This window comes from Triticum urartu, chromosome 2, assembly GCF_003073215.2.
Source record: "Triticum urartu cultivar G1812 chromosome 2, Tu2.1, whole genome shotgun sequence".
Lineage (NCBI taxonomy): Eukaryota > Viridiplantae > Streptophyta > Magnoliopsida > Poales > Poaceae > Triticum > Triticum urartu.
Window position 1 is genome coordinate 659,766,395 of NC_053023.1, and position 144,179 is coordinate 659,910,573.

Below are 144,179 nucleotides of genomic sequence, written 5' to 3' on the forward strand. Positions count from 1 at the left end.
GTAACAATCTAGTCTACCAAACTTTCATAGAAAATACTAATGCTCAGAAGAATACATCTCAATCGTCTAGTGGTAATGATGGTGTAGCTGCTAGTGTGCAAAACCCTAATCTGGCTTTACCTATTGCATCGGCGCCTCCTGTGCTGATGGCTTATTATCCTACCCAAACAAATCAGATTGTGACTGCACCCATCAATCCTATTATGAGCATGCCAGGTTCGGTGGCAACGTCGAACCAAACCCTACCTACAGCTACAACCACTCGGCCATTACCGAACTATAGTTCGGCATGCGTGCCACAGTTCATACCTACTGCTAGTAGTCCTACCAATGGCGTAGCCAGGATTTTATGTCAGGGTGGTCCAATTGGCACAAAATAAAATTTATACCACAAATTTAACAAACCAACATATGCACGCATAATATATCCAAAGCACATATCAATAAGGTCTTTCAAAGCATATTAAAATTCATGTTCAAGTCTTACATTTGCGTAAAATATAACACACCTTATTTGTCGGTATACCGCCTTCTCAAGACCATGAAAGTCTCGATTATATTATCTTCATTCACTTTGGAGAAAGCATCTCGTTTGATGTATGTGACTAGGCAATCATCCAAAAGACTATCACCCATCTTGTTTCTTAACTTGTTTTTGACCACACTCATTGCAGAAAATGCTCTTTCAACACTTGTTGTTGCCACCGGTAGAAGCAATACCAATTTTAGAAGCAAGTAAACCAAATTATGAACTATATGCCTCCTTGTTTGAACAAACTTAACTGAGAGATCAGCAAGGTTTTCTAGGCCTTTGAAGTTGTCATCTTTTCTCATGTCATCAATATAGTTATCAAGTTGCATTTCAAGGTGCATCAAGTCAGAGCTCGAAAAATCATTGGGGTAGAACTCAGCAAGTCTACGTACCTTTTGTGCATCAAAAGCAGCAAATGAATTGGCAGGATTCAAGGCCGACATACAAGAAACCAACTCCATATTGACCTCATCAAACCGATTGTCAAGCTCTTGACTGATTTTATCAATAATCCCAATATAAATTTCCCTTCCAAAGTGATCTGCATTTGTTTGAGGTTGCACAAACCGTGTTGATCTTCCATAAGGGACATAATTATTCTCCATTACAGGAACTTCAATGACATGTTTGTTGCAAAAAGAAGTGACCTTTTCAAGGAATGCATCCCACCCATTAGACCTCAGTTCTTGCATCCTACTTTTTGCCAATCTCACAAGTGACATTGCGGTAAGAATATCTTGGTCTCTTCTTTGCAAACACTCGGACAAATCATTTGTATATCCAAGAATGAGAAACATCAAGTGTGCATTGAAAACAAAATCAAATGACTCAAACACTCCAACAATACTATGTATTTTTGGCCATTCAGCCCTTTGTGAAGTATCTTTACCAAGAGAGATGAGCACATCATGGATTTCAGCATACATATCAATAATGTTGCGAATAGTTCTATAGTGAGAGCCCCACCGAGTTTCACCCAGCCTAGGCAAGCCCATCTCTTGATTTAATCCAGTCCCAGTTTCCAGTTCACCACATTCAATTGCTTTCATGATATTATGAAGTCTAGCATTTCGAAGCATGTCATGATGCTTACAAGAAACTCTAACAATATTCAGCAATAGAGATACTCGATCAAAAAACCACACACAATCATCATTTCCCTTGGCGACAGCAACAAGAACTAGTTGGAGTTGATGAGCAAAGCAATGGACATAATAAGCAGAAGGTGACTCTCTCATGATCAATGTTTTTAGACCTTTAATATCCCCTTTCATATTGCTAGCCCCATCATAACCTTGCCCACGAATTTGAGTCATGGTTAAATGGTTATCCACAAGTAAATCTTCAATTGCTTCCTTAAGTGAAAGTGAAGTAGTATCACCGACATGAACAACTCCAAGAAAGTGCTCACATGGCCTGCCTAGTTTATCAACAAAACGCAAGCATAGAGCCAATTGTTCTTTATGTGATACATCGCTAGATTCATCCGCTAAAATAGCATAGTGATCATCACCAAGTTCTTCAATAATTTTCTTTCTAGTTTCTATTGCACAACATTGGATAATTTGTTGTTGTATACCAGAGGAAGTCAATTTGCAATTACGTGGAGCATTCGTCAAAACATACTTATTCACCTCTTCACTATTTGTTGCATGCCATTTCAAAAGCTCAATGAAGTTACCTCTGTTGCTAGACTCTTCATTTTCTCTATGTCCACGGAAGGCCAATCCTTGATGCAAAAGAAACTTCAAACACCTAAGTGAATAAGTCAACCGGATCTTGTAAAGACATAGATCCTCATTGTTCCCCTTCACCATAATATTATCAATTTGAGAAGCACGGGGGCTAACAAATAAGTTGTATCTCTCTTGAGCTGCCTGGTGCACACTTGCTACACCACCTTCATGCTTTACAAGAGCATCCTCTCTATTCCAAGTTCTCCAACCATCTTCAGTAAATGCATTGGTTCTATTGCCACTAGCTTTTCTATCTTTGAACAGGTAGCATACAAAGCAGAATCCAGCTTTCTTGCTAATACTATATTCAAGCCAATGATGTTTATGAAACCATAGAGGACTGAATTGCCGATCTCTGCCTCCAATATTTCTGCTTTCAAATTGATGTGCATATGGTTGAAACGGTCGCTTGAGGATATATGCTCGTCGAATTGCATCTTGATCATTGACAGGATAAGATGCAATGGGCAGTCTATCCCCCGGATCATGTGGAAGGCGACTAATATCATAAACAGGCAGTGGTGGCGGTGGTGGTGGCAGCGGCGGCGACAGCGATGGTGGTGGTGAATCCACAATTTCTTCATTTACTCTCTCTTGCACTAACTCAAAGGTTTGTTGTTCCCCTGCGGGCGCTGCCGATGCCGGAGAAGGAGGTGAAAAAGGAGCCGCCACCTTCTTCTTGGATCCATATCTCAAAAAAAAAGCGATGCAATGTCTCCTGTCCTCTTCATTTTTGCAAGAGTTCTACAAAAAATTAATACAATTAACTCAGTTGGAACAAAGCCCTAATGATTCAATCGGTTCAATTGACAAATTATCAATTGCAAGAAACTTTAAAGCTTGCACTCTCAACAAATCGTTCAAATCTTTAGAGGAAAAGGAAATTGTGCTTTGAATTAGAGAAGAACAAACATCTTACTCTAATACTCTGGATTGAAATAGAAAAGAAATCAACTAGCGCATTGCACGGGGCTGTACCTATGCGTGTGTGCGCGGTTCAGTAATGGCGCGGTTCCTTCGTTGACCGCTGGGACGCGCGTCCTTCGCCGGCCGCCTGGCCGTCGTCCGGTCGTCGCCTGCGGATGCCCTGCCGGAGTGCCGGCCTTGCGCAATTGCGCTGGGCAATGGCACTAGCCGCTAGGGTTTCAGACTTCTGAAGACTAGAGGAAGAGGAGACGACGGGGAGTCAGGAATTAGGAACGATCAGCGTACATACAGATAACAGGCGTACCTGAGATGAAAGAAACGAGCCATGTATATGGGCTGAGACCTGAGTTGGGCCTGGATATGTTTTATTTTTTCCAGAGAAGTACTAAAATAATCGGCCAAATTCCAGGGTGGTCCATGGACCACCCTGGCCACCCTACAGCTACGCCACTGAGTCCTACTCCTCCTATGCCGCTGCCACAAGTTGCATCGTCCACTGTGGATGATGGTCTAGCTAATCTTAGAGAGGAGATGGCTAAGATGCTTCGAGAGAATTTTGGAGTTGAGTTACCTCGGAATCGGATTTACCAAAAGCCGTACCCCGAGTACTTTGATGCCATCTAGTGCCCTCCGGGATATAAGATCCAGATTTTGTTAAGTTCAATGGAGAGGGCACAAAAACCACATGGGAGCATGTTAGTCAATACTTGGCACAATTAGGTGAAGCAGGCTCACTAAATGAGTTGAAAGTGCGGTTATTTCCTCTATCATTAACTGGTACCGCATTTTCATGGTTTTCTTCTTTACCACATGGTTCCGTTCGGGTTTGGTCGCAGCTAGAGCAAAAGTTTCATGATCACTTTTATAGCGGCGACAATGAACTCAAGTTGTCACATCTAACATCGGTTAAACAGAAGCATGATGAATCAGTCTCCGATTACATCAAGAGATTCAGAGAAACAAAAAACCGGTGTTTTAGTTTGGTGATAACCGAGAGGGACTTGGCAGACCTAGTGCTGAGTGGTTTGAGAACTCCCATTAGAGAAAATCTAGAAGGCTATGAGTTCTTAAATATCAACCAAGTCTTACAAAGGGCTTTGGCTCAGGAAAGTCGAAGCAATGACCTCAGAGAAGTGCATAGATACAAAGCCAATCGTCCAAAGATGAATATGGTGCAATATGATAGTGATCACTCGGATGATGAGGGTGATGTTTTTTCTACTGAATTTGTTTGGCCATCTAAGGCCAAACCCTTTACTTGCAATGATCTGAAACCGATTCATAAGAATCATGATGAAGAGATGAAGTTTACTTTTAACATTGCTAAGTGTGATAAAATATTTGATGCTTTGCTATAGGCTAAGATTATTAGAATATCTCATACTTTACCGCCGTTTGAAGAGCTAAAACGGAGCGCTTATTGCAAATATCATAATTCTTTTTCTCATGCTACTAACGATTGTAATGTTTTTCGACGGTAGATACAATCGGCCATTAATGACGGACGATTGAACTTTTCTGAGATGCAAGTTGATAAACAACCTTTTCCAATGAATATCATGGATTTGGTGGGGAAGAAGCTACTCATTCGGCCGGACGTATCCGAATCTACTAATAAAACTAATGTCATTATTGGTGAGCCTAGGAAAGACAAGGAGGGCGACAAGGTCTTGGGGAGACAGGTTGTGCTTGACAAGCAACCCTGTGGCAAGGAGACAATCAAAATCACCATCAAGAATCCTACACTCGGGGGGCAACCGCAAGTGCAAGAAAATACTCGTGTTAAATTTGTCAAGCCCAAAGGTCCAGAAGTTGGCAAGTCGAAGAGGAATGAGGCAAAAGTGCAGCGCAAGAAAATCAAGCCAACTTTTGATATGTTGTTGTCCAAGTATGCCAATCATGCGGCCGGTTCTAGCTCTAACCGGTCATCGAATTGGAAGCGCTCAAGGCACCTCCTCGGGAAGAATTTCAGCATCATGCAAGGCCATATGGGTCGTGGGCGCCGGGACCATGGGTACCGCCTCTCCCTTATGTACCATATTACATGGGAGACTTTAATGGAGGATGGTGGCAGTCCCCAATGGCCCCTTATGCTTTTCATCCGGGTTGGGAAGAACAAAGGAGGCCCGTTCATGAGAGACTTTCTTATCCCACACGAGGCCGTTTGAACAATAGTGTCAATCGGCCAGTACAAGATAATCAAAAAAGGGTCGGCAAGCAAGAATGGCGTGTTAAGTCGCCAAGTGCTGTAATGATCGAGTCAAGCAAAGGCAATGAAAAAACCAACGCCGACCCACTCATCTTGGGCACCGAAACATTCATCATACAACAGCCGATTATGCATAGTAATCCAACTGAGCTGATACTTGCTATCGTGCCAAAGCACTCGGCTAATGACCTTGAAGGAAACACCAGCCAAGTAAAGATGAGAGATCCTAAATACACTCAGCCAAAGTGGTGTCCTCCGGGGCTAACAAAAACACAAAAGAGGAAATTACAAAGGTTAAGGAGTCAAGAGATGACAGAACAAGAAGCCGAGAAGCAAAGGGATAAGTTGTTCAATGACACTCAGCCCATGGTGCCTACAAAACAAGTGTGGAGGCCTAAGCAAATACAAGATGCAGTTGCTTCTACACCTATCACAGCAACACCTGCGCCACCAAAGGAGGACGATGCCATAGCTATTACATCGTCTGCGCCACTTCTTACTTCTCCTTCACTTGGACAAATTTCAGAATCGGTGGATGCACTTGAAGAAGAGGATGATATGTTGGACTATGAGTCTACGCCGGTTCATGAAGGTATGGATATCAATATGGTATATTACTTACCTGCTGAGTTTCATGCTGTCAATGAGGAAGGGGAGGTGGCTCAGCTGGATTTTGGCCCTAAAAATGCAATATTCGAGAAGCCAAAAGACCCAGTAACGCATCTGAAACCGTTGTATCTCAGAGGTCATATCAATGGATCACCGCTCACTCGGATGCTTGTTGATGGTGGTGCTGTGGTGAATCTTATGCCGTGTTCGGTCTTCAAAAAATTGGGGCTGCATGATGAAGAGTTGATAAAGACCAACATGGTGCTCAATGGATTTGAAGGCAAAGAGAAAACTGAAGCCAAAGGTGTGATGTATGTGGAGCTCACGGTGGGAAGTAAAACTTTGGCTACCGCATTCTTTGTCACTGAGGTGCAAGGTAACTACAATGTCATACTAGGCCGTGATTGGGTTCATGCAAACCAGTGCATGCCATCCACTATGCACCAGTTTTTGATCCAGTGGGTTGATGATGAAGTGGAAGTCATTCATGCGGATAACTCAGCCTGTGTTGCTTTGGCCGAGGCATCGGTGGATTGGCAACACCCAAATGCTACTTGCTTGACGGGACGTGACTTGTCAGAATTCGATTTTCTCAGCGCAACCAAGAATGGTTTCGTGTCCGTCTCTTTAAAGCCGACTGAATGCAATCGGCTCCAAGGTATGATATGTTTAAATGGATCCTAACTCAGAGTGGTTACAAAAGCGACTTGTAGAATATCGATCCAATGAGAACGATATATATGAGTCCATAGAAGAGTTAGATGATATGGATAAATTATGACAAGGTTTTACATTGGCGGATCCATTAGAAGAGATAGATATAGGAGATGGTTTGAGTCCTAGGCCGACATTTGTAAATGCAAATTTAAGAGCCGATCATAAAGCTAAGTTGATCGAGCTGTTGAAAGAATATGTCTGTTGCTTTGCGTGGGAATATCATGAGATGCCAGGTTTAAGCCAAGAGCTAGCGGAGCATCGGTTACCTATAAAGGCTGGTTTTAGACCATATAAACAATCGGCCAGAAAGTTTAATCCGAAAACATATGACCGGATCAAGGAAGAGATCGGTCGTTTGCTTAAAGCTAATTTTATTAGACCTTGCAGGTATGCCGAGTGGATTTCTAACATTGTCCCAGTGGAAAAGAAAGGATCTGGCAAGTTGAGGGTGTGCATTGACTTCAGAGATCTGAATAGGGCTACACCCAAAGATGAGTATCCCATGCCAATAGCCGATATGCTTATTAATGATGCTTCTGGACATAAAGTTATTAGCTTTCTAGATGGTAATGCCGGATACAATCAAATTTTTATGGCCGAAGAGGACATGTCCAAGACAGCTTTTCGTTGCCCTGGTTTTCTTGGCTTATTCGAGTGGACAGTGATGACATTCAGATTAAAAAATGCTGGCGCCACATATCAAAGGGCTATGAATTTGATTTTTCATGATTTACTCGGTGTCATACTTGAAGTCTATATTGATGATGTTGTTGTCAAATCGGACGCTTTTGAATCTCACTTGGCCGATTTGCGTTTAGCTTTTGAAAGAATGAAAAACTATGGACTGAAGATGAATCCTTTGAAGCATGCATTCGGTGTGTCAGCTGGTAAGTTTTTGGGCTTCATTATCCATGAAGATGGCATAGAGATTGATCCCAAAAAGATAGAGGCCATACAAAAAGTGGAAGCTCCAACATGCAAGAGAGATATGCAGAAGTTCCTTGGCAAGGTCAATTACTTGAGGAGGTTCATAGCTAATTTGTCAGGGAAGGTTGATGCGTTTACTCCTATCCTTCGGTTAAAGAATGATGCTGATTTCACTTGGGGGGCAAAACAGCAAGAAGCATTTGATATGATCAAGAATTATTTGTGCACTCCTCCGGTGATGAAAGCACCCAAGCATAGGGAACCCTTCAGGCTTTACATTGCAGCAGAAGAAGGAGTTATTGGTGTTGTTTTGACTCAAGAAACCGAGGGAAAAGAGCATGCTATTACATATTTGAGCAAACGCTTGTTGGACGCCGAGGCAAGGTATACATTTATTGAGAAACTATGTCTATGCTTATATTATGCTTGCACAAAATTGAGACATTATTTAGTGCCGAGTGCTTGTATAGTAGCTTGTCAAACCAATGTCATTAAATACATGTTGCATAGGCCAATTCTTAGTGGTAGAATTGGCAAGTGGGCTTATGCTTTGATTGAATATGATTTGGCTTATGAATCTCTAAAATCCATGAAAGGCCAAATCGTTGCTAAATTTATTGTTGAACATCGGATTGATGACAAGTATGACATTGATATAAACCTTGTCTCATTAGTACCGTGGAGATTATATTTTGATGGTTCAGTTTGTAGCAATGGCCAAGGTGTTGGTATTGTTTACATATCTCCTCATGGTGCTGTTTTTGAAGCCTCATGCCGCTTAGAATATTTTTGCACAAATAATCAAGCCGAATATGAAGCATTGTTATTTGGTTTAGAGATGTTGCTTGCTATAGGTGTTACACATATTGAGGCTTATGGTGATTCGTTACTAGTGGTGCAGCAAATATCCAAAGTCTTTCAGTGTTTGGACGAATCACTTAATGTTTATCTTAATAAACGTCTAGATATAATTTCTACTTTGGACTGTTTTAGCATTGCTTATATATCTAGACATGACAATTGGAAAGCAAATGAGTTGGCACAACAGGCATCCGGCTACCATGTTGATCATGGCGTGTTTCATATTTCTGAAAAGCCGATGTCTAGTCTTGCCGACATAGGGGAGGCCGAACCGGAGCCCACCATTTCGGCCATTAATGAAATATTCAATGCAGGAGAAAGTCAAGACTGGAGGAAACCCATTGTTGATTATTTGTGTGATCCTAGTAGAAGGGTGGACAGGGCTGTTCGGTGGATGGCTTTCAAGTATACAATGAGAGATGATGATCTCTATCGCCGAACGGTTGATGATGTTCTTCTAAAGTGCTTGGACGAGGACCAAGCGAGAGTTGCTATGGGGGAGGTCCATGAAGGTATTTGTGGCACTCATCAATCGGCTCCCAAGATGAAATGGTTGCTACGACGTGCTGGATTTTATTGGCCGACTATGATTAATGATTGCTTCAGATATTACAAAGGGTGTGAAGCTTGTCAAAAATTTGGTGATATTCAGTTGGCTCCTGCTGCTATGTTACATCCCATTATCAAGCCGTGGCCTTTCAGAGGATGGGGTTTAGACTTTATTGGACAAATTCATCCGTCTTCCTCAAAGGGGCATCGGTTCGTATTGGTGGCAACCGATTATTTCACTAAATGGTCTGAAGCAGTACCTCTCAAGAACATGACACATACGGAGGTGATTAAATTCATAACCGAGCACATTATTCATAGATTCGGCATTCCTCAAACATTGACTACAAATCAAGGCTCCTCTTTCATGTCACCCCAAGTTAGAGAATTTGCCAAATCTTATAACATAAAATTGCTCAATTCCTCTCCATATTATGCCCAAGCCAATGGACAAGCTGAGTCTAGCAATAAAATTTTAATCAAGCTCATCAAGAGGAAGATTGAGGATAATCCAAGGAGATGGCATGAGTTGTTGTCTGAAGCTTTGTGGGCACATAGGATCTCAAGACATGGTGCTACAAAGGTGACTCCATATGAGCTAGTATACGGTCAAGAGGTTGTTTTACCGGTGGAAGTGAATTTGAATGCTTTGAGAGTAGCCAAACAAAATGATTTATCGGCAGTAGACTTTTATAACTTGATGATGGACAATATTGATGAGATTGCCGATAAACGTTTGGCTGCTTTGAACGCCATAGAGAGGGACAAGTTGAGGGTAGAAAGGGCTTACAGTAAGAAGGTTAATTTGAAGAATTTTCAAGTTGGCGATCTCGTCTGGAAAGTAATTCTCCCGATTGGTTCAAGGGACAGAAAATTCGGGAAGTGGTCTCCAAGTTGGAAAGGTCCTTTTAGAATTGCAAGAATAGTTCTCGGAAACTCTTATTTGGTGGAATCCGTACAAGGGGCACGGTTACCTCGAGCTCTCAATGGCAAGTACTTGAAGAAATACCACCCAAGTGTGTGGCAAGAAGCCTAAGTGGGCAATGGCCGATATATGACTATCGCCCTTAGCACAGACATGGCCGATACCTGATTATCGTCCTGAGGAAAATAAATGGCCGATGGAGTGTTGACATCGTCCTTAGAACAAACACAATACAAGTTATTTTTTGGCACACAAGCTTTGCCGAAAAACAGGGGGGCATGTGTTGACACCAGATTTTGGCATGGTCACGAATCCGGGTTCGTATGCAAAAGTTAGAGGCAACACTTCGCGGGCAGGCCCTGAGTGAGAAAGTATTCGGCCTTTGCCGGCTGAATGAAACCTTGCCAGGGTAAAACCTTGCCGATGTGAGGGCTTGCCGGCGTGGAAAGCTTGCCAACGGAGAAGCTTGCTGGCGTGGAAAGCTTGCCGGCAGAGAAGCTTGCCGGTGTGAAACCTTGCCGGGGAGGAAAGCTTGCCGGGGGAAAAGCTTGCCGGGCGAAGACCTTGCCGGGGCTGAAAAGCTTGCCGGGAAAGAGCTTGCTGGGTGGAAACTGTCAAGGCCAATCCAAATAGAAGCGGAAGATGGGCTCAAATGATTATATAGATGGACTCGGATGAAGAAGTGTTCAACATGAAAGTTATTCATAATGTCGAAACGGTCAATTTTTCTTTTGGAGTCATCATCATCCGACATAGTATACGACCTGCAGAGACGCTACAAGAGTCGGATGGTCCAGTCAGCTACATGACCGAGTCCGAGTCGAAATTAAAGATGACCCTGTGGAGTATTCAAGATGGCCTTATTTGGAAAAGTGATCAACATACGGATTGTTGGCCTCATCGAAGCGTACAAAATTGATATTTGAACCGTCTCCATCGGAAGTCATATGCAGATTCCATGGCCCGCGCAAGGAGCAAGACAGAAGATTGGATCAGATTCGGGCTGAATCCAAGTGGGACCAGAACTAGGACTCTAGGTCATGAATTGATGTAATTTTCTTGTAGGGAAAGCCTAGATTAATCCTTTGCTTGTACAGGAAGTCCAGCCGCCTCTTATATATGTTGGGGATGACGGCCGATTGAACAACACACAATCGAACAAATCAATATACTACTTTTTCATCTACGTTTTATCTCTCCACCGTTTTTCTCTCTTGTTCTTCGCTGTTCTTCGTGTTTGAGAGCTGCGAATTCCGAGGCTCTAGGGGCGAGCGAATCGACCTAGGGCAGCCCATAGCCGCCGCAATCCCTAACGGGGTCCCTCCCGGGTGCGCGGGGTTTCGGGTCTGCAAAAGCGCCCGCCGACTGTCTTGCGTATCACGCTGTCGGTCGGGTCTCCTTCGACGTGAGCTGTGGTGCATCACCCCCAGCGTCGAGGGTACACGTGACGTGTTCGTGTGTCAACAGGGGAGTGATGTGCTTTGTGCACCTCACAATCCTATAAATGTGTGTACATGAGTAATACCATCTAGTATTGATATTTCAAGATTATCTATTCGCTATGTGGTATGTCTTCTCATGAGAAATTCAAATTCTAAATAGTCCATTAATTATCTCTTGTTGGATCCTTTTTATTTGTCTCTTGTTTATCCTTAATCAGTATCACATTATGGGGGAGTAATATACTATGAGTAATATACTATGTGTATATTACTAGCCTAGAAAATGTGTACATTTGAGATATTGTCACCTAGAGTTGATATTGTAAATTATCTTGTTCCTAGGTGGCATGTTAGCTCTACAAGTTGCAATTTGCTTTTTGTTTGGTGTGAAGATGATGTCGGATATCCTTACTATCTACCACCGGGAATTATTTCCATTTACTTCTTATCTTTTGACAATTGGTACTCACTTGTGTGGTAGAATTTATTGATCATCTTTACATTGGCTTTTGCTTTTATTTGCCTTTTCTCTTGCCAAGGAATGTATCAACTCCCTTTGTCTTCCATACCACTTGTGGATCTTGTTTATTTCTTGATCTTGTGTAGTGTTTTCTAGACATAGTGAAAGTGGTGATCCCACCTTATGCATTTTGTATTCAAATGCAAATTCTCTATAATGCACTAGTCTTGGGGGAGCTATCCTATTTTCTATAAAACACTCTTGCGATCCTTATCAAGTGTGTGTTGGTGGAAGGCAAGCCGTTTTCGTTTTGGTACTTTGTGCCATCATGAAACTTTGTAGAGAGCCTGGTTTGTTTGGAACCATCCTCTCTTTTGGGGGTTTGATATCTTTTTTAGTGGGTATCAACGGATATCTCATTCCTTGATGTACCTTTTAATTGATATCCTCCAAGTGATGATTTATTCATTTGGTATCTTTTCTTCTCTTGGTATTTCTTTGTCATTTGGTATCGGTTCTTGAAAGTCTTAAGCAGGCATATTAACTTCGTGTAGTATCTTTGGCATGCTTTCTTTCTTTGACCAATATATAAGGGAAACTCCACCAAGTCTCAAATTGGATGAGATGTGCATGAAATTCATTTTCGTATCTATATGCACATTTTTATGTTGAGTTTGTCCTATGTATTGTTGGTTCTCTAACTCTTTGGTCCCAATGAGTTTGGGTACCATTTTGTTTGTGTTGTTGTTCTAGGAACAGTTGGAGATACATTGGAAGCTCGGCTCACTCACAAGGAAGGTGTTGTCAACATGTGCTTATTGGAGTCGAGCTAGGATGATCAATGAACTACTATCTACCTTCAATTGGTATCTACTACATCATTCCAATGTTAACTCGGTAACAAGTATCTTCATATTATTCATGCACACATTTCTTGCATCAACCTTGTGTAGGTTGTATCATGGCATGTTATTCATTCATTCTTGTGATACTTGTTTCCTTTCTCAAAGCATCCCAACAATGATCTCTTGTTGCTAGTTGTGATGTATTTGTTGTTCGTGTGTGGACTTCATTTATATACAATAAGACCATATCTAGCCATGAGCTATGCTTCCAAGCAAATATATTATTGGTATATGTATGACCTCCCTCTGGATATCTTGTTCCTCGTGTTGTAACTATTTCGGGTGTACATCCTTCTTTGTAGATATATATCATCATGATTTCGTCTACCTATAATTTTATACACTTGAGATAAGTTGCATATCTAGTTGATATCCTTTCTTTCACGTCCACCTTGTATTTCTTATGTTATTTCTTTGGTGGCTCCGTGAAAGCTTTTGCCTTGAGTGCGTGTCTTCTATCATTGCATCTTGATGCACTCTTGTGTGGTGAAGATTATTTTTCCTCATGCTTATCTTTACGAGGCTTTTTCCATCTTAATTGGTATCCCTCGTCTTGATGAGGCTTTCATCTTCTATCTTCACCACGGGTTGTCACAAGCATAGGTTCTTTATATGCTTATTAGTAAGCTTGTGAACCCATTTGCTAGTTGTGTGTGGGAATGATAGGTCATGCACATTCTTTCAAGACTTTATTGATTCTTAATGCTCATCCATACATTAGTCTTCTCAAGTGCATTGCCTTTACTCACTCACATCATTTTGGTTGAGCCCATTCTTAAGTTGCCTCTTTTACTTGTTGCTCAACCATGTGTTTGTTACAAGTACTAGGCTTTGTTTCCTATGCTCACTTGCACTTGTTGTAAGTTTCTATTGATTTTGGGGGATCTATGATCCTATTTTGTGCACTTTGTATCCAAATACAAAAATTCTTATGTGTGCACAAATCATGGGGAGCTTCTCTAGTTTCTTTAGAACACTCCTTTGCTCATATCATAATATCCTTTATTCATGTAGCTCGTAGGATTTTTGGTCTAGTTGGTTCAATTGATATCCGTTGATTGCTTGCTTCAATTGGTACCTTTTGATTGCTTGATTTCTTGTGTCTCTCTTTGTTATGTCCTTGTGGCATATCATTCCTTTAGCAATCTTGGTGCCTCAATATAGTTGGTCTTCCTCCAAGTATTACCGTTGGATATGTGTATTGCATTCCACTCTCTTGTTGAGAAATACACAATTTATGGAGGAACACAATTTATATTGGCCTTCTAAGCTTTTCGCCCATTTTGGCAATCGATGCCAATGGGGGAGAAGTTTCAGAGAGTTTTGTGGAGAAGTCTTCAGAGTTTTCTCCTTGCTTTGGTTTTGTTCCTAAGCATTTGCATCTCATACGCATGCATTATTGGTTGTTGCATTGCTTGGTGATGCATAATTCCTTGTATAAACTCTCTTGAAAGTGATTGTCATCAATTACCAAAATGGGGGAGATTGAAAGAACATGTGGTGCCCCCATGTTTGGTTTTGGTAATTGATGACAATCTCTATGGACTAATGGTTGCCTTGAGTTATATTTGAAGGTTTTGTCCATAGGCTTTTCTTGGAGTACATGTGTTGGTTTCAAGGAGAGTTTGTGTCAACCAAGGTGCTATTCAAGGAATTATCCAAAGATTGGTCATTTGAGAGTTTAGCTTATTGCAAGCATGTCTTGAAGAAGAAGATTGTTTGATCATTCATGTTTACCTTCAAGACATCATCCAAATGAAGAGAGTTGGGAAGAATCAAGGTTGATCAAGACCAAGTCAAGAGTGAATCAAGTTGATCAACACACAAAGCGTACAATATGTACAGAGGGATCAAGTGATCCCATGGTATGGTAAGCATTGTCCATTACGCTTTGTGTACTAACCCATGGTCTTCGTGAGAGTTCTTTGTGGGGTTAGGTTGCGGTGTGCAAATTCAAGTGAAGCATCACGAAGAGATCAAATGCTTGAAGCTTGCCGTCCATTGTGGTGACAATGGACTTGTGAAGATGTGCGGAAGAGTGGCTCACCCATAGTGGAGTATGGGGGAGCAATCAACTAGTCTTCATCAAGCCAACGCAATCAAGAAAGGTGGTCCAACTTGAGGGAGTCAAGATCATCATCATCTAGCTCAAGTGGACCATGTGCAAGGCAAAGGTTTGCCCTTGATAGGTTTTCTATTTTACCGGTCTCATGATGGTAGTTAGGAGACCGGGTTATAGGATCGATTGCCGTACTATCAAGGGGGGCTCTGGATGAGCAGCTTGATCGTATCATTCGTAGAGAGCTCAAACCATTGCATCCTTGCTTCATATTTCTTGGTTCTTGGTTGGTTCTATTTGTGAGTCTTAGAGCTTATGGTCATCTTGATGACAAGCTTGAGTTCATCGAAAACGGAGTTCGCATGCATCTTCTATGATGTTTTCGGTGTTGGAGGTTTTACCGGTCTTTTCCAAGAAAGGGTTCTCACCATTTTCTTTTGGGCCTTTTCTAATTTGCTTCTCATTGATATTTATATCAATATTTTGTTAGCCCATGTCGTTAGCTTTCCAACAAACTTGGTTTCGTTGAATTCGGAGTCCGTTTGCAGAAGTTGTGGCTGTTTTGGTAAAGGCTGCAGTGGTACTACTGTGGCTAGAGCGGATGTAATTTTTTTACTACCGCTCCAGAGCGGTACTACCGCGGCTCCTGAGCAGTAGTACCGCTCCAGAGCAGTACTACCACGGCTCCTAAGCGGTAGTACCGCTCCGGACCAAAATCTCGTGTTTTGCTCAGCGAAAGTAGGCACGGAAGTATTTTTTTGTACCGCTCGCAAGCAGTAGTACCGCTACCATTTGCAGTAGTACCGTGAGGTCGAGCGGTAGTACCGTGAGGACGAGCGGTAGTATCGCTCCGGCGGTTCTACTGGCCTTTTGCCTCCTCGTTGTTGTTTTTCAAAGGGGTACTACCGCCCTAGTGGTAGTACCGCTCCTTGGAGCGGTAGTACCGCTCTGTGCGGGCTGTGAGCATAACGGTTGGATTTTTCCCACCTATAAAAGGGGGTCTTCTTCCCCAATGAACCTTATCCTTTGAGCTCGTGTTCTTCCCCCATTGTTGACCTTCTTCGAGCTTGCTAACTCTCAATCCCTCCATGGATTCTTGTTAGTTTTTGAGGGAAAAGAGAGAGGAGATCTAGATCCACGTTTCCACCAATCACTTTCTCCTCTAGGTGAGGGGAACCCCTTGGATCTAGATCTTGGAGTTCTTGGTGTTCTCCTTCTTGTTCTTCCTCTCATTTTTCTCCCTAGCATTAGTTGCTTCGCTGGGATTTGAGAGAGAAGGACTTGGGCACTCCGTGTGCCCTTGCCATTGCATTTGGTGCATCGGTTTGAGTTCTCCACGTCATACGTGGAAGTTACAAGTTGAGAAGCTTATTACTCTTGGGTGCTTGGTACCTTTGAGCTTGTTCCTCTTGGGTGCTTGGGCGCCCTAGATGGTTGGTGGTGTTCGGAGCTCAATCATTGTGGTGTAAAGCTCCGAGCAAGCGTCGGGGTCTCCAATTAGGTTGTGGAGATCGCCCCGAGCAATTTGACGGGTACCGGTGACCGCCCCCAAGGGTTGCCAAAGTGTACGGGTTCGGTGACCGCCCCCAAGGGTTGCCATTTGTACGGGTTCGGTGACCGCCCTCAAGGGTCCCTTAGTGGAATCACGGCATCTTGCATTGTGCGAGGGCGTGAGGAGATTACGGTGGCCCTAGTGGCTTCTTGGGGAGCATTGTGCCTCCACACCGCTCCAAACGGAGATTAGCATCCGCAAGGGTGTGAACTTCGGGATACATCGTCGTCTCCGCGTGCCTCGGTTATCTCTTACTCGAGCCCTTTACTTATGCACTTTACTTTGTGATAGCCATATTGTTTCTTGTCATATATCTTGCTATCACATAGTTGTTTATCTTGCTTAGTATAAGTTGTTGGTGCACATAGGTGAGCCTAGTTGTTGTAGTTTTTGTGTTTGACAAATTAACCGCTAGGTTTATTCTGCATTTGTTCAAGCCTAAACCATAATTATTTTAAAGCGCCTATTCACCCCCCCCTCTAGGCAACATCCACGATCTTTCAACGGTGGTGGTTTTATTTTATAGAAATAATTAATCTCTCATGCTTCACTTATATCATTTGAGAGTCATTTAGAACAGCATGGTAATTTGCTTTGGTTATAGAATTAGTCCTAATATGATAGACATCCAGGATGGGTATAATAAAAACTATCATAAAAAGTGCATTGAATACTATGAGAAGTTTGATACTTGATGATTGTTTTGAGATATAAAGATGGTGATATTAGAGTTGTGCTAGTTGAGTAGTTGTGAATTTGAGAGATACTTGTGTTGAAGATTGCAAGTCCCGTAGCATGCACGTATGGTAACCGTTGTGTAACAAATTTGAAACATGAGGTGTTCTTTGATTGTCTTCCTTATGAGTGGCGGTCGGGGACGAGCGATGGCCTTTTCCTACCAATCTATCCCCCTAGGAGCATGCGTGTAATGCTTGGTTTTTGATGACTTGTAGATTTTTGCAATAAGTATGTGAGTTCTTTATTACTAATGTTGAGTCTATGGATTATACGCACTCTCGCCTTTCCACCATTGCTAGCCTCTTCGGTACCGTGCATTGCCCTTTCTCACCTTGAGAGTTGGTGCAAACTTCGCCGGTGCATCCAAACCCCGTGATATGATACACTCTGTCACACATAAACCTCCTTATATCTTCCTCAAAACAGCCACCATACCTACCTATTACGGCATTTCCATAGCCATTCCGAGATATATTGCCATGCAACTTTCCACTGTTTCATTTATGACATGCTTCATCATCGTCATATTGCCTTGCATGATCATGTAGTTGACATCGTATTTGTGGCAAAGCCACCATGCATAATTGATCATACATGTCACTCTTGATTCATTGCCCTTCCCGTTACACCGCCGGAGGCATTCATATAGAGTCATATTTTGTTCTAGTATCGAGTTGTAATCATTGAGTTGTAAATAAATAGAGGTGTGATGATCATAATTAATAGAGCATTGTCCCAAATAAAAAAAGTGGAAAGGCAAAAAAAGGCCCCCCCCCAACAAAAAAGTAATAAAAAGGGACAATGCTACTATCCCTTTTTCCACACTTGTGCTTCAAAGTAGCACCATGATCTTTATGATAGAGAGCCTCTTGTTTTGTCACTTTCATATACTAGTGGGAAATTTTCATTATAGAACTTGGCTTGTATATTCCAACAACGGGCTTCCTCAAATGCCCTAGGTCTTCGTGAGCAAGCAAGTTGGATACACACCCACTTAATTTTTTTTGTTGAGCTTTCATACATTTATAGCTCTAGTGCTTCCGTTGCATGGCAATCCCTACTCCTTGCATTGACATCAATTGATGGGCATCTCCCTAGCCCGTTGATTAGCCGCATCGATGTGAGACTTTCTCCTTTTTGACTTCTCCACATAACCCCCATCATTATACTCTATTCCACCCATAGTGCTATATCATGGCTCACGCTCATGTATTGCGTGAAAATTGAAAAAAGTTTGAGATTACTAAAGTATGAAACAATTTCTTGGCTTGTCATCGGGGTTGTGCATGATGAGAGCATTCTTGTGTGACAAAAATGGAGCATGACCAAACTATATGATTTTGTAGGGATGAACTTTCTTTGGCCATGTTATTTTGAGAAGACATGATTGCTTAGTTAGTATGCTTGAAGTATTATTATTTCTATGTCAATATTAAACTTTTGTCTTGAACCTCTCGGATCTGAATATTCATGCCACAATAAAGAAAATTACATTGAGAATTATGCTAGGTAGCATTCCACATCAAAAATTCTGTTTTTATCATTTACCTACTCGAGGACGAGCAGGAATTAAGCTTGGGGATGCTTGATACGTCTCCAACGTATCTATAATTTTTGATTGTTCCATTGTAACGCCCTCGATGCGGCTATAGCTCCCACGTGTCGAGGCACGACTTAGAGGCATAACCGCATTGAAAGCAGTGTCACAAGTCAGGCAATCATTACAGCATCCCATGTAATACATAATAAAAGGGGGAGATACATAGTTGGCTTACACTCGCCACGTCACATCAGAGTACATAAATAACATTCATCAAACAATCACTCATGGCCCGACTACGGCGCCAAAATAGAAAAGAACCCAACATGCGACAAGGCCCTGAATCAAACCCCAACTAGGCACCACTACTGATCATCGGGAAAGAAAACATAATAACGCTGAGAGTCCTCGTCGAACTCCCACTTGAGCTCGTACTCGCCACCTGGAGCGAAATCACCTGGACCTGCATCTGGAGTTATAGTATCTGTGAGCCACGGGGACTCAACAATCTCGCACCCTCGCGATCAAAAACTATTTAAGCTTATAGGAATGGATGAGGCAAATATATGTGGAGCTGCAGCAAGCGACTAGCATATGTGGTGGCTATCTTATACGCAAAAGAGAGCGAGAAGAGGAGGCAAAGCGCGAGCGAGAAGCTATAAGAACAACCTGCGCAAGCATAACCCCAACACCGTGTCCACTTCCCGGACTCCGCCGAGAAGATGCCATCACGGCAACACACACGGTTGATTCATTTTAAACAATTAAGGTTTAAGTTATCTACAACCGGACATTAACAAATTCCCATCTGCCCATAACCGCGGGCACGGCTTTCGAAAGTTCAATCCCTGCAAGGGGGTCCCAACTTAGCCCATGACAAGCTCTCACGGTCAACGAAGGAATAGACCTCCACCTGAGACACACCGATCAGACTCGGTAACCCGGTACAACAAGACAATTCGACAGGTTAAAACAAGACCAGCAACACCGCCCGAATGTGCCGACAAATCCCGATAGGAGCTGCACATATCTCTTTCTCAGGGCACACTCAGATTGTCCTAGGTACGGGTAGGCCAGCCCAGAGTTGCCCCTGGTGGCCACCGGTAGCTGATAGGTGGACCAACACTCAGAGGAGCACTGGCCCGGGGGGTTAAAATAAGATGACCCTTGAGTCTGCAGAACCCAAGGGAAAGAAAGGCTAGGTGGCAAATGGTAAAGCCAAGGTTGGGCATTGCTGGAAAAGCTTTAATCAAGACGAAATATCAAGGGGTTCCCATTATAACCCAACCGCGTAAGGAACGCAAAATCCGGGAACATAACACCGATATGACGGAAACTAGGGCGGCAAGAGTGGAACAAAACACTAGGCGAGAGGCCGAGCCTTCCACCCTTTACCAAGTATATAGATGCATTAAGATAACATAGCAATATAGTGATATCCCAACAAGTAAATAAAAGATGTTCCAATAAGGAACGGCCTCCAAACTTCACCTGCAACTAGCAACGCTATAAGAGGGGCTGAGCAAAGCGGTAACATAGCCAATCAACGGTTTGCTAGGACATGGTGGGTTAGAGGTTCAACATGGCAATTGGGAGGCTGACAAGCAAAAGGTAGGCATCGTAGCATTGGCATAGCAAGAGCGAGCAAACTAGCATAGCAAAGATAGTAGTGATTTCGAGGGTATGATCATCTTGCCTGCACAGTTGTCAGAGTTGACTGGATCCTCACAAGCAAACTCAACGGGCTCCTCGGTAGCGAACTCGTCTTCCAGCTCTACCCAACAAGACAAACAAGCAACAAGGATACAATCAACCACGTGCAAGACCAAGCAATATGATGAAATGATGATATGCTATGCAGGATGCGATGCGGGATGCAAAATGCAAGATATGACAGGAAATGCATGAACCTGGCCTCAACTTGGAATTCCAAGGGTGCCACTGGATATAGGGTATGAAATCGCTTAAAAACGATATAAAGATCATTGGAATCGGATTTACGGTTTGGAAATGGCAAGCGTTTTAAGGTATGACACCGGTCTGCGATTTACAGCAAGTAGGCATCTAAATGCAACGAAATGAACATGCTACAGCCACCAAACAAGCCAACAAAAGACATGGCAGGGATGCACACAAGATGCTTAATAAAAGACTAGCACTGAGCCACGGCCAAATCATCCATTAAGAGGTTCAAACAAGCATGGCAAAAACGCAAATGCAGAACAGATTCCAGACTTAAGTGAAATTAACACTAGTCTGAAATTTCAGATCACGAAGCCCTCTTCGGAGCAGCAAAACAACATGATACATGACCTGAACATGACAAGTAAGAACATGGCATGGAGCTACTCAACAAGCTTAACAAAAGTCCCAAAGTGACCTAGGGCCAAAAGGGATCACAAAATATATTAACGGGCACACGAACATAGCTAAAACACAATCAGTTTTCAGACCTAGTGAAAACTGAGACATGCTGAAATATAACTCACGAAGGCATGTAAACGAGCTCGATGCACTCACCACCGTGCAAGTCATGGCAAGGAAGGCATACATCCATTAAGAAGGCACAAAATACAAGCTAGACATGGTAAAAACAATGGCATAGCATGCACGGATCAACTACAACAACGCCGGCAAAATCGCAAACGAGTTGACGATCTGCCCAGATTCACCACGAAGCAAAAGTAGAGCTCGATTGACTCAAGCTATGGTGCTCCATAATTGCAAACAAAGACATGGATGGATAGATCATAACATGATTAACAAAACTCCTTTACTGATCATCCTCAAAAGAGGCACGGATCACCAGGAAACAAGCTGAACATATGGCATCATGAACTAAAATATCCCAGACTTAGTGAAAACAGATTTACCGGGTGCCTCACTTTGCAAGCTTGCACAAGTCACCACACACATCCTAAAAATGCATGGGTTGCACCTCTGGAAAGAAGACAAAATGCTTAACAAAATATATGAAGGACTCACAGGCATAGCATGCACACAATAATCATGGCAAAAATGACAAAAGTCTAAGATGAACTAGCAGATCTGACAATTAACTCACGAAGCCTCCTTCTAACAGCATTTTGGGCATCAAGATGAACTCAAAAGAAAATGATGCAATGGAATGAAATGATGTACTCGTCGAGGCGAACATTTTGATATATAATATGCCCAAAACGGAGCAACGGATGCAAAGTTGCGGGCGGTCAAAGTAGGCATAAAAATCTGGAAGAAGAGGGAAAAGTCAACCGTCAGTTTTTAGATCTCAGATCTAGGGTTCGGGCACTCTTCACGGCGGCACTGTAGCAGCTCGGCGCTGGAGTTCGCGCTCGCCGGAGATGGAGAAGAGGCCGGGGTGGGCCGCGGCCACCGGAGTCGGCGAGTGGCGGTGGCGGCTGGGCGGCACCGGCCCGGGGCGGCGCGGAGGCGGCGTAGGGCGGCCGGGCCCTGAGGCGAGGTGGCGGCCGGCGATGGCTAAGTCCGGCAAGGCGGCGGCCGGCGAAGGAGCTCAGGCGGGCGGCGGCGCGGTGCTCCGGAGTCAGGGAAGACGGGAGGCGGCGGCGGCGCTCCTCTGGCCCGGGAGTGCGGCGCCGGGGGCCGGGCGCGGGCCTGCGCAGGCGGCGGCGGCGGTGGTCGGCGGCGCCACGTGGCAAGGCGGGATTGGCGGCGGAGTAATGTCCGGCCGGGTCGGACGTGTCCGGCTCGGCGCGGAGATGTTTTTTTTTAGAACTAGGGTTTCGAGGGGGAAGACGAGATCCGAAAATGGAGGGGGTATAAATAGGCATAAGTAGAGCTAGGAGAGTCCAAATGAGGTGCGGTTTTCGGCCACGCGATCGTGATCGAACGCTCTAGGACATGGAGTAGAGTTTGGTGGGTTTTGGGCCAAATTGGAGGGGTGTTGGGCTGCAACACACACGAGGCCTTTTCGGTCCCTCGGTTAACCGTTGGAGTATCAAACGAAGTCCAAATGATACGAAACTTGACAGGCGGTCTACCGGTAGTAAACCAAGGCCGCATGGCAAGTCTCGGTCCAATCCGGAAATGTTTAATCCCCACACACGAAAAAAAGGTAGAAATGACCACCGGAGGAGAACGAAGCGCCGGAAAGCAAAACAGACAACGGGGAAAATGTTCGAATGCATGAGATGAACACGTATGCAAATGCAATGCACATGATGCCATGATATGAGATGCATGAAAACGAGAACAACACACGGAGACAAAGACTCGAACCCGAGAAATAAATATAACTTAACGCCGGAAACGGCAAGAGTTGGAGTACAAATAGGGAAAGTTATTTCTGGGGCGTTACATCCATGCTATTATATTATCTATTTTGGATGTTTAATGGGCTTTATTATACACTTTTATATTATTTTTGGGACTAACCTACTAACCCAAGGCCTAGTGCAAATTGCTGTTTTTTTGCCTATTTCAGTGTTTCGCAGAAAAGGAATATCAAACGGAATGAAACCTTCGGGAGAGTTATTTTTGGAACAAACGTGATCCAAGGGACTTAGAGTAGACATCAAGAAAGAAGCGAGTAGGGCACGAGGTAGGGAGGCACACCTGCCCCCCTGGGCGCGCCCCCACCCTCGTGGGCCCCTCGCAACTCCACCGACCTACTTCTTCCTCCTATACATATCCTTATACCCTAAAAACATCCAGGAGGACCACAAAACCCTATTTCCACCGCCGCAACCTTCTGTACGCAAGAGATCCCATCTTGGGGCCTTTTTCGGAGCTCCGCCGGAGGGGGAATCGATCACGGAGGGCTTCTACATCGACACCATAGCCTCTCCGATGATGTGTGAGTAGTTTACCACAGACCTTCGGGTCCATAGTTATTAGCTAGATGACTTCTTCTTTCTCTTTGGTTCTCAATACAAAGTTCTCCTCGATGTTCTTGGTGATCTATTCGATGTAATTCTTTTTGCGGTGTGTTTGTCGAGATCCGATGAATTGTGGGTTTATGACCAAGTTTATCTATGAACAATATTTGATTCTTCTCTGAAATCTTTTATGTATGAATGGTTATCTTTGCAAGTCTCTTCGAATTATCAGTTTGGTTTGGCCTACTAGTTGATCTTTCTTGCAATGGGAGAAGTGCTTAGCTTTGGGTTCAATCTTGCGGTGTCCTTTCCTAGTGACAGCAGGGGTAGCAAGGCACGCATTGTATTGTTGCCATCGAGGATAAAAAGATGGGGTTTATATCATATTGCTTGAGTTTATCCCTCTACATCATGTCATCTTGCCTAATGCGTTACTCTGTTCTTATGAACTTAATACTCTAGATGCATGCTGGATAGCGGTCGATGTGTGGAGTAATAGTAGTAGATGCAGAATCATTTCGGTCTACTTGTCGCGGACGTGATGCCTATATACATGATCATGCCTAGATATTCTCATAATTATGCACTTTTCTATCAATTGCTCGACAATAATTTGTTCACCCACCGCAATACTTATGCTATCTTGAGAGAAGCCACTATTGAAACCTATGGTCCCCGGGTCTATCTTTTATCATATAAGTTTCCAATCTATTTTACTTTGCAATCTTTACTTTCAATCTATATCATAAAAATACCAAAAATATTTATCTTATTAACTCTATCAGATCTCACTCTCGTAAGTGACCGTGAAGGGCTTGACAACCCCTTTATCGCGTTGGTTGCGAGTTCTTATTTGTTTGTGCAGGTATGAGGGACTTGCGTGTAGTCTCCTACTGGATTGATACCTTGGTTCTCAAAAACTGAGGGAAATACTTACGCTACTTTGCTGCATCACCCTTTCCTCTTCAAGAGAAAACCAATGCAGTGCTCGAGAGGTAGCAGGTCCCCAGATGGGATCTCACGGGTACGGAACGTTGCGGCGGTGGAAAAGTGGTTTCGTGGATCCCCTGGATGTTTTCAGGGTATAAGAGTATATATAGGCGAAAGTAGGTCGGTGGAGCTACGAGGGGCCCACGAGGGGCCCCTGGGTGCGCCGCCCTACCTCGTGGCCGCCTCATTGCTTCCTTGACCTCCACTCCAAGTCTCCTGGATTGTGTTTGTTCCAAGAAAGATCCTCGCGAAGGTTTCATTCCGTTTGGATTCCGTTTGATATTCCTTTTCTACGAAACACTGAAATTGGCAAAAAAACAGCAACTGGCACTGGGCCTTCGGTTAATAGGTTAGTCCCAAAAATAATATAAAAGTGGATATTAAAGCCCATTAAACATCCAAACCAGATAATATAATAGCATGGAACAATAAAAAATTATAGGTACGTTGGAGACGTATCAGGCGCGCCCAAGTAGGAAGAATCCTACTTGGGCCCCTAGTCCAATTCGGCCCCCCTTACCATATTTGGACAAGGGGGAAAGGAAGGAGGGGGAAGGGGAAGGAAGTAGGAGTCATACTTCATACTTTCCTTTTCCTCCTCTCCTTTTCCTTTCTCCCCACGTGGCTGGCCCTATGGGGGGCGCACCAGCCCCTTGTGGGCTGGTGTGTTCCCTTACTTGGCCCATTAAGCCCATATCTTTGCCGGGGTTTGCCCGGAACCCCTTCCGGTGACCCGGTATCACCAGGAACACTTCCCGTGTCCGAATATAGCCTCTCAATATATGAATCTTTACCTCTCGACCATTTCGAGACTCCTCGTCATGTCCGTGATCTCATCCGGGACTCCTAACAAACTTAGGTACATCAAATCACATAACTCATAATACAAATTGTCATCGAACGTTAAGCGTGCGGACCCTACGGATTCGAGAACTATGTAGACATGACCGAGACACATATACGGTCAATAACCAATAGAGGAACCTGGATGCTCATATTGGCTCCTACATATTCTACGAAGATCTTTATCGGTCAAACCGCATAACAACATACGTTGTTCCCTTTGTCATCGGTATGTTACTTGCCCGAGATTTGATCGTCGGTATCATCATACCGTTCAATCTCGTTACCGGCAAGTCTCTTTACTCGTTCCGTAATGCATCATCCCGCAACTAACTCATAGTCACATTGCTTGCAAGGCTTATAGTGATGAGCATTACTGAGAGGGCCCAAAGATACCTCTCCGATACACGGAGTGACAAATCCTAATCTCGATATATGCCAACTCAACAAACACCATCGGAGACACCTGTAGGGCATATTTATAATCACCCAGTTACGTTGTGACGTTTGATAGCACACAAGGTGTTCCTCTGGTATTCGGGAGTTGCATAATCTCGTAGTCAGAGGAACATGTATAAGTCATGATGAAAGCAATAGCAATAAAACTAAACGATCATTTATGCTAAGCTAACAGATGGGTCATGTCCATCACATCATTCTCTAATGATGTGATCCCGTTCATTAAATGACAACACATGTCTATGGTTAGGAAACTTAACCATATTTGATTAACGAGCTAGTCAAGTAGAGGCATACTAGGGACACTCTGTTTGTCTATGTATTCACACATGTACTAAGTTTCCGGTTAATACAATTCTAGCATGAATAATAAACATTTATCATGATATAAGGAAATATAAATAACAACTTTATTATTGCCTCTAGCCTCTAGGGCATATTTCCTTCAATCTTCTCTCAATTCATGCCCCCAGACTGGAGCCGAAGCGGGATACGGAGTCGTTACAGAAAAGCTCAATCACTTTTGGTCTGGTCTCCCATCGGACGACTTGGTCTCGTCCTCATCGGCATCCCCTGCTTGTACATCTCGAGCCGCCATATCGCTCCTTGGCGACGAGCTCCGGATACATCCTGCAAAATTCGGCCATGTAATATTCATCGGCGCGCGCTACCTCGGGCCTATTGAAGGCCTCCTAGTTCCCCCGCAACTCGGGATGGGAGACCAATCATGGGTCATTATCAACGGCTGCCGGGACCTCATGGCTGCTGTTGGGGAAGTCAATCTTCGCTCAACTATTGTAGAGGGCCATCGTCTTCTTGTCGTGCACCCTCGCCACCAGCTCTGTCACCTGGAAGGAGCCTAGCCAGTACCAAACGCCAATGTCCGTGTCCCCCACAATCGTGGCGGCACACCATGGTACTTCTTCTTAGGCGACAGTAGTGGCAGGTCGGCGAAGGAGCGGGAGGGGGCGCCCTGCCGGCCTTGGGTCGGCTGCGCGCCGCGATGGATCCGCGCTTCGAATTAGTGGCAGTGTTCTCCAATGGCTAGATCCTGCCATCGACGTCGGGCGATTGGAATCATGGTATGAGGTGCGGGGTGGTTGTGGTTGTGGTGGCAGGCGAGAGCGCCGGCAGGGGATGTGGGGTGGGTTTGGGCCTTCGTGTGGTGCACACGAGGAAGGAGGGCGACACGGGAAGGGATTTCCCCCCTGGAGAAACGTCCCTACTCGAGTAAATATAAGCGGTGACAACGACGATGAGTAAATTTTTCCTCCTCTGAAGGTGATAAAGGATCAGCCAGGTGCGGTTTAACCCCTCAAAACCGGATTTTTACTCCTTTAACTAGGTTTGAGGGATCAGCTATAGATGCTCTTAGCATGTCTTTTTTGGTGTATCGTCCCTTTTTCTCTCTCTTAATAACTTGGCTATGCGTGTTCTCGATGTCTTGCAGTAGTTTGTTGACATTGTACTAATGTATATGCCATAATTGGTATATATACACATTTTATACGAAAACACTAAAAATATGATGTCAAATTTTTAGGCATGATAAATATCACGTTTTTCATGTCAATTTGTATTGGTGAGATGATGGCAAATTTAGTTTGCAAGCATAATAATTTTCTGACTAAAAATAATTAAGACGGATTTGTCAGCCAACTAAACTTGTCATTCTGAAAGAATATAATTTGCCGTGGCCAAAAATCTGACATCAAGTTTCTAGTGGAGTCCTTAAGCTATTGCCTTTTGATTGGAAAAATAAAATCGTACTCAACTATTCACGGCGACCACGGAGTGATCGCGTCTTGAGCCACTCTCAACAATGGTGCTCGCTCGACCATTTGACGTCCACGCCACCTCCGGCACAGCCATGAGATGCTGGAACGGATTCGGCGGAGGAGGAATGTCCATCTCCCCTTCCAGCATCTTCACCACGCTGCCCATGGTCGGCCTCGCCTCCGGCAGCTGCTGCACGCACCAGAACGCCACCTCGCACATGCTCCTCGCCGTCTCCCTGCCCTTCTCCTCCTCCGCGCTGCCACGGCTATCAACGACCTCCGCGAGCTCGCCACACTCGTATTTGGTCCACACCAGCTTTGGGAACCACCGCCGGCTCTCCGGCGCTGCTTCGTCGAAGTTCCTCCTCCGGCCGAGGATCTCGAACAGGAGGATGCCGAAGCTGTACACGTCGCACTTCTCGGTGACGCCCACCTGCATCCACAGCTCCGGCGCGGCGTACCCGGGTGTGCCGCGCATCACCGAGACGGTGGCGTCCGTGTCCGCCCGGTTCGTCAGCTGCACGAGTCCAAAGCCGGCCACCTTGGAAGCGAGGCCGACTTCGAGGAGCACGTTGCCGGGCTTGACGTCGTAGTGCACGATCTTTTGCTGGCACTCCTCGTGGAGGTACCGGAGGCCCCTCGCGACGCCGACGGCGATGCCGCGCAGCGTCGGGAATCCCACGGCGGCGACGGCAGAGTCGAAAAGGTAGGCGTCGAGCGCGCCACGCTCCATGTGCTCGTACACCAGCGCGCGCACGTCGGCGTCGAAGCAGAAGCCGAAGAGCCTCACGAGGTTGACGTGGTGGGTCCTCCCGATGGTGCTCACCTCGGCCATGAACTCCTTGGAGCTCCCGTCCTCGCGGCCGGCGTGGAGGCGCTTCACGGCGACCGCGAGGCCGTTCGGGAGCACGCCCCTGTACACGACCCCCGAGCCCCCGGCGCCGATCCTGGCCGAGTAGTTGTTGGTGAAGCCCCAGAGCTGCCGCGCGGTGAACCGGATGGGCTTGTCGCCACCGATCTTCTCGAGGAACCCCTCCACGGTGGCGTCCCGTATCTGCGAGTCCGGCACCACCGCGTACAGCGCCGTACCAGCAGTGCTCCCCGCCGTCTTGACGCTCGCGGCGACGATGCTGATGGCGGGGACGTCGTGCTTCTTGACGTGCCTGTACACGACGTAGACCACGGCGACGGTTGCTCCGAAGCTCAGTACCATGCCAACTGCGACAGCGACAAGAACATACACGCATGAGCAAAATGTTTAGTAGTAGAACGAATTTGGATTCCAAATATTTAGGTTTGCGCGCTCACCGACGGCAATGGCCATGACATGAAGGGACTGAAGGCGGCGGCGGCCTCTTTGCCACCATCGTCGTAAGATCCAACTTCATTTGTAGCAGCGGTAGTTCCTTGGTGACATCGACGAGGGTCGTGACTTCTTGATCCGACGACGACGTTTCCATAAATTAAGTTTTTGCACTCTTGTATGTACTGATGTACTATCAACCACGGTATTATTACGGGCAATTTCGTGGAAATTGTCTTTAATCCTCTTGAATTGATCGAACAAACGGATCATTGTCTGCTATTTTGAGGTTCTGATTTTGAGATGGTCGATTGGTAAGTTTGTAGTCGAGTACAGTTGCAAGTCAATGCTTCCATGCTCTGCTCTTGTTCCCACAAAACTGCACTATTTGAGAGATATTCCTTCTGTCCGAAAAAAGCTTGTCCCTTGTCCCTCAAATGGATGTATCCATTTGAGGGACAAGTTTGAGACAAGTTTTTCCTAACGAAGGGAGTAGTATTTGAGAGCCTAGCAAACAGATTGTCGTACGCAAAGGCACCCAAGTTTTGGTTTCTGATGCCTCTCGCCGACGCCGACGCCGGTCTACCTCGTCTCCTTTGGTCTTAAGGCCATGAAGACGTGGTGGATCTTGACCCTTGCCGGTAGGAGGTCTTTCTTTTTACTCACGCTCAAAAAGACGAGACGACAACGATTCTCTCAAGATGGAATAAGATTCTCATCGCCTAGCCCCCGCCCCGGTGGTGCTTCTAGCATCGTCGGTGGCCGTGTGGATGTTTGTCTTCGGCTGATCACGCGGAATTTGATCCGCGGTTGTCTTGGGTTGATCCACATGGATCCGGTCTTCGTTAGTCCGTGTTTATGTGTCTACAGGTTGGATCCTTCCAATCTATGATTCTTTTCATCGACAGCGGTTGTCGTTTTAGTGCCCTGGTCCTATAGAGTTTTAGCACGACGACTCCTTGACTATCTAGGTTTGTCCGGCTCTAATGAGGAAGGGACGATGACGGCGACACGCTTCTACTCGCTCTAGTGCTTGGATGGTCTATGGACTTGAATGTATTTTACTTCTAGTGATCTACGAATTTGGACGTATTTTTTTATGTTCCTTGTACTGCTTCAACAGTTGATGAATAGATTTGACACCCCAAAAGGTTGTACTGTTTGCTACTCACACGAGCTTAAACTTTCAAATGCAATTAGCGTTATTGCTGACAGTGTAGCGCTAGGCACGATATCAAGTGTTTCCCGGGGAGAATATCACATGATACCATCCTTTAGGTGATACCTTCCTGTTATTTAGAAAAACAATTTAATTGTTTTAAAAAATTCTGAAAATAATTTTGGGTGTTCACATCACATGAATGTACAATCCCTAAAGTTTTCGGGTCCAAATTGGAGATATCTATTGAGCAATAAAAAAGACAAATTCAACATGAATAGTGTTAGAAAAGATAAAAGTCAAAACGTCACTATTCACATCCAAATTTGTCTTTTTTGTTTCTTGATGTCTATTTAGAATTTGGACCTGAAATTTTTAAGGTTTATACATTCGTGCAATTTTCATAATTTTTTGAGACATTTAAAATTGATTTTTCTTAAAATGATATCATGGTATCACCTAAGGGGTGGGATCATGTGATATTCTCATGTTTCCTAAATGTTGATTACAGCCGGACATAGCAAATATGGCTCCCTATACGTCCGTGGGTGTGTCCGGACGCCCCCATAGTAAATATTTGGGTTGAAGATGGGATGCCGGTCAACCCAAACGTTTGAGTCTCGTTTAAGAGGCCCGTCTGGGATCAAAAAATCATGACTGATCAATGACCGGGCGGCTGGCCCGAACGTATGAGGCGGATTTGAGAGGTCTAACTGTAGATACTCCTACCAAATTCTTCAGCACTGAAGAGCATCGGTTTTTATTTCACTCTCTGTGTCTCTAGAGAGAGAAAAAAAGAGTCTATTTTGCTCGGGTGGGGAGCAAAACCTAGGCGGAGTGTCTCTAGAAAGAAAGCGCACACTGCAACAGTTTTCCCCCAGAGCGCCGCCGTCGAAAGCGAAACTCGCCGTCGCCGTCACCATCGCCATCGCCGTCGAGCGGCCATGGCGCCGCCGCGGCAGGACTCCCCTGAGGGTTTGGAGGTGCAGTGCGCGGGGTGCGGCGAGACGCTGGAGGTGGACCCGGGCCTGACGGAGTTCATCTGCCCGGACTGCGCCACGCCGCAGTCGCTCCCGCCGGAGCTCATGCCGCCGCCGCCGCCGCGGCGGAAGGCGCTGCCCCTGCCCCGCGCGGCCGCCGACGTCCGGGGCGCGCGGCTCCCGTGCGGCTCCTGCGGCGCGCTCCTGAGCGTGCCCGTCGGGCTGGCGCGCTGCGCCTGCCCGGTCTGCGGCGCCGAGCTCGCCGTCGACACCGCGCGGCTCCGGCATTACCTCCTCTCGTCCGCTACGGCGGAGGGCGCCGTGCCCGTGGTGCCACTCGGCGACCCCTCGGCCCCACCCATCCTCCAAGCCCAGCAGGTATGCTGTCGTCAAGGTGCTATTGCAGTTTCAGGCGTAGTTCAGTTGCTAGTATGCCTTTGGTTGAGAAAGGTGGAAATTTGTTCTTAGTGTTAAACAATTTCACATTTTTACCGAACGTTGATATGTGTTCACCAAACTGATAAACGATTTGTTTAATTAGTTTATTGTGAACAGTAAATCTATTTCCAGTTTTCCACACTACAATATGTAGCTAGGGTCTATCTAACAAAGCTGTTTTACTTCATATCAATTGAAATGTTGAGCTTACCGGCTATCTGTAAGTTGTATGCATCAAAGGATAGCCCATGTGTGGAACTAGAGCATTTGCATTTTCAAGGCCTTCCTTATGGTTATGCCCCTGTGTATGAATGAGATGGGGGTAGGGAAAAAACATGCAAACGGGTATCCGGTTGAAATAAAGAGTTCTTTACTTTGGTCAATCTTGGTAGATTTGAGGAGTTGTAGGTGTTACAGGCTTTCAGCCTGACTAATAAATGTGTAGATTGCTAGATCAGTAAAGTGATGCACTATGAGTGGAGAAAGTGTTGTTGCAGAGTGCAAGGTGTTCCTACATGCTTGGCACCCAGCTTGTGTACGAGTCGAGAATGGATGCAGTCTGAACTAAACCAATTTTTTTTAATGATTGCCAGCTTATGATCTGAGCCAAGTTTTCTTAGTATGAGCTCATTACATTACATTGAAGCATATTATCATTGTTATTAGAAGTATGCTACACTTTTGTATCTAAATTAATAGTGTACTTTTTTTGTGCTTCTATTGCAATGCAGGTGCGGCAAGAACATCCTAATTTTGGGATTCGTGCAGGACTTTTGTGGACAGATCCTGATAATCGGACAAATTGTATGGGACAGGTACAAACAAATCAGCCAAATCAGCTTATTCCAGAGCAGGCAGATCTGGATAATCCTGGTTCTACGATTGAGAGAGGGGAGGTACATGATGTCAGTGGGGAGGTACATGATGTCAATGGGATTTTTGCTAAGCGGACAAGCATGTATTCAGTTGGCCCTGGAATTGTTAGTCCCGAAAGGAGACATGAAGAGCCTCAAAATCATGACCGCCATCAGGCGCAAGTTCAATCTTCCACAACACGTATAAATTGCAGAACTGGGCGATCTACTGCCCCCCAAACTGTAAATATAGAAAAGAGGCAGCTGCTCACTCCCGATCAGACCATACAACAGGCAGAAAAACAGCCTTCTTGTCGTGCAATATGTACAGAGAAGGCTCATGCAGAGGATGCAGATGGGGTGATTCATGTCCAGGAAAAGCAACAACAGCGTGTCAGCCAGGTAAATCATACAGAAGAATTATGCACTCAGGCGGCCAATCAGATAATTACAAGGGACAACAATGGAACGAGAGTCGGGTATGCAGCTTGCAGTGATGCTGCATTTGCAGAGAGGAGGAAGGTGCATGAAGCAAATGACGCTATAAAACAGGTGCAAAGAAAACAATCTGATTCAACGGTTCATATGGAACCGGAAAATCAAGTGATCCATGTAGAAAAGGAACACTCAAAATCTTTCAGTTGCAGAACCCCCAAGCAGAAAAAGAAGGGTTTGACAGCTGCTTCCAATCCAGGCCTTCAACTTAGGCGCAGCAAACGTTTGGTGAAAGATTCACCTGCTTCCATAGACCAAGAACCTGTTCAAAATGTGTTTCTTGAGAGTCAAGAAGGAACTTCGATTAGCCACATACCAGCCACCGTCAGAGTCAGTGAACCAACAGAAAGTGATTCTGATTCACTGCATGCTGGTTCTCCAGAACAGAGTGAACCAACAGAAAATGATCCTGATTGGCAGCATGCTGGTTCTCCAGAACAGAGTTTATCGGACTCTCCAGATATTGATAGAATCATCAACAATATAAAGCCTAGTCCACCCCCTCCGTGTGAGATGCATGAACCAAGCTCTAACAAGTTAGACAGCCCTCATTTAACTACACCAACTTCTAATTCAGATCTCAACTTGTCCGATCCCGAGCAGTTTGCACGTAATTACATCCCCCTTGAGGTTAGGAAGGCCCTTCCAGCGCTGAGATCTAATTCATTGTTTGAGCATACCATGTCCCAGGCAAGCTATGGCGAGGCAAGCCTGCATGATTTAACTGATTCAGAAGGAGACGACCCTTGTAGCCCGACTCTCCAGAATGTTGGTAATTTGCGCCTTGCCCTTCACTCATATTATCCTGTGTGTGCCATTGTGCAGAATTAACCTCCTCTAAAGAGGGTTCCTTTTGAGGGAACATAAATATAAGCAATATTATTACAGCAATGATAAATAGAGTTATGAAATCAGTAAGCTTATATAGCTGGTGAACTCAATGTTACCTTTTCTTACATTTTGTTAACAGTTTTGCTAAAGCACATCTAGATGTGCCATAAGTATTGCACATCTAAGTCATATGTCATTGATCTTACATTGAGATTCGTGTGAATATTTTTTTCTCTTTTTTCTTTTTCTTTTTATGCTTGATTCACTCACTTAGATGTGCAATAACTAGAGCACATCTAGATGTGCCCTAGACACACCCGTTTGTTAATGCTTAGTCATGCCAGAATGGCAACTTTATCCAAGTTTGAGTGGATCCATCACATCGAAGGGTTTGCTATGAGAGGAACTTGGGACGTTAAACATTGTTCTTTCTACATGACAGGACACCAGGTGTTTGATCTGTTGTTGAGAGGTAGTGTAAATAGGAAAGATAATAAGGATGTGATTTTATCTGAACCCAGTTTAATTTCCAAATGCTATTTATTTCCTTATTTGTACTCTTCGATATTTAGACCATGAACATGTACTTTCACGTTCTCCAGATAAATAATAGCGGCCCCTAAAATTAAGCTGCATAACAAGGGCAGCTGAGCAATGGTGGTGCTTGTAATAGAGTAACTTTGCTGTTCGGTGTAATCAGTTGTATTGGAGGATCAGAGTTCAATTTCAGGTCATAATGAAACTTTGGGTTCTTGGCTCACTGGCTAGTGGCTAACTTCTGGACTTGTGCGTCCAAAGTCAAATCGCAGAATTTAAACAATATATTTAGGGTCTCTTTGGATTTAACGCATCTCAAAAGAAAAGTGATGCCTTTGAAGAGAGAAAAGGATGGAAAATGAACAGGAAAAACAGAAGAATGAGATATAACATATCTCAGACATAAGGAATTAAGAATCACGCCTTTGGATCTCAAAAGTCAAAATATTAGAATTTTGGAAGTGATGCCTTTGGATGCTTTACAGAGAAGGAGATAGGGGCATGTGCTGCTGTGTTCAACTCCAGCCAGGCTCCCAAAACCTTATATCGCAGCAGGATACAATTTGTTTCCTTGGACTGGTCATGCATAGACAAATGAGCTCAAAATTGAGTAGTTTTACTAGGTTTATGCCAGTTCAAATTAGGTATCACGTGAGAAGTATCTGACTGTCTTAACCAGACTAGTTCCCTCTTTTTCGTTGACTGAACCATTTGGCCAGGCCTTCTTTATCATTTATAATTATATGATAAGTTATAAGACTCTAGGCAATTTACCATTTCCAAGCCAGATAGTGTCAGATCCTGCATACAATTCAGATACTCCTACAGTTATTTTGGTTGTTCGTATATCTGATTTGTTTTTTCAAGCAGGTACCAAGAGAAACCACAAACGTCTCCGTTGTGGTCTGAAACTCAGTCTTGAGGTGTGGACCTTGCCTAAAGGTGTGCGCATACCGGTTTCATTGAACACTTCAGGTGAACCTGTTGGAAAAGCGGCAGGCACCCTAAGTAACTTTTTGTGTGCAATAGCACGAGATGGCGTATTGGCACCGCTAACATATCATGATTGGAGGCGTGTTCCGGAGAAAAACAAGAATATAATCTGGCATATTGTCAAGGTATAAATAAATATTGCTGTTTTTTGTGTGTGTGTGGCTGTACCTCTTCTTTAATAGCCTTTGTTTATTGGTGTAGCTCAAATTTGACATTGCTCCGGTTGGTGAGTTATGGATCATGAAGTCCTTAGGAAAGAGGTGGAGGAGTTGGAAATCTTTCTTGAAACTACAACACTACGATACTCATGAGACGGAAGAGGAACGCCTTGCTGATCGAAATCCTCGTGTTCTCAAAGAACAGTGGCAATTTCTAGTTGCATATTGGAGTACTGAAAAGGCGAAGGTATTACTGGAAATTATACTTTCGTGTGTGGCTGAGCTTGATTTGCAAGTTTTACGCTTGTTGAATTATTGTTATATTTCTCTCTGATCTCAGGCCGCAAGTGCTCGCAGTAAAGCTTGTCAGTCAAATGTGGTCGCTCATCATACTGCAGGAACAAAGAGCTTTGCAAGGATAATCGAGGAGGAGGTAATTCAAAGTTGCTTCTGTTGCTTTCGCGATTGATGATGTATTTATTGTGTTAATTTGTGTGCGCAGAAGCAAAAACGGCCTAACAAGGACGGGCCCAGTGTTGAGGATCTGTTCATAATGACTCATACACCCAAGAATGGGAAACCTATGAAGAAGGCAACAGCTGATGCCATTGTGAGACACAAGAAAATAAACTTACTAAATGAATTTGTTTTGTGGATCGTGCACATAAGAGCTGAAGTTCCGTTGTATGTGCAGGCACGACTTCGTAAGCAGGTAGAGAGTTCAGGAGGTGATTCTGCTGCACATGACTCCTCGAAGGTCCCACGAGGGAAGGCAGTCCTGCAGGCATCCTTCAAGGAAGCCATGGAGGCTAAACGCAGAGCTGAAGACGAGGCATCGGCGCTGAAGGAAAAAATGATGGCAATGGAAGAAAGCCAGAGAAAGATGCAGGAAGATTTGGCGAATATGAAGAGTGCAGTTAGCGCTATACACAAGACGGCACCAACTGGTGACTTGCAAGGTCAACAAATGCACAAAAAAACGCCTGTTAGTAAAAACTCTCAAGACGAGCCAACAGGTGGACCATCGTTTCCTCCAGGTTTCGCAAAGGTAATGCTCCTCTCTAGCTACAATGCTGACTGGCTCATTGCAGAACACATACAGCCATTTACATAACCTGTATCACCGTTATGATTCAGAATCCGAATCCTTCACAACCCACGCGGCGTTCAAAACGGGCCAAGCGCTCGTGAAACTTCATCGATATGTTGATGTCCCCTGACGTTATGATCATTTGACACCACCTCGTCAGCAGCTTCGATCTTCACTCAACATGCAATGCATGTCAACGGATCTAAGAAATGAATGAGAAAGAGGGCGAGCCTTTAGCTGCTTGTTCATGTGTAATCTTTTGTCTGTTAGTTGCTGACTTGCTGTAAACTGTTGACCTTGGATCATGATATTGTGCATATTATGTCATGACATGATTTATCTTGTACTCTCTCCGTTCCTAAATCTTTGTCTTTCTAGAGATTTCAACAAGTGACTACACACGGAGTAAAACGAGTGAATCTACACTAAAATATGTCTATATACATCTGTATGTGGTAGTCCATTTGAAATCTTTAAAAAGGCAAATATTTAGAAACGAAGGGAGTATCATTGTACTACTTTATTTATTTGTGTACTTTGTGCTTCATCTGCAATTTTCATTGCTCGTTACTGTGGGTCTTTGCTTTCGAGTTCCTCAGGGTGCTAACGGTATTCTCAAAACGGAGATAGTAAAAGTAATAGAAGGGCATGTACAATGGTCGATAAGATATTCTTATCTTAAACCTTGCATGTAACTTAGAGATGATAAAAAAAACATGTCTATAATGGGATATTTCTTAACCTTATCTCAATAACTAGTTATTTCTAAAAACATGTTGACATATATTGTCTTAAGAGATCATCTCTTAAATAAGAGAAGACAAGTTTTTTTTTGATTTCTCTCTCCTCCACCTCAGCATTTATCCTACGTGCCACTGCTAAGATAGCACCATTGTACATGCCCTAAGTATTTTTAGAAAATTACAACTTTGACCATTGAACTTTACTACATTTTTTAATTTATAAAACTCATAAGAAATGTACAATGTGAAAGCATTTATAGATAAACTCACATGTACATGATTTTCTAACCACCATATAAACAACAAGTTATAGCTTGGTTGAAAGTTAGGTTCACTTCTTTGCTAGCATTATTGACATGCCAGCGGTTGGTGAGGGTCTCAGATCCAACGAAGGCCCTCAAATCCTCCCCAGATCAAACACCCTCATTTGTCCAGATTATAAAACCCCTCAAACTCGTCCATAGGAAGGGGGGGGGGGGGGGGGGGTCCGGCAACCCGCCACATCTAAGCGGCCCACCCTGGACCGCTTTCCCACTTTTTTTTATTTCTTCTCTCTCATTTCTCTCTATCCCAATGAATCATTGCATGTGTTTGGACAATTTAGGAGAACATGACTGCTTGTATAGACGAATGAGGGGGTTCAGAGCGGGCACGCCCAAGCACTGTACGGGGACAAATGAGGAATCAAATTAGCCCAATCCAATTGAAGAACATAGAAACTGAACGGGGAGACTATTTTGGCCTTGCAGTGGTCCCGCGGCCTCAAAGAACCATGCATTTGCGTTATAAAAAACCCCAGAAAGACAAGAGATAAATGAATTTCGTATGTTGTTTGTTCACATCACACATTATTTGTTTTATTAACTTATGTGGGCACTGGCGAACCAACCTGTGGTAGATGGTTAGGTGGGCAGTGGTATCCCCAACCCACCAGGGTTCAAATCCTGGTGCTCGCATTATTCCTGGATTTATTTCAGGATTTCCGGCGATGCGCTTTCAGTGGGAGGAGACGTTCCCGTCGACGATGAGGCGCCTACGGTGACTTCGTAAATCTCAAGATGATATGCCAGCTCAGTCTCTCGGAGGTGCGGTGACTTCGTAAATCTCAAGATGATACGCCAGCTCAGTCTCTCGGAGGTGCTCATAGGGATAGGGTGTGCTTGTGTGCGTTCATAGGGATGAGTGTATGCGTGTGTATATGAGCGCTTATGTCTGTACCGATACTCAAAGAAACTTATGTGGACACTATTTTCATGGTGTCTACACCCGCTGATTTTTCAGGATTTAAGTGAAATGTTTTTAGTGAATTTGCTCGGATCTGTTCGTCGTTCGTCTTCGTTCGTGTGTTTTCAGGTTGGATCTTTTTGATCTACACTCTTCATCTGCGGCGGTTGCTGTTCTGATGCGTTGGTTCTATGGGGCCTTAGCATGACGACTTACCGACTGTCTACTACAACAACGTTTGTTCGGCTCCGGCGAGGGAGAGGCGATGACAGCGGCGCGCCTTCGGCTCGCTTCAGTCTTGTAGTCGTCACTAGATGGTCTACGGATTTTGATGTAATTTTTATTATTTTTAGTGTTCGTTGTACTACCATGATTGAAGATGAATAGATTAAATGTTTTTTCGAAAAAAATGTTTTTAGAAAGTTCCGGCAGCAGTGCAAGCCAGCCCAGCGGCGAAGGGGAAAGGTAAGCACGCAAAACCCAAGCCCACCGCGGCGCCGCAAACCCCAAGCCCACATCCACCGTGACCGTGCCTGCCCCACCGCCGAAACGGGACGGAAACCACGCCCTAAGCTTGCTCGAATGCGATGGCGCCACCGCCGCTAGCCGCGGCGGCGGCGGCCGAGGACACCGCAGAGCTCCTGGAGGTGCGCTGCGTGGGGTGCAGCGAGACGTTGGAGGTGGAGCGGGGGCTGACGGAGTTCGTCTGCCCCGACTGCGCCACGCCGCAGTCGCTCCCCCCGGAGCTCATGCCGCCGCCCCGGCGGAGGGCGCTGCCCCTTCCCCGCGGCGCCGCGGACGCGCGCGGGGCGAGGCTGCCGTGCGGCGCCTGCGGCGAGCTCCTGAGCGTGCCGGTCGGGCTATCACGCTGCGCCTGCCCTTTCTGCGGCGCCGAGCTGGCCGTCGACTCAGCCCGCCTCCGGAATTACATCCTGACCTCCGCCGCAGCGGCCGTCGCACCGCGCTCCTCGGCATCCGTCCCTCCGATTGTTGCTGCCCGGGAGGTATATATACTGTGATTTTGGTATTGCAGAGTCGAAAATTTTGCAATACATTTGGGGAAAAAAACTACCTTTTTTTGCGCCATAATACATCTCACGCTGGTTTTAATTAAGTGTAGAACAAAGAGCCTTTTTGGCATTTCCCCACTTATCTGGTGATTTCATATATGCAACTTTGTAGTGTGTCTAGCTCAGTTGATGCACACTCCCACTGGCACCTGGGTATCCATCAAGATTCATAGTGCTCACCTTTCTTTTCCTGTGATGCAGAGATGGCAAGAGCGTCCTAGTTACGCAACGCGTGCAGGGCTACACCAAGCAGAACCTGATGCGGGGTTAATTCCTCCACGCAGGACGCAGGTAGAGCGTCCCAGTCGTCTCATTCACGTGCACCGGGATGAACAAGAGTATCCTGATCATATGATTGATCGAGAGGAGATACATGTGCCTCATGAGACTGTTGCAAATCATAGCCGTCAGGGAAATCGACCTTCACTTGGCCGTGGTATTGTAGGTAATGAGGAGAGACAAGTTTTTCCTCAAAATGCAAATGAGGTCAGAAATCATGTAAATGATCAGCGCCCTAGTTACCATATTCAGCCAAAGCGAGCGCAGCTGGCACGCCTGCATAGAGTCATTCATTCAGAGGAGATGCAGGATGGGCCTCTCAGCCATGAAATTTATAGAGAGGCGAGACATACTGAATTGATATACGAGGCTACTGCAACTCATAGAAACCAGAGAGTTGGATGCTCCACTGGCCCCCAAACTCCAAGTCTAGGGGAGAGGCATATGGGGACTCCTACTCAGATCATACATCAGGCGCACAAACAGCCTTATCATTTAAGTCATGCGGAAGGCAGTCAGATAGACTGTCTAGATGTGGATGGGGTGGTTCATCCGCCAGTCAACCAAGCAAATCATGGAGAAGAGGCATCCACTGTGATGATCGATAAAATGTTTTCAAGGGAGAGCACTTGGCCTACTGGATGTTCAGTTGGGCCCAACTCTGTTAATGGAGAGAAGAGAAAGGCATCAACCACAAATCAAGTCAAGCAACATATGCAAAAAGAACAGTCTGATGCAACTCCTTCAGAACACACACAGAAAGAGCATCCGGATCAGGCAATTCGTGAGCCTACCAATCATCTAACTAATACAGAAGCGATGTACTCTTTTCCTATAAAGGAGACTACTGCAAGGTGTAGCAAGCAGAAAAAATCAGAGTTAGTTAATGCCAAGACTATTGCCGAGAAGAGACATATGGAATCACTGAACCACAATATACAACAGGCAGAAGGGCAGACCTCTGATACTGATAGTTATGAAATCCAGGTCGATTTTGAGCGTCAAAGTAAGGCTAATGAGAGGCATGGCAACACTTCAACTCTTAACGGGCGGGAACATTTTACACCTCCGAATAAGCTGGCTGATCTAAAACAGAAAAATGTATGCACTAATGATGAAATCCAGAAGGAGCAGACTGAAGGTAATGTTTCCAAGCAGACTAGTGGTTGGACTCAGAAGAAGAATAGAAAAGGCTCAATAGCTTCATCAAATGATGGGCTTCAGCTTAAACATAGTAAACGTTTGGCCAAAGATTCATCTGCTGCCATGGAAAATAAACCTCTAGAAAGCGACCCTGGCAACCTGCAGAATTTTGGTCATAATGTCCAAGTGCCAGCAGATGCTATGGATGATGAATCAATTAAATGGGTGCCTCTTCAGCAGTGTCCCCCCTCTCCAGATTGTGAAGTGTCAGTTGCCACGACAGACACTGATTCTGTAGAAAGTGATGACGATGAGGACTATGTTGTATCTCCAAATCAAAGCATGTCTGAGTCTGACCATCCTGATAATGATGAGGACTATTGCCGATCTGTACATAAGGTGCCTCAGGAAATCTCTGATGAATCAGATGACCCCGATGTAACCACAACTCCTTTAGTTCCTGATATGTCTGACCCCGAGCATTTCGCGCGGAATTATTTACCTCTAGAGGTCAGAAGGGCCCTTGCAAAGGGAAAGAAAGCAGGAGGTCGTCTTTGTCTCAAAGTGTGGACCTTGCCCAAGGGTGTACGGATACCGGTCTCCTTGAACACTTCGGGCCTGCCAATCGGAGAAAATGCAATCATGTTGATTAACTTTCTAGGTGCACTGGCACGAGATGCAGTGTTGGCACCTCTCACATATGTAAGTTGGAAAAGATTTCCAAAGGAGAACAAGGATGTTATGTGGCACATTGTTAAGGTATGCATTACTAATGTTGGTTTTTTCCTGCCTGCAACTTTTTTCACACTGCTTATTCTTTGGTATAGCTTAAATTTGATGTTGATCCACCTCGCGAGTTGTCGATCCTGAGCTCCATAAGAAACAAGTGGAAGTTTTGGAAATGTCACCTAAAACTGAAACACCACGATCCTCATATAACTGAAGAGGAACGTCTTGCTGATCGAGATCCTCGTGTCCCAAAGGAACAATGGCGAGCCCTTATTGCATATTGGAATACGGAAAAGGCAAAGGTAGTGCTGTGCATTCTCTTTTGTTTGTTGTAACACTGTACCCCCTCTGTTTCAAAAAAGAAGTCCTTTTAGCACCTCCATTTTTTCTCAAAATACTTGTCCTTCTACACTTCCAACGCAAAGTTAACTCATTTGTATTCTTGCTTTGCCCTTTAATCAATGTCGTCAGAAAAGAGCTAATTAACTCTTGTGCTTGCATGCCTTGCTTCATGGGAAGAAAAATGTAATTTAATGACCTTGTGGTGAAAAATAGATGGGCCATATAGACTTATAGACATTTTACCAACACTTAATTCTAGTGCCCAACTCTAAAAAGGACAACCATTTTGAAACGGAGGGTGTAGACGTTTTATGATTGACAAATGCTTTTAAACACAGGCCAGAAGTGCTGCAGGTAAAGCTTCTCGGGCGAAATCAACCTATATCAATAAAACCGGATCAAAGAGCTTTGCACGGATATTTCAGGAAGAGGTAACTCTTATTTCCTTGTGTTTCTATCTGGATGATTTGTTCATATGTTATTTGAATGAAAAGAAAAAAAATCCTATGTATTATATACCAGCAAGTCCATTACTATATTTTACATGTAACTATAAATCCGAACTCATAGTTTTTGCTCTTGTCTCCTGGACGCGCCCAAGAACTGAAATGCCTTGCTCACCTTGCAGTCACGATCTTGTGACCCTGCTCTTGAGAATCCAGAAAGCTCAGGAGACGATTATGCACGTGCCATGGGTGCGAAAAGGAGGGCTAGTGCACGCAGGTATACACCTGGGCCCTCCCCCAAAGACCTACAGGAAAGGTCAGACCCGCAAGCTGCAAGGGCCAAACGAAAGGCTGTAGATGAAGTCTCCACACCAAGAAAGAAGGTGGTAGTAACAGAGGAAAGTCGCCCCAAAAACTCTCAGGAAAATGCAGTCTTGGAAGCTGCGAGGGCTAAAAGAAGGGCTGAAGATGAGGCAGCCGCTCTAAGGAAGAAGGTGATAGTGATGGAGGAAAGTCAGAAAAAGCTGCAGGAGGACTTGGCAAGAGTGACAAACGCAATGAGTGCTATGCAGAAGATGATATCAACTGGTGGCTTACCAAATGGAATAATGGACGAACCAGTGATGCCACCAAGTTTCCAACAGGTAAAATCCTTTTAGTGAACTGATTTGACTGTGGGAGATATGTAGCTGATATTGGCTTGTGACAATGTATCTAAACCAGACCTTTTCTTGTTATGTGCCAGGAACGAAATGAAGCGAGCTCCGATGATGTTTTGGAGCCGCATATTGTTTGCTCAGGGTTACGTCATCCTTCCTCGCATAATCAACGGACTCGATGAGATGGTAATGCCATCTCATATGTCCAAATGCAGACTCGATGAGATGGTAATACCATCTCATTATGTCCAAATACGCCTCCTCGAGAGCCGGGCTGTGAAACAATAATAATTAAACCCAAAATGTTAAGAGTATGTGGTTTACTGAAAGCAGTGAAATGCACCTGAGCTCACACTAAATACGCCTCCTCGAGAGCCGGGCTGTGAAATAAAAATAATTAAACCCAAAATGTTAAGAGTATGTGGTTTACTGAAAGCAGCAAAATGCACCTGAGCTCTCTTGCACCTGCGGTGAACAGTATGATAAACATAAATTAATTGTCAAAAAAATAGTGAAAAAACATTTTCCATGAAATTTACAAGCATAAAAAGGACTAGGGAGTCTACACGCCTCGCTGTTTTTCTTTCTTTCAGAAATGCATATTCGGTATTTTTCTTTTCAATTTGTGTGCCTTTGACTTATCGGGCTCATTCTTGTTTTGCAGATTGGACCTGATCGACTGATACTTCGGGTACAAAGCGGCACTAGTGTTCGCCTTTTAGCCGGATCTTGGTTTTATAGGCACCATTTATGGTTTCTCTTGGGTAGAAGTGATCACATTTCACCCATATGATCCCAATCTCTTGTCATGCTTCTTGCACTGTTGTAAGAGGGCAACTAGTTGTCTATCCTGATATGTAGGACTGAGAAGAGAAGCAATCATGTTTTGCTGATGTATGTGATGATAAAGGAGTGTTGCCCGAACATAAGCAAAATTTACCAATGTCGTTAAGGAACTTTGTTCAAACTTCACTGCATGTCGCTGAAGTGACGCCATGTCATTTCTTCAGTTGTCAGCCACAGCATAGTGAAATAACCTGGCAGAGGGAAATATTAGTGCCACATACCAATTTGTATATGTCATGGAAGGTTATATCTGTCGAAATGGAAGGTCATATTAGGACCAAAATGACCTGTTGGCTTGTTTGCTCTGATGTACACATGTAAAGAAGCTGAAAATGATTCCAACTAAGGGCCAGTTCTTTTGGCGGCTTAAAAAATAAGCCGCCTCCTCCCCAGCTTTTTCCATAAGCTGCCTCCCTCATTCATTGGAGTACTGAAAAGGCGAAGGTATTACTGGAAATTATACTTTTTGTGTGTGGCTGAGCTTGATTTGCAAGTTTTAGGCTTGTTGAATTATTGTTATATTTCTCTGTGATCTCAGGCCGCAAGTGCTCGCAGTAAAGCTTGTCAGTCAAATGTGGTCGCTCATCATACTGCAGGAACAAAGAGCTTTGCAAGGATAATCGAGGAGGAGGTAATTCAAAGTTGCTTCTGTTGCTTTCGCGATCGATGATGGATTTATTGTGTTAATTTGTGTGTGCAGAAGCAAAAACGGCCTAACAAGGACGGGCGTAGTGTTGAGGATTTGTTCATAATGACTCATACACCCAAGAATGGGAAACCTATGAAGAAGGCAACAGCTGATGCCATTGTGAGACACAAGAAAATAAACTTACTAAATGAATTTGTTTTGTGGACCGTGCACATAAGAGCTGAAGTTCCGTTGCATGTGCAGGCACGACTTCGTAAGCAGGTATTCAGGAGGTGATTCTGCTGCACACGACTCCTCCTCGAAGGTTCCACGAGGGAAGGCAGTCCTGCAAGCATCCTTCAAGGAAGCCATGGAGGCTAAACGCAGAGCTGAAGATGAGGCGTCGGCATTGAAGGAAAAAATGATGGCAATGGAAGAAAGCCAGAGAAAGATGCAGGAAGATTTGGCGAATATGAAGAGCGCAGTTAGCGCTATACACAAGACAGCGCCAACTGGTGACTTGCAAGGTCAACAAATGCACAAAAAAACGCCTGTCAGTAAAAAGTCTCAAGATGAACCAACCGGTGGACCATCGTTTCCTCCAGGTTTTGCAAAGGTAATGCTCCTCTCTAGCTACAATACTGACCGGCGCATTGCACAACATATACAGGCATTAACATAACCCTGTACCACCTTTCTGATTCAGAAGAATCCTTCACAACCCATGCGGCGTTGAAAACGGGCCAAGCGCTCGTGAAACTTCATCGATATGTTGACGTTCCCTGACGTTATGATCATTTGACACCACCTCGTCAGCAGCTTCGATCTTCACTCAACATGCGATGCCATCTTGATTATGCCAACGGATCTAAGAAATAAATGAGAAAGAGGGCGAGCGTTTAGCTGCTTGTTCATGTGTAACCTTTTGTCTGTTAGTTGCTGACTTGCTGTAAACTGTTGACCTTGGATCATGATATTGTGCATATTATGTCATGACATGATTTATCTCGTACTATCATTGTACTACTTTATTTTTCTGCGTACTTTGTGCTTCATCTGCAAGTTTCGTTGCTCGTTACTGTGGATCTTTGCTTTCGAGTTCCTCAGGGTGCTGCTCACGGTATTCTCAAAACGGAGACAGTAAATGTAATATAAATATTTCTAGAAAATTACAACTTTGTCCATTGAACTTTAATACATTTTTTTATTTATAAAACCCATAAGAAGTGTACAATGTGAAAGCATTTATAGATAAATTCACATGTACATGATTCTCTAACCATCATATAAATAACAAGTTATAGCTCGGTTGAAAGTTAGGTTCACTTCTTGGCTAGCATTGTTGACATGCCAGCGGTTGGTGGGGGGCTCAGATCCAACGGAGGCCCTCAAATCCTTCCCATGTGTCTGAGCATGGAAAGAACAAACACCCTCATTTGTCTAGACCGTAAACCCCTCAAACTCGCCCGTATTGGGAGGGGGGGGGGGGGTTGGGTTGGAGAACCTGCCACATCGGAGCGACCCACCCTGGACCGCTTTCCCACTTTTTATTATTATTTCTTTCCTCTTATTCTCTCTATCCCAATGAATCATTGCATGTGTTTGGACAATTTGGGAGAACACGATTGCTTGTATAGACGAATGAGGGGGTTCGGCGAGGGCACGCCCAAACACTGTTCTAGGATAAATGAGGAATCAAATTAGCCCAATCTAATTGAAGAACATGGAAGCCGAACGGGGAGTCTATTTCGGCTTTGCAGGGTCCCCTGAGCCTCAAACAACCATGCATTTGCGTTACAGAACCCTCAAGAAAAAACAAGAAATAAAAGAATTTTATATGTTGCTTTTTCACATCACACATTATTTGTTTTATTAACTTCTGTGGGCACTATTTTCATGGTGTCTACACCCACTCATATTTTTAAAAACATTTCACTTAAAAAATACTCCTCGGTTATACTCCCTCTGTTCCTAAATACTTGTCTTTCTAGGCATTTTAACAAGTGACTACATACGGAGCAAAATGAGTAAATCTACACTCTAAAATATGTCTACATACATTCGTATGTAGTAGTTATTTAAAATGTCTAGAAAAACAAATATTTAGGAACGGAGGGAGTACTTAAGTTAAATGTTTTTAGAAAGTTCCTGCAGCAGTGCAAGCACGCAAAACCCAAGCCCACCGCGGAGCCGCAAACCCCAAGCCCACATCCACCGTGACCGTGCCTGCCCCGCCGCCGAAACGGGACGGAAACCACGCCCTAAGCTTGCTCGAATGCGATGGCGCCACCGCCGCTAGCCACGGCGGCGGCGGCCGAGGACACCGCGGAGCTCCTGGAGGTGCGCTGCGTGGGGTGCCAGGAGACATTGGAGGTGGAGCGGGGGCTGACGGAGTTCGTCTGCCCCGACTGCGCCACGCCGCAGCCGCTCCCCCCGGAGCTCATGCCCCCGCCCCGCCGGAGGGCGCTGCCCCTGCCGCGCGGCGCCGCGGACGCGCGCGGGGCGAGGCTGCCGTGCGGCGCCTGCAGCGAGCTCCTCAGCGTCCCGGTCGGGCTATCGCGCTGCGTCTGCCCTTTCTGCGGCGCCGAGCTGGCCGTCGACTCCGCCCGCCTCCGGAACTACATCCTGACCTCCGCCGCGGCGGCCGTCGCACCGCGCTCCTCGGCATCCGTCCCTCCGGTTGTTGCTGCCCCGGAGGTATATATGCTTCTCCATTATGTTGGGCTGTGCTTTTGTTATTGCAGAGTCGAAAATTTTGCAATACATTTGGGGAAAAAACTACCTATTTTTGCCCCATAATACTTAATAAGTACTCCTACATCTCACGCTGGTGTAAGTGTAGAACAAAGAGCCTTTTTGGCATTTCCCCCCTTATCTGGTGATTTCATATATGCAACTTTGTAGTGTGTCTAGCTCAGTTGATGCACACTCCCACTGGCACCTGGGTATCCATCAAGATTCATAGTGCTCACCTTTCTTTTTCTGTGATGCAGAGATGGCAAGAGCGTCCTAGTTACGCAACGCGTGCAGGGCTACACCAAGCAGAACCTGATGCGGGGTTAATTCCTCCACGCAGGACGCAGGTAGAGCGTCCCAGTCGTCTCATTCACGTGCACCGGGATGAACAAGAGTATCCTGATCATATGATTGATCGAGAGGAGATACATGTGCCTCATGAGACTGTTGCAAATCATAGCCGTCAGGGAAATCGACCTTCACTTGGCCGTGGTATTGTAGGTAATGAGGAGAGACAAGTTTTTCCTCAAAATGCAAATGAGGTCAGAAATCATGTAAATGATCAGCGCCCTAGTTACCATATTCAGCCAAAGCGAGCGCAGCTGGCACGCCTGCATAGAGTCATTCATTCAGAGGAGATGCAGGATGGGCCTCTCAGCCATGAAATTTATAGAGAGGCGAGACATACTGAATTGATATACGAGGCTACTGCAACTCATAGAAACCAGAGAGTTGGATGCTCCACTGGCCCCCAAACTCCAAGTCTAGGGGAGAGGCATATGGGGACTCCTACTCAGATCATACATCAGGCGCACAAACAGCCTTATCATTTAAGTCATGCGGAAGGCAGTCAGATAGACTGTCTAGATGTGGATGGGGTGGTTCATCCGCCAGTCAACCAAGCAAATCATGGAGAAGAGGCATCCACTGTGATGATCGATAAAATGTTTTCAAGGGAGAGCACTTGGCCTACTGGATGTTCAGTTGGGCCCAACTCTGTTAATGGAGAGAAGAGAAAGGCATCAACCACAAATCAAGTCAAGCAACATATGCAAAAAGAACAGTCTGATGCAACTCCTTCAGAACACACACAGAAAGAGCATCCGGATCAGGCAATTCGTGAGCCTACCAATCATCTAACTAATACAGAAGCGATGTACTCTTTTCCTATAAAGGAGACTACTGCAAGGTGTAGCAAGCAGAAAAAATCAGAGTTAGTTAATGCCAAGACTATTGCCGAGAAGAGACATATGGAATCACTGAACCACAATATACAACAGGCAGAAGGGCAGACCTCTGATACTGATAGTTATGAAATCCAGGTCGATTTTGAGCGTCAAAGTAAGGCTAATGAGAGGGCATGGCAACACTTCAACTCTTAACGGGCGGGAACATTTTACACCTCCGAATAAGCTGGCTGATCTAAAACAGAAAAATGTATGCACTAATGATGAAATCCAGAAGGAGCAGACTGAAGGTAATGTTTCCAAGCAGACTAGTGGTTGGACTCAGAAGAAAAATAGAAAAGGCTCAATAGCTTCATCAAATGATGGGCTTCAGCTTAAACATAGTAAACGTTTGGCCAAAGATTCATCTGCTGCCATGGAAAATAAACCTCTAGAAAGCGACCCTGGCAACCTGCAGAATTTTGGTCATAATGTCCAAGTGCCAGCAGATGCTATGGATGATGAATCAATTAAATGGGTGCCTCTTCAGCAGTGTCCCCCCTCTCCAGATTGTGAAGTGTCAGTTGCCACGACAGACACTGATTCTGTAGAAAGTGATGACGATGAGGACTATGTTGTATCTCCAAATCAAAGCATGTCTGAGTCTGACCATCCTGATAATGATGAGGACTATTGCCGATCTGTACATAAGGTGCCTCAGGAAATCTCTGATGAATCAGATGACCCCGATGTAACCACAACTCCTTTAGTTCCTGATATGTCTGACCCCGAGCATTTCGCGCGGAATTATTTACCTCTAGAGGTCAGAAGGGCCCTTGCAAAGGGAAAGAAAGCAGGAGGTCGTCTTTGTCTCAAAGTGTGGACCTTGCCCAAGGGTGTACGGATACCGGTCTCCTTGAACACTTCGGGCCTGCCAATCGGAGAAAATGCAATCATGTTGATTAACTTTCTAGGTGCACTGGCACGAGATGCAGTGTTGGCACCTCTCACATATGTAAGTTGGAAAAGATTTCCAAAGGAGAACAAGGATGTTATGTGGCACATTGTTAAGGTATGCATTACTAATGTTGGTTTTTTCCTGCCTGCAACTTTTTTCACACTGCTTATTCTTTGGTATAGCTTAAATTTGATGTTGATCCACCTCGCGAGTTGTCGATCCTGAGCTCCATAAGAAACAAGTGGAAGTTTTGGAAATGTCACCTAAAACTGAAACACCACGATCCTCATATAACTGAAGAGGAACGTCTTGCTGATCGAGATCCTCGTGTCCCAAAGGAACAATGGCGAGCCCTTATTGCATATTGGAATACGGAAAAGGCAAAGGTAGTGCTGTGCATTCTCTTTTGTTTGTTGTAACACTGTACCCCCTCTGTTTCAAAAAAGAAGTCCTTTTAGCACCTCCATTTTTTCTCAAAATACTTGTCCTTCTACACTTCCAACGCAAAGTTAACTCATTTGTATTCTTGCTTTGCCCTTTAATCAATGTCGTCAGAAAAGAGCTAATTAACTCTTGTGCTTGCATGCCTTGCTTCATGGGAAGAAAAATGTAATTTAATGACCTTGTGGTGAAAAATAGATGGGCCATATAGACTTATAGACATTTTACCAACACTTAATTCTAGTGCCCAACTCTAAAAAGGACAACCATTTTGAAACGGAGGGTGTAGACGTTTTATGATTGACAAATGCTTTTAAACACAGGCCAGAAGTGCTGCAGGTAAAGCTTCTCGGGCGAAATCAACCTATATCACTAAAACCGGAGCAAAGAGCTTTGCACGGATATTTCAGGAAGAGGTAACTCTTATTTCCTTGTTTTCTATCTGGATGATTTGTTCGGATGTTATTTGAATGAAAAGAAAAAAAATCCTATGTATTATATACCAGCAAGTCCATTACTATATTTTGCATGTAACTATAAATCCGAACTCATAGTTTTTGCCCTTGTCTCCTGGACGCGCTCAAGAACTGAAATGCCTTGCTCACCTTGCAGTCACGATCTGGTGACCCTGCTCTTGAAAATCCTGAAAGCCCAGAAGATGATTATGCACCTGCCATGGGTGCGAAAAGGAGGGCTAGTGCACGCACGTATACACCTGGGCCCTCCCCCAAAGACCTACAGGAAAGGTCAGACCCGCAAGCTGCGAGGGCCAAACGAAAGGCTGGAGATGAAGTCTCCACACCGAGAAAGAAGGTGGTAGTAACAGAGGAAAGTCGCCCCAAAAACTCTCTGGAAAATGCAGTCTTGGAAGCTGCGAGGGCTAAAAGAAAAGCTGAAGATGAGGCAGCCGCTCTAAGGAAGAAGGTGATGGTGATGGAGGAAAGTCAGAAAAAGCTGCAGGAGGACTTGGCAAGAGTGAAAAAAGCAATGAGTGCTATGCAGAAGATGATGTCAACTGGTGGCTTACCAAATGGAATAACGGATGAACCAGTGATGCTACCAAGTTTCCAACAGGTAAAATCCTTTTAGTGAACTTATTTGACTGTGGGAGATATGTAGCTGATATTGGCTTGCGACAATGTATCTAAACCAGACCTTTTCTTGTTATGTGCCAGGAACGAAATGAAGCGAACTCCGATGATGTTCTGGAGCCGCATATTGTTTACTCAGGGCCACGTCATCCTTCCTCGCATAATCAAAGGACTCGATGAGATGGTAATTCCATCTCATATGTCCAAATGCAGACTCGATGAGATGGTAATACCATCTCATTATGTCCAAATACGCCTCCTCGAGAGCCGGGAGGTGAAACAATAATAATTAAACCCAAAATGTTTAAGAGTATGTGGTTTACTGAAAGCAGCGAAATGCACCTGAGCTCACATGCACCTGCGGTGAACAGGATAATAAACATAACTTAATTGTCAAAAAAATAGTGAATTTTTTCCATGAAATTTACAAGCATAAAAAGGACTAGGGAGTCTACACGCCTCGCTGTTTTTCTTTCTTTCAGAAATGCACATCCCGTATTTTTTTTAAAAATCTGTGCGCCTTTGACTTATCGGGCTCATTCTTGTTTTGCAGATTGGACCTGATCGACTGATACTTCGGGTACAAAGCGGCACTAGTGTTCGCCATTTAGCCGGATCTTAGTTTTATAGGCACCATTTATGGTTTCTCTCGGGTAGAAGTGATCACATTTCACCCATATGATCGCAATCTCTTGTCATGTTTCTTGCACTGTTGTAAGAGGGCAACTAGTTGTCTATCCTGATATGTAGGACTGAGAAGAGAACTAATCATATTTTGCTGATATATGTGATGACAAAGGAGTGTTGCCCGAACATAAGCAAAATTTACCAATGTCGTTAAGGAACTTCGTTTTCAAACTTGACGGCGTGTCGCTGAAGTGACGCCATGGCATCTTCTATATCTAAATAGCTAGTCCCCACTATCTTATTTCTCTCGACATGCAAGCATGACACCTCATCATTGAACATGCATGGAAAAAGGTCCACCTCAAAATGCAATTATCAATAATAAAAATCCACCTCAACATGCAAACATTCATGCATGGAAAACTCCATTCAATGATGCTATTTACATTTACATCTTATATTAGTTCAAGAATTAGTATTTCAAATATTCATTTTTCATATAACCAAAACCTAATTGAAATATTGAAAAACAGTCCCGCAACAACGTGCGGGGCATCATCTAGTTTCTAAAGTTGTTGGCCACAGCATAGCCAAATAACCTGGCAGAGGGAAATATTAATGCCACATCTCAATTTGTATATGTTATGGAAGGTTATATCTGTCAAAATGGAAGGTCATATTAAGACCAAAATGATCTGTTGGCTTGTTTGCTCTGATGTACACATGTAAAGAAGCTGAAAATGATTCCAACTAAATATGAAGCTGAGCAGGAGTAGATTTCTTCCTATGTTCTGCCATTTGCTGTATCCTTAAAAGCTTGGCATATCTTCCATGACACATGCTTGGAGCACAGCCCCAAGCAGAGTGAGATGTGCCCTATACATATCTTCAGGATTCACTGCGGTGCTGCCGTCGCACGCCCCTATCCCTCCGCTCTCCACCTAGTTGGAAGATGCAAATTGTAGATCATTCTGTTCCAATAGGACTGCGATTGCTGATGCTAATGTTAGGAGGAACCGAGGTCGAGTTACATCATGTTGTTAGTCACCGGATTTGCTCTAACTTATTTAAGCTACAACGTGGAATGTTTTGTTTTGATGAAATGAATTATAAGCTTTGCACTCTAACACTCCTACCTAAACTATGAAATCATTTGCAACAATCCTACACTTTTCTAAACCATTTAACATGAACCCCACCCTTGGTATGGATAGTCGTTTTTTCTATTTCGGTGTTTGTAGAAAATGTGAAAAATATTCATGGATGTAAGGAATGCTATGAAACGATAGCTCGCAAAGCTCATAAAAAAGGAGGGATAAATAAATCCATGTTGCCTTTGCTTTGAAAAAACACACAAAAAGAAACATGAAGTGCCATATGTTTAGTATGCATCTTTGTATAGGTTATCATTTGCAATATTCCCTACGTTTGTGAATTATTTCAGAATTTTATGGAACATTTGAGTTAAGGACATGTCTAAGGTATGGAGTGGCTTTGTCTCTTAGAGTGCCCAAATAGCCTGAAACAATTTTTGAGTGTAAATAATGCTACCATGAGAACAATAAAAGGCATTTGTGTAGCAGAGAAATAATAAGAAAATAGATAAAAGAATTACACATGCTATTTTCACATGACACTTTTGTTATGATTTTTTGTGGGGTAGCGTCTCATGGTGTCTACACCTGATTTTTCCATCAATTTTGAAAATCCACAAAATGCAGAACAACTATACAAAACCAGGATTAGGGTTTAAGTTAATTGAATTTAATAAGTTCACGATTCAATATAAAATAGATGAATAAGTCACAATTCAAATCGAATCAAATGCCATAGTTCATACATTTAAAATCCATTACATACTACTCCCTCTGCAAAGAAATATAAGATCGTTTACATCACTAATAGACTCTATTAGTGATCTAAGCGATCTTATATTTCTTTACAGAGGGAGTACCTCATTTCTGAAATGTATGCCGTTAGAACCTTTTACACAAACTGCAATGCAAGACCTCATTTCATTCATAGTCATCATATGACATACGGAAATAAATGAAAGCATTTTCATGTGCAAAGATGGTGGGGATGAGATGTAAGAAAAACCGGCTTCTGCGCACTGAGCTAGATTTTGTAAGTTCAAACCCCTCTTCGGATTATTTGTCGTTGCATTTTGGTCATGCTTGGTTGCACGCCAAAAATTAGCTAGTCAATACTTTGGCATACCAAAATTCTGCAACTCCAAAATTTACAAAGAAATTGCCAAGTCTTGTGAGATGACCAACACAAGTTGATAATTAGTCAACTGGTAGCCAAATTCTCTTAGCTTGCTCGTGTATTATCCGCGAACTTTTGGCTAGCCAATGTGTTAGTAAGTTAATCTTTGTAATGCCAAAACTTATTGGTAACTGTGAACCAACCTGCGGTTGAATGGTTAGAAGGACGGTGATATCTTCAGTCCATCAGAGTTAAAGTCCTAGATGACACGTGGAAAAGAATTCTATGAGACCAGGTGTAACGCCCTCGATGCGCTATATCTCCTACGTGTCGAAGCACGACTTAGAGGCATAACCGCATTGAAAGCAATGTCGCAAGTAAGGTAATCTTCACAACAACCCATGTAAATAGATAATAGGGGAAAATGATACATAGTTGGCTTACACTTGCCACGTCACACAAATACATGAATAACATTACAATCATCCAATACACTCATGGTCCGACTACGGTACCAAAATAAAAGATCAACCCTAACATGCGACACAGTCCCCGATCGCCCCAACTGGGCACCACTACTGATCATCTGGGAAAGACACATAGTAACGGCGCGAGTCTTCATCGAACTCCCACTTGAGCTCAAGCGCATCGTCTGGAACGGTATCATCGGTCCCTGCATCTGGTTTGGAAGTAATCTGTGAGTCACGGGGACTCAGCAATCTCGCACCCTCGAGATCAAGACTATTTAAGCCTATAGGTAAGGCAAGGTAATATGTGGAGCTGCAGCAAGCGACTAGCATATATGGTGGCTAACCTGTTCGCAAAAGAGAGCGAGAAGAGGAGGCAAATCACGAACAAAGAACTATGATCAAGAAGTGATCCTAGAACAACCTACGTCAAGCATTACTCCAACACCGTGTTCACTTCCCGGACTCCGCCGAGAAGAGACCATCACGGTAACACACGCGGTTGATTCATTTTAATTAAGTTAAGTTTCATGTTATCTACAACCGGACATTAACAAATTCCCATCTGCCCATAACCGCGGGCACGGCTTTCGAAAGTTCAAATCCCTGCAGGGGAGTCCCAACTTAGCCCATCACAAGCTCTCACGGTCAACGAAGGATATTCCTTCTCCCGAGACATTCCGATCAGACTCCGCATCCCGGTTTTACAAGACATCCTCGACAATGGTAAAACTAAACCAGCAACACCGCCCGAATGTGCCGACAAATCCCGATAGGAGCTGCACATATCTCGTTCTCAGAGCACACCGGATTGTCCAAGGTACCGGTAGGCCAGCCCAGAGTTGCCCCTGGTGGCCATCGGCAGCTGACAGGTTGGACCAACACTCAGGGGAGCACTGGCCCGGGGGTTTAAATAAAGATGATCCTTGAGTCCGCGAAACCCAAGGGAAAAAAGGCTAGGTGGCGAATGGTAAAACCAAAGTTGGGCATTTCTGGAAGAGTTTTATTCAAGGCGAACTGTCAAGGGGTTCCCATTATAACCCAACCGCGTAAGGAACGCAAAATCCGGGAACATAACACCGATATGACGGAAACTAGGGCGGCAAGAGTGGAACAAAACACTAGGCAAAAGGCCGAGCCTTCCACCCTTTACCAAGTATATAGGTGCATTAAGATAACAAGATAATATAGTGATATCCCAGCAATAAACAATGTTCCAACAAGGAACGATCTCCAATCTTCACCTGCAACTAGCAACGCTATAAGAGGGGCTGAGCAAAGCGGTAACATAGCCAATCAACGGTTTGCTAGGACATGGTGGGTTAGAGGCTTGACATGGAAATTTGGGAGGCATGATAAGTAAGTGGTAGGTATCGTAGCATAGGCATAGCAAAAGAGCGAGCATCTAGCAAGCAAAGATAGAAGTGATTTCGAGGGTATGATCATCTTGCCTGCAAAGTTGTCAGAGTTGACTTGATCCTCGTAAGCAAACTCAACGGGCTCCTCGTTAGCGAACTCATCTCCCGGCTCTACCCAAACAAGACAAACAAGCAAAAGGAACACAATCAACCACGTGCAATGCTCAAACAACATGATGCGAACATGGTATGCTATGCGGGATGCGATATGTGATGCATATGCAAGATTTGACAAGGAATGATTGAACCTGGCCTCAACTTGGAAATCCAAGAGTGCCACTGGAAAGGTGAGGTGATTTCGGTTGGAATCGATATAAAGATCACCGGAATCGGATGCATGGCTTGGAAATGGCAAGCAAAACAAATATGGCACCGGTCTGCGATAATCAGCAAGTAGCCATCTAAATGCATCAAGATAAATATGCTATAGCACTCAAACATGACAACAAAATACATGGCAGGGATCCATTCATGATGCTTGACAAAAGATGAACACTGAGCTGCGACTAATTCATCCATTAACAGGTTCAAACAAGCATGGCAAAAGTGCAAATGATAACAGGTTTCAGACTTAGTGAAATTAACACAAGTCTGGAATTTAACATCAGGTAGCACACTTTGGAGCATAAAAACTACATGCTATAGGAACTTAACATGGCAAAGCAAGGCATGGCATGAAGATACCCAAAGCACTTAACAAAAGTCCCTTAGTGACCTTGAGACAAAAGGGATCAGAAAATACAATTGCAAGCATGTGAACATGGCAAAAACATAATCAGATTACAGACTTAGTGAAAAACTGAGCATGCAAATATGTTAACGAGTAGGCATGTTTACGAGCTCGATGCACTCACTACAGAGCATGGAATGACAAAATAAGCATACACCCATCAAGAATACATGGCATAGAAGCTAGACATGGCAAGAACAACAACATAGCATGCACGTATCAATAACAACATCCTCGGCAAAATCGCTAACAAGTCAACAATCTGCCAGGATTCACGAAATAGCAAAAGTAGAGCTCGATTGACTCAAGTTAGGGTGCTCCATAATTGCAAACAAAGACATGGATGGATAGATCACCACAATATTAACAAATCATCAGTACTGATCATCCTCAAAAGAGGCACGGATCACTAGGAAACAACATGAACATATGGCATAATGACAAAATCAGGACAAGGACTTAGAGAAATTCGAAGTCCCTGAAATCAGCATTAACGAATACACTACTTTGCAAGCTTGTGCTAGTCACCACACACATCACAAAAATACGTGGTAAGCACCTCTGTAAAGATGGCATGGCATATAACAAAACTCATGTAGAGCTCAGGATCATATCATGCACACATTAATCATGGCAAAAAATGACAAATAGCTATTTGATGAAACAGATCTGAAAATTTTATCACATAGCCCTCTTCCAACAGCATTTCGGGCATCAAGATGAGCTCAAAAGAAAATGATGCAATGAGATGAAATGATGTACTCTCTGAGATGAACATTTTGATATGCTACATGCACAAATCGGAGCTACGGATGCAGAGTTATAACATTCCAAAGTTGCAAGAAAATTAGGGTTTCGGGGCAAAAGTCAACCCTTCGTCCCAGATCCAGATCTGGCGCGGATTTCGAGGATCGACGGAAAACTTCGCCGGAACAGTGGACGACGGCGGCCGGAGTGGTACTTGGCTCCGGAGTTGGCCGGAGTTCGTCGTGGAACTTGGAGACCCGGCCGGAGGAGGAGATGACGGAGAGGCTCGCCGCGGTGGTGGCTCCGAGCGGCGCTGTTAGGCGCAGCGGGGTGGCGGCTAACGGGTTCCGGTGAGGGGCCGGCGATGGGGCGGCGTGGCGGCGAAGTGGCGTCGGGCGGAGGAAGGCGGCGGCTCGGGCGCCGCGGAGGAGGAGGACGAAGGCGTGCGGGCAGGGCGGCTCGCGGGGAGGGTCAGCCTCGGGCCCGGCGGGCTTTGGCGGCGGCGGATGGCGGGAAGCCACGTGGCAGGCGGCGATAGGTCGGGCGGCGGCGGGCGGACGTGTCCGGTCCGATCCGGACGCGTCCGGCGGCGGGAGGAGGAAGAAAGCTAGGGTTAGGGGGTGTTTTTGACCCGAAATTTCGGGGGGAGGTCTAGTTTTATAGGTAGGAGGAGCTAGGAGGCTCCAAATGGAGTGCGGTTTTCGGCCATGCGATCGTGATCGAACGCTCTATATGATGGAGAGGGTTTAGTTTGGTTTTGGGCCAAATTGGAAGGGTGTTGGGCTGCAACACAAACGCGGCCTTCTCGGTCCCTCGGTTAACCGTTGGAGTATCAAACGAAGTCCAAATGGCACAAAACTTGACAGGCGGTCTACCGGTAGTAAACCAAGGCCGCTTGGCAAGTCTCGGTCCAATCCGGAGATGTTTAACCCCCACACACGAAAAAAGGTAGAAAGGGACACCGGAGGAGATAGGAGCGTCGGAATGCAAAATGGACAACGGGGAAAATGCTCGGATGCATGAAACGAACACGGATGCAAATGCAATGCACCTGACAACATGATATGAGATGCATGACAAAGGTAACAACACACGAAGACAAAAACCCGAACCCGAGTAAATAAAATAACTTAGTGCCGGAAACGGCAAGAGTTGGGATACATATAAGGTAAATTACATCCGGGGTGTTACAACACTCCACCACTACGAAAGGATCTCGTCCCGAGATCTAGGACTGGAAAAACGCCGGGTACTCAGAACGGAGGTGATCCTCGCGTTCCCAGGTGGCTTCACGGTCGGAATGGTGTGACCACTTGACTTTGAGGAATTTGATTGACTTACTGCGTGTCTTGCGTTCAGTCTCTTCAAGAATAGCAACTGGTTGCTCACGATAAGAAAGGTCTTCTTGGAGATCAATGTCTTCGAAGTTGACGGTGCGGTCAGGGGTCTTGAAGCACTTGCGGAGCTGAGAGACATGGAACACGTCGTGCACGTTTGCAAAGTTTGAAGCAAGCTCGAGTTGATAGGCAAGATCGCCTCTCTTGCTGATGATCTTGAAAGGACCCACGTATCTAGGGGCAAGCTTCCCTTTAATACTGAAGCGATGAGTACCTTTCATTGGAGAGACGCGGAGGTACACATGGTCTCCGATCTCGAAAGCGAAATCACGATGCTTACTATCATAGTAGCTCTTCTGGCGCGATTGCGCTGCTTTGAGGTTATCACGAATGACTTTGCACATTTCCTCTGCCTCTGTGATCAAGTCGTTTCTGAGAAGTTGACGTTCACCGGTCTCTGACCAGTTAAGAGGGGTACGACACTTCCTGCCATAGAGAATTTCAAATGGGGCCTTGCCCGAACTCGCTTGAAAGCTGTTGTTGTAGGAGAACTCGGCATATGGAAGACAATCTTCCCACTTCATACCGAAAGAGATAACGCAAGCCCTGAGCATATCTTCGAGAATCTGATTGACACGCTTGACTTGGCCACTAGTTTGAGGATGAAAAGTTGTGCTGAAACGGATGTTGGTGCCCATGGCCTTCTGAAAAGAATCCCAAAACTTGGAGGTAAAGATGCTGCCACGGTCTGAAGAGATCAACTGTGGAATGCCATGCAGAGAGACAATCCGAGAGGTATACAGCTCCGCCAATTGAGCTGCAGTGATAGACTCTTTGATAGGCAGGAAATGAGCCAGTTTAGTGAGTTTGTCGATGACAACGAATATAGCATCATTGCCACGCTTGGAAACCCAGTCACGAAGTCCATCTCAATGTGGTCAAACTTCCATTCTGGAATGGCAAGAGGTTGGAGGAGACCAGCTGGTCGTTGGTGTTCTGCCTTCACTCTTCTGCAGACATCACATTCATTCACGAACTGAGCAATCTCGCGCTTCATTCGAGTCCACCAATAAGCCTGCTTGAGGTCCTGGTACATCTTCGTACTCCCAGGGTGGATAGAGAGGAGTGAATTGTGAGCCTCGTTCATAATGACTTTACAAAGGTCACCTTTAGGCACAATAATGCGATCCTCGAAGAAGAGAGTATCCTTGTCATCAAGGCGATAGCACTTGTACTTGGGTTGACTCTTGGCAATCCCAATCTTCACCTTCTTCACCATAGCATCAAGAAGTTGAGCCTCACGAATCTGATCTTCCAAAGTAGGAGAGACTTGGAGGTTGGCGAGGAAACCTTGAGGAACAACTTGAAAATTGAGTTTGCGGAAAGCTTCACAAAGCTCGGGTTGGTAGGGCTTGAGAATCAGACTGTTGCAGTAAGCCTTCTGCTCAATGCGTCAGCAATCACATTGGCCTTTCCTGGAGTATATTCGATGCTCGAATTATACTCTTGAATCATTTCGACCCAACGAGTCTGCCTGAGGTTGAGATTAGGCTGAGTGAAGATGTACTTGAGACTCTTGTGGTCAGTGAAGATGTCCACTTCTCTTCCCAATAAGAGATGTCTCCAAGTCAAAAGAGCATGCACAACTGCCGCCAACTCGAGGTCATGAGTGGGGTTGTTCTTCTCGTTGGGCTTCAACTGGCGAGAGGTATAAGCCACAACTTTCTTCTCTTGCATCAACACTGCACCAAGACCTTGAAGAGAGGCATCGCAGAAGACCTCGAACGGTTTGGATTCATCAGGAGGAGTCAGAACTGGAGCAGTGACTAATTTCTCTTTCAAAGTGTTGAAAGCGATGTCACATTCAGGAGACCAAACGTACTTGACGTGTTTCTGGAGAAGGTTTGAAAGAGGCTTCGCAATCTTTGAGAAGTTCTCAACGAACCTTCGACAGTAGCTTGCGAGGCCAAGGAAGCTGCGGAGTTGCTTCACGTTCCGAGGTGGTTCCCAATTCACAATTGCAGACACCTTCTCAGGATTCACCGCTATGCCCTTGGCAGAGATGATATGCCCAAGATAGAGAACCTCATCGAGCCAAAACTCGCACTTTGAGAACTTGGCGTAGAACTGATGTTCTCTGAGCTTATCGAGCACCAAACGCAAGTGCTTGGCATGATCTTCCTTGTTCTTCGAAAAGACCAGAATGTCATAGAGGTAGACCAAGACGAAGTCATTTGTGTAGGCGTTGAAGATGAAGTTCATCATGCGAGAGAAAGTCGGAGGAGCGTTGACGAGGCCAAAAGACATGACAGTGTATTCATATGAACCATAGCTTGTTCTGAAAGCCGTCTTGGGAATATCTTGCTCACGGATTCGAATCTGGTGATAGCCCATATGGAGATCAAGCTTGGAGAATACTTGAGCACCTTTGAGTTGTTCGAACAGCTCATTGTTGTTGGGAAGTGGGTACTTGTTCTTGATAGTCTTCTTGTTCAATGGACGGTAGTCAACACAAAGTAGGTCCGTTCCATCCTTCTTCTTCATAAAAAGAACTCCACAACCCCACGGAGAAGAACTAGGTTGGATGAGACCCATTCGCTCTTGAATATCGAGTTGCTTCTTCAGCTCCTTCAACTCTTCAGGTCCAAGCTTGTAAGGACATTTGCAAACAGGTTCCGTGCCAGGCTCAAGATCGATGGCGAATTCAATTGGCCGGTGCGGAGGCATTCCTGGAAGCTCTTCTGGAAAGATGTCTTGATATTCGCAAACGACTGGAATTCGAGAGATGGCATCCAGTTCACCCTTCTCATTGAGAGAAAACAGACGGATGATATCATCACGAGCGGCAAAGACAATTACATCCTCAGACGAATGAGTCAATTGAATCTGCCTGGCTGCACAATCAAGCTGAGCCTTGTGCTTAGAAAGCCAATCCATTCCGAGAATAAGATCAATATCCGAGTCACCAAGAACCGTAGGAGAAGACAGAAACTTGTAGTCACCCAAAGTGATAGTAACATCCGGAACAATTGAGTTAGCATTCATGCGCCTACCAGGAGAGACAACTGCTATCGGTCTTGGCAAAACTTGCAAAGCCAACTCATGCTTAGATGCAAAAGGTCTTGAGATGAAACAATGTGATGCACCAGTGTCAAAAGGAACTTTAGCTGGAATATCGTTAGCAAGAAGGTTACCCATGATGACATCTGACGAGTCCTCTGCCTGAGCTGCATTCATCAAGTTGACCTTGGCATGCTTGGGGTTATGCTTGACCACAGCTGTACTTGCTGATCTCACAGGAGGAGGAGGAGGGAGACGCCTCTCATTGAAGCATTTGTTGGCATAGTGACCCTTCTGTTGGCACTTGTTGCACGTGACCTCCGAGAGTGGACGGTGATATGGAGCACTCGATCTTGGAGCTTTAGACGAAGTCTTGTTCTGAAAGCCAGGGTTAGGTGGGTGGGAAGATCCACTGCCACCTTTGCTCTTCTGCTGAAAAGGCTGATGGAACGGAGGAGGAGGAAGCCAATACTTCTGCTGCTTAGCCACTTGAGTTGAGGAAGAAGGAGTAGCATCTCTGACTCGCTTCTTGGAAGCATCGCACTTCAGTTGAGCAGTCTCTTGCTTCATTGCCATGTTGTAAAACTTATCGTACCTCTTGGGCTCAAAGAGAACGAGAGCTAGCTGGATTTCTTCTCTGAGACCACCCCTGAACTAATATATCATGCTCTTCTCGTCAGGGACGTCCTTCTTAGCAAAACGGGCGAGCTTCTGAAACATCTTGTTGTACTCGTAGACAGACATAGAGCCTTGCTTCAGGTTGCGGAATTCCTCACGCTTGCTTTCAACCACGCTCTGAGGAATATGATGAGCTTTGAAGTCTTGACAGAATTCATCCCAGGTAATCACACGGCCTCCTCTGGAATCTTTGTACTGCTGAAACCATTCTGCAGCTTGGTCTTTGAGTTGGAAGGAAGCGAACTTGACAAAGTCCTCAGGCCTGGCGTTACTGCACTCGAAATGCTTGTATATGTCCACGAGCCAATCATCAGCGTCTGTTGCCTCAACACAATTGCTGAAGGTCTTTGGCTGGTTAGCAAGGAACTGGTTGAGTGTAGCAAAGTGATTTTGATTGTTGCCTTGGCCCTGGTTCCCTTGATTGCGCTCTTGAAGAAGTTGCATGATCAGCTGCGTGTTTGCATTGGTAGCGGCCATCACAGCTTACCATGCCTCCGGAGGTGGAGGTGGTGGTGGCGGATCAGGATTCGGAGTCGTGCGCGTTGGAGGAGCCATCCTGAAGAGGTTGACATCCATTAGCACATTGACAGACAAATATCGAAGCTGAATCAAACGGGTTGAAATTGCAACATAAAGTCTTCACATCCGAACAAAATGAACGAATGCATTCCAATTGAAATGGTCACATATCCATAAATTGAGAAGCCACTTAGAATTGAGGTAGAAGAATAAAACCAACAAGTTACGGAACAAGAACGAATACTCGGTGAGGATTACCCAATCCCAAACCAAATATCCGCGGAAGAAGAACTAGAGCTACAAGAATTCCCACCTATGAAACTCCCGAACCTTTCCGGTTATGCAATCAGGTGTTGGGGATACAGGGGAAGCATAATATCTCACCCAAATCTAGCAAATCCTACATCTAGCTGTATCCATCCTTCAACACATAACCGAGAAAAACTTCGGAAATCATCTACCTCAACCTTCGAAAAGCATCCGTTATACAAGTTATGACAATACTCCCGAACTCCCGCCCCAGTACTGGGTGGCGTCGAGGTTATCTCACCAACAACTGCATAAAAGAGATTTTCGATGTCGGCGAAACTAAACTCAGGTATTCCAGAATTGCAACGATAAAATTGTGACGACAACACCTCGGAGCTCAACTCCCCGGGACACTGCCACAACCCCTAAATGACAGGAGGCACCAAGAACAATGTTCTTGTCACAAATCGATCGGAACGATTCCAAGATACCCGCGTGATCCTAAATTTTTTTAGTGAAATTTGAGAAGAGAAGAGTCAAAACTCTATGTCAGGATGCCTTACCAGAGCGATGAAGGGGCTGGGGAGTAAAAAGAATTTCTAACTCTCCGATATATATAATTCCTAAATGACTCAAAACAATTTTCTAGACTCAACAACGCTAGCTATTCGATCAAGCAGGGGGGCTCCTAAGGTCGGGGAAGGATCTGATTACCAACTTTGTAACGCCCTCGATGCGGCTATATCTCCTACGTGTCGAAGCACGACTTAGAGGCATAACCGCATTGAAAGCAATGTCGCAAGTAAGGTAATCTTCACAACAACCCATGTAAATAAGATAATAGGAAATGATACATAGTTGGCTTACACTTGCCACGTCACACAAATACATGAATAACATTACAATCATCCAATACACTCATGGTCCGACTACGGTACCAAAATAAAAGATCAACCCTAACATGCGACACAGTCCCCGATCGCCCCAACTGGGCACCACTACTGATCATCTGGGAAAGACACATAGTAACGGCGCGAGTCTTCATCGAACTCCCACTTGAGCTCAAGCGCATCGTCTGGAACGGTATCATCGGTCCCTGCATCTGGTTTGGAAGTAATCTGTGAGTCACGGGGACTCAGCAATCTCGCACCCTCGAGATCAAGACTATTTAAGCCTATAGGTAAGGCAAGGTAATATGTGGAGCTGCAGCAAGCGACTAGCATATATGGTGGCTAACCTGTTCGCAAAAGAGAGCGAGAAGAGGAGGCAAATCACGAACAAAGAACTATGATCAAGAAGTGATCCTAGAACAACCTACGTCAAGCATTACTCCAACACCGTGTTCACTTCCCGGACTCCGCCGAGAAGAGACCATCACGGTAACACACGCGGTTGATTCATTTTAATTAAGTTAAGTTTCATGTTATCTACAACCGGACATTAACAAATTCCCATCTGCCCATAACCGCGGGCACGGCTTTCGAAAGTTCAAATCCCTGCAGGGGAGTCCCAACTTAGCCCATCACAAGCTCTCACGGTCAACGAAGGATATTCCTTCTCCCGAGACATTCCGATCAGACTCCGCATCCCGGTTTTACAAGACATCCTCGACAATGGTAAAACTAAACCAGCAACACCGCCCGAATGTGCCGACAAATCCCGATAGGAGCTGCACATATCTCGTTCTCAGAGCACACCGGATTGTCCAAGGTACCGGTAGGCCAGCCCAGAGTTGCCCCTGGTGGCCATCGGCAGCTGACAGGTTGGACCAACACTCAGGGGAGCACTGGCCCGGGGGTTTAAATAAAGATGATCCTTGAGTCCGCGAAACCCAAGGGAAAAAAGGCTAGGTGGCGAATGGTAAAACCAAAGTTGGGCATTTCTGGAAGAGTTTTATTCAAGGCGAACTGTCAAGGGGTTCCCATTATAACCCAACCGCGTAAGGAACGCAAAATCCGGGAACATAACACCGATATGACGGAAACTAGGGCGGCAAGAGTGGAACAAAACACTAGGCAAAAGGCCGAGCCTTCCACCCTTTACCAAGTATATAGGTGCATTAAGATAACAAGATAATATAGTGATATCCCAGCAATAAACAATGTTCCAACAAGGAACGATCTCCAATCTTCACCTGCAACTAGCAACGCTATAAGAGGGGCTGAGCAAAGCGGTAACATAGCCAATCAACGGTTTGCTAGGACATGGTGGGTTAGAGGCTTGACATGGAAATTTGGGAGGCATGATAAGTAAGTGGTAGGTATCGTAGCATAGGCATAGCAAAAGAGCGAGCATCTAGCAAGCAAAGATAGAAGTGATTTCGAGGGTATGATCATCTTGCCTGCAAAGTTGTCAGAGTTGACTTGATCCTCGTAAGCAAACTCAACGGGCTCCTCGTTAGCGAACTCATCTCCCGGCTCTACCCAAACAAGACAAACAAGCAAAAGGAACACAATCAACCACGTGCAATGCTCAAACAACATGATGCGAACATGGTATGCTATGCGGGATGCGATATGTGATGCATATGCAAGATTTGACAAGGAATGATTGAACCTGGCCTCAACTTGGAAATCCAAGAGTGCCACTGGAAAGGTGAGGTGATTTCGGTTGGAATCGATATAAAGATCACCGGAATCGGATGCATGGCTTGGAAATGGCAAGCAAAACAAATATGGCACCGGTCTGCGATAATCAGCAAGTAGCCATCTAAATGCATCAAGATAAATATGCTATAGCACTCAAACATGACAACAAAATACATGGCAGGGATCCATTCATGATGCTTGACAAAAGATGAACACTGAGCTGCGACTAATTCATCCATTAACAGGTTCAAACAAGCATGGCAAAAGTGCAAATGATAACAGGTTTCAGACTTAGTGAAATTAACACAAGTCTGGAATTTAACATCAGGTAGCACACTTTGGAGCATAAAAACTACATGCTATAGGAACTTAACATGGCAAAGCAAGGCATGGCATGAAGATACCCAAAGCACTTAACAAAAGTCCCTTAGTGACCTTGAGACAAAAGGGATCAGAAAATACAATTGCAAGCATGTGAACATGGCAAAAACATAATCAGATTACAGACTTAGTGAAAAACTGAGCATGCAAATATGTTAACGAGTAGGCATGTTTACGAGCTCGATGCACTCACTACAGAGCATGGAATGACAAAATAAGCATACACCCATCAAGAATACATGGCATAGAAGCTAGACATGGCAAGAACAACAACATAGCATGCACGTATCAATAACAACATCCTCGGCAAAATCGCTAACAAGTCAACAATCTGCCAGGATTCACGAAATAGCAAAAGTAGAGCTCGATTGACTCAAGCTAGGGTGCTCCATAATTGCAAACAAAGACATGGATGGATAGATCACCACAATATTAACAAATCATCAGTACTGATCATCCTCAAAAGAGGCACGGATCACTAGGAAACAACATGAACATATGGCATAATGACAAAATCAGGACAAGGACTTAGAGAAATTCGAAGTCCCTGAAATCAGCATTAACGAATACACTACTTTGCAAGCTTGTGCTAGTCACCACACACATCACAAAAATACGTGGTAAGCACCTCTGTAAAGATGGCATGGCATATAACAAAACTCATGTAGAGCTCAGGATCATATCATGCACACATTAATCATGGCAAAAAATGACAAATAGCTATTTGATGAAACAGATCTGAAAATTTTATCACATAGCCCTCTTCCAACAGCATTTCGGGCATCAAGATGAGCTCAAAAGAAAATGATGCAATGAGATGAAATGATGTACTCTCTGAGATGAACATTTTGATATGCTACATGCACAAATCGGAGCTACGGATGCAGAGTTATAACATTCCAAAGTTGCAAGAAAATTAGGGTTTCGGGGCAAAAGTCAACCCTTCGTCCCAGATCCAGATCTGGCGCGGATTTCGAGGATCGACGGAAAACTTCGCCGGAACAGTGGACGACGGCGGCCGGAGTGGTACTTGGCGCCAGAGTTGGCCGGAGTTCGTCGTGGAACTTGGAGACCCGGCCGGAGGAGGAGATGACGGAGAGGCTCGCCGCGGTGGTGGCTCCGAGCGCGGCGCTGTTAGGCGCAGCGGGGCGGCGGGCGGCGGCTCGGGCGCCGCGGAGGAGGAGGACGAAGGCGCGCGGGCAGGGCGCCTCTGGCCCGGGCGGCTCGCGGGGAGGGACGGCCTCGGGCCCGGCGGGCTTTGGCGGCGGCGGATGGCGGGAAGCCATGTGACAGGCGGCGATAGGTCGGGCGGCTGCGGGCGGACGTGTCCGGTCCGATCCGGACGCGTCCGGCGGCGGAGGAGGAAGAAAGCTAGGGTTAGGGGGTGTTTTTGACCCGAAATTTCGGGGGAGGTCTAGTTTTATAGGTAGGAGGAGTTAGGAGGCTTCAAATGGAGTGCGGTTTTCGGCCACGCGATCGTGATCGAACGCTCTAGATGAAGGAGAGGGTTTAGGTTGGTTTTGGGCCAAATTGGAAGGGTGTTGGGCTGCAACACAAACGCGGCCTTCTCGGTCCCTCGGTTAACCGTTGGAGTATCAAACGAAGTCTAAATGTCACGAAACTTGACAGGCGGTCTACCGGTAGTAAACCAAGGCCGCTTGACAAGTCTCGGTCCAATCCGAAGATGTTTAACCCTCACACACGAAAAGAAGTAGAAAGGGACACCGGAGGAGATAGGAGCGTCGGAATGCAAAACGGACAACGGGGAAAATGCTCGGATGCATGAGACGAATACGTATGCAAATGCAATGCACCTGACGACATGATATGAGATGCATGACAAAGGCAACAACACACGAAGACAAAAACCAGAATCCGAGTAAATAAAATAACTTAGTGCCGGAAACGGCAAGAGTTGGGATACATATAAGGTAAATTACATCCAGGGTGTTACACCAGGTCTCACGTGAGACCCATCCTGATGGATGACATGGTGGAAAAGAATTCTATGAGACCAGGTCTCACGTGAGACCCATCCTGATGGATGACACGTGGCATTCACAAATCACAAAGCAACCCCTGCTTTGTGATTTGTGAATGCCACGTGTCATCCATCAGGACGGGTCTCACCTGCTAACCGTGAGACCTGATCTCATATAATTTTTTTCCCTTGACACTAGGATGAAAACAGAGCGGAAATGAGCGAAACTAGTGCTACCATATTTGTTTCCATAATTTTTTTATGAAAGCAGAAACAAATACATAAACATTGAAGCAAACCAACATATTCAATTTTTAACATGACTACAATATTATGTTGATTATATTAGAAGATATGCATTTGTGCATATTTTTTTCAACTTTAACAACCCAAACATATTTGTGGTAATCATAAGGACAAAATCCATATATAAGCAAAACACGGTGTATCAAGTCACCCTCTTACAAGTAAAACACATTGTAACATCACAAAATAATCCATGAAGGGGAATTTTAGGCTCGACCTTCATTGTAGTTACATAGGTCTAACTTCTTTGTATGGTACTAGAAGTTGGGCCACACATGAGCCATTTTGCTCACTGTATAATTGTGTGATATTTGATGGTTAGGCTACAAAGCATCCATAGGTCAATAAAAACGATTTTTTTTCCATATTCACGGAAATGGAAGCTTTCATTTTCATGTCTGATCCGCCGGAAAATGAACTTCTATTTTGTTTCCCTCCGCATAAAAATTCCTTTTTTTAATTTTCACTTTCATTTTCATTTTGCCTCTTTGTTTCCATTTTTCTGCCAGAAAAGTGAGAAGTTTCCACTTTGTTTTCCCTATCCGGTGCTCGCAATTTTCTAAATATATTTCAGCCCTCGTGTGCGCTCAGTGGACGAGACGTTCATGTCGACTACGATGACTTTGTCAATCCTAAAATGATGTGCCAGCTCAGTTTCTCGTAGGTGATCACAGGGGTAGTGTGTGCATTTGCGTTCATATATGAACTTGTGTTTTAAAAAATGATTTATTGGAAACTTTACGGGAGGTTTTAGTAGCCAATATTTTAGCCCATGCCTAAACTAGTGTGTGAGAGTATGACCGTGCCAGCCATCGGCGTTCCTCCCCCCGCCGCCGAAATAGAAATCACGCCCTAGCTCCAAGGCAATGGCGCCACCGCCGCTAGCCACGGCGGCGGCAGAGGAGTTCTTGGAGGTGCGCTGCGCGGGGTGCGAGGAGACATTGGAGGTGGAACGGGGGTTGACGGAGTTCGTCTGCCCCGACTGCGGCACGGCGCAGTCGCTCCCTCCGGAGCTCATGCCGCGGCCCCGGCGGAGGGCGCTGCCCCTGCCGCGAGGCGCCGCGGGCGCGCGCGGGGCCAGGCTTCCGTGCGGCGCCTGCGGCGAGCTCCTCAGTGTGCCGGTCGGGCTATCGCGCTGCGCCTGCCCGCTCTGCGGCGCCGAGCTGGCCGTCGACTCCGCGCGCCTTCGGAACTACATCCTCTCCTCCGCCGAGGCGGCCGTCGTGCCGCTCGCCGCCGCATCTGTCCCACCGATTGTTGCTGCTCGGGAGGTATATATATACTTCTCGATTATGTTGGGTTGTGGATTTTGGTATTGCGCATAGTCGAAAAAATTGCAATTCAATTGGAATCTACTTATCATCTTCATCTCACGCTGGTTTATACTATATGTGTAGATTGTAGAACAAAGAGCCTTCTCCTCCTCATTTCATGATCTCATATACTCTGTACTGTGTCTAGCTCAGTTGGTTGGAGATCTGGATGATCCATCGACCTTTTTCCCTAAATAGTGCACACCTTTCTTTTCCCTTTTCCTGTGATGCAGAAATGGCAAGAGCGTCCTAGTTATGCAATGCGCGCAGGGCTACCACGAGCAGAACCTGATGAACAACAGGGGTATACTGATCATATGATTGATGGAGAACATATACCTGTGGCTAACGAGACTGTTGCAAATAATAGCCTTCAGAGAAATCGACCGCCCCTTGGCCGTCGTATTGTAGGCAACGAGGAGAGACAAGCTTTGCCTCTAAATGAGGTCAGAGATCATGTAAATGATCAGCACCCTAGTTACACTATGCAGCCAAAGCGAGCACAGCTGGCACACTTGCATCAAGTCACTCATTCAGAGGAGATGCAGGATGGACTTCTCAGCCATGAAGTTTATGGAGAGGCGGGACATACTGAACTGATAGATGAGGCTACTGCAACTCATAGAAACCAGAGAGTCGGATGCTCTGTTAGCCCCCAGACTGTAAGTATAGAGGAGAGGCATACGGAGACTCCTGCTCAGATCATACAGCAGGTGCACAAACAGCCTTTTTATGAGAGTCATGCAGAAGGCAGTCAGTTATACTGTCTGGATCTTGATGGGGTGGTTCATCCACCTGTCAACCAAGCAAAACACGGAGAAGAGGCATCTACTGAGATGATCAATAAAACAGTTTCGAGGGAGAGCATTCGGCCAACTGGATGCGCTGTTGAACCCAACTCTGTTAATGTAGAGAAGAGAAAGACATCGACCACAAATCAGGCAATTCGTGAGCGTATCAATCCTGCAACTAATAGAGAAGCCATGTGCTCTCTTCCTATAAAGAAGACTACTGCACCGTGTAGTAGCAAGCAGAACAAATCAAAGTTAGCTAATGCTAAGACTATTGGCAAGAAGAGACATATAGAACCACTGAACCACATTATACAGCAGGCAGAAGGACAGACCTCTGATAGCCGTAGTCTTGGAACCCATGTCGACTTTGAGCATCAAAGTAAGGCTAATGAGAGGCCTGGCAACACCTCGACTCTTAAGGAGAGGGAACAGGTTACATCTCCGAATAAGCTGGCTGATCTAAAACAGAAAAATGTATGCACTAATGAGGAAACCCAGAAGGAGCAGATTGAAGTTAATGTTTCCAAGCAGACTAGTGGTTGGACTCAGAAGAAGAATAGAAAAGGCTCAATAGCTTCATCAAATGCAGGGCTTCTGCTTAGACGTAGTAAACGTCTGGCCAAAGATTCAGCTGGTGCTATAGAAAATGAACCTCTAGAAAGTGATCCTGGTGACTTGCAGGATTTTGGTCCTAATGTCCAAGTGCCAGCAGATGCTATGGATGACGAATCAGTTGAATGGGAGCCTCTTCAGCAGTGTCCTGCCTCTCCAGATTGTGAAGTGTCAGTTGCCATGACAGACACTGAATCTGTAGAAAGTGAGAACGATGATGCTGTATCTCCAGATGAAAGCATGTCTGATTCTGACTATCCAGACACTGATAGAATGAGCGCTGGTCTTTACCCTAGCACACCGTCTGCGCATAAGTTGCCTCAAGAAATCTCTGATGAACTAGATGACCTTGATTTAACAAGAACTCCTTCAAATACTGATATGTCTGACCCTGAGCATTTTGCGCGGAATTATTGTCGGTTATTACCTCTAGAGGTCAGAAGGGCCCTTGCCAAGAAGAAATATAATGTGTTTCATGACCGTCTGATGCCTGAGGGTTCCAATAAGGTATCCCTGCACGATATAACTGATTCTGAGGAGCAGCAACAAGGTAAAAAGGGACACAAAGCAGGAGGTAATCTTTGTGTCAAAATGTGGACCTTGCCTGAGGGTGTACGGGTGCCAGTCTCCTTGAACACTTCGGGCCTGCCAATTGGAGTAAATGCAAACATGTTGATTAACTTTCTAGGCGCACTAGCACGAGATGGAATATTGGCACCTCTCACGTATATAAGTTGGAAAAATATTCCAAAGGAGAACAAGGATGTTATGTGGCACATTGTTAAGGTATTCATTGCTAGTTGGTCTTTTCCCTGCCTGTTAACTTTTTTCACACTCCTTGTTCTTTGGTATAGCTTAAATTTGATGTTGATCCACCTCATGAGTTGTCGGTCCTGAGGTCAATAAGAAACAAGTGGCGGGTTTGGAAATCTTATTTAAAACGGAAACACTATGATTCTCATACAACCCAAGAGGAACGCCTTGCTGATCGAGATCCTCGTGTCTCAAAAGAACAATGGCGAGTCCTTGTTGCATATTGGAATACCGAAAAGGCAAAGGTAGTGCTGTGCATTCTCTTTCATTTGTTTTAACAATGTACCACTACCTCCATTTCAAAATAGATGCCCTCTTTGCCTCCATTTTTTCTCAAAATACTTGTACTTCTACACTTACAATGCAATTTAAGTCATTGTGTTTCTACTTTGCCCTTAATCAATGTCAGCAGAAAAGAGATAGTTAACTCCTCTTGTGCTTGCATACCTTGCTTTGGTGTAAAAATGGTAATTAATGGAGGAAGAAAGAGATGGGCAATATAGACATTTCACCAAAACTTAATTCTTTGCCCAACTCTGAAAAGATATCTATTTTGAAACGGGAGGGAGTAAACATTTTGGATAATTTGGATGATTGATATATGCTTTTAAACACAGGCCAGAAGTGCTGCATCTAAAGCTTCTCGAGCCAAATCAACCTATATCAATAAAACCGGATCCAAGAGCTTTGCGCGGATGCGTCAGGAAGAGGTCTCTTATTTATTTGTTTTCTATCTGGATGATTTATTCATACATTACTTGAATGAAAAAACAATCTGCCCTTGCTCACTGTGCAGTCAAGATCTTGTGACCCATCTCTTGAGAGTCCAGAAGGCTCAGGAGACGACTATGCGCCTGCCATCGGTGCAAACAGGAGGGTTAGTGCACGCAGGCATACACCTGGGCCCTCTCCCAAAGACCTGCAGGAAAGGTCAGCCATGCAAGCTGCGAGGGCCAAACGAAAGGCTGGAGATGAAGTCTCCACACTGAGAAATAAGGTGGTAGTAACAGAGGAAAGTCGCCCCAAAAACTCCCAGGAAAGTGCAGTCTTGGAATCTGCGAGGGATAAAAGAAGGGCTGAAGATGAGGCAGCCGCTCTAAGGAAGAAGGTGATAGCGATGGAGGAAAGTCAGAGAAAGCTGCAGGAGGACTTGGCGAGAGTGACGAATGCAATGAGTGCTATGCAGAAGATGATGGCAACTGGTGGCTTACCAAATCGAAATGGGTGAACCAGCGGTACAACCAAGTTTCCAACAGGTAATATCCTTTCAGTAAACTGATTTGGCTGTGGGAGATATGTAGCTGCTATTGACTTGTGACCAAGTATCTGAACCCGACCTTTTCTTGTTACATGCCATGCGAGGAATGAAATGAAGCGAGCTTTGATGATGTTTTGCAGCTGTAAATTGTTTACTCAGGGCAATGTCACCCTTCCCCGCATAATGAACTGACTCAGTGAGATGGTAATGCCATCTGAAATGCCCAAATATGCCTCCTTAATCGCGGAGGCATGAAATAAAAAAAAACTGAACTTTTTTTTCAAGAGTATGCCATTTACTGAAAGCAGGGAAATGACACCTGAGCTCACATGCTCCTGTGGTAAACAGTAAAATAATAATAATTAAATGTTTTGATCGAAATAATAATAATTAAGTGTCAAAAAAAATTCTGGAATAAATGTTATGCACATGACTGTTGTAGTTTTTATATGCTTGTAGATTTTTATGCGGAAAAGAGCATTTGTTAGCTCTAAATGAACAAATTTTGTGGTGTAAACCAGCAACATTTTATAGCACTGAACATCTCCTTTTGCAACCGTCGCAAAAATAATCCTTTCCATGAAATTTACAAGCATAAAAAGGACTTGATAGTCAAAACTCTACATGCATCGATGTTTCTTTCTCCAAAAAGCACATTCAACATTTCTTTTTTCACTCTGCACCTTTTGACTTATTGGGCATTTATTTTCTTTGACTTGTTCTTGTTTTGCAGATTGGACCTGATTGGCTGATGCTTGGAGTACATACCTGCAATTGTTTCTGCCTTTAGCTTGCTGATCCTGCAATCGTATCTATGGATCCTAGTTTTAGATGTGCAATCTCTTGTCATGTTTTTTCCGTTGTCGTAAGAGGGTAACTAGTTATTTATCCTGATATGTAGGACTGAGAACTTAAGCTTGTTTTGCCTATGTATATGTGATGACAATGGGATGTTACCCGAATTTTAGCAAATCTTACCGATGTTGGCAAGAAATTCCGTTCAAGCTTCACAGTATGTCGCTGAAATGACATCACGGCATTTCTTCAGTTGCCAGCCATATCCTAGTTAAATAATTTGGCTGAGGGAATTATTAGTGCCATAGCCTATTTCTATATTCCTGCATTATCTAAGTTGAGATTGTGACGTATGCTAACAAGATGATTTCTAAAACACCAGTGTAAGATTTTGAGAATACCTTAATTGTATCTGCATTTTATCTTCAAGTTTTATGATGTACTAGTGATCTAAACGATCTTATATTTCTTTACAGAGGGAGTACTAAACTACATCACAATTCTAACATTTGCTCGGACGTAGAAGTGGAAGTTCACATTAAGAATGAATCCTCTCACGCCCTAAGACCAACAGTGTTTCGTCCTCTGACAGCAAGGTAATACGATGCTATTTTATTTAGGAACACATGCTTCTATGCTAATTTACAGTCGCACCTTAACACAACCCTTCTATATCATGTATGTAGAGGAAATAGCGTATGCTGTATATATATTGCCTAACTTCTGCAAAGGTACGAGACGTGGAGTTTCTGCTCTCGAGTTCAAATGCACTCAACTCTTGCATGCTCCCGTGTTATCATTTTTTTTTCAAATTTAAGATTTTTGAAAACTTCAAAAAACATTCGTGAATGTTCACAACATATGTGTCCACAACCCCTAAAATTTCAGATCCGAACTCAAAATACAAACAAAATCCAAATGTAAACAGTGTCAGAAAAGACAAATTCAAGCCGTTAGAGATATTCAGTGATGATGCATGATGCGTCTGTCTATTGCATCATGCGTGATGCATCATTTAATTTTTAGAAGAAAACTGACACAAGACTAATGCACCGCCCTCCACCTCAACGCTTCCTCCCCCCATCTCCTCAACCTCCTCCTCCTTGGAGCTCGGCTCGGCGAATGCGGCGACGGCCCACAACCACCTCCGTCGTGATTTGGCCTGACGGGCGTCGGAGAGCTTGGTGTGGTATGTCTGGTGGCTGCACACCATGGTATGGATGGCGGGGTGCTCGTTGGCAAGCGGCGCGAGTTGGGGTATAATCCGAAGGAAAATAGGGCGGCGCGCCTATGGTTTGGCTCTGGCATGGCGGGGTGGTGCCTTTATAGCCGGGCAGGTCTAATCGGGGCGGCGCATTGGTGGCTGCGCCATGAATACGGCTTAGACGAAGAGAAATGGATTTGAGGATGATTTGTTTCTTTTTGCTCCAATTTATTTGACCCAAATGGGTAAGCTATGAGGGGATAACTTTCCAATTATTTGAGGGATTATAGATTTGGGAGAAGGACTAGTTCTCATATTGGATCTGGAGATGCTTTCTTGTTGGTTAGTGGGCTAATTTCCTAAACCTTTTTTTGCGGGACTCCTTTCGATCAATTCATTATCTGTCATGAGTACACGGAGCACCACAAATAAAAAATTATCCGTATACCACCTAACGACGACTACAAGCAGAGCGGTCCGAAGGCGCATTGCCTTCATCACCCATCCCTCGTCGAAGTTGAGAAAAACTTGTCGTAATAGACAGTTGGAAGGTCATGGAATAAATTCCTTTCGGACCTCATTAACGTTAAGCTATCACAAGAACACAACTAATTACGTCAGAACCTGCAGCGGACGTATGGTGATTGATGCTCTCGCGCATAGGCAGACGTATTACACCATGATGCAGGATGCATGCGTGTGCTTGGGACTTCATCTAATTTTTAGAAGGAAACTGGCACAAGACTAAGAGAGGGCGTAGTTAATTATCAACCGCTGACTAAGGAGTACTCCCTATGTAAACTAATATAAGAGCGTTTAGATCACTAAAGTAGTAATCTAAACATTTTTATATTAGTTTACAGAGGGAGTACATTATTATAGAATTAACACCTGCAATGGCTCGTTAGCGGTTGATCGGTCACTTAATTAGCCGCCCACTTAATAACAGGAGGTCAGAAGCTCAAGAATTGCTCGGACACCACACCACCCACTCTCAAATCTCAATGGAGCTACCACCATGGGCGCCCTTCCTCGCCGTCGTGCTCGCCACCATTCTCTTCTTGAAGGCCGTCTTCCGCCGCAAAGGCACGTGCAACCTCCCGCCTGGCCCCAAGCCATGGCCGATCATCGGCAACCTCAACCTCATAGGTGCACTCCCGCACCGCTCCATCCACGCGCTCTCCAAGCAGTACGGCCCGCTCATGCAGCTCCGTTTCGGGTCCTTCCCTGTCGTTGTTGGCTCCTCGGCCGAGATGGCCAAGCTCTTCCTCAAGACCCACGACGTGGTGTTCACCGACCGGCCCAGGACCGCCGCCGGCAAGTACACCGGCTACGATAACAGCACCATCACATGGTCCCCGTACAACGCGCACTGGCGCCAGGCGCGCAGGGTGTGCCTTGCGGAGCTCTTCAGCGCGAGGCGGCTCGAGTCGTACGCCTACATCCGGCGCGAGGAGACGCGCGCCGTCCTGTGCGGCCTGCACGAGGCCTCCGGGCGCCTCGTGCTGCTCAAGGACCACCTGTCCACCCTGAGCCTGAACGTCATCTCGCGCATGGTGCTGGGCAGGAAGTACCTGGAGAAGCAGGCGGCGGGCGAGGACGGCTCGGCGACCATGGCGCCGGAGGAGTTCAAGTGCATGATAGACGAGCTCTTCTTCCTCAACGGCGTGCTCAACATCGGCGACTCCATCCCATGGCTCGACTGGATGGACCTTCAGGGGTACGTCAGGAGGATGAAGAAGCTGAGCAAGAAGTTCGATCGATTCCTAGAACATGTCTTGGACGACCACAACGAGCGGCGGCGCCTCCAGGGCGAGAACTTCGTGTCACGGGACATGGTTGACGTGCTGTTGGAGATAGCCGGCGACCCAAATCTTGAGGTCAAGCTCCACCGGAATGGCGTCAAAGCTTTCATTCAGGTCAGTCCGTCGATCTTTCCGTTATTCAGTAATCAGTATACGAGCCAGAAGGGCAGATTGGCGGCCAGGAAAGGCCAGTTGCAAGGGAGCTCCCGGAGGACGGGTTACCCGTTGACCTTTTACAGTTTTTAAAAAAAAACTTTTCTGTTAGAGAGGTTCCAGAAAAATGCATATTAATTAAAGGAACTTATCAGGTTATGCTGATACTAATTCTGAATCATTAATTGCACTAAACTACTTTAATCACATGCAGGATCTCATCGCCGGTGGCACGGAAACCACGGCGATCACAGTGGAGTGGGCCATGTCGCAGATGCTCAAGAAACCCGAGGTGTTCTCCAAGGCCACAGAGGAGCTGGACCGTGTGGTGGGGCGAGAACGATGGGTGACGGAGGACGACATCCCCAGCCTTCCCTATGTGGAGGCCATCGTCAAAGAAACCATGCGGCTGCACCCGGTGGCGCCCATGCTGGCACCCCGTTTGTCCCGTGAGGACGCTTCCGTCGGTGGCTACAACATCCCCGTTGGTACGCGCGTGCTCATCAACGTGTGGTCCATCGGCCGTGACCCGGCAGTGTGGGATTCGCCGGAGGAGTTCGTACCGGAACGGTTCGTCGGCAGCAAGATCGACATCAAGGGGCATGACTTCGAGCTGCTGCCATTTGGGTCCGGGCGGCGGATGTGCCCCGGATACAGTCTGGGACTGAAGGTGATCCATGTGAGCCTCGCCAACCTGCTGCACGGCTTTGTGTGCAAGCTCCCCGATGGCGTGACGACGGATCAGCTGAGCATGGAGGAGATCTTCGGCCTGTCGACCCCGCGCAAGTTCCCGCTACAGGTCGTGATGAAACCCAAGCTCCAGGGCCACCTCTACGCAAGGGGTCATTAGGGTATTGTTGTCCGCTTCTTGTGCTTCCCAAGTCTCGTATTGCGTTCTTGTGTTGCGTAGAGTCATGTGGAAAAATAATGGGAAGATTCGATGGATGCTTGTCCATAAGATGCTTGCTAACTAGGGGCATTTGACGTCTATATAATCTTCTCATTTTTTTTAGAAAAGGAGGATGACCCCCGGCCTCTGCATCTGGGAGGTGCATACGGCCACTTTATTGATTATTCTCGAAGACCTTACAAAGTATTACAACAATATGCCTGAATCCACCATCTTGGCAACATATGCCGCTACTCCTATCCAAAATGATGAAGGGGTGCTAGCTGGGCCACTACCCAAACCACTCACCTAAACCTAACATCAAAACCCGAAAGCCGAAACTCATTCGGAGGCCCCAGCCGAGCCACATACCGGGTCTGGGGCACAATCCGGTCAGACGCACTCGTGTGTCGTCGCCGCCATCTTCCACAGGTCTTCAGATCATACTGAGGCTTCTACCTTGTCTGGCCACTCAGCCATCGACGTCATCATGACGCCAGACAGCAACCTCCTCCTGCGCGAGCCCATCTCCGCACATCGAACGCCGAATCTCCACAGCGCCATGCCATCGATCTCCGCCGCCATTAAAGTGTGAGATGAAACACCGCTCCACCATCTAGTTCTGATGCTTCCATCGATCTCCGTCACCACTTATCTCGTTCTGATGCTTCCATTAAAGTGCTTAACATGGAAGGGCGTGGCTAGCTCTAATCTAGATGAAAATTAACTAAGTCTCATCTAATTTCTACACCATTTGGTTTTACATAGAGACTTGTATGCGTTTTTCATTTTCTTTTTAATTAATATAATCTTATAGGTTTTAGATGCGACTTTGTTGAGAATTAGCAAATGAGTCATGAATTCGTTTGGTTACATTCTAGCAATGAAGCCGGGGAGAGCCTCCTTGCTTAAAAATAATAATTACTAGCAAATGTACATAACAGAAAATGTGCTACCTTATTCACACCACTATTTTCTTGCGGGAAAACTTACAATCTATTCATCTTCAATCATGGCAGTACAACGAACATCAAAAATAAAAATTACATCCAGATCCGTAGACCACCTAGCGACGACTACAAGCACTAAATCGAGTCGAAGGCGCGCCGCGCTGCAACCAACAAAGACCCATGACTTCCATCGGACCATCACAAACCTTCACCGGTCCTTTCCGTGTTGCTCCTCCTCTCCTACCTAGACAACCAAGGTGTATTTGTGTGTTGCCATCAAATGAGGCCCGCACGTAGAGGAATAGTCCCATGTTAGTCCGCCGGCGTTGCTCAAAATTCGAACTATTCTTTATTACTATATGGAGCGTGCTACGTATCCGCCGCCTCACCATCTGTTAGATCTGGTGTCACCCGGCGGCTTAGCCTCGTTCTCACCATTGCAACAGAGCACATGTTGCACACACCCTTTTGCAATATAGATGTTGTTGCAAAAAAATCGTCCTCACTTTTCTGCTATATGGGTGTTGTTGCGGAAGAAACTTTTGCAACATAGATGATGTTGAAGAAAAAAGGTCTTCACTTTCCTGCAGCATGAGTGTTGTTGCGGAACGAACTTTTGCAACATGCAACATAGATGGTCAAGGTTCAAAACTCTATCAAATCTTGCGGTTGGGGATGATGACAAAATCGAAGTTTCTCGACAAGGAGAGCTGGTCCTAATCAACTTTGAAATTCTTCAGTAGCAACACGCAACTATCGAACTGATTAATCCTTCGAGAGCTTTTGATGTAATATGGCATGGTGAAACAAGTGTCTTGTGTGTATAAGTAGTACTACAGTATTATTTATCACGTAGGATATCGTGAAAGAATTGCAACTCCGATTGCTGGTTAGCAACTGTCATTCGATTTCATTCTAATAGCTATCGTGCTTTATTTAATTTTCTTTATTCGCCTTGCGGCAACATCTAAAACCAACGTCGTACCGACCGCATGCAATATTTACCGGATGAAATGCGCTGAGTTAGAACACATGGGCCTGCCCATCGGCCTGTTGCTCAAAGTCCAGACCCGTCAGGTTAACTGAGTATTTTATTCTCATCTGAACCGCTTATTATGTTATATATATATGTCCCCCTTGATTTTCCTTATGTATAAAGTTGTGATATAAATGATTTTATATTTCTTTACAGAGGAAGTATCCCTCTATCAAAAATATATTTATATGTAACTAGTTACTTCTGCCTTTCTACTTCCTTTCGCTGATATGCATGGCATCCGACAACGGGGTCCACATGCCATGCATCAAAATAGAGTGCACAACTGCACGGTAGACTCACCCCGGTCGTAGCGCCGCAGTAATGCCCAATGAGCCGTTAAATCACAAAAAACCCATCTTTCCAGCAGTAGCAGTAAGCTGGACGGACGAAGCAACAATATTTCACTCGGCCTGAATCCCTTTCTCGCTCGTCTGCTTGTACAAAGAAAACCTTTCCTCAACGATTGCATAGGGTTTTCTCATGGAACCAGGTACAAATTCTTCATGCATCCCTGATAAATCCTAGTTCCTTGGTCACCGGTGATCCTAGATGGCAACCGCCGTCGTTGATGGATTTTCCTTCCTACTGAATCTAGTGTGTTTCTTTTGCAGTGCACAAAGTGCGAGGACCCTACAGATTTCTGCACCCTTGGTGAGACGCCAGACTTGTTCCTTCTTATCGTAACACATGATTTTTAAATGCGTACAATATGTTTCTAGAATCCTCTTTTCTATCCGGGAGGGTTGGAGATTTTGAATATGCCGTCGACTAATTTGAAAATTTGGATTGCTATATTTGGATAAAAGGTACTAATACCATGGTCAACACGACATGAAAGAGGAAGTTATTTCTATATTTGGATAGCGAATAAATTGTGTTCTCATATTATTCCTGAAGTGCATCCCTTGCTCTGCTAGAACACATGTACTCAGAAAGGTCGGCCTTGCCATAACTGAATACACCAGCTTAATGGTCATATTGGAGACACGCCATGGATATAAGTTCATAGTTGGGTTCATGAACCAAGAAGATAGCTCTTTTTTTATGTCCAAACTTGAATAAACTTTCTCAAGTGTTACAGACTGAAAATTGGCACACGAATGTTGATGGAAATAGCAAAACTTGTAGGCAAAGTAGCACCGTTCGAGGCGTGCTTTGTATCGTTGAACCTGTATAAATACTCATACTACTTTCAGCTATGGTTGTTAAGTGCCCCTGCTGCTTTCAGATAATGTTGTTAAGTACTCCCGCTTCTTTTATAGTCTACCGTGTTTCTTCAGTCTTGTCTTCCTCCAGCCGCCAAAATTAAACCTGCACCGGCGGGGCCGCCTGCTCCCGCCTCCTACGGCTGGTTGCGCCTCAGCGCACGCATCCCCGCCCCACCGTCTCATAAATCGTTAACACCAACGTCAGCTCCACCCCGCACCCGAACCAGTCAACCCTTGTACTCTTGTCCGGCCGCGTTTCACTGTCGCATCTTCCCCGACTCCTGTTTCTTCCCGTCTGAGGCCTCGCCGTCGTCCTCCGCGCGCCTTGGTGCGCTCGCCGTGGCGCCGCCCTCTAATGTCTACTACACAACCTTTTTTTGTAGACGTTGTTGGGCCTTCAAGTGCAGAGATTTGTAGGACAGTGCTGGAGCGGCGAGGAAGCGACGAGGAAGCGGGGGAGGCGCGCGTGGCAGCGGAAGAGGAAGAGAGAGTGTGGAATAGGCGTGTGGCGAGCGTCGCAATTTAAAGGCGCGCCGGAAGTGGTGCGCCAAAAATAGTGCGCGAGCTGCTGCCTTTTCCCGCGCGCTAGTTTCCTGTCACCGCTGGAGCGCGTGAAAACGTCCCGCGCGCGCTAAAAACTCAGTTTACCCCCTGCGCGCCTTTTGACGTGGCTGTTGGAGATGCTCTAAAGTTCTTTTGAATTTAGTTGAAAGTCCCGCACCGAAAGAAAAACGTTTTTTCTAATAAGGAGCACAACAAAGATTTATAAGAGCAAAATTAAACTCATCTAAAAACTATTGTTTTGGCGAGTTAGACTACTCTAATCCATCCCTAAAATTTGTGTAGCTCTTAAAATGATTTTGGGAGCTGAAGAAAAAACACTCAGCTTCCCACAAATAAGCAGCAAACATGATCCTCCTCACAATAATTAAAAAAACTGCTATTGTAGTACCACCAAAGACACTCTTTCTCCTATGGAACCTGTGCACATACGTCCAAATAGCTAGAGGCTGGAGCAAAAGGAAGGGAAGGAGCCCATGCACGCCAGCAACGGCCCAGGCGTAATGGCCTAAAAACTAGGTAGCAGCAGTGTGGCTCTCTCCTTCAAGCAGAACTAGGATCGCACCCATCCCAGATATGGCGAGCGATTTTGGATGGTTGGGATATCCTAGCGCAAGGGGTCATCAGGAGAATTGGTGATGGGGAGACGACCGATATTTGGCGGCACAACTGGATCCCACGTGATGGGCTTAAGGGTCCTATATGTTCTCTAATTCAGAACCCTCCGGCGAGAGTGGCGCAGCTTATAGATCCAACATCGGCAACATGGAATGAAAACCTGGTACGCTCGGTGTTCACCCACTTTGATGCAGAAGAGATTCTACGGATCCCGCTGTGCACTCGCCGGGTGGGCGATTTTTGGGCCTGGCATGAAGAACCTCGAGGCAATTTCAGCGTTTGTTCTGCTTACCGAATGATTCTAAAAACGACACACAGCAGGGAAGCTTGGTTAGCTGAGGAGGACGGTACATCTTATGAGCATCAAGACACCAAGAAGTGGTCTATGATCTGGCACATGCAAGTCCCCTCCAAACTGAAGGTGTTCGTGTGGCGGCTAGCCCGTCATTCCATGCCCACGGGATCGGTCCTCAAACGTCGACATATGGCAACAGAGGACACTTGTTCGCTATGTGGGGCGACTGATACATGGAAACACACCCTCATTGCATGTCCGATGGTAGCAAGCGTTTGGGCTTTGGCACAGGATGAGTTGGTCCAGCATATGATTGAGCGCGAGGAGGATGGTCCGAAGGAGTGGCTGTTTGCACTACATGAAATATTGACGAATGACCTCTTCGATCGCCTGGTGGTGACGCTCTGGGCACTTTGGTATGCGAGGTGTAAAGCAATTCACGAGAATATATTTCAGGCACCATACTCTGTCAACAGCTTCATATCAAAATATTTGGATGAACTACGAGTGACCCAGCAAAGGCATCCTTCCTCGACCCCTTCTAAAAGCGCCCGACCAGCGCGGTGGCTTGCACCACCATCAGGTTACGCGAAGTTTAACACCGATGCAGCGGTAACCAGAAACGGTGGGACAGTGGGGGTGATCTGTAGAGACGACAGGGGTATGTTTATGGGAGCCTCGACTCTCTCTTTCAGATACATTGTGGATCCCCCGACTTTGGAAGCACTTGCTATTAGAGAGGCACTAGCACTGGCAGATGATCTCTATCTGAGGCGCATCCAAGTGGTGTCGGACTGCAAAACGGTGGTGCAGGACATACACAAGGAGAATTTTGCAAGCTACGGAGCAGTCATTCATGAGATAGTTGAACATTCTTTAGCTTTTGATTTCTGTAATTTCAGTCATGAGTTTAGGAGCTCGAATTTTGAAGCTCACAACTTAGCGAAGCATGCTTTATCTCTTGGTGGTGGCCTCCATGTTTGGTTAGGTCATCCCGGGAATTTACCATCCGTCCCTGTCAAGGAAGAAGAAGAAGAAGGAGGGGGGCTCTCTCCCCCTCGCTTTCGGTTGCGCCGGAACACCGCCGGGGGCCATCATCATCACCGCAATCTACACCAACACCTCCACCATCTTCACCAACATCTCCATCACCTTCCCCCCTCTATCTACAACGGTCCACTCTCCCGCAACCCGCTGTACCCTCTACTTGAACATGGTGCTTTATACTTCATATTATTATCCAATGATGTGTTGCCATCCTATGATGTCTGAGTAGATTTTCGTTGTCCTATCGGTGGTTGATGAATTGCTATGATTGATTTAATTTGCTTGTGGTTATGTTGCCGTGCTTTGGTGCCCATCATATGAGCGCGCGCGTGGATCACACCATAGGGTTAGTTGTATGTTGATAGTGTTGGGGAACGTAGTAATTTCAAAAAAAAATTCCTACGCACACGCAAGATCATGGTGATGCATAGCAACGAGAGGGAAGAGTGTTGTCTGCGTACCCTCGTAGACCAATAGCGGAAGCGTTATGACAACGCGGTTGATGTAGTCGTACGTCTTCACGGCCCGACCGATCAAGCACCGAAACTACGGCACCTCTGAGTTCTAGCACACGTTCAGCTCGATGACGATCCCCGGACTCCGATCCAGCAAAGTGTCGGGGAAGAGTTCCGTCAGCACGACGGCGTGGTGACGATCTTGATGTTCTACCGTCGCAGGGCTTCGCCTAAGCACCGCTACAATATTATCGAGGATTATGGTAGAAGGGGGCACCGCACACGGCTAAGAGAACGATCACGAAGATCAACTTGTGTGTCTAGAGGTGCCCCCTGCCCCCGTATATAAAGGAGCAAGGGGGAGGAGGCCGGCCCTAGGAGGGGCGCGCCAGGGAGTAGGATTCCTACTCCTAGTTGGAGTAGGTTTCCTCCTTTCCTAGTCCAACTAGGAGAAGGGGGGAAAGGGGGGAAGAGGGGAAGGAAGGGAGAGAGGGGCCGCGCCCCAAACCCCTTGTCCAATTCGGACTGGGCTTGGGAGGGGCGCGCGCCACCTCCTGGTCCTTTCCACTAAGGCCCATTAAGGCCCATTGCTTCTTCCTTGTATTCCCGTAACTCCCCGATACCTCCGAAAATACCCGAATCACTCGGAACCTTTCCGATGTCCGAATATAGTCGTCCAATATATCGATCTTTACGTCTCGACCATTTCGAGACTCCTCGTCATGTCCCCGATCTCATCCGGGACTCCGAACTCCTTCGGTACATCAAAACTTATAAACTCATAATATAACTATCATCGAAACCTTAAGCGTGCGGACCCTACGGGTTCGAGAACAATGTAGACATGACCGAGACATGTCTCCGGTCAATAACCAATAGCGGAACCTAGATGCTCATATTGGCTCCCACATATTCTACGAAGATCTTTATCGGTCAGACCGCATAACAACATACGGTGTTCCCTTTGTCATCGGTATGTTACTTGCCCGAGATTCGATCGTCGGTATCTCAATACCTAGTTCAATCTCGTTACCGGCAAGTCTCTTTACTCGTTTCGTAATACATCATCTCGCAACTAACTCATTAGTTGCAATGCTTGCAAGGCTTATGTGATGTGCATTACCGAGAGGGCCCAAAGATACCTCTCCGACAATCGGAGTGACAAATCCTAATCTCGAAATACGCCAACCCAACATGTACCTTTGGAGACACCTGTAGAGCTCCTTTATAATCACCCAGTTATGTTGTGATGTTTGGTAGCACACAAAGTGTTCCTCCGGCAAACGGGAGTTGCATAATCTCATAGTCATAGGAACATGTATAAGTCATGAAGAAAGCAATAGCAACATACTAAACGATCGGGTGCTAAGCTAATGGAATGGGTCATGTCAATCACATCATTCTCCTAATGATGTGATCTCGTTAATCAAATGACAACACATGTCTATGGTTAGGAAACATAACCATCTTCGATCAACGAGCTAGTCAAGTAGAGGCATACTAGTGACGTTTAGTTTGTCTATGTATTCACACAAGTATTATGTTTCCGGTTAATACAATTCTAGCATGAATAATAAACATTTATCATGAAATAAGGAAATAAATAATAACTTTATTATTGCCTCTAGGGCATATTTCCTTCAGTCTCCCACTTGCACTAGAGTCAATAATCTAGTTCACATCGCCATGTGATCTAACATCAATAGTTTACATCTTTATGTGGTTAACACCCATAGTTCACATCGATATGTGACCAACACCCAAAGGGTTTACTAGAGTCAGTAATCTAGTTCACATCGCTATGTGATTAACACCCAAAGAGTACTAAGGTGTGATCATGTTTTGCTTGTGAGATAATTTTAGTCAACGGGTCTGTCATATTCAGATCCGTAAGTACTTTGCAAATATCTATGTCAACAATGCTCTGCACGGAGCTACTCTAGCTAATTGCTCCCACTTTCAATATGTATCTAGATCGAGACTTAGAGTCATCCAGATCTGTGTCAAAGCTTGCATCGACGTAACTCTTTACGACGAACCTTTTGTCACCACCATAATTGAGAAATATTTCCTTATTCCACTAAGGATAATTTTGACCGCTGTCCAGTGATCTACTCCTAGATCACTATTGTACTCCCTTGCCAAAAACAGTGTAGGGTATACAATAGGTACACATCATGGCATACTTTATAGAACCTATGATTGAGGCATAGGGAATGACTTTCAATCTCTTTCTATCTTCTGCCGTGGTTGGGATTTGAGTCTTACTCAATTTCACACCTTGTTACACAGGCAAGAACTCTTTATTTCACTGTTCCATTTTGAACTACTTCAAAAATCTTGTCAAGGTATGTACTCATTGAAAAAACTTATCAAGCGTCTTGATCTATCTCTATAGATCTTGATGCTCAATATGTAAGCAGCTTCACCGAGGTCTTTCTTTGAAAAACTCCTTTCAAACACTCCTTTATGCTTTGCAGAATAATTCTACAATATTTCCGATCAACAATATGTCATTCACATATACTTATCAGAAATGTTGTAGTGCTCCCACTCACTTTCTTGTAAATACAGGCTTCTCCAAAAGTCTGTACAAAACCAAATGCTTTGATCACACCATCAAAGCGTTTATTCCAATTCCGAGAGGCTTGCACCAGTCCATAAATGGATCGCTGGAGCTTGCACACTTTGTTAGCTCCCTTTGGATCGACAAAACCTTCCGGTTGCATCATATACAACTCTTCTTGCAGAAATCCATTCAGGAATGCAGTTTTAACATCCATCTGCCAAATTTCATAATCATAAAATGCGGCAATTGCTAACATGATTCGGACAGACTTAAGCATCGCTACGGGTGAGAAGGTCTCATCGTAGTCAATCCCTCAAAATTTGTCAAAAACCTTTTTCGACAAGTCTAGCTTTGTAGATAGTAACACTACTATCAGCGTCCGTCTTCCTCTTGAAGATCCATTTAATCTCAATGGCTTGCCGATCATCGGGCAAGTCAACCAAAGTCCATACTTTGTTCTCATACATGGATCCTATCTCAGATTTCATGGCATCAAACCATTTCGCGGAATCTGGGCTCATCATCGCTTCCTCATAGTTCGTAGGTTCATCATGATCTAGTAGCATGACTTCCAGAATAGGATTACCGTACCACTCTGGTGCGGATCTTACTCTGGTTGATCTACGAGGTTCAGTAGTATCTTATTCTGAAGTTTTATGATCATCATCATTAGCTTCCTCACTAATTGGTGTAGGTGTCACAGAAACCGGTTTCTGTGATGTACTACTTTCCAATAAGGGAGCAGGTATAGTTACCTCATCAAGTTCTACTTTCCTCCCACTCACTTCTTTCGAGAGAAACTCCTTCTCTAGAAAGGATCCATTCTTAGCAACGAATGTCTTGCCTTCGGATCTGTGATAGAAGGTGTACCCAACATTTTCTTTTGGGTATCCTATGAAGATGCACTTCTACGATTTGGGTTTGAGCTTATCAGGTTGAAACTTTTTCACATAAGCATTGCAACCTCAAACTTTAAGAAACGACAGCTTAGGTTTCTTGCCAAACCATAGTTCATACGGTGTCGTCTCAACGGATTTAGATGGTGCCCTATTTAATGTGAGTGTAGCTGTCTCTAATGCATAACCCCAAAACGATAGTGGTAAATCGGTAAGAAACATCATATATTGTACTATATCTAATAAAGTACGATTATGACGTTTGGACACACCATTATGCTGTGGTGTTCCAGGTGGCACGAATTTGTGAAACTATTTCACATTGTTTTAATTGAAGACCAAACTCGTAACTCAAATATTTGTCTCCGCGATCAGATCGTAGAAACCAATATTTTCTTGTCATGATGATTTTCCACTTCACTCTAAAATTCTATGAACTTTTCAAATGTTTCAGACTTATGTTTCATCAAGTAGATATACCCATATCTGCTCAAATCATCTGTGAAGGTCAGAAAATAACGATACCTGCCGCGAGCCTCAACACTCATCGGATCGCATACATCAGTATGTATTATTTCCAATAAGTCAGTTGCTCGCTCCATTGTTCCGGAGAACGGAGTCTTTAGTCATCTTGCCCATAAGGCATGGTTCTCAAGCATCAAGTGATTCATAATCAAGTGATTCCAAAATTCCATCAGCATGGAGTTTCTTCATGCGCTTTACACCAATATGACTTAAAACGGCAGTGCCACAAATAAGTTGCACTATCATTATTAACTTTGCATCCTTTTGGCTTCAATATTATGAATATGTGTATCACTACGATCGAGATCCAACAAACCATTTTCGTTGGTGTGTATGACCATAGAAGGTTTTATTCATGTAAACAGAACAACAATTGTTCTCTAACTTAAATGAATAACCGTATTGCAATAAACATGATCAAATCATATACATGCTCAACGCAAACACCAAATAACACTTATTTAGTTTCAACACTAATCCCAAAAGTATAGGGAGTGTGCGATGATGATCATATCAATCTTGGAACCAATTCCAACACACATCATCACTTCACCCTTAACTAGTCTCTGTTTATTCTGCAACTCCCGTTTCGAGTTACTAATCAGCAACTGAACTAGTATCAAATACTGAGGGGTTGCTATAAACACTAGTAAAGTATACATCAATAACATGTATATCAAATATACTTATGTTCACTTTGCCATCCTTCTTATCCGCCAATCACTTGGGGTAGTTCCGCTTCTAGTGACCAGTCCCTTTGCAGTAGAAGCACTTAGTCTCAGGCTTAGGACCAGACTTGGGCTTCTTCACTTGAGCAGCAACTTGCTTGCTGTTCTTCTTGAAGTTCCCCTTTTTTCCTTTGCCCTTTTCTTGAAACTAGTGATCTTGTCAACCATCAACACTTGATGCTCTTTCTTGATTTCTACCTTCATCGATTTCATCATCTTGAAAAGCTCGGGAGTCGTTTTCGTCATCCCTGGCATACTATAGTTCATCACGAAGTTCTACTAACTTGGTGATGGTGACTAGAGAATTCTGTCAATCACTATCTTATCTGGAAGATTAACTCCCACTTGATTCAAGTGATTGTAGTACCCAGACAATCTGAGCACATGCTCACTAGTTGAGCGATTCTCCTCCATCTTTTAGCTATAGAACTTGTTGGAGACTTCATATCTCTCAACTCGGGTATTTGCTTGAAATATTAACTTCAACTCCTGGAACATGTCATATGGTCCATGACGTTCAAAACGTCTTTGAAGTCCCGATTCTAAGACGTTAAGCATGGTGCACTAAACTATCAAGTAGTCATCATATTGAGCTAGCCAAACGTTCATAACGTCTGCATCTGCTCCTGCAATAGGTCTGTCATCTAGCGGTGCATCAAGGACATAATTCTTCTGTGCAGCAATGAGGATAATCCTCAAGTTACGGACCCAGTCCGTGTAATTGCTACCATCATATTTCAACTTAGTTTTCTCTAGGAACATATCAAAATAAACACAGAGAAGCAACAATGCGAGCTATTGATCTACAACATAATTTGCAAAATACTATCAGGACTAAGTTCATGATAAATTTAAGTTCAATTTAATCATATTACTTAAGAACTCCCACTTAGACAGACATCCCTCTAATCCTCTAAGTGATCACGTGATCCAAATCAACTAAACCATGTCCGATCATCACGTGAGATGGAGTAGTTTCAATGGTGAACATCACTATGTTGATCACATCTACTATATGATTCACGCTCGACCTTTCGGTCTCCGTGTTCCGAGGCCATATCTGTATATGCTTGGCTCGTCAAGTATAACCTGAGTATTCCATGTGTGCAACTGTTTTGCACCCGTTGTATTTGAACGTAGAGCCTATCACACCCAATCATCATGTGGTGTCTCAGCACGAAGAACTTTCGCAATGGTGCATACTCAGGGAGAACACTTCTTGATAATTAGTGAGAGATCATCTTAAAATGCTACCGTCAATCAAAGCAAGATAAGATGCATAAAAGATAAACATCACATGCAATCAATATAAGTGATATGATATGGCCATCATCATCTTGTGCTTGTGATCTCCATCTTCGAAGCACTGTCATGATCACCATCGTCACCGGCGCGACACCTTGATCACCATCGTAGCATCGTTGTCGTCTCTCCAATCTTATGCTTCCACGACTATCGCTACTGCTTAGTGATAAAGTAAAGCATCATAGCGCAATTGCATTGCATACAATAAAGCGACAACCATATGGCTCCTGCCAGTTGCCGATAACTTGGTTACAAAACATGATCATCTCATACAATAAAATTTAGCATCATGTCTTGACCATATCACATCACAACATGCCCTGCAAAAACAAGTTAGACGTCCTCTACTTTGTTGTTGCAAGTTTTACGTGGCTGCTGTCGTGGTTCTAACTCTGACAGTGATGTAGGGGGGTATGTATGGAGAGGCTAGATCTTAGCTATGGAGGAGTTGTAAGCACACGAGGATTACGAGTTCAGGCCCTTCTCGGAGGAAGTAACAGCCCTACGTCTCGATGCCCGGAGGCGGTCGACTGAATTATGTGTGTATGAATAACAGGGGTGCCCCCCTTGATACTGAGGAGGAGGGTGGCTTATATAGAGTTCGCCAGGCCCCTCCAGCCCTCAGTAATGCAAGGTTTAAAGTACATTAAGACTGGGGGTTACTGGTAACGCCCCTAATAAAGTGCTATGATGACCATAAAAGCTACTTAATGACTGACCGTTTGCGTGCAGGGTGACTTTAGATCTCCTGGCAGTCGAGTGGTTGGATCTTGGTCGAGTGATTGCTTCGTGGTCGAGTGTCTTGAATCCGTCGAGTGGGATACCTCCAAGTCGATTGAAAGGTGACTTCTTCTAGGGATGTCCTTGGGTAGGGTACTTAGGACAGGCCCATGCCCCTACCCTAGGTACATAACTTCATCATTAGCCCCCGAATGGATCGAGCTTCGAGTGGGGAAGGAGTTGGGGATCTTTCCGACTGGTTCTTCATGTTATATGAACGTCTTGTTTTGGATCAATTGTCACGGATGACGTCGTCAACTTCTTTCAGTCGCCTTGATCCATTCTTGGCCTCTTGTCGAGTGAATTTCTTTACTTGTGAAGTTCCGAGTGACGGTGTGAAAGGGATCTTCTGTTTGACGAGTTGTTCTGCGGCCCGTGGATTTTGCGGGATTTGAATTTCGGGAAGCGCACGGGACGGGGGCGGCCGCAGTAATTGGATGGGATAGGACGGAAGCTCCTCGATCCCCGCGCCACCTTTTTCTCCACATACCGCGCGCGCGCCCGTTGCGGGATTTGACGGGATTGCCTGGGCCTACCAGTCAGCCACTCGGAACTGACCTCTTATAAGCTGCCGGCTCGGGACCCCCGAACAGTGCGCCTTCACTTTTCCCCCTTCCTTCACAAGATCCTCCGCCACCTCCGCTCCCACCTTGGTGCCGTAGGTCTGTTCGAGCTTCGCCGGCGACGATGGTGAAGGAGAAGACGTCGGCTCTGGAGCGCGCGAAGAAGGCGGTGGTGCAGGGGAAGGGGAAGAAGTCCGCTTGGGGCGGATCTTCCTCGGGGACTGCCCTGCCCAAGGATTGGATCCAGCGCGACTGGATGCCGTCGGTGATTCGGAAGGATGATCTCGATGATCTGGTCAAGGGGGGATTCATTCCCCATGAATCTGCGCGCCTCCCGGGGAAAGAAGTCGAACCCCAGCCTCTTGATGGTGAGTGCGTCCTCCTCGCCACCCATATCGATCGTGGATTCTCTCTGCCTCCTCATCCTTTTTTCCGGAGCTTCTTGAACTTCTTCGGAGCGCAGCTCCATCACTTTACTCCCAATTCTATTGTGTATCTTGCTGCTTTCGTTTCCTTGTGTGAAAACTTCTTGGGTTGCCGCCCCCATTGGGGACTCTTCAAGCACATCTTCACTTGCCGCTCTCAGTCGGTCAAGAAGGCCAAGTCGAGTGACGAACGGACGCAGGTGATCCAGCTATGTGGGGGTCTGGCGATCCAGATGAGGGGAAAAAGTTCCTTTCCGTCTATCACTTTTCCCGAGTCAGTCCGTGGGTGGCAGTCGACTTGGTTTTACTGTAAAGACCAGGTGACCCCAGGACAGTCGATTGGGCTTCCCCCTTTTTCTCTAAATCGAGCACAAAAACCTGCCTCTCTGAAAGTGACGCCGGAGGAAAAGGCGCAAGTCAAGGTGCTGGTCGGTCGAGTGGTTCATCTTGTCCGCGAGGGTGTGACTGGCATGGACTTGTTGGAAGTCTTCCTTCGGAGGCGCATCCAACCGCTTCAGGCTCGTGACCACCCGATGTGGCTGTACTCGGGTCTCGAAGACACCACTCGGATTCACCCAGAGGAGGTCACTGACAAGATGCTGGAAGGGTGGTTGTCGAGTATCACAGGGAACAAGGACAAACCCCAAGGAGCTAGGAGGATTCCTCCACTCGACCAAACATACGAAGTGGACAAGGTCTGACCTTGCGTTTCTGACTATGATCTTTGCTTTCTTTATTTGTTCTTCTTGGATCAGTCGATTGACTTTTGTCTCGTTTGTTGTCCTCTAGGCCACTACTGAGATGTACTCGACACCCAATGGAGCACAGGAGCAGGCCGAGGAAGGAGAGGCGAGTGGAGGCGAAAGTGGAGACGGGGGAGAAGAGTGGGAATCTGACGGCGAAGGAGAGGGGGATGACGACGACGACTCCAGTGAAGAGGAGGAGGAAGAAGTCGAACCTCCCCACTCGGAATGGCGATCCAAGCTTACACACGACCCTGCGCGGGAACGTGGTAAGGCGACTGTCCCTGTTGGGCCGTCGTCGAAGCGCCCTCGGACCTCATCTCCAGGACCGACAGAAAAAGCTCCCAAGCACCCACGCGCGACGCCGTCCAAGCCGCCCAAGGCTCTGCCCAAGATGAGGATGACTGTCCCCACCATTTGTGGGTAATAGTAGAATTTGTTTTCCTTTGTCGAACGTGACGGACTCTTGGTCGACTCATTGAATAAGCTGACTGACTTTCGAAATTTGCAGTGCTGCTACCTCGAAGATCTCCGCCAAGGACGATGATCAAGAGATGGAAGACGCTGTTACCTCCAACCCCGGTACGATTACTGATGCTCTGCTTTTAGTCGACTGACGATTTCTTATAATTCCAGTCGATTGGATCTTTCTTGTAGCTCCTCCTCATGTCATTGACCTCCCTGATGATGACGACGAAGTGCCGCTGATGGCGTGAAGGAACAGGAGGGCGCCGGCTGGCAAGACCCCACAAACTACTCCGGCGCCTGAGGCCGCAGTCCGGGAGGGTGGTGATACCACTCGGGTTTCTGTGACCTTCGCTGAACCTCTGACGAGTGTCCGGCCTTCGACGTCGACTACAAATCCGCCTTCGCTTTTTGCCACACACCACGTCCCTGAGGACCAAGTGGGTGCCGCTAAAGAGGCTATACGCCAGGCGGGGATCATGATGGAGCAAGTGAAGGTGGTTTGGGAAGCCAGCCAAGCAGCTTATGACGCGAGCTCAGCTCTTCAGAGCAACGTCCAGGTCAGTCGATTCACCGCTTGTTCTGTTAGGATATGCCATCTAAAGAATCTCTTTTCCGAAGATCTTTATATCTGTACACCCACTAGGTGTGTCTATTAATCTTTTTGACGAGTGGGGGCACGCTAAGTGCACCCACTGGGTGTAGCCCCTGAGACTACGGTGGACTGCTGGCAGTCGACTGTAGTCTTTATATTGCGTTGCTTTAGTTGAACTTCTTCACTCGGTCTGGTCAGGCCATGTCGAATGGAACTGTACACGGTCGACTGCGGGCAATCAATTTTTTTGGTCGAACCAGTGGGGGCACGCTGAGTGCACCCACTGGGTGTAGTCCCCGAGACTACTGTCGAATGTTTTTGATTCGGCTGTAGTCTTAGAAACGCCATCATTGTCTCTTGGTTACTCGGAAGCAACTTATCTTGGATGTCTGCCGACTGATTTTTTGCAGAAATCCTGCGAACTTGTGGCTCGCTACACTGAGTTGGAGAACAAACAGATCCAGCTGAACCTTGACTTGAAGCTTGCTCAGGAGAACTTGCAGAAGGCGAGGGACGAAGCAAAAGGTATGGCTGGTGAGCTTTTGTCGACTGTCTTTTCTTTCTGGCCGTCCTCGATGTTGGTCTCACTTGCTATTTCGCAGACAAAATGGAGGAGGCTCTAAAGAAGAAGGATCAAGACCTTGCCGAAGCGCAGAAGGAGGCCCTGAACAGAACGAAGCTTGCTGAAGAAAAATTGGCTTCAATCGGTACTCTTGAAAAGGAAAACTCCAGGCTGAAAACTGCTCTCGACGTGGCTAATCAAGAGGTCAGCCGTCTGAAGAATGGCAATATAGCCCTGAATGACAAGGCAAGTGAACTGGCGGGGAAGATGAACGATCCGGAGGCTTATCTCGGTGGACTCGCCAAGAAGCTGTTCGTCATGCTCGAGGGTAATTACTCCGGCCCGACTGACTTGCAGTTACCAAACCTGCATAGAGCCACTAACTTATCCTTGAATTGTGTTTACAGAATTCTGCCAGAACTTCGAAGAGGAGACCAGTCGAGTGGAGACAGACTTGGACCCCATCAATTCTCCAGTGAAGGACGAGGCTGCTATGAACGTGCTCCGACTGGAATCTCGTGTTGCCGGTGTTGTTGACTATCTTGCTCGGTTGAAGGTTGCGATGTCGTGGATCGACACGTCGCTTTGGCCTAGGACGACGCTTCAGAATGACCTCGAGTCCCTGATGACTCGACTGAATGAAGTCCCAGATCGAGTGGCGGAATGGAAGAAATCTTCTGCTAGATGTGGCGCTGACGTCGCTCTGTCTCTGGTCCGCGTCCACTGCAAGGAGGTGCGAGAAGAAAAGTTGGCCGCCATCTAAGTTGCCAATACCAGGAAGCACAACTTTCAAGACTTCATGGAGACTTTCATTGCTGCTGCCACTCGCATTGCAGACGGGATCGACTTGGACGAGTTCGTCGCCCCTTCCAGTCCTCCGCCTGAGGAATAAAAACTTTTATGCTTCACTTTAAATTTGCCTCGGAATGCCGAGTGGATTTCGTAACCGTTAAAATCTGTCGAGCTGGAGGCTCGAGTACTTTGATCTGCGGTCTAGGACCTTTGGATCTTATCTGAACTTGATTTATCGTTGAATATCTTCATGAATTATCTGTCGAGTGGAACTTGTTCTTCACTCGAAATAACTTTGTATTTGTGGTGCAGCTCCGAAGGAGAAGGTAGTAGTCGATTTGCACCTCGTCGTCCTTGCGGATTGGGATGTGTTCCGTACTTAGGCGAGTACTGGACTGCAGCTAAGCCCCCGAGTGGGAGGTCTGCTCTCCACTCGGAAGGATTTTTTCAAACTTAGGAAAGTACTGGACTGCAGCTAAGCCTCCGAGTGGGAGGTTTGCTCTCCACTTGATAGGATTTTCAAACACTTAGGCGAGCACTGGGCTGCAGCTAAGCCTCCGAGTGGGAGTCTGGCTCACCACTCGGTAGGATTTTTAAATACTTAGGCGAGTACTGGGCTGCAGCTAAGCCTCCGAGTGGGAGGTTTGCTCTCCACTCGGTAGGATTTTTAAACACTTAGGCGAGCACTGGGCTGCAGCTAAGCCTCCGAGTGGGAGTCTGGCTCACCACTCGGTAGGATTTTTAAATACTTAGGCGAGCACTAGGCTGCAGCTAAGCCTTTGAGTGGGAGTCTGGCTCGCCACTCGGTAGGATTTTTAAACACTTAGGCGAGCACTGGGCTGCAGCTAAGCCTCTGAGTGGGAGTCTGGCTCACCACTCGGTAGGATTTTTAAACACTTAGGCGAGCACTGGGCTGCAGCTAAGCCTCCGAGTGGGAGTCTGGCTCACCACTCGGTAGGATTTTTAAACACTTAGGCGAGCACTGGGCTGCAGCTAAGTCTCTGAGTGGGAGTCTGGCTCACCACTCGGTAGGATTTTTAAACACTTAGGCGAGCACTGGGCTGCAGCTAAGTCTCTGAGTGGGAGTCTGGCTCACCACTTGGTAGGATTTTTAAACACTTAGGCAAGCACTGGGCTGCAGCTAAGCCTCCGAGTGGGAGGTTTGCTCTCCATTCGGTAGGATTTTTAAACACTTAGGCGAGCACTGGGCTGCAGCTAAGCCTCCGAGTGGGAGTCTGGCTCACCACTCGGTAGGATTTTTAAACACTTAGGCGAGCACTGGGCTGCAGCTAAGCCTCTGAGTGGGAGTCTGGCTCGCCACTCAGTAGGATTTTTAAACACTTAGGCGAGCACTAAGCTGCAGCTAAGCCTCCGAGTGGGAGTCTGGCTCGCCACTCGGTAGGATTTTTTTTACAAACTTAGGCGAAACGGATTCGCAGCTAAGCCACCCACTGGGGGATTTCACACGCAAACAAAAGCAACAACAATTATAGGAAAATTTGTAACGCTTTTGTCTTTGATAAATAGACTACAGAAGTTTTTCTTATTACATCTCATCCGAGTGAGAATTCAAGTGTGAAAGGGGCGGAGCAGTTCTGCATTCCAAGCTCGTGGCTCATCAATCTGGCGATCGACATTGTAAAGGTGATACGCTCCATTGTGGAGGACTCTGGTGATGATGAAGGGACTTTCTCAAGTAGGAGCGAGCTTGTGTGGTTTCTGTTGATCCACTCGGAGGACTAAATCTCCTTCTTGGAAGGCTCGACTCTTCACATTTCTGGCATGGAATCGACGCAAGTCTTGCTGATAAATGGTCGATCGGATCATAGACATTTCTCTTTCTTCTTCCAGGAGGTCGACTGCATCTTGCCGGGCTTGTTCTGCTTCATCTTCGGTATAAAGCTCGACTCGGGGTGAATTGTGAAGTAGATCACTCGGCAGGACTGCTTCCGCTCCGTAAACCAGAAAGAACGGAGTTCTTCCAGTCGACCGATTCGGGGTAGTCCTCAATCCCCACAGAACCGACGGAAGCTCGTCGACCCAAGCGCCTGCTGCATGCTTGAGATCACGCATCAACCGAGGCTTTAGTCCTTTGAGAATCAGACCATTTGCCCTTTCTGCTTGTCCATTCGACTGGGGGTGGGCGACCGATGCGTAGTCAACTCGTGTGCCTTGAGAGGCACAAAAAGCTCTGAACTTGTCTGAATCAAAGTTTGACCCATTGTCGGTGATGATGCTATGCGGGACTCCATATCTGAATGTTAACTCTCTGACGAAACTGATAGCAGTGCAAGCATCAAGATTCTTGATAGGCTTAGCTTCAATCCATTTGGTAAACTTGTCGACTGCCACAAGCACATGTGTGAAACCGCTCCTGCCTGTTCTCAATGGGCCAACCATGTCCAGTCCCCAAACAGCGAAGGGCCAGGTGAGTGGAATGGTCTTCAGGGCTGATGCAGGCTTGTGTGACATGTTGGAGTAGAACTGGCACCCTTCACACTTGTCGACTATCTCTTTTGCCATTTCATTCGCTCTTGGCCAGTAAAATCCCGCTCGGTATGCTTTAGCCACAATGGTCCGAGAGGACGCATGATGACCACAGGTCCCCGAGTGGATATCATCAAGGATTATCTGACCTTCTTCTGGTGTTATACACTTCTGACCGACTCCAGTCGCGCTTTCTCTATACAACTGTCCCTTTATGACTGTAAAGGCCTTGGATCGATGGACGATCTGTCGAGCCTCTTCTTCGTCCTCTGGGAGTTCCTTTCTCAGGATATACGCGATGTACGGTATCGTCCAGTTAGGGGTGATTGCGAAAACTTCCATGATTAGGTCGACCAATGCCGGAATTTCAACTTCAGTCGGATCTGTGGCACTCTTTGGCTGCAGGGCTTCATCTGTAAAAGGATCTTCTTGGACTGATGGCGAGTGGATGTGTTCCAAAAACACATTGCTGGGGATGGCTTCTCTCTTGGAGCCTATCTTTGCCAAATCATCAGCCGCTTGATTTTTCAGTCGGGGGATGTGATGAAGCTCTAACCCCTCGAATTTCTTCTCTAAATTTCTCACTGCATTGCAATAACCAGTCATAGCTGGACTTCTGACGTCCCATTCTTTCATCACCTGATTAACCACCAAATCTGAGTCGCCATAGACCATGAGGCGACGGACGCCGAGTGAAATGGCCATGCGCAACCCATACAAAAGTGCTTCATATTCTGCTTCGTTATTGGAGGAATCGAAGTGAATCTGGAGAACATATCTGAGCTTATCTCCTCGGGGGGAAACCAATACTACCCCAGCACCGGAACCATTCAGCATCTTAGATCCATCGAAGAACATGGTCCAGTGCTCCGAGTGAACTTGAGTCGGAAGTTGGTGTTCGATCCACTCGGCGACGAAATCTGCAATTGCTTGGGACTTGATAGCTTTCTTTGCCTCAAACTTGATATCCAGGGGAAGAAGTTTAATCGCCCATTTGGCCACTCGACCAGTTGCATCTCTGTTGTGCAAAATCTCTGATAGTGGAGCGTCGCTGATGACTGTAATGGAATGATCGGAGAAGTAATGTGCAACCTTCTTCGTGGTCATATAAATCCCATATACAAGCTTCTGCTAATGAGGATATCTTTGCTTTGAAGGAGTCAAAACTTCAGAAACATAATATACTGGGCGCTGAACTTTGAAGGCCTTTCCTTCTTCTTCCCGCTTGACCGTAAGTACTGTACTGACAACTTGTCCTGTGGCTGCAATGTAAATCAGCAAAGGCTCCTTGCCGATTGGGGCAGCAAGCACCGGCTGGGTGGAGAGCAGAGCTTTGAGCTCTGAAAACGCTGCATCAGCTTCTGGAGTCCACTCGAACTTGTCAGACTTCTTCATCAGTCGGTAAAGAGGCAATGCCTTTTCACCGAGGCGAGAGATGAATCGACTTAAAGCGGCCAAGCATCCTGTAAGCTTCTGGACATCATGCACATGCACAGGACGTTTCATCCGGAGTATAGTACCAATTTTTTCAGGATTGGCATCGATTCCCCGTTCAGAAATGAGAAAACCGAGTAACTTCCCACCTGGAACTCCGAACGTGCACTTTGACGGATTGAGCTTGATATCATACCTCCTGAGGTTGGCAAAGGTTTCAGCAAGGTCAGTCAGCAGGTCGGAACCCTTCCGTGACTTGACCACAATATCATCCATGTATGCCTCCACATTCCGACTGATTTGAGTGAGCAAACACTTCTGAATCATCCTCATGAACGTGGCTCCGGCATTCTTGAGGCCGAACGGCATGGTGACATAACAGAAGCACCCGAATGGAGTGATGAAAGCTGTTTTGATCTCGTCGGGCCCATACAGACAGATCTGATGGTACCCAGAATAGGCGTCTAGGAAAGACAAACACTCACATCCCGCAGTCGAGTCGACTATCTGGTCGATGCGGGGGAGAGGAAAATGATCTTTCGGGCAGGCCCGATTGATATGCTTGAAATCAATGCACATGCAAAGTGACTTGTCCTTCTTGGGGACCATGACAACATTGGCGAGCCACTCGGAGTGGTAAATTTCTCGGATGAACTCCGCTGCTAAGAGCCGAGCCACCTCCTCGCCAATGGCCTTCCTCTTCTGGACGGCGGACCATCGAAGATGTTCTTTCATAGGTTTAAATTTTGGGTCGACTCGTAGACGGTGCTCAGCCAGCCCCCTGGGAACTCCAGGCATGTCAGCAGGCTTCCATGCGAAGATGTCCCAGTTCTCACGGAGGAACTGGATGAGCGCTTCTTCCTATTTGGAGTCGACCGTCGTTGAGATGTGAGTCGGAGTAGCGTTTGGATCGGTCGGGTGAATGTGAACTGCCTTCGTTTCACCGGACGACTGAAAAGCTGATTCTGAAGCAGGCTTCTTAGCTCGTAGCAACTCACTCGGATCTGCAGTCTTCTGATACTCTTGCAGCTAGACCACTGCCATCTGAGCATCAGCAATCTTTGAGCCTTTCTGAAAACACTCTTCTGCTTTCTTCCGATTGCCTGTAACAGTGATCACACCTTTGGGACCATGCATCTTCAATTTGAGATACACATAACATGGTCGAGCCATGAAGCGTGCATAAGCTGGCCTGCCCAAAATAGTGTGATAAGCACTTTGGAAATCCACAACTTCGAATGTCAACTTTTCCTTGCGGTAATTCTTGGAATCACCGAAAACCACATCAAGAGAAATTTGGCCGAGTGACTCGGCTTTCTTCCCAGGAATGACTCCATGGAAACTCATGTTACTGGTGCTGAGCCTGGACATCGGAATGCCCATCCGTTTCAATGTTTCTGCGTACAGTATGTTCAAACCGCTGCCTCCATCCATCAGGACTTTGGTCAGTCGAGTGCCTTCGACAACTGGGTCGACCACCAGAGCTTGCCTCCCAGGGGTGGCAATGTGCGTAGGGTGATCAGACTGGTCGAATGTGATGGCAGTCTGGGACCACTTTAGATAATTGGGTGTTGCCGGAGCAACCATATTTACCTCACGGTTAATAACCTTCAGTCGACTTTTGCTCTCAACATCAGCAAAAATCATCAGGGTGGAATTGACCTGGGGGTACCCATCGTCACTATCTTCCTTGTCCTCAACTTTGTCCGACTCCTTTTCCTTATCTTTGGACTGCTTGCCCTGAAACTGCTGGATCAGAAGCCGACACTGTCGAGTGGTATGCTTTGGGTAAATGAGTTTACCCTCTTCGTCTTTCTTGGTGTGGATGTGACACGGTAGATCCAAAACATCATTTCCATCTTGGTCTTTAACTTTCTTGGGGTTCCAAGGTCCTTTGGGTTTTCCCTTAAATTTTCCCTGGGTTACGGCCAGGGCCTCCCCAGGAGCGGCTGGCTCGGCTTTCTGCTTCTGTTTCCAACTGGAATTTCCTCTGGTTTCCTGGGCGACTGCTTTATGCTTGCCACTCCGGAGTCGATCCTCATCTTCACCATTAGCGTATTTGGTGGCAATCTCCATCATCCGATTCAGAGACATCTCTCCGATTCGACCGAACTTCAGATTCAATTCTCTATACTTAACGCCTTCTTTAAAGGCACAAACTGCTTGGTGATCTGGTACATTTTCAACTGTGTGATGCAATGTGATCCACCTCTGGATGTAATCCCTCAGAGTTTCATTCGGTTTCTGCACGCAAGATCGCAATTCCATAAGGCCTGCAGGTCGCTTGCATGTTCCTTCAAATGTGGTGACAAACACTCGGGAGAGATCCTCCCAAGTGTAAATGTTGCTGGGCGCTAACTGATTCAGCCACGCTCTGGCCGAGCCTTCTAACATGAGAGGCAGGTGCTTCATGGCTACCTCATCGTTCCCACCGCCAATCTGGACAGCCACTCGGTAATCTTCGAGCCAAGTATCGGGCTTGGACTCACCGGTGAACTTACTAACTCCAGTCGCCAACCTGAAGTTGGGAGGAATTACAGCAGCTCTGATGGCTCGACTGAAACACTCCGGCCCTGAAACATGTACTCTGCTACTGGTAGGCGCATCTCTGTCGTGGCCTTCTTGGTGAGCTCTATTCCTGTCGACCAAACCTTGAACGAGAATGGATCTCGCATCAAAGCCTGGTTCCCTGGGGTCGACTGGAATTCTCCGCCCAACACTATGAGGGCGTCTGTCCACCTGCTGTCGAGGCACATATGATCCACTCCTCGGGGGAGGGGTTGGCACTCGACGTCGATCATCACGATCGAATCGGTGATCATACTGCTCATTCCTTCTGTACTGATCACGCCGGTCTCCACGTCCCTCACGCCTCGGAGGTGATCTTGGGCTGTGAGCCGACTAGACTGTATCCGCTGCAACGGATCGACTGTGGATCCTGTTCCGCGACTAAGAAACAGCGGAATTCTGGTCTCCCACTGCCCGGAGCAACGCTCTGATTTGCAACAAGCCTCTGCCAGCCTCTGACTGGGAGGGCTGAATCGACTCTGCTATACGGGCAGCAGCCGCCAAATTCTGAATCGGAGTACGATATACCTGCGGGGGCGGAAAGAGTTGACGTCGACTGGATTCTGGAGCCCGTTGACGCGCTCGCCCGTCGAGTATTCATTGGAGATTCTCCAGTCGAGTGTGCTCGGCCAAGTTAGCCAAGCGCGTGTCCTCCAAGACTCGGGCCTCGGGGGTTTCTCCAACGATAGGAGTGTGGAGTGCATCCATGTTCCGGCGGCGAAGTTCCTCCCGCTGCAATGACGTGAGAGGCTTGGGGAGATACTCCTCGTGAGGACGCGACGGGTCGCCCCCATCCGCGCCTCCGTCAGCGCGGGGGAAACCAGGAGGACTGTGTGGCCCATCGATCACCAGAACCTCTGCAGCTGGGTCACTGCTGTCGCATTCGGATGCGGTCCCCGCGGAGCCAGTCGACAGGTCGAACAGGCCGTAGAGGGATTCGTCGGGCTCGATTGCCGCGACTTGTGGGGTGGCCGACTGGCGGGCCACCGCATGCCTCACCCACCTCTGAAGCCTTGACCGACCGAAGCGCTTGCGCCGACGAGAAACAGGGCGGGGAGATGCCACGGGAGCCGACCGATGCTGGGTCGACGGCTGCCGCAGGAGGACACCACGCACGCATGCGCGAAAGTGCGTCGCCCCGCGGACGGGGAGCGTGTCGAGGTCGAGTGGAGCCTCCTGAAGCCAAGCGGAGTCATCGGCGATGAATGTGAGCGCGCCGAGACGGATCTCGCGGCCCTCCACCAAAGCTCCGCTCGAAACCATGATCAAGGAGATCAGAAAAAATCGCAACTTCTCAAACTAGGCGCTAAGACTCCTAGCCCCACGGTGGGCGCCAACTATCGTGGTTCTAACTCTGACAGTGATGTAGGGGGTATGTATGGAGAGGCTAGATCTTAGCTATGGAGGAGTTGTAAGCACACGAGGATTACGAGTTCAGGCCCTTCTCGGAGGAAGTAACAGCCCTACGTCTCGGTGCCCGGAGGCGGTCGACTGAATTATGTGTGTATGAATAACAGGGGTGCCCCCCTTGATACTGAGGAGGGGGGTGGCTTATATAGAGTTCGCCAGGCCCCTCCAGCCCTCAGTAATGCAAGGTTTAAAGTACATTAAGACCGGGGGTTACTGGTAAAGCCCCTAATAAAGTGCTATGATGACCATAAAAGCTACTTAATGACCGACCGTTTGCGTGCAGGGTGACTTTAGATCTCCTGGCAGTCGAGTGGTTGTATCTTGGTCGAATGATTGCTTCGTGGTCGAGTGTCTTGAATCCGTCGAGTGGGATACCTCCAAGTCGATTGAAAGGTGACTTCTTCTAGGGATGTCCTTGGGTAGGGTACTTAGGACAGGTCCATGCCCCTACCCTAGGTACATAGCTTCATCAGCTGCTACGGGCTTAAGCAAGAACCAATCTTACCTACGCATCAAAACCAGAACGATAGTTTGTCAAGTTGGTGCTGTTTTAACCTTCGCAAGGACCGGGCGTAGCCACACTTGGTTCAACTAAAGTTGGAGAAACTATCACCCGCTAGCCACCTTTGTGCAAAGCACATCGGGAGAACCGGTCTCGCGTAAGCGTACGCGTAATGTCGGTCCGGACCGCTTCGTCCAACAATACCGCCGAACCAAAGTATGACATGCTGGTAAGCAGTATGACTTATATCGCCCACAACTCACTTGTGTTCTACTCGTGCATATAACATCAACACATAAAACCTAGGCTCTGATACCACTGTTGGGGAACGTAGTAATTTCAAAAAAATTCCTACGCACATGCAAGATCATGGTGATGCATAGCAACGAGAGGGGAGAGTGTTGTCTACGTACCCTCGTAGACCTATAGCGGAAGCGTTATGACAACGCGGTTGATGTAGTCGTACGTCTTCACGGTCCAACCGATCAAGCACCGAAACTACGGCACCTCCGAGTTCTAGCACATGTTCAGCTTGATGACGATCCCCGGACTCCGATCAAGCAAAGTGTCGGGGAAGAGTTCCGTCAGCACGACGGCGTGGTGACGATCTTGATGTTCTACCGTCGCAGGGCTTCGCCTAAGCACCGCTACAATATTATCGAGGATTATGGTAGAAGGGGGCACCGCACACGGCTAAGAGAACGATCATGAAGATCAACTTGTGTGTCTAGAGGTGCCCTCCTGCCCCCGTATATAAAGGAGCAAGGGGGAGGAGGCCGGCCCTAGGAGGGGCGCGCCAGGGAGTAGGATTCCTACTCCTAGTTGGAGTAGGTTTCCTCCTTTCCTAGTCCAACTAGGAGAAGGGGGGAAAGAGGGGAAGAGGGGAAGGAAGGGAGAGAGGGGCCGCACCCCAAACCCCTTGTCCAATTCGGACTGGGCTTGGGAGGGGCGCGCGCCACCTCCTGGTCCTTTCCACTAAGCCCCATTAAGGCCCATTGCTTCTTCCTCGTATTCCCGTAACTCCCCGGTACCTCTGAAAATACCCGAATCACTTGGAACCTTTCCGATGTCCGAATATAGTCGTCCAATATATCAATCTTTACGTCTCGACCATTTCGAGACTCCTCGTCATGTCCCCGATCTCATCCGGGACTCCGAACTCCTTCGGTACATCAAAACTTATAAACTCATAATATAACTATCATCGAAACCTTAAGCGTGCGGACCCTACGGGTTCGAGAATAATGTAGACATGACCGAGACATGTCTGCGGTCAATAACCAATAGCGGAACCTGGATGCTCATATTGGCTCCCACATATTCTACGAAGATCTTTATCGGTCAGACCGCATAACAACATACGGTGTTCCCTTTGTCATCGGTATGTTACTTGCCCGAGATTCGATCGTCGGTATCTCAATACCTAGTTCAATCTCGTTACCGGCAAGTCTCTTTACTCATTTCGTAATACATCATCTTGCAACTAACTCATTAGTTGCAATGCTTGCAAGGCTTATGTGATGTGCATTACCGAGAGGGCCCAGAGATACCTCTCCGACAATCGGAGTGACAAATCCTAATCTCGAAATACGCCAACCCAACATGTACCTTTGGAGACACCTGTAGAGCTCCTTTATAATCACCCAGTTACGTTGTGACGTTTGGTAGCACACAAAGTGTTCCTCCGGCAAACGAGAGTTGCATAATCTCATAGTCATAGGAACATGTATAAGTCATGAAGAAAGCAATAGCAACATACTAAATGATCGGGTGCTAAGCTAATGGAATGGGTCATGTCAATCACGTCATTCTCCTAATGATGTGATCTCGTTAATCAAATGACAACACATGTCTATGGTTATGAAACATAACCATCTTCGATCAACGAGCTAGTCAAGTAGAGGAATACTAGTGACGTTTAGTTTGTCTATGTATTCACACAAGTATTATGTTTCCGGTTAATACAATTCTAGCATGAATAATAAACATTTATCATGAAATAAGGAAATAAATAATAACTTTATTATTGCCTCTAGGGCATATTTCCTTCAGATAGGACTATGTATTGGAGGGCAAGAGTGACAGAAGCTTCAACCTAGCATAGAAATTGATGCATACGGGATTGATGGGGGACCAATATATCTTAATGCTATGGTTGGGTTTTACCTTAATGAACATTAGTAGTTGCGGATGCTTTCTAATAGTTCCAATCTTAAGTGCATAGAATTCCAAGTCAGGGATGACATGCTAGCAGTGGCCTCTCCCACATAAAACTTGCTATCGGTCTAGTATCGTAGTCAATTGCTTAGGGACAATTTCACAACTCCTACCACCACTTTTCCACACTCGCTATACTAACTTTATTGCTTTTTTTATCTAAACAGCCCCTACTTTTTATTTACGCGCTCTTTATTATCTTGCAAACCTATCCGAAAACACCTACAAAGTACTTATAGTTTCATACTTGTTGTAGGTAAAGCGAACGTTAAGCGTCCGTAGAGTTGTATCGGTGGCCGATAGAACTTGAGGGAATATTTGTTCTACCTTTAGATTCTCGTTGGGTTCGACACTCTTACTTATCGAAAGAGTCTACAATTGATCCCCTATACTTGTGGGTTATCAAGACCTTTTTCTGGCGCCGTTGCCGGGGAGTTATAGCGTGGGGTGAATATTATCGTGTGTGCTTATTTGCTTTATCACTAATTAACTTTTATTTTCTGTTATAAGTTGTTCTCTATCTTTAGTTATGGATATGGAACATGAAATACTAAAAAATAGGTTTATTTGCTACTCATGGAGATGGGGAACCTCCTAAAACCCTCGATGCTCATTATGTGAAAGAGATTATGTACTACTTTGATAATCGTGAGAAAACCCCATTCAATTATGTTATGGGAGACACGTTGGATCAACGTGAATACTTTAGGGATTATCGCTTGACTCAAAAAGGGAAACTATTATGGGATCAAATTCATATGTTGCATTGGTATGCTCGGGAACTATGCTTGAGATATGATTATACTTGTTGTTCTAGGATGAAGGCTCCACACCTTCCCTTTTCATGCAAATTTAATGATGATAAAACCTTGGTTTCTTATGCTAATGGTATATATGATTACTATGATGTGGAACAAATAGAAGAATTTGTTGCTTTTATGGGTGCTTATGAAATTGAATCTTTGTTTAAAGAGTGTGAAAATCTTGATGATGCTGTTTACATACCTATTTTTTGCTATACTTAAATATTGCTATGAGAATTATGAATTCAATTCCGATATTGATGATTTTATTGATAGAGTCTCCGCTGTCCAAGAAGAGACTAATATTTTGCTGGAGTCTATGGAAGAAGAAATTAATGACATTGTGAGCTCATTGGATGAAAAAGATGAGGAGGAGAGCGAAGAACAAAAGGAGGAAGAGCGGATTGATCACCCGTGCCCACCTTCTAATGAGAGTAACTCTTTATCCCATACAATGTTTAATTTCCCTTCATGCTTACCAAAGGATGAATGCTATGATGATTGTTATGATCCCGTTGATTCTCTTGAAATATCCCTTTTTGATGATGCTTGCTATGCTTGTGGCCAAGATGCCAATATGAATTATGCTTATGGAGATGAACTTGCTATAGTTCCTTATGTTAAACATGAAATTGTTGCTATTGCACCCATGCATGATAGTCCTATTATCTTTTTGAATTCTCCCGACTACACTATATCGAAGAAGTTTGCTCTTGTTAAGGATTATATTGATGGGTTGCGTTTTACTACTACACATGATGATTTTGATAGATATAATATGCATGTTCTTGCTGCTCCTACTTGCAATTATTATGAGAGAGGAACTATATCTCCACCTCTCTATGTTTCCCACACGATAGAATTGCAAGAAACTGCTTATGCTATGTATTGGCCTTTACTTGATGTGCATGAATTGTTCTTGTATGACATGCCGATGCATAGGAAGAGAGTCAGGCTTCGTCATTGCTTGATATATGTTACTTTGTGCTCACTAATAAATTACAAATCATTGTTGATTCAAATTGGCTTTGATATACCTTGGGATCCGGGTGGATCCATTACTTGAGCACTATATGCCTAGCTTAATGGATTTAAAGAAAGCACTGCTAGGGGGACAACCCGGAAGTTTTAGAGAGTCATTTATTTCTGTTGAGTGCTTTTATATAGTTTAAAAACAAAAAAAATAAAGAGGGGAACCCAAAACTTTTCAAAAAGGAAGGTGAAAGTGAGAGAGACAAGCATTGTTGAAGTGGGGGAGCTCCTTGAACTTTGTTCATGCTCACGGAAACTTTGTGAATCTTGATTATAGAAACTTTTCAACAAAAATAATTATCCCCTTGTACAATTCCATTGTATTATAAAAATAATGTGCCAAGGTTTGCCTTTAGGATGTTTTAGATGCTTGTTGGTTTGTACGGTGCAGGACAGAAACTTTAGCTGTAGCGCGCGATTTTACATTTTTTACTGGAACGCCAAATGGTTCTGAAACTTTTTTCACTGTCTTTATATACAAATTGTTTATTTTTCCAAATTTTGGTATAATTTTTGGAGTACCATAGGTATGGTGAATGTTCAGATTATTACAAACTGTTCTGTTTTAGACAGATTCTGTTTTTGATGCATAGTTTGCTTGTTTTGATGAAACTATCGATTTATATCGGTGGATTAAGCCATGGAAAAGTTATATTACAGTAGATACAATGAAAAAACAAAATATTAATTGGTTTTCAACAGTACTTAGAGTAGTGATTTGCTTTATTATACTAACGGGTCTTACCGAGCTTTCTGTTGAGTTTTGTGTGGATGAAGTGTTCGAAGATCGAGGAGGTCTCGATGTGAGAAGAAGGAAGAGAGGCAAGAGATCAATCTTGGGGATGCCCGAGGCACCCCAAGTAAATATTCAAGGACACTCAAGCGTCTAATCTTGGGGATGCCCCGGAAGGCATCCCATCTTTCTTCAACAAGTATCGGTATGTTTTTGGATTCGTTTCGTTCATGCGATATGTGCAATCTTGGAGCGTCTTCTGCATTTAGTTTTCATTTTTCTTTTATGCACCATGCTGGTATGAGATAGTCCTTGGTTGATTTATAGAATGATCATTGCACTTCACTTATATATTTTGAGTATGGCTTCATAGAATGCTTCATGTGCTTCGCTTATATCATTTGAAGTTTGGATTGCCTGTTTCTCTTCACATAGAAAACCGCCATTTATAGAATGCTCATTTGCTTCACTTATATTTGTTAGAGCGTGGGTAGCATGCACGTATGGTGAACCGTTATGTGATGAAGTCAGATCATGATTTATTTATTGATTGTCTTCCTTATGAGTGGCGGTCGGGGACGAGCGATGGTCTTTTCCTACCAATCTATCCCCCTAGGAGCATGCGCGTAGTACTTTGTTTCGATAGCTAATAGACTTTTGCAATAAGTATGTGAGTTCTTTATGACTAATGTTGAGTCCATGGATTATACGCACTCTCACCCTTCCATCATTGCTAGCCTCTTCGGTACCGTGCATTGCCCTTTCTCACCTCGAGAGTTGGTGCAAACTTCACCGGTGCATCCAAACCTCGTGATATGATACACTCTATCACACATAAGCCTCCTTATATCTTCCTCAAAACAGCCACCATACCTACCTATCATGGCATTTCCATAGCCATTCCGAGATATATTGCCATGCAACTTCCATCATCATCATATACATGACTTGAGCATTCATTGTCATATTGCTTTGCATGATCGTAAGATAGCTAGCATGATGTTTTCATGGCTTGTCCATTTTTTGATGTCATTGCTACGCTAGATCATTGCACATCCCGGTACACCGCCGGAGGCATTCATATAGAGTCATATTTTGTTCTAGTATCGAGTTGTAATATTGAGTTGTAAGTAAATAAAAGTGTGATGATCATCATTATTAGAGATTTGTCCCATGTGAGGAAAGGATGATGGAAGCTATGATTCCCTCACGAGTTGGGATGAGTCTCCGGACTTTACAAGAAAAGAGGCCAAAGAAGCCCACAAAAAAAGAGAGGCCAAAGAAGCCCACAAAAAAAGAGAAAAAAGAGAAAAAAAATAAAAAAATGAGAGAAAAGAGAGAAGGGACAATGTTACTATCCTTTTACCACACTTGTGCTTCAGAATAGAACCATGTTCTTCATATAGAGAGTCTCTTGAGTTATCACTTTCATATACTAGTGGGAATTTTCGTTATAGAACTTGCCTTGTATATTCCGATGATGGGCTTCCTCAAATGCCCGAGGTCTTCATGAGCAAGCAAGTTGGATGCACACCCACTTAGTTTCCAGTTTGAGCTTTCATACACTTACTCTTAGTGCATCCGTTGCATGGCAGTCCCTACTCCTCACATTGACATCAATTGATGGGGATCTCCATAGCCCGTTGATTAGCCGCGTCGATGTGAGACTTTCTCCTTTTTTTGTCTTCTCCACGCAAACTCCACCATCATACTCTATTCCACCCATAGTGCTATGTCCATGGCTCACGCTCATGTATTGCGTGAAAGTTGAAAAGGTTTGAGAACGTCAAAAGTATGAAACAATTGCTTGGCTTGTCATCGGGGTTGTGCATGATTTGAATATTTTGTGTGGTGAAGATGGATCATAGCCAGACTATATGATTTTGTAGGGATAACTTTCTTTGGCCATGTTATTTTGAAAAGACATGATTGCTTTATTAGTATGCTTGAACTATTATTGTCTTAATGTCAAATGATAGACTATTTTCCTTGAATCACTCGTGTCTTAATATTCATGCCATGATTAGATTACATGATCAAGATTATGCTAGGTAGCATTCCACATCAAAAATTATCTTTTTTATCATTACCTACTTGAGAACGAGCAAGAATTAAGCTTGGGGATGCTGATACGTCTCCGTCGTATCTATAATTTTTGATTGTTCCATGCCAATATTATACAACTTTCATATACTTTGGCAAGTTTTATACTATGTTTTGGGACTAACATATTGATCCAGTGCCCAGTGCCAGTTCCTGTTTGTTGCATGTTTTTTGTTTCGCAGTAAATCCATATCAAACGGAGTCCAAACGGGATAAAAACAGACAGAGATTTTTTTTGGAATATATGTGATTTTTGGGAAGAAGAATCAACGCGAGACGATGCCCGAGGGGGCCACGAGGTAGGGGGACGCGCCCCAGGGGGGCAGGCGCGCCCTGGGCCCTCGTGGCCACCCCATAAGGCGGTTTATGCCCTTCTTTCCGCAAGAAAGCTAATATCTGGATAGAGATCGTGTTAAAATTTCAGCCCAATCGGAGTTACGGATCTCCGGGAATTTAAGAAACAGTGAAAGGGCAGAATCTGAGAACGCAGAAACAAAGAGAGACAGAGAGACAGATCTAATCTCAGAGGGTCTCTCGCCCCTCCCATGCCATGGAGACCATGGACCAGAGGGGAAACCCTTCTCCCATCTATGGAGAAGGTCAAGGAAGAAGAAGAAGGAGGGGGGCTCTCTCCCCCTCGCTTCCAGTGGCGCTGGAACGCCGTCGGGGGCCATCATCATCACCGCAATCTACACCAACACCTCCGCCATCTTCACCAACATCTCCATCACCTTCCCCCTCTATCTACAGCGGTCCACTCTCCCGCAACCTGCTGTACCCTCTACTTGAACATGGTGCTTTATGCTTCATATTATTATCCAATGATGTGTTGCCATCCTATGATGTCTGAGTAGATTTTTGTTGTCCTATCGGTGGTTGATGAATTGCTATAATTGATTTAATATTTGCTTATGGTTATGTTGCTGTACTTTGGTGCCCATCATATGAGTGCGCACGTAGATCACACCATAGGGTTAGTTGTATGTTGATAGGACTATGTATTGGAGGGCAAGAGTGACAGAAGCTTCAACCTAGCATAGAAATTGATGCATACAGGATTGAAGGGGGACCAATATATCTTAATGCTATGCTTGGGTTTTACCTTAATGAACGTTAGTAGTTGCGGATGCTTGCTAATAGTTCCAATCATAAGTGCATAGAATTCCAAGTCAGGGATGATATGCTAGCAGTGGCCTCTCCCACATAAAACTTGCTATCGGTCTAGTAATGTAGTCAATTGCTTAGGGACAATTTCACAACTCCTACCACCACTTTTCCACACTCGCTATACGTACTCCCCCAAGCTTAGGCTTTTGGCCTAAGTTGGTCTATGGACACGGCTGGCCTGGCTGATATCCATAATAATAGTTGTTGGGGTCATACTGCGATGAGGAAGAAGAAGGCTCCGATTGCCACTGGCTGGCAATCATCTCCGGATCCCACTGATAGTTAGATTGTCATGAAGGATCAAATTGTGGTTCGTATTCTGGCTCCTCGGCTGGTGCAGGGTTCCAGTAGGCGTGGATAGCCGTCAACGGAACAAGGTACTTGCCTACAGTCAAATTAAACAAAGCAGGAGCAGGCAAGGTAATGGTCTCAGGATGATGTTTATTAAAGAACAATTGATATTTAAGCTCTCCTGCCCTATTCTTAACAATAAAATCATGTGCCACCATACTTTTATAATCTAAATAAACACGAGGCAGCACTTTTTCTTCCTTCTCAGCATGCCTAATAGGAATGTTAAAATGTGCAGCTAGGCGTGTAGCATAGATGCATCCAAAGATGGGACCCTTATGACGGTTCATACTTAACCGTCTAGCAATAATGCCGCCCATACTAAAAGTGTTATCACTGTATAAACCTTGGAGGAAAATAATAATATCAGGGATACTAATGTTTCCACAGTTTCCGCGTCCAATTAAGCAACGACTAGCAAATAATGCAAAGTAACATAAAACAAGAAAATGTATGCTAGTGATTCGTGCATCGGAAACCTTCCTAGTTTCTCCTACAGTGATAGTATTAATAAATCCCTCAACATCATCATGATGTGGTTCTTCTGTCTTGCCCCCAAAAGGGACTAAACAAATCCGACATAAATCATAAAGTGACATCTCCTTATGCTCATCATATAAATGAAACTCCACCGTAGGTGGTGAGTTCCTAGAATGAAAATGAAAGTTTTGCACAAAGGTATTTGTGAGCAAGAGATACTAATCGCATTGGTCGTGGAGGAAAGCGGTGAGACCTGCATTATGAGCCAACTCATGAAAATCTTCATAAATTCCGGCTGCTCTCAAGAAATCCTCGGAAGGCCATTCACACGCCCGAACCGTGCGCGACAAATTATACTTAGGCTTCGGTGCCTTTTCCTTCGAGCTTTGGCTCGATGAGCCCCTCAATAATCTCCTCATCATTTTCTGAAAAATTCTGAATTTTTTTAGTAACTTCAAAATAAAAGTAAACCAAACTCAATAGTATTGATAGCAACTACTCCTACAGGTGCCTAGGGCCTATATCATGCATCAAAACTACTTTTGACCATATAAATTTGACATGCAAGCTCAAGAACAGGGTCACCTAAGTAACACAAATTTGCAATGAATAAAGCACTAGAACAAAAACTAATTGGACCAATGGAGGAGTCACATACCAAGGAACAATCTCCCAAGCAGTTTTGTGAGAGGTGCTTTGAGCAAGGAGATCGAAAATGGCAGCAAAACGAGCTTGGACTCGGGTTTGAGTTGGTTTTTCGTGTTTGGGGGAGGAAGATGAAGTGTGTGGCTGAAAGAATAAGTGGAGGAGGGCCACCGTGGGCCCACGAGGCAGGGGGCGCGCCCTCCACCCTCGTGGCAAGGTGGTTGGCCCCCTTGGTGTGTTCTTTGTTCCATAAATCCTCAAATATTCTATAAAAATCATATTTAATTTTCAGGGCATTTGGAGAACTTTTATTTTCAAGGTATTTTTATATGGCACGGATAATCAGATAACAGACATGAAATTATTTATTTTTATTTTATTTCAACTAAAGAACAGAAAGTATAGAGAGGGTACAGAAGGTTGTGCTTCTAGTTTCATCCATCTCATGCTCGTCAAAAGGAATCCACTAACAAGGTTGATCAAGTCTTGTTAACAAACTCATTCCGATTAACATGAAACCGGAGAAATTTTGAATAACACTAGGTTACCTTAACGGGGATATGCACATCCCCAATAATAAGTATATAATATTTCTTCTTGATAGTAGGGAGAGGAAATTCAAAACCTCCAAATATAATCGATGAAAATTTTCCGATAGAATTGATACTATGAACTTGAGGTTGTTTCCTCGGAAAGTATACCGTATGCTCATTACCATTAACATGAAAAGTGACATTTCCTTTGTTGCAATCAATAACAGCCCCTGCAGTATTAAGAAAAGGTCTTCCAAGAATAATAGACATACTATCATCCTCGGGAATATCAAGAATAACAAAGTCTGTTAAAATAGTAACGTTTGCAACCACAACAGGCACATCCTCACAAATACCGACAGGTATAGCAGTTGATTTATCAGCCATTTGCAAAGATATTTTAGTAGGTGTCAACTTATTCAAATCAAGTCTACGATATAAATAGAGAGGCATAATACTAACACTGGCTCCAAGATCACATAAAGCAGTTTTAACACAGTTTCTTTTAATGGAGCATGGTATAGTAGGTACTCCTGGATCCCCAAGTTTCTTTGGTATTCCACCCTTAAAAGTATAATTAGCAAGCATGGTGGAAATTTCAGCTTCCGGTATCTTTCTTTTATTTGTAACAATATCTTTCATGTACTTAGCATACGGATTCATTTTAAGCATATCAGTCAATCACATACGCAAAAATATAGGTCTAATCATTTCAGCAAAGCGCTCAAAATCCTCATCATCCTTTTTCTTGGATGGTTTGGGAGGAAAAGGCATGGGTTTCTGGAGCCAAGGTTCTCCTTCTTTACCATGTTTCCTAGCAACAAAGTCTTTCTTATCATAACGTTGATTCTTCGATTGTGGGTTATCAAGATCAACAACAGGTTCAATTTCTACATCATTATCATTACTAGGTTGAGCATCATTATGAACATCATCATTAACATTTTCATTAGGTTCATGTTCATTGCCAAATTGTGTTTCAACATCAGACATAGATATATCATTTGGATTATCAGGTGGTTCAGCAATAGGTTCACTAGAAGTTTGCACAGTTCTGTCATTTTTCTTCTTCTTTTTAGAAGAACTAGTTGCATCAATATTATTTCGCTGAGAATCTTGCTCAATTCTCTTAGGGTGGCCTTCAGGATACAAAGGTTCCTGAGTCATTCTACCAGTTCTAGTAGCCACTTTAACAGCATAATTATTTTTCTTACTATTCATCTCATTGAGCAATTCTTGTTGAGCTTTAAGTACTTGTTCTACTTGAGTGGTAACCATAGAAGCATGTTTGCTAACAAGTTTAAGTTCACCTCTAATATTAGCCATATAATCACCTAAGTATTTAATCATATCAGCATCTTGTTTTAATTGTCTACCAAAATAAGCATTGAAGTCTTCTTGCTTAAACATAAAATTATCAAACTCATGCAGGCATTGACTAGCAATTTTAGTAGGAGGAATTTCAGCTTTATCATATCTATAGAGAGAATTTACCTTTACTACCTGTGTCGGGTTATCGAGGTCTGGAGGTTCTTCAATAAATAAAGGATTAAGATCATATATTTCTTCATCGGGCGATAAATTGAGACCATGTATTTCTTCAATAGGAGGTAAATTCTTATCATCTTCAGCTTTAATACCTTTTTCTTTCATAGATTTCTTTGCCTCTTGCATATCTTCAGGACTAAGAAATAGAACACCTCTCTTCTTCGGAGTTGGTTTAGGAATAGGATCATTAATTGGAGCAGGAGCTGCCTCAGGAGCTGGCTCAGGAGGTGCCCAATTATTTTCATTTGTCAACATATTATCCAATAAGATTTCAGCTTCATCCGGTGTTCTTTCCCTGAAAAGAGAACTAGCACAACTATCCAGGTAATCTCAGGAAGCATCGGTTAGTCCATTATAAAAGATATCAAGTATTTCATTTTTCTTAAGAGGATGATCAGGAAAAGCATTAAGTAACTTGAGAAGCCTCCCCCAAGCTTGTGGGAGACTCTCTTCTTTAATTTGCACAAAGTTGTATATTTCCTTTAAAGCAGCTTGTTTCTTATGAGCAGGGAAATATTTAGCAGAGAAGTAATAAATCATATCCTGGGGACTACGCACACAACCAGAATCAACAGAATTAAACCATATCTTAGCATCACCCTTTAATGAGAACGAAAATATTTTAAGGATATAAAAGTAGCGATATCTCTCATCATTAGTGAACAGGGTGGCTATATCATTTAATTTAGTAAGATGTGCTACAATAGTTTCAGATTCATAGCCATGAAAAGGATCAGATTCAACCAAAGTAATTATATCAGGATCAACAGAGAATTCATAATCCTTATCAGCAACACATATAAGTGAAGTAGCAAAAGCAGGGTCAGGTCTCATCCTAGCATTTGGAGATTTCTTATTCCATTTAGCTAATAACCTTTTGAGTTCATATATATATTTGCAGGCTAAAATAGCTAAAGAAGCTTCTTGATCAAATAAATAACCCTCAGGAATAACAAGTGATTCTTCATCATCACTTTCATCTTCATAATCAGATTCAATATTTTCAATCTCTTTAGCCCTAGCAAGTCGTTCCTCTAGAAAATCACTAAGTGGCATAGTAGTATCATGCATAGAGGTTGTTTCATCAATAACATGCGACATATCAGAACGAATAGCAGAAGCAGGTGTAGGTGTCGCAAGCTTACTCATGACAGAAGGTGAATCAAGTGCAGAGCTAGATGGCTGTTCCTTACCTCCCCTCGTAGTTGAGGGATAGATCTTGGTTTTTGGATCTCTCAAGTTCTTCATAGTGTCCAGCAGATATAAATCCCAAGTGACTCAAAGAATAGAGCTATGCTCCCCGGCAACGGCGCCAGAAATTAGTCTTGATAACCCACAAGTATAGAGGATCGCAACAGCTTTCGAGGGTAGAGTATTCAACCCAAATTTATTGATTCGACACAAGGGGAGCCAAAGAATATTCTCAAATATTAGCAGCTGAGTTGTCAATTCAACCACACCTGGAAACTTAGTATCTGCAACAAAGTGTTTAGTAGCAAAGTAATATGATAGTGATGGTAACGGTAACAAAAGAGTAATGAAAGCAAAGTAATGTTTTTGGTATTTTGTAGTGACTGTAACAATAGCAACGGGAAAGTAAATAAGCGTAAACTAGTATGTGGAAAGCTCATAGGCATTAGATCAATGATGGATAATTATGCCTTATGTGGTTCATCATGTAACAGTCATAACATAGGGTGACACAGAACTAGCTCCAATTCGTCAATGTAATGTAGGCATGTATTCCGAATATAGTGATACGTGCTTATGGAAAAGAACTTGCATGCCATCTTTTGTCCTACCCTCCGTGGCGCGGGGTCCTAATGGAAACTAAGGGATATTAAGGCCTCCTTTTAATAGAGAACCGGAACAAAGCATTAGCACATAGTGAATACATGAATTCCTCAAACTACGGTCATCACCGGTAAGTATCCCGATTATTGTCACTTCGGGGTTAACGGATCATAACACATAATATGTGACTATAGACTTGCAAGATAGGATCTAGAACTCTCATATATTGATGAAAACATAATAGGTTCAGATCTGAAATCATGGCACTCGGGCCCTAGTGACAAGCATTAAGCATAGCAAAGTCATAGCAACATCAATCTCAGAACATAGTGGATACTAGGGATCAAACCCTAACAAAACTAACTCGATTACATGGTGAATCTCATCCAACCCATCACCGTCCAGCAAGCCTACGATGGAATTACTCACACACGGTGGTGAGCATCATGAAATTGGTGATTGAGGATGGTTGATGATGATGACGACGACGAATCCCCCTCTCTGGAGCCCCGAACGGACTCCAGATCAGCCCTCCCGAGAGGTTTTAGGGCTTGGCGGCGGCTCCGTATCATAAAACGCGATGATTTCTTCTCTTGTATTTTTTCCCCCCGAAAGCAGTTATATAGAGTTGGAGTTGGAGTCGGGGGGTCTCCAGGGGGCCCACGAGGTAGGGGGCCACGCCCTAGGGGGGCACCCCCCCACCCTCGTGAGAAGGGTGTGGACCCCCTGGTCTTCATCTTTGGCGAGGATTTATTATTATTTATTGTAAGATATTCCGTGGAGTTTCGGGTCATTTCGAGAACTTTTGTTTTCTGCACATAAAACAACATCATGGCAATTCTACTGAAAACAGCGTCAGTCTGGGTTAGTTCCATTCGAATCATACAAGTTAGAGTCCAAAACAAGGGCAAAAGTGTTTGGAAAAGTAGATACGTTGGAGACGTATCAGCCATAACTGAATACACCAGCTTAATGGTCATATTGGAGACATGCCATGGATATAAGTTCATAGTTGGGTTCATGAACCAAGAAGATAGCTCTTTTTTTATGTCCGAACTTGGATAAAATTTCTCAAGTGTTACGGACTGAAAATTGGCACAAGAATGTTGATGGAAATAGCAGAACCTGGTCTCATCTTCCCTGTGACCTTCCACCCCAACGGCATTCCAGTAGTTTATCCATGTTAGTTTTGTTTCTGGTTCTTGCATGTTGCCCTGATTAATTCTTAATCCACCTATTCTGTCTAACTAATCACAATTTGACTTTAGAAGTAGCAATAATTTGATTCCCTTCTCTCACGAAGATGCTACTTCTAACTAATATTTCTTATAACTGGTGGCACATGTAGGTTATTACAAAGTGTAGGACACTACTCGTTTGTTATTTGATAAGAACTCGATTGTTACTGATGCCACTGAAGTTGACTGGGACGACATCCATCAGTTCCTACACTTTATTGATCGTCTTGAGGTCCTTGTGAAGCGTTTCAATGGTGGAAGGCCACATGGCATATGTGTGCCACTGGTGCACACGTTGAACAAGTCCAATTTTTTCAAGAAACTGATGGTACGAGCTGTTTTATATTATATAAGTTGTTCATAAACTCTTGCTTATACACAGTTTTACAGTTGTGATCTTCTTGAAACGGAAACTACCCAGTTTTATTGTTCCTATACAGATGCCTGACCATGGTCGGGTCAGACTTGCGCTTGGTCACAACATGATGTTTATGTCGACCTACTCCATTTCTCTTAGAGGTGAAAAGATACTTATTCATGGGTGGTCTCAAATAACGAAGGCCCGTCGATCTTGGAGAATAGGACAGAAGGTTATGTTCATACTTTTCCATGGCTCTGAAGCGAATATCCCGTTTATTGACCACATTGCGAGATGAAGCCACTTTTAGAAAGTCGTGGATGCGCGGTGGCGCATGGGCCTTTTCCTGGGGCTTGGTAACCTCACACTTGGTTAACTATAGGCAAAGTAGCACTGTTCGAGGCGTTCTTTGTATGGTTGAACCTGTATAAGTACTCATACTACTTTCAGCTATGGTTGTTAAGTGCCCTTGCTGCTTTCAGATAATGTTGTTAAGTACTCCTGCTTCTTTTATAGTCTACCGTGTTTCTTCAGTATCGTCTTCCTCCAACCGCCAAAATTAAACCAGCGCCGGCGGGGCCGCCTGCTCCCGCCTCCCATGGCTGGTTGCGCCTCAGCACACGCATCCCCGCCCCACCGCCTCCTAAATCATTAACACCAACGTCATCTCCACCCCGCAGCCAAACTAGTCAACCCTTGAACTCTTGGCTGCCCGCGTTTCATTGTCGCATCTTCCCTGGCTCCTGTTTCTTCCCATCTGAGGCCTCACCGTCGTCCTCTGCGCACCTTGGTGCGCTCGCCGTGGCGCCGCCCTCTCGCGTTGTCAACATGGTCAACAAATAAGAGGAATAGGGAGAGGACTGTACGTGGAGAGGATAGGGACCCACCATGTCCATGGCCATATGCAAGTGAGTTCCTCATTTTTGTTATATACAAGCAAAAAAGAAAATGCTTCCTCCTAGTAGTTTGCTGACATCCGGAACCCACGACATTGTCAGCGTATAGTCAATAGACAAGAGAAGTTCACAAGAGCGGCTGACACCTGGGATGTAGCTGCTTGAGCAGTATTTTTTTGTTATTGTTGCGATGGAGCAGGGTTTCAACTGGGTTGTGGCCCGTCTAGCCCAGGCTTCTATTTTACGTTCACCACATGACCAGCCCAGCTATTTTTCTTTGTGAAAATGGCTACCTTACTTTATTTTTTCTGAAGAATACCCAATCTAGGCATACCCAACGCAAGCCTACTTATTTTTCTCCGCCCTTCTGGGTTCCAACTCTTTCAAGACGGCTGCAAATCTTAAAAGTAATATGAAATGAGCTGTAAATATAAAACACACACAACAAATTGGCATTTACTTTCAAATTTCTGATTTTTTTTTTCACATTTTTAGATTCCAATTTCATTCAGTTTTAACCTAATTTAAATATATTTTGAAAGTACTTTAAATCTGGCTCGACATTCCGGTATTAAAAATAGTTTGGACCCCACCAAAATATGCGAAATTTTGTTTAAATTTTTAACCATGGCCTTGGCCAACAAAAAGAAATTGCATTAGAAGTTGCAAATGAGCTATAAATTATTAAAAAAAGGAAATGGGCTGACTTGTGGGCCTATTAGTCAACAAACGATTCTAGCAGAAGTGACCGTTGTATGTCAATCCAACGGCCGTCATACTTCTTCAATCTCTGATCTTCTTGCTCCAGCTGCCAAATCTAGCATCGGTGGGATCATATGCTCCCACCTCCCGTGGCCAGCTGTGCTGCCGCGCAGGCCTCACCGCCCCCTCCTACTCCCACCGCTGGCCAAGCCGTCCATCTACTCACCCACATTGAAAGATCAAGGATTTCGCCTAGAGGGGGGGGGGGTGAATAAGCGCTTTAAAATAATTATGGTTTAGGCTTGAACAAATGCAGAATAAACCTAGCGGTTAATTTGTCAAGCACAAAACCTACAATAACCAGGCTCACCTATGTGCACCAACAACTTATGCTAAGCAAGATAAACAACTATGTGATAGCAAGATATATAACATGAAACACTATGGCTATCACAAAGTAAAGTCCATAAGTAAAGGGCTCGGGTAAGAGATAACCGAGGCACGCGGAGATGACGATGTATCCCGAAGTTTACACCGCTAATCTCCGTTTGGAGTGCTGTGGAGGCATAATGCTCCCCAAGAAGCCACTAGGGCCCCTGTAATCTCCTCATGCCCTCGCACAATGCAAGATGCCGTGATTCCACTAAGGGACCCTTGAGGGCGGTCACCGAACCCGTACAAATGGCAACCCTTGGGGATGGTCACCGAACACGTACACTTTGGCAACCCTTGGGGGCGGTCACCGGTACCTGTCAAATTGCTCGGGGCGATCTCCACAACCTAATTGGAGACCCTGACGCTTGCCCGGAGCTTTACACCACAATTATTGAGCTCCGAACACCACCAACCGTCTAGGGCACCCAAGCACCCAAGAGGAACAAGCTCTAGGGTACCAAGCACCCAAGAGTAATAAGCTTCTCAACTTGAACTTCCACGTATCACCGTGGAGAACTCAAACCGATGCAACTAATGCAATGGCAAGGGCACACGGAGTGCCCAAGTCCCTCACTCTCAAATCCCACCAAAGCAATGAAAGCTATGGAGGAAAAAGAGAGGAAGAACAAGAAGGAGAACACCAAGAACTCCAAGGTCTAGATCTAAGGGGTTCCCTCACATAGAGGAGAAAGTGATTGGTGGAAATGTGGATCTAGATCTCCTCCCCCCCAAAACTAGCAAGAATCCATGGAGGGATTGAGATATAACAAGCTCAAAGAAGGTCAACAATGGGGGAAGAACACGAGCTCAAGAGATAAGGTTCAATGGGGAAGAAGACCCCCTTTTATAGGTGGGGAAAAATCCAACTGCTAAGTGCTCAGCCCGCACACGAGCGGTACTACCGCTTGGGCGGCAGTAATAGGAAAAACAGAGCAACGGCTAGAAACTTTGGGCGGTAGTGCCGCCTGGGGCGGTACTACCGCTCATCTGAGCGGTACTACCGCGGGAGAAGAAGAACATAGGAGTAGAGGAAGCAAGGTAGAGCAGAGCGCGCGATAGTACTGCAGTAGCGGTACTACCGCCCGACCGGGGCGGTACTGTCGCACACACTGCCGCCCTACTATCGCTGAACCCGACACAAAAAACAGAACCCCCGGAATAAGCAGCGGTAGAAGCCACGGAAATGGACAGCTGAAGTACCTCTTACAAGCGGTACTACCACCCTACATGGACGGTACTATCGCTTACAAGCGGTACTACCGCTACCCAGAGTGGTACTACCGTAGGGGAGCATCAAGCAAGCCCCAAGAAAAACAGATGCAACAAGAAAACCAGAACTGCCATAACTTCTGCATATGAGCTCCAAAAGAGAAGAACCGGCATAACCTCCAACATTGAAAACATCATAGAAGATGCATGTGAAGTCCGTTTTTGATGTTCCAGCTTGTCATGAAGGTGACCATAAGCTCTAAAACTCATAAAGAGAAACACCAAACAAAAACCAAGAAAGATGATGCAAGGATGCAATGGTTTGAGCTCTCTACGAACGATACGATCAAGCTACTCATCAAGATCCCCCCTTGATAGTACGACAACTGATCCTATAACCCGGTGTCTCAACTACCACCACGAGACCGGTAAAACATAAACCTATAAAGGGCAAACCTTTGCTTTGCACATAGTCCAGTTGAGCTACATGATGATGATATTGACTCCCTCAAGTTGGATCACCTTCTTGATTGCATTGGCTCTACGAAGACTAGTTGATTGCTCCCCCATACTCCACTATGGGTGAGCTACTCTTCAGCACATCTTCACAAGTCCATTAACACCACAATGGATGGCAGGCTTCAAGCACTTGATCTTTTCGTGATGCTCCATTTAAACTTGCACACCGCGATCTTGATGATGATCACCACTTGATGGCATCCTCGCCATGGGTTGTATGATATCTTCCTCTTGATGCAAGCCCATGGAAACATACCTAACCCCACATAGAACTCTCACGTAGACCATGGGTTAGTACACAAAGTGCAATGGACAAGGCTTACCAAACCATGGGATCACTTGATCCCTCTCGGTGCATCTTGTACGCTTTGTGTGTTGATCAACTTGATTCACTCTTTGACTTAGTCTTGATCAACCTTGAATCTTTCCAACTCTCTTCATTAGGATGATGTCTTGAAGGAACACATGAATGTTCACACAATCTTCTTCTTCAAGACATGCTCGCAATAAGCTCAATTCTCACATGACCAATCTTTGGATAAATCCTTGAGTAGCACCTTGGCCAACACATAAACTCCTTGAAATCAACAAATGGACTTCAAGAAAAAGCCTATGGGCAAATCCTTCAAATATAACTCAAGGCAACCATTAGTCCATAGAGATTGTCATCAATTACCAAACCAAACATGGGGGCACCGCATGTCACACATCCCTCCACTGCTATGGCTTCGCTGCCTCTGGGTCATTCCCTTCCCGGGTCTCGCCGTCGTCCACCGTGTTGGTGTTCTCGGCATGGCATGGTCAACGATGTCAACAAACGACAACATGGGAAGAGGGATGTATGTGTGGAGGCTGACAGTAGGGACCCACATGGTCCATGGCCGCACGCAAGCAAGTACCCCCTTATTACGCCCAAAAAATGAATACTCCCCATGACAGCTGGGACCCACCAGCTATATCTTCGCACGGAAGGAAGTGCCTCCTTATTAAGCGAAAAATAACGGTTGCTCCCCGTGATAACTGGGGCCTGATACGCCTCCAACGTATCTATAATTTTTTATTGTTCCATGCTATTAAAGTATCAATCTTGGATGTATTATACTCATTTACTAGCAACTTTATATCATTTTTTGGGAGTAACCTATTGACATAGTACCAGTTGTTGTTTTCTGCTTGTTTTTTACTTTGTAGAATATCAATACCAAACGAAGTCCAAATGCTACAAAAGTTTTTGGAGATTCTTTTTCTAGACAGAAGACACTCAGGGAGCCAAAGAAGTGCACGGGAGGAGGCCTGTGGGGCCCACTAGGCACCAGGGTGCGCCCTGGTGGGTAGTGGGCACCACGGGAAGCTTCTGCACCCCATCCACCTATATAAATACTCTAAAATCCGAAAACCCTAGGGGAATTGACGAAATACTTTTCCAGCCGCCGCAAGTTCCAGAACCACGAGATCCAATCTAGAGGTTTTTCCGGCATTCTGCCAGAGGGGACAACGATCACGAAGAGGTTCTTCATCATCCTTGTTGCCCCTCCGATGATACGTGACATAGTTTACCACAGACCTATGGGTCCATGGGTAGTATCTAGATGGCTTCTTCTTTCTTTTTGATCTTCAATACAATGTTCTTCTCGATGTTCTTGGAGATCTATTTGATGTAACGACTTTTTGCGGTGTGTTTGTTGGGATCCAATGAATTGTGAGTTTACGATCAGATCTATCCATGAATATTATTTGAGTCTTTGCTAAACTCTTTTATGCATGATCTTTATAGCCTTGTATTTCTTCTCCGAAACTTTTCTTTGTTTTGGCCAACTAGATTAATTTTTCTTGCAATGGGAAGAGGTGCTTTGTGATGGGTGTGATCTTGCGGTGCTCAATCTTAGTGACAGAAAGAGACATGACATGCATGTATCATTGCTATTAAGGATAACAAGATGGGGTCTATTCCTACATGAATAGATCTTGTCTACATCATGCCATCGTTCTTGTTGCATTACTATGTTTTTCCATGAACTTTAATACACTAGATGCATGTTGGATAGCGGTCGATGTGTGGAGTAATAGTAGTAGATGCAGGCAGGAGTCAGTCTACTAATCTTGGACGTGATGCCTATATGCATGATCATTGCCTTGGATATCGTCATAATTATTTGCTTTTGTGTCAATTGCCCATAGTACCCACCGTATGTTATTTTCTCGAGAGAAGCCTCTAGTGAAATCTACGGCCCCCGGGTCTATTTCCTATCATATTAAAACCAAAAATACCTTGCTACACTTTTTATTTATTTATTTTATTTTATGTTTTTGCTAGATCTATTTATCAAATATCATACAATTTAATCTATCTCAATATCGAGGAGGGATTGACAACCCCTCTTACGCGTTGGGTTGCAAGTTTTTGTTGTTTGTGTGCATGTGTTGTTTACATAGTGTTGCTTAGTTCTCTTATTGAATTGATAACCTTGGTTTCATAACCGAGGGAAATACTTACCGTTGTTGTGCTGCATCATCCCCTCCTCTTCGGGGAATTACCAACGCAAATACAAGAAATGAGGAAGAATTTCTGGCGCCATTGCCGGCGACACATCATCAACATCTATCAGGTTCCTACGCACAAACTCTCATCTCCGTGCAATTTATTTATTTGCCATTTGACTCTAGTTTTCATCTCCCCCACTTTTAAAACATTTTTGCAAAAATACAAAAATATGTTTTGTTTGCTTTTTTCTTGTTTGATCTTTTGTTTGCTTGTGTTCTTGTTTGTGTAGTCACGATGTCTCAAGAAAATACAAAATTGTGTGATTTTTCCAATACTGATAATAATGATTTTATTAGTACTCTGGTTTCTCCTCCTGCCGCTAGTGTGGAGTCTTATGATATTAATGCCGCTTTGTTGAATCTTGTTATGAAAGAGAAATTTTCCGGTAATCCTAATGAGGATGTCGCGTCCCATCTAAACACTTTCGTAGAATTGTGTGATATGCAAAAGAAAAAAGATGTGGACAATTATATTGAGAAATTAAAATTGTTTCCCTTTTCTTTGCGGGATCATGCAAAAATTTGGTTTTCATCTTTGCCACGAAATAGTATTGATTCTTGGGACAAGTGCAAAGATGCTTTCATGACTAGGTATTTTCCTCCCGTGAAAACTATTTCCCTTAGAAACAAAATCATGAATTTTAAGCAACTTGAGCATGAATATGTTGCCCAATCTTGCAAAAGGACGAAGTTGATGATAAGAAATTGCCCTACTCATGGTTTAAATCTATGGATGATCATACAAAAAATTTATGCGGGATTGAATTTTGTTTCTAGAAATCTTTTAGATTCCGCGTTGGGTGGTAATTTATGGAATTTAATTTGGGTGAAGCCACTAAATTTATTGATAATATTATGGCTAATTATTCACAATGGCATAGTGAAAGAGCTCCTACTAGTAAAAAGATCAATTCTCTTGAAGAAATTAGTACTTTGAGTGAAAAGGTTGATGCTCTTATGAAATTGGTTGCTAGAAAAAAAATGCTCCTATTGATATTAATGATGTTACTTTGTCTACTTTGATTGAGAAAAATAGTGATCCTGTAGGATGCTTATAGAGGTAATTTTAACCCTAGTCCTTTTCCTAGAAATTCCTCTAATAATTATGGCAATTCCTATTGTAACTATTCTAATAATAACAATAGGATGCCCTGTTATCTTGGAATTTATATTAAATAATTTATCAATGCTCAAAAAGTTTTCAATACTAAGATAGAAGAAAAACAGTAAACTTGATGATATGTCTAGGAACATTGATAGAATTACACATGATGTGAAAAATCTCAAGATTAAAATTTTTCCACCTAAGGTTGATATTAATGAATCAATTAAAGCTTTATATGTTTCTATAGGTGAAAGTAAGAAAAGAACTGCTATGCTTAGAGCTAAAAGAGAATTTTTAGAAAGAGCATTTTCGCCCGATTGCTTTCATAGTAATGATGAAGATGTTAAGATGATTGGTGTTTCTTCTATTGAGTCCTTGTTTAGTAATGTTAAAATTAATAATAAGAGGACTGAAGGAGAGTCAACTTTATCTAGAAGGCGTCCTCATAATTAGGAGGGTGAAAATCTTGTTGAAAAAAATTGATAAAAGTGGGTTTGGAGAGGTAAAAACTTTAACTATCAATGTGCCCACTCTTTTGGATTACAAAGACTTTAATTATGATAGTTGCTCTTTGATTGAATGTATTCCTTTGTTACAATCCATGATAAATTCACCAATGCCTATGAACAAAATAAAGCTTTTACTAAACATATTGTGGAAGCGATGACGAAAGCTTTAGAAAAAAATGGAACTAGATATTTCAATTCCTAGGAAATTATATGATGAATGGGAACCCACCATTAAAGTCAAGATTAAAAATTATGAGTGTAATGCTTTATTTGATTTGGGTGCTAGTGTTTCCACAATTCTGAAATCTTTATGTGATCCGCTTGGTGTTACCAATATTGAAGAGTGTTCTCTTAATTTGCACTTGGCGGATTCTACTATTAAAAAGCCTTTGGGAAGAATTAATGATGTTCTTATTCTTGAAAATAGGAACTATGTGCCCATAGATTTTATCGTTCTTTCATTGATTGCAATTCATCTCGTCCCATAATACTTGGTAGACCATTTTTACGTACTATAGTTGTCGTGATTGATGTGAGAGAAGGGAATATTAAATTTTAGTTTCCATTGAGAAAGGGTATGGAACACTTCCCTATGACTAGAATTAAGCCACCATATGAATCAATCATGAGGGCAACCTATGGAGCAAAAACTAAAGATGATAATACTTGAATCTATGCATTATGCCTAGCTAGGGGCGTAAAATGATAGCGCTTGTTGGGAGGCAACCCAATAGTTATCTTTGAAAATTTTGATTTCTTTCTATTCTTCAATAAATACACAATTATACTTCTATAATGATTTTGGTTTTCATGTTTTAATTAGTGTTTGTGCCAAGTAAAGCCTTTAGGATGGTTTGGGTGATAGTTGATTTGATCTTGTTGGAAAATAGAAACTTTTGCGTCCAGTAACAAAATTGTTAAAAATCACCGAAGTGACAAAAAACTCTGAATTTTTTACACAAGATTAATATACAAATTGCCTACGTTGTCCCAATTTCAGATTTTTTGGAGTTACAGAAGTATGGTTAAAGTTCAAATTACTATAGGCTATTCTATTTTTGATAGATTCTGTTTTTGTTGCGTTGTGTGCTTATTTTGATGAATCTATGGATTGTATCGGGGGGGGGGGTATAAGCCATGGTAAAGTTAGAATATAGTAGGTGTAATGCAATAATAAAATATGAATGGGTTTGCAATAGTACTTAGAGTGGTGATTTGCTTTATTATACCAACGAATCTCAAGAAGGTTTTTGTTAAGTTTTGTGTGATTGAAGTTTTCAAGTTTTGGGTGAGATCATGATGGATGAAAGAATAAGGAGTGAAAAGAGCTTGAGCTTAGGGATGCCCATGGCACCCCAAGGTAATATTCAAGGAGAACCAAGCAACTAAGCTTGGGGATGCCCCGGAAGGCATCCCCTCTTTCTTCTAACGACCATCGGTAATTTTACTTGGAGTTATATTTTTATTCGTCACATATCATGAGTTTTGCTTGGAGCATCTTGTATTATATGAGTATTTACTTGTTTTGCTTTTTAGTTTGTCACAATCATCCTTGCTGGACACACCTATTTGAGAGAGCCATAATGATGCTACAATTTGTTAGAATTCCTCTACGTGCTTCACTTAAATTTTTTGAGCTATGGAATTGCTCTAGTGCTTCACTTATATATTTTTGAGCATGGTGGTGCTTTTATTTTGAAGAAATATCCTCTCATGCTTCACTTATATTATTTTGAGAGATAGAAATTTGGAGAAATATTTGTGCTCTTGTTCTTCATTTAATTTTGTTTGAGATCTTGTTATAAGCAATGGTAATATATGAAACTAGTCCCAAAGTGATAGATATTCAAGAGGGATAATAAAAACTATCATGAAGATCATTGTATATAAAAACTTGATTCCTTGCAATAGTTTTGTGATATGGAGATAGTAATATGTGAGTGATGTTGGTGAGTGATTATGCTTTAGTAAGAATATTGGTGTTAATGTTTGTGATTCCCTATGCAAGCACAAAAGTCAATAGTTATGAAATGAAGTTACATCATACTTGTGGTACATCATTCGGTGTTAGTTATGCTTAATGCTCGTTTATGATCATTTTCGTTTCTTGGTTGGTTGCTTCTCAATCTATTTGCTAGCCTTTCCTTGTACTAAGCGGGAATACTGCTTGTGCATCCAAAATCCTAAACCAAGTTGTGCCAAATGAGTCCACCATACCTACCTATATGCGGTATTTCCATGTCGGTCCAAGTAAATGTGTATGTTCCTAATCTAATTTTCAAAATGAATTTTCTTTTTGTGTGCCCATACCGCTCATGAAGTTGCAGGGGGTGGCCTATATTTTCCATGCTAGGTATGTTATGCTCAAGATGAGTGTTTATTAACATGTCATTGCACGAGAGTGGATGGTAATAGGGATGCTCAGTCCCGAAATGAAATAAATTACTTTATGTTGTCAAATAATAAATTCCTTGAAAAGTGTTGGTATGGAAGACACCCGTGGATACGGCTAGCCATGGATTGTGAAATAATGGTGGAAAAAGGAATAAACTTTATTTTTATGTTTGGGAACCGCCTATGATTTACCTAGCATGGAAGATATTGGGAATTCTCGGTCGTTTTTGTTGATAGGAAAAGCATGCCTCTCAAAACAGCTTTTATCTCTCAATTTAAGCTTTGAGCTCTAGCACCTCTACAAATCTATGATTCCCTTTGCGAAGGGACTATCTATTTACTTTTATGAATTTTTATTTATTTTTTGGGTCTCCATCTTCTCTTATAAAACACCAACTAGGGAACACCATTATCATACTTGTGCATTGGATGTAGCTAATATTTGAGTGTGTTTCATGAATGGATCAATGATTGAGCATAATGGGCTAGCGATAACTTTCTTTAGTGTTGATATTTTGAAAGACATGGTTGCTTGGTTATATGCTTGAGTATTGAGGTCTTCATGTCAAATTATAGACTAATTTGAATCATCTAAAGTCCAAATGTCCATGCTACAAAAGAAAAGAATATGAGATAAATATGATGGGTAGCACTCCACATCAAAAATTCTGTTTTTATCATTTACCTACTCGAGGACGAGTAGGAATTAAGCTTGGGGATGCTAATACGTCTCCAACGCATCTATAATTTTTGATTGTTCCATGCTATTAAAGTCTTGATCTTCACTCATTTACTAGCAACTTTATATCGTTTTTTGGGACTAACCTATTGACATAGTGCCCGGTGATATGTCTCCAACGTATCAATAATTTTTGACTGTTCCATGCTATTATATTATCATTCTTGGATGTTTTACAATCATTTTATAGCAACTTTATATCATTTTTTGGGACTAACCTATTGACATAGTACCCAGTGCCAGTTGCTGTTTTTTGCGTGTTTTTTACTTCGTAGAAAATCAATACCAAACGGAGTCCAAATGTAGCGAAACTTTTTGGAGATCTTTTCTTGTAAAGAAGACACATGATGGGCCAAAGAAGTACCAGATGGGTGCCCCGAGGGGGGCACAACCCACCTGGGCATGCCTGGGGGCCCAGGCGCGCCCTGGTGGGTTCTGCCCACCTCAGTGGCCTCCCGCACTGCCTTTTTGCTCTATAAATACCCCAATATTCCAGAAACCCTAGGGGAGTCGACGAAAAACAATTCCAGCCACCGCAAGTTCCAGAAACCACAGATCCAATCTAGACACCATCACAAAGGGGTTCATCATCCTCATTGGTGCCTCTCCGATGACGCGTGAGTAGTTCATTGTTGCCTATGGGTCCGTAGTTAGTAGCTAGATGGCTTGCTCTCTCTCTCTTTTGATTCTCAATACAATGGTCTCTTGGAGATCTATTTGATGTAACTCTTTTTGCGGTGTGTTTGTTGGGATCTGATGAACTTTGAGTTTATGATCAGATCTATGTTTTTATCAATGAAAGTTATTTGAGTCTTTTGATATCTTATATGCATGATTACTTATAGCCTCATATTTCTTCTTCGAATCTTTGGTTTAGTTAGGCCGACTAGATCGATTTTTCTTGCCATGGGAAGAGGTGCTTTGTGATGGGTTCGATCTTATGGTGCTCGATCCTAGTGACAGAAGGGGAAACAACACGTATGTATCGTTGCCATTAAGGATAACAAGATGGGGTCTATCCCTACATGAATAGATCTTATCTACATCATGTCATCGTTCTTATTGCATTACTCTATTTCTCCATGAACTTAATACACTAGATGCATGCTGGATAGCGGTCGGTGTGTGGAGTAATAGTAGTAGATGTAGGCAGAAGTCGGTTTACTAATCTTGGACGTGATGCCTATATAATGATCATTGCCTGGATATCGTCATAATTATTTGAAGTTCTATCAATTGCCCAACAGTAATTTGTTCACCCACCGTGTGCTCTTTTTCTCGAGAGAAGCCACTAGTGAAATCTATGGCCCCCGGGTCTCTTCTTTATCATATTTGCCCTCGAGATCTATTTTGATTCGCTTTTATTTTTAGATCTATTAATCCCAAAACCCCAAAATACCTTGCTGCAATTTTTTGTTATTTATTTTATCTCGCGTTCTCGCGAGATCTATTTATCCAATCTACTACATTTTTATCTATCTTTTTACCCGGGAGGGATTGACAACCCCTCTTTTACATCGGGTTGCAAGTATTTTTTCTTTGTGTGTAGGTACCGTTCACGTAGTGTTGCGTGGTTCTCCTACTGGTTCGATAACCTTGGTCTCATCCCTGAGGGAAATACCTACCATAGTTGTGATGCATCATCCCTTCCTCTCTAGGGAAATACCGACGTAGTTCAAGCCGCATCACCTGGTGCCAGTTGTTGTCTTCTGCTTGTTTTTTACTTTGTAGAATATCAATACCAAACGAAGTCCAAATGCCATGAAACTTTTTGGAGATTTTTTTCCTGGACAGAAGACACCCATGGAGCCAAAGAAGTGCACGGGAGGAGGCCTGTGGGGCCCACTAGGAACCAAGGCATGCTAGAAGGCCCAGGCACACCCTGGTGGGTAGTGGGCACCACGGGAAGCTTCTCCACCGCCATCTGCCTCTATAAATACTCTGAAATCCTAAAATCTCTAGGGGAATCGATGAAATACTTTTCCAGCCGCCACAAGTTCCAGAATCACGAGATCCAATCTAAAGGCATTTTTCGGCACTCTGCCGAAGGGGGCAACGATCACAGAGGGGTTCTTCATGATCCTTGTTGCCCCACCGATGATGCATGAGTAGTTTAACGCAGACCTACGGGTCCATATGTAGTAGCTAGATGGCTTCTTCTCTCATTTTGATCTTCAATACAATGTTCTTCTCGGTGTTCTTGGAGATTTATTTGATGTAATGACTTTTTGCGGTGTGTTTGTTGGGATCCGATGAATTGTGAGTTTATGATCAGGTCTATCCATGAATTGAGTCTTCGCTGAACTCTTTTATGCATGATCTTTATAGCCTCGTATTTCTTTCTGAAACTTTGGTTTGGTTTGGCGAACTAGATTGATTTTTCTTGCAATGGGAAGATGTGCTTTGTGATGGGTTTGATCTTGCGGTGCTCAATCTCAGTGATAGAAAGAGACATGACACACATGTATCATTGCTATTAAGGATAACAAGATGGGGTCTATTCCTACATGAATAGATCTTATCTACATCATATCATCATTCTTATTGCATTACTCCGTTTTTCCATGAACTTAATACACTAGATGCATGTTGGATAGAAGTCGTTGTGTGGAGTAATAGTAGTAGGTGCACGCAGGAGTCGGTCTACTAATCTTGGACGTGATGCCTATATACATGGTCATTGCCTTGGATATCGTCATAATTATTTGCTTTTCTGTCAGTTGCCCAACACTAATTTATCTACCCACCGTATGCTATTTTCTCGAGAGAAGCCTCTGGTGAAATCTACAAGCCCGGGTCTATTTGCTTGCTGCACTTTTTATTTATTTATTTTATTTTGTGTTTTTGCTAGATCTATTTATAAAATCTCATACAATTTAATCTATCTCAATACCGAGGAGGGATTGACATCCCCTCTTACATGTTGGGTTGCATGTTTTTGTTGTTTGTGTGGAGGTGCTGTTTACATAGTGTTGCTTGGTTCTCCTACATGATTGATAACCTTGGTTTCATAATTGAGGGAAATACTTACCGTTGATGTGTTGCAACATCCCCTCCTCTTCGGGGAATTACCAACGCAGATACAAGCAATCAAGGCCCACCAGATTTGAAGGCTGACTCGTGGCCTGCTAAGTTGACGCATACGTAGGGCTTTGTCAACTTAGTCAACAAATGATTCTATTACCAGTGACCATTGGATTATTAACATCCAACAGTTCTCCTGCTTCTTCAACCTCTGATTTTCTTGCTCCAGCCGCCCAAACCACCGAGTGCTCCTGCCTTCCGTGGCCGGTTGTGTTGCCGCGCAGGCCTCACCGCCCCCTCCTACTCCCACTGCTGGCCAGGCCAGCCCTCTACTCACCCACACTCCCTTGTTATTCTATGATGATGGTAGCCTCACATCACAACCGAACCAGTCAACCCTTGTACTACCCTTCGTGTCTTCCCAGGCTCTGCGTCATTCCCTGCCTCACCATGATTCATCGCCTGGGTGCTGTCCACACGGCATGGTCAACGAATGACGACCATCGGAAGAGGACTGTACACGGTGAGGCTGACAGCTGGACCCACCAGCTACACCTTCACACGCAAGGAAGTGCCTCCTTATTACGTGCAAAAAATGAATCCTCCCCCTGATAGATCGGATCCATCATCTATATCTTCACACGCAAGGAAGTTCCTCCTTATCCTCCCTGATAGCCGGGACCCACCCGGTCGAAGCGTACGTAGCATTGTCATTCTGGTCGCAAACGTGTATGTACATACTGGTCCATCATTCTGTCTGCCACAATGAACCATGGCCCAGTAAGGAGTGGTAGTGTTTAGGCAGCCCCGTCTAAATCATGTACACATACGTACAACCACGCTGGAAAAAGATGGTCGCGTACATACATGCGGGCGTGGTCTCGAACGCGTACAACGACAACATCCTATTCATTGGCAGCAAACCGGCTGGGTTGGAATGGAGAAACAACGTCGTGCTCATCGGGAGGCAACCGACTGGGCCGGAATGCGTCCCGTTCAACGGGAGCCAACCAGCTTGGATGGAACAGCCAAAGCGGAGTCTGGCATACCACAGAACTGGAGAAACAGACTACTGCTGGACTGCCTATGGTTACAACTGGATCATGTTCATCGGGAGGGGTGTGCGTATCGCAAAACGGAGGAAATGGACTTCTCTCCAACTGCCTACAGTCGAAACAGGGTCTTGCCGATTGGAAAGGGTGTGGCATACCGCAAAACGAAGGAAACGGACTTCTCTTCGAGCGTCTACGGTCAAAACGGGGTTATGTTCATCGGGAGGGGTGTGGCGTACCACAAAATGAGACTCCATGGGCTACTATTCATCCACCGTATACTACCTCGCTCCAGCCTCCACGGGCTACTATTCATACACCGTCGACTTCCTCCAGTCTCAACCTGCTATTGTCCCTCCACCGCCGACTTCCTCCAGCCTCAAGTGGACACTGTTCATCCACAGGCTACTGTTCATCCAACGTCTACCTGCTACTATTCAACCAGCCTCCACGGGGTCCTGTTTATCCACCCCCAACCGGTTGGGGTGTGTGGCAGCCTCCTCATGGTCTTGTTCATCCAGCGACAACCACCTACTACCATGGGGTCATGCTCATCCAGCAGCAACCGCCTACACATGACCGGGGGTCCTGTTCATCCGACCCCCACTGGGAACTGTTCATCCACAGCCAACCAACCGGTTGGACTTACCACGTCTCGACTCGTTCTACGTATCACGTGCACGACAGCAACGGGCATTGTTCATCTAGAGGCAACCCAACCGGCTATCTACGTCTCGCACGGGGGTTCGTTCAGCTTCAGTAAGCGGTAGTAGTGATCGATCGGGTTCAGTTAGCAGCGAAGGAGTCAGTCGAGTTCAGTTAACAGCGAAGGGATCGATCGATCGACTTCAGTACGTAGCAGTGCGATCGCTCTGGTTCAGTAAGCGAACGCCTCTCGCTCGAGTTCAGTTATAGCTACACAGCTCGCACCACGCGCGTGTGCGAGAGAGAAACACGCAAACCATACTGCATCGCTAGGCCTCAACCACCCACCATAACTGGGAACTCCATGAAAATTTCTTTGCCTCACTTCTACCATGATTTTTTATGTCATGGACGGCCCAAAGAATGTCATGCAGGTGCGTCCTTGCCCAGGACGAAAAGCCATTTTCTGTCATGATTTTTTGTCATATAAGCAGGAGCCCACCACATCTATGATGATACGTGTTTTTGTCACAATTATCATCATAGAAGTGTCATAACCATGACACACAAATCGTTCAGGCCATAATGTCACAGATGTGTCTTTTTTGTAGTGCACGCGGCTGGCTAATTTTTGGACGTGTTTTAGCTTGGTAGGAACCACTAGCTAGGACAGGGCTCAGATTTTGGCTGAATTAGCTTCTATTCCTCTACGGGAAATAATAAATCGGAGCAGCTTGCCCGCTGGTACTCCGAAAACACGTTTGAAGGTGATGGGTGTGTCTGTCCATGAGTCCGGTGCCACCACATGGTGCATTTGGTCGAGCTCTCGAAGGGCTCATTCCCTCTAGTTTTTTTGAGGAATACATCTTGTAGACTTTAAGGATCTCGGCGTTGTCATCCAAGGGCGTTGTTGGTCCTCTGTCTGGGTGTGAGCCTCCGAGGATGGCCTCTCCGCTTTTGGCAATGCCTGACCACCCAGCAAGCTCGAAGGCCGTGGGTTGGGTTTTATTGAGGACAAAGTGTATAGGGCACGGTTTGTCCAATAGTTCGTCAAGGACCATTCTGGATCCTGCCAGGGGTTTCTTGTTTTTCTCGGATGACTCATATTTAGCTAACTGGCGAGAGTGCGTGCTCTTCATCCGAGCTCGTCTGGATTCCTCGGCGTGGATTGACTCTGTTTGCTCTTGCTGAGCCTGCCAATCATCCTCCATGGCGCAGTATTTGCCCACCAAATCTGATAGCTCAGAGAAGTTTTGAACTTGGCGATGGGCAAGGCTGTTTAGGATGCCTTTGTCTTGGCAGTTATGCCAGAAGGTCACCAGAACTTCCTGGCTGCAACAGTCCGCTATTTCGTTTTTGACGAGGAGGAATCTAGTCCAAAACTTTCGGACTGTATCTCAGGGCTATTGCTTTACATACATTAAATCCCATATGTCGGGCCGCCCTGAGTTACTTGGATATTACTCAATGTGGGGGTGGGTGGGATAACAAATTTGGTCCCAATGGGGTGTGAGACTGGAGTCTTAGTGGTTGAGTCTTGAGCCGACGTGGAATCCGACGTGCCGGGCTTTCGGTTCGGATTCTCAGCTGGGCACAGTTGTGTAGGCTTGAGTCGTGTGCTGAATTAGACTTAGGATTTGGGCTTTCTCTGAAGTGGAGGTCAGAGTCCGAGCTAGAGGACGGGGCAAGATGAGAGAAGGTTTGTGTCCCATCCATTATTGGCTCCAAAGGTAGTAGGGGCGAGTCCTCAACCAAGTCTTCGGCCAAGTGTTCGACAATCGCGACGAAGTGGGTGACGGGCGGGATGTAAATTTCCCTTTCATCGGCTTTATGTCCGATCTGATTGTAGACCGAGGACTGGGCGTCGATGATCCACATGGCTTGGATCTGATTCAGTATCACGTTTAATAGCGAGAGATCTGTCGGATCCATGTTTTGAGAATGCTTGGGGTTAATTTGTAGCGTTGATACGTTGGGAGCGTTTGAAGTCGCCCTAGGGCCGTGCTCGGTCGAGGCCGGTCCTAGAGCATCAAGCGTAGAGATTGGGTCCGAGTTTGAAGCCGGATCCGGTGTGGCGGATAGCCGTACCTGAAGTTAAAGCTTCAAGGTTTGTGGGTCCTTCGGGTGAAGCCTAGAACCCTGAAAGGACAAGGTCTCCCCGGGAGTCGGTAATGAACTCTAGGTTTCCGAACCTGACCTCCTGTCCGAGAGCGAAGCTGCCGATCTGGCTGAGGTGTCCAGTCGGATCAGCATGTAGCATGATACTTCCAAACACGAAGAGCTGGCCAGTAACAAAGACGTCCCCGTCATGGAAGTTGTTGTTGACGACTAGACGAGCCGTTGATCCCCGACGATCCGCCAGTGGAACTCTCAATGAAAGCACCAATGTCGGTGTCAAATCCAATAGATCTCCAGTAGGGGGTCCCGAGCTGTGGATCTTGGATCGATGGGTAACAAGGAACGTAGAGACAGTGTTTGCCCAGGTTCGGGCCCTCTCGAGGAGGTAAAACCCTACGTCATGCTTGATTGTATTGATTTATGAGTATGACAATTACATAGTCGATCTACCACGAGATCAGATGAACTAAACCCTAGGTAAGTATGGTGGTAATGGTTCTCCCTTTATATGGTCTGGCCCTTTGGTTTATATAGACACCAGGGGTACCTAGGGTTACATATGGTTGGTTACCATCCATGGATAAACATGCTGATTACACAAACTAGACTTGGAGGATATGCTAATTCTTTGTAGGTTTCCTTCTAGAGCATGGGGTCGCCGGTAGTCTGGCCTTCCATTGATGAATCACGAGCAGCCCGCCAGTCCGGCCCATGAAAGATAGGCCAGCAGCCTGAGGACCCCTTAGTCTAGGACACCCTCACCCGGCGAGCCCTGGTGCCTAGTGGGCCACTACTTTGTCTTCTCATTCCTCCCCGAAGCTTCTAGGGTCCCTTATTGTCAGAAAAAAATCTCCAAAAAGTTTCGTGGCATTTGGACATTGTTTCGTACTGATATTCTGCAAAGTCAAAAACAAGCAAAAAAACAGCAACTGGCACTGGGCACTAAGTTAATAGGTTAGTCCCAAAAAATGAAATAAAGTTGCTTGTAAATATATATAAAACATCCAAGATTGATAATATAATAGCATGGAACAATCAAAAATACGTTGGAGACGTATCAAGCCCGAGCAACTAGTTTGCAATTTCCTGCTGTGCATTACTTTGCTTTATTCATAGGGAAATGTTTCACTGCTGGGTAGGAAGGTAGTGCACTATGCGCCCCTGACCTCGCCATCATACGCCGAGCACTTTTCGGTGACAACACCTATAGCATTGGAGCTACCATCGCACACCGCCTTCACACTAATAGGACTAAGGGTAAGATCCATGGTGGTATTTATGCTACTCACTTAGAGAGACATTTCCATGTTAATATATGGCCCCATGATTATTTGTTTCCTAGGATTTACTTAGATCATCAGTCTATGACAGATCACCATTTTATCGATGCTCCTGAGCCTCATCACCACATTCGTTATAACTTGATTTTTAGTGAGGATACTCGTGATATTATTTTGTTGCCTGCACCTACTTCGTTCGACTCTCATGCCAGGAACGGATACACCATCATGCCACTAGATATCACTGCTTATTAGAATGTGTTGGCTGCGGTAGAGGACGAGGCCCAGGCATGGGACTGATAACCCACAAGTATAGGGGATCGCAACAGTTTTCAAGGGTAGAGTATTCAACCCAAATTTATAGATTCTACACAAGGGGGGACCAAAGAATATTTGCAAGTATTAGTAGTTGAATTTTCAATTCAACCACACCTGGAGATTAAATATCTATAGAAAAGCAATCAGTAGCACAGTAGTATGATAGTTTGATAGCGATAGCAATAGTAGTAGCAGCAACAGTAACGGTAACAGCAGCAGTAGCAATAGTAGTAACTTAGCAAGAACAATATGTGGAAAGCTCATAGGCATTAATTGGATCAGTGATTTTGTTGGATGATATTAATCACATATTAGTCATAACCTAGGGCGATACAAAACTAGCTCCAGTTCATAATATAATGTAGGCATGTATTCCATAAATAGTCATACGTGCTTATGGAAAAGAACTTGCGTGACATCTTTTGTCCTACCCTCCCGTGCTAGCAGGGTCCATAAGGAAACTAAGGGATATTAAGGCCTCCTTTTAATAGAGAACCGGAACAAAGCATTAGCACATAGTGAATACATGAACTCCTCAAACTACGGTCATCACCGAAAAGTATACCAATTGTTGTCACCTTGGGGTTTACGGATCATACACATAATAGCTGAATATGACTTGCAAGATCGGATCGAGAACATAGATATGATGGTGAAAACATAAACGGTTCAGATCTGAAAGCATGGCACTCAGGCCCTAGTGACAAGCATTAAGCATAGCAAAGTGATAGCAACATCAATATCAAAACATAGTGGGTACTAGGGATCAAGCCCTAACAAAAGTAACTCGATTACATGATGAATCTCATCCAACCCACCACCGTCCAGCAAGCCTACGAAGGAATTACTCTCTCCCAGCGGTGAGCATCATGAAATTGGTGATGGAGGATGGTTGGTGATGACGAAGACCGAAGATCCCCCTCTCTGGAGCCCCGAATGGGATCCAGATCTGGCCTCCTCCTCCTGATGAAGAATAGGAGGTGGCAGCGGCTCCATATCATAAAACATGATGAAACTTTCTCTCTATTTTTTTCCTCTGAAGATGTGAATTTGTGGAGTTGGAATTAGGGTCAACGGAGCCTCGTGGTCCCCACTACCCACCAGGGCGTGCCCTGGTGCCTTGTGGGAAGCTGCCCCCCCTCCAGTGGGTCTTGGTTCTAGTATTTTTTATTTATTCCAAAATAATTCTCCAAAAAGTTTCGTCCAAATCCGAGAACTTTTATTTCTGCAAAAAAAACAACACCATGGTAGTTTTGCTGAAAGCAGCATCAGTCCGGGTTAGTTTCATTCAAATCATGCAAGTTACAGAGCAAAGCAAGAGCAAACACATTAGGAAAAGTAGATACGATGGAGACGTATTAACTCCCCCAAGCTTAACCCATTGCTTGTCCTCAAGCAATTCAGTTGATTAACTGAAAGTGATAAAGAAAACGTTTACGAACTTGTTTGTTCTTGTTTCCATATATATGCTGAAATAGCACCCAAGTTTTCAACAAAGATCATGACTAACCATGCAAACAATAACTCCTAAATTATATTAACTCATATCAATAATCAACCAGCGAGCAATAATAAGATATCCCAAATGCAAACACTTCATCAAAACAATCCTGATACAATATGACAATAATGGTATCTTGCTAGCCCTTTCTGAGACCGCAAAACATAAATGCATGGCACTTCCAAAGTTCAAGCAGCGACTAAACATTTTAATTCATGGTAGAAGAGATCCAGTCATGATGCACTCAACATTAACTATACATAATGCAAGAGGATGACAATAGTGCTCTCAGGTCTGGTGCTTTGTTTGAGAAGGTGATGACTCAACATAAAAGTAAGATAACATAAAAGTAAATAGATAGGCCCTTCGTAGAGGGAAGCAAGGATTTGCAGAGGTGCCAGAGCTCAAAGCTTAAATCAGAGATAAATATAATTTTGGGAGGTATACCCTTCCTGTCAACTTTATGACCAAAAGTTTTCAATATCTTCCATGCTAAACAAATTAGCAGTGGTTCCTAAGCGATAAAAGTAAAGTTTACTCCCCCTCCACCAACAAACACAAGCCATGGCTAACCGAATCCACGGGTGCCTTCCATACCAACAACAGTCCGGTGGGAGTTTTGTTTAGTTATTTGCAATTTTTGACTTCGGGACTGGGCATCCCTATTACTAGCCCCTCTCGTGCAAGGACGAGTGTATAAACACTCGTCATGAGAATAACCCGCTTAGCATGGGAGATATTTACCACCCCCTGTCGCTCCATGAGCGGTCCAGGCACACAAAACAGATGTTTGTTTGAATTTTTAGAGGTGGCACATGCAAATTTACATAAAATGACAGGGTAATACCGCATATAGGTAGATATAGTGGACTCATTTGGGATAACTTTGGCTTAAGGATTTTGATGCACAAGCAGTATTCTTGCTTAGTACAGGTGAAGGCTAGCAAATAGGTTGGGAAGCGACCAGCCAGAGAGAGAAAACGGTCATGAACAAGCATTATGAACAATCAACATTGAATACTAGCATGACTAGGATATAAACACCAGGAACATAAATATCGTGGAGGCTATGTTGGTTTTGATTCAACTACATGCGTGAACATGTGCCAAGTCAAGCCACTTGAAACATTCAGAGGATGATACCATATATATCATCATACTACATCACAATCATGTTAATGCATGTTGACACCCAAGATAAATCATTATCCACTCCTAGCTACTTAAGCATGGCATGAGCAACTATAATCTCTAGTTGTCATTGCAAGCATGTTTAATCATAATATGCTGAATCATGGATACTGAGTTAAACATATTTACAAAAACAAAAACAAGTTGAGTTCATACCCGCTTTTCCCTGCCACGGTCACTTCATCAAATATCATCATTATTGCCTTTCACTTTCATGGCCGAATGATATGGAAATAATAATAGTGCAAGAGTGTCGTGGACTAAGCTTGAATCTGCAACATTTTATTCAAAGGAGGACAAAATGATATGGGCTCCTTGTTAGATCGACAATAATGCATATGAGAGCCACTCAACATTTTCATCGTGGTCTTCTCCTCAATACGACTCAACAAAAGAAAATAATTTCAGAAAAACACACTAAAGTATCTTTTGGAGTTTTTAGTTTTTCTTAAAGGAGGCAAATTAAAGAAATAAACATGAAAAACGAGAAAAACTATTTACACGGGAAAGCCCCTAACAAACAAAAGAAGAAATGGGAAATCTTTTTGGGTTTTATTTTAATATTTCAATAAATCAAACTAGAAAGAAAAACCAAAAATGAGCAAGAAATATTTTGGGGTTTTCTCAAAGTTTTTAAAACACACAAGAAGAAACGAGAAAATAAAACTTACATGGATAGTACAATTAAAAAGTATGAACACCGACAACTAGTATGAAGTTCATGAACGTGAATATAATGTCGATGGAAAACCAATCTAGACCCTGTTCCGGCACCCTGCCGGAGGGGGAAATCATCACCGGAGGCCTTCTTCATCATCCCGGTGGCCACCATGATGAGGACAGAGTAGTCCACCCTCGGGGGTGAGCGTTTGTACCAGTAGCTATGTGTTTAATCTCCCTCTCTCTCGTGTTCTTGATTTGGCATGATCTTGATGTATTGCGAGCTTTGTTAATATAGTTGGATCATATGGTGTTTTCCCCTCTTTATCTTGTTGTGATGAGTTGAATTTTCCCTTTGAGATTTCGCTATTATCGGATTGAATACTTTTATGGATTTGAGAACATTTGATGTATGTCTTGCTACAAATACCTGTGGTGACAATGGGGTATCATAGTTGATATATGTTTTGGCACTCAAATCACAGATTCATGAGGTGACATGGGGGTAATCTATGCATATAGGGGTTGATGCACGTTCTCGTCTTTGTTTCTCTGATAGAAATCTTGGGGCACTCTTTGATGTTCTTTGTGTTAGATTGAGTATTATGAATCTGAAATTGTTTGATGCATATCATATAATCAACTCATCGATACTCGCGGTGACATTGGAGTATCTAGGTGACATTAGAGTTGGTTGATGTGTATCATATGGTGTTATTTTAGTACAAACTCTTAGATAGATCGATCAGAAAGGATAAGTTGGTGTTATTTTAGTATGAACTCTTGGATAGATCGATCGAAAAGGATAACTTTGAGGTGGTTTCGTACCCTACAAACAATTTCTTCTTATGTTCTCCTCTAGATAGGAACTTTGGAGTGATTCTTCATCGCAGGTTGAGGGATGGTTATATGATCCAGTTATATTAGCATTGTTAAGAGATTGCACAAGCAAAAGTACGAACCCTAGTCCTCATTTTCAAGCATTGCAATACCGTTTTTGCTCATTGTTACTTGCTACCTTATTGTTTTTTATTGTTCCTATTACAAAAATCAATATCTACTATCCATATTACACTTGTATCACCATATCTTCGCCGAGCTAGTGCACCTATAAAATTTACCATTGTATGTGGTGTGTTGGGGACACAAGAGACTCTTCGTTATTTGGTTGTAGAGTTGTTTGAGAGAGACCATCTTCATCCTACGCCTACCACGGATAGATAAACCTTAGGTCATCCACTTGAGGGAAAATTGTTACTGTCCTACACAACTCTACGCTTGGAGGCCCAACACGAGTCTACAAGAATAAAGTTGCATAGTAGACATCAATAACTCACGGAGGCTCTTGGTGTGGCCTCCTCAGCCCGTCGAGCAGCCTCGACCACTGCATTGCACTCGTACGCCTCGCTCTCATAAATGTAATATCTTCTTTTATTCTGGTAATCAAAGAGAGTAGGTGCAGGAAAAATAGCAGGTACAATGGTTTTTTATTGAACATTAGGTTGTAATTATAGTTAGTGTTTGTGGCCTTAATGAACTTATGGCGCTTCATGACCTCAAAGTCCAAGTACTAGGTGGGTAGGATGGGATCATAAGGGCAAGGTGCCACACCCAGCTCCCTAGCTACACAGGAGGCATAAATCCCACCATAAAAGTGACTAATACGTCTCCAACGTATCTATAATTTTTTATTGTTCCATGCTATTATATTATCTGTTTTGGATATTTTATATGCATTAATATGCTATTTTATATTATTTTTGGGACTAACCTATTAACCTAGAGCCCAGTGCCAATTCCTGTTTTTACTTGTTTTTTGAGTTTCGCGGAAAAGGAATACCAAATGGAGTCCAAACAGAATAAAACCTTCACGATGATTTTTATTGAACCAGAAGACAACAAGGATACTTGGAGATGAAGTCGGAGGAGCCACGAGGCGGCCACAAGGACGGAGGGTGCGCCTAGGGGGTAGAGCGCGCCCCCACCCTTGTGGGCCCCTCGTGCACCTCCTGACCTAATTCTTTAGCCTATATATACTCATATATCCCCAAACCAACAGGGCATCCACAAAAACACTTTTCCACCGCCGCAACCTTCTGTACCTGTGAGATCCCATCTAGGGACCTTTTCCGGCACCCTGCCGGAGGGGGATTCGATTATGGAGGGCTTCTACATCAACTCTATTGCCCTTCTGATGAAGTGTGAGTAGTTTACTTCAGACCTACAGGTCCATAGCTAGTAGCTAGATGGCTTCTTCTCTCTCTTAGATTCTCAATACCATGTTCTCCTCGATGTTCTTGGAGATCTATTCGATGTAATACTCTTTTGCGGTGTGTTTGCCAAGATTCGATGAATTGTGGATTTATGATCAGCTTATCTATGAATATTATTTGAATCTCCTCTGAATTCTTTTATGCATGATTTGATATCTTTGTAATTCTCTTCGAACTATCAGTTTGGTTTGGCCAACTAGATTGGTTTTTCTTGCAATGGGAGAAGTGCTTAGCTTTGGGTTCAATCTTGCGGTGTCCTTTCCCAGTGGCAGTAGGGGAAGCAAGGCACATATTGTATTGTTGCCATCGAGGATAAAAATATGGGGTTTTCATCATATTGCTGGAGTTAATTCCTCTACATCATGTCATCTTGCTTAATGCGTTACTCCGTTCTTTATGAACTTAATACTCTAGATTCATGCTGGATAGCAGTCGATGTGTGGAGTAATAGTAGTAGCTGCAGAATCGTTTCGGTCTACTTGACACGGACGTGATGCCCATGTTCATGATCATTGCCTTAGATATCATCATACCTTTGTGCTTTTCTATCAATTGCTCGGCAGTAGTTGTCATAGCCCTAGCTCAGCCCCTGTTGTCTTTGCTTGATCTTCATGTCATCATGTTTAAATTCAAATGAAATTTGAATTAAGGAATTTTCAAAGCCTCATAGACCTTTT

General features: G+C 44.6%; 4 protein-coding genes and 2 pseudogenes across 7 annotated transcripts; 5 read left to right on the plus strand and 1 right to left on the minus strand.

The window, feature by feature from the left end:
- Positions 1–27,585: 27,585 nt before the first annotated feature.
- Positions 27,586–28,917, minus strand: LOC125533927 (G-type lectin S-receptor-like serine/threonine-protein kinase At1g34300). The gene is made up of 3 exons (XM_048697252.1): positions 28,902–28,917; positions 28,478–28,811; positions 27,586–28,249 (listed from the first exon to the last, which is right to left on the minus strand). The coding sequence occupies exons 1-3, from the start codon at positions 28,915–28,917 to the stop codon at positions 27,586–27,588; spliced, it is 1,014 nt and encodes a 337-aa protein (XP_048553209.1).
- A 1,945-nt stretch (positions 28,918–30,862) lies between these two features.
- LOC125539521 lies at positions 30,863–36,780 on the plus strand. 2 transcript variants are annotated; one of them, XM_048702996.1, is made up of 8 exons: positions 30,863–31,413; positions 32,205–33,594; positions 35,061–35,308; positions 35,385–35,588; positions 35,682–35,774; positions 35,844–35,951; positions 36,036–36,389; positions 36,479–36,780. In XM_048702996.1, the coding sequence occupies exons 1-8, from the start codon at positions 31,000–31,002 to the stop codon at positions 36,530–36,532; spliced, it is 2,865 nt and encodes a 954-aa protein (XP_048558953.1). In that variant the 5' UTR covers positions 30,863–30,999; the 3' UTR covers positions 36,533–36,780. The 2 variants fall into 2 exon arrangements, with proteins under 2 accessions (XP_048558953.1, XP_048558954.1); XM_048702997.1 differs by having other exon boundaries at positions 32,289–33,594.
- Positions 36,781–38,891: 2,111 nt separating this feature from the next.
- On the plus strand, positions 38,892–45,552 carry LOC125539522. Of its 3 annotated transcripts, none has more exons than XM_048702999.1 (11): positions 38,892–39,402; positions 39,670–41,649; positions 41,718–41,921; positions 42,300–42,392; positions 42,590–43,051; positions 43,153–43,294; positions 43,731–44,356; positions 44,451–44,543; positions 44,613–44,720; positions 44,805–45,156; positions 45,247–45,552. In XM_048702999.1, exons 1-6 carry the CDS (start codon positions 38,986–38,988, stop codon positions 43,246–43,248), a joined length of 3,252 nt encoding a protein of 1,083 aa, XP_048558956.1. In that variant the 5' UTR covers positions 38,892–38,985; the 3' UTR covers positions 43,249–43,294; positions 43,731–44,356; positions 44,451–44,543; positions 44,613–44,720; positions 44,805–45,156; positions 45,247–45,552. The 3 variants fall into 3 exon arrangements, with proteins under 3 accessions (XP_048558956.1, XP_048558957.1, XP_048558955.1); XM_048703000.1 differs by having other exon boundaries at positions 43,153–43,252; XM_048702998.1 differs by lacking the exon at positions 43,153–43,294.
- A 1,167-nt stretch (positions 45,553–46,719) lies between these two features.
- On the plus strand, positions 46,720–51,777 carry LOC125539524 (annotated as a pseudogene).
- Positions 51,778–69,007: 17,230 nt separating this feature from the next.
- Positions 69,008–73,221, plus strand: LOC125539526 (annotated as a pseudogene).
- LOC125539525 (trimethyltridecatetraene synthase-like) lies at positions 73,026–78,022 on the plus strand. The gene is made up of 4 exons (XM_048703001.1): positions 73,026–73,225; positions 73,755–74,412; positions 75,970–76,939; positions 77,193–78,022. Exons 3-4 carry the CDS (start codon positions 76,025–76,027, stop codon positions 77,826–77,828), a joined length of 1,551 nt encoding a protein of 516 aa, XP_048558958.1. The 5' UTR covers positions 73,026–73,225; positions 73,755–74,412; positions 75,970–76,024; the 3' UTR covers positions 77,829–78,022.
- The last annotated feature ends 66,157 nt before the right edge of the window (positions 78,023–144,179 follow it).

What these genes read in the sequence shown, in the direction of transcription:
- LOC125533927 (XM_048697252.1), bottom strand. An exon ending in CCGAACGGCCTCGCGGTCGC is followed by an intron (nt 28,250 to 28,477) that starts CGTGAAGCGCCT and finishes GCTGCGCGGCAT; the next exon opens with CGCCGTCGGCGTCGCGAGGG.
- LOC125539521 (XM_048702996.1), top strand. Translation starts at nt 31,000, where the DNA reads ATGGCGCCGCCGCGGCAGGACTCCCCTGAGGGTTTGGAGGTGCAGTGC. An exon ending in GGAGTACTGAAAAGGCGAAG is followed by an intron (nt 35,589 to 35,681) that starts GTATTACTGGAA and finishes CTCTGATCTCAG; the next exon opens with GCCGCAAGTGCTCGCAGTAA. An exon ending in TTCCTCCAGGTTTCGCAAAG is followed by an intron (nt 36,390 to 36,478) that starts GTAATGCTCCTC and finishes GTTATGATTCAG; the next exon opens with AATCCGAATCCTTCACAACC.
- LOC125539522 (XM_048702998.1), top strand. Translation starts at nt 38,986, where the DNA reads ATGGCGCCACCGCCGCTAGCCGCGGCGGCGGCGGCCGAGGACACCGCA. An exon ending in TTATGTGGCACATTGTTAAG is followed by an intron (nt 41,650 to 41,717) that starts GTATGCATTACT and finishes TCTTTGGTATAG; the next exon opens with CTTAAATTTGATGTTGATCC. An exon ending in GGAATACGGAAAAGGCAAAG is followed by an intron (nt 41,922 to 42,299) that starts GTAGTGCTGTGC and finishes TTTTAAACACAG; the next exon opens with GCCAGAAGTGCTGCAGGTAA.
- LOC125539525 (XM_048703001.1), top strand. Translation starts at nt 76,025, where the DNA reads ATGGAGCTACCACCATGGGCGCCCTTCCTCGCCGTCGTGCTCGCCACC. An exon ending in GCGTCAAAGCTTTCATTCAG is followed by an intron (nt 76,940 to 77,192) that starts GTCAGTCCGTCG and finishes AATCACATGCAG; the next exon opens with GATCTCATCGCCGGTGGCAC.